Source organism: Lagopus leucura, unplaced genomic scaffold (assembly GCF_019238085.1).
Source record: "Lagopus leucura isolate 7727_CA_CO unplaced genomic scaffold, USGS_WTPT01 Super-Scaffold_100004, whole genome shotgun sequence".
In the NCBI taxonomy this organism is placed as follows: Eukaryota; Metazoa; Chordata; class Aves; order Galliformes; family Phasianidae; genus Lagopus; species Lagopus leucura.
In genome coordinates, this window is record NW_024962264.1 from 56,742,305 (window position 1) to 56,857,424 (window position 115,120).

The 115,120-nt window shown below is 37.8% G+C and overlaps 1 protein-coding gene across 6 annotated transcripts; it reads left to right on the forward strand.

Moving 5' to 3' along the window:
* Positions 1 to 12,008: 12,008 nt before the first annotated feature.
* RAB28 (RAB28, member RAS oncogene family) lies at positions 12,009 to 73,529 on the forward strand. 6 transcript variants are annotated; one of them, XR_006179012.1, is made up of 9 exons: positions 12,009 to 12,206; positions 18,988 to 19,084; positions 24,015 to 24,103; positions 32,084 to 32,213; positions 62,088 to 62,191; positions 64,897 to 64,974; positions 65,938 to 66,025; positions 71,466 to 71,566; positions 72,544 to 72,629. XR_006179012.1 is itself a non-coding variant. In XM_042871899.1 (9 exons), the coding sequence occupies exons 1-8, from the start codon at positions 12,129 to 12,131 to the stop codon at positions 71,559 to 71,561; spliced, it is 720 nt and encodes a 239-aa protein (XP_042727833.1). In that variant the 5' UTR covers positions 12,009 to 12,128; the 3' UTR covers positions 71,562 to 71,566; positions 72,544 to 72,629. The 6 variants fall into 6 exon arrangements, 5 of the variants coding, with proteins under 5 accessions (XP_042727833.1, XP_042727835.1, XP_042727838.1 ...); XM_042871899.1 differs by lacking the exon at positions 65,938 to 66,025 and adding an exon at positions 69,827 to 69,874; XM_042871901.1 differs by lacking the exon at positions 65,938 to 66,025 and having other exon boundaries at positions 12,010 to 12,206.
* Positions 73,530 to 115,120: the final 41,591 nt, after the last annotated feature.

The following is a 115,120-nucleotide window of genomic DNA, read 5'->3' on the forward strand; positions in this document are numbered from 1 at the left end:
CCTTCCCTTCCCTTCCCTTCCCTTCCCTTCCCTTCCCTCCCCTCCCTCTTTTTTCCCTCCTCTCCTCTCTCTTTTTTTTTGGTATGCTATGACCTAAATTACTTAAACAGAGTTTTCTTTTTAAAGTAAAATAAGTGTAAATTGTAAATCACTATATCCTTTTGAAAGTATTAAAATCACATAAGAATGGTATAATTAGAGTGAGTGATGAAAACTTTCTGGTAAGAACTTCAAAACATGTCAAATTAATAATGAACAACTTGAGGAAGGTGTTGCAAATAATGTTAATTAAAAATGTCCATGTGCAGTCCCTTGGAGGGCATATGCATAAATATCTAACAGTTTCTATCAGGGTCTCAGTTTATACTGAAAACGAGGAAGTCCTTATTATTCATAACTACTAGGAGGCTTTATGAATGGTCTTTCTCATATTTCCCACTGGAAACTATTAGATAATCTGTTTTTATTGTACAGAGCCAAACATTTGGCTTAATATTTTTGTTTTAGATCAGACCACAGAATCATGGGGATATTAGCCATCTCATAATTTTTAGGGGTGCCTAAAACCATGTACATTTATTTTCATCTTGAGAGTTTCTTAAAGTTATGATCTTTGATCCTTGTTCTCCTAAAACCATTACCCAAGATACACATAAAACAGGCATTAAAGGAGTTTCCTACCCTATGTTTCTTCATTAGCCATCTACCTTACCACCCACCAATATTCTAGATTTAAGAGTCTACATAATTGAGTCTGTAAATTAATAAAAGCTCCAGACAGCTGCAGCAACCAAGCAGTAGATGGTACATTGGCCTTAATGTTCTCATATTAGCACATTAAACAAGAAGAAAGGGAGCTTTTAATCATGCATTTTTTATTTTTAATGACAAGACATATTTCTTCATGCAAAGTTAGAATTTGGGGGGGGGGAGAGGGGGGGAAGGGAAGGGGTGGGAAGAGAGGGGGAACACAAATCCAAATTAACAGAGATGTAACAAAATGACATCTCCTGGACTGAAAGATTATTTTCTGAGTATCTGAGAAACTTTGTAAATAGGAAGCAATGTACCTCAGGCACAATCTGAATTGGTGCTCAGCATTCCAAACTCTGAGTTATTCAGTATTTCAAAATGACAGCTTGTAAATGTGTATTTTATTAAATGCAGAGCAATAAATTTTTTTAAGTTTCTGTCATTTTGAATTTAGTGGCTCACATTGAGGCCTCCAGCCTTTTAAATCACAACTTGTATGAACACAGCTCAACACCAGCCATCATCCTTAAATGCATGCTTTTAAAAGCTTCATTATTGCATTTGCTCACAAAATATTGTTGTCAGAATCCAGGTATGCATGTCTCATGTCAATGATAGGCTGACAGGCTCGTGCCTTCTGTTATGTTTACATTGTATATTGTATAAAGCTTTCTTCTCTTCGTTCTCACCAGGCAGAAAATAAACCAGGGTTAGGAGTTATATCATTCTTCAGACCAGCCAGATTTTCTCCTTTGATCTCAAAAAATTCTTTACATGCTCATGGCAAGAGTCTGGCACAAAGATCCTTGGTTTACACTTGAGAGTCATCGAATGTTTCAGGACAAATGAAAACATACCAACACACACCAATTAATGCTAAAATCTAGCAGGGAATATTTTGGAAAAGCTCTTGGATGACAAAGTGAGATCAGTGGAGATCTCTGGTAACACTTTAATGCATTAACAGAGCTTCAGGACAAGGCGGTTTTGCGTAGGCGAAAGATCTCAGGAACTTGGCCAAAGAGCTCAGACATTTATAAGAGCAATTTTTTTTTCTTTTCAGAAGATTACAGCTGCCACTGAAGCACCACAGCAAAGTGTCAGAGTTGTGCAGCATCCAGCACGTTTATGATTGCCAGTGAGAGTCTAGAATTGAGCCACTTCACTTGATGTGCTCCAGTTGTCACATACACACGAGTCTGTGTGTACAGCAGCTGTATGTGCACATGTGTTTGTCCACTGAAGGGAACACTATCAGGACCAATATCACATTTTCTTACAAAAATGTTTACTCTAGTTCCAAATGACCAAAGTAAATCACACCAAACAGTTCAAATGGTATCTCGTGGTGAGAAAAACTTACATATCTAATTGTATGCTTGCATCTTGTTTCTCTTAGCACTCTAGGTGTGCATTTTTCACAGTACTTAATTTTCATAGTATTTCTTAGTATTTCACAGCCAATGCAATGTGCAAGTGCTGAAATTATTTAACACATTGCCAAGTGAAAACAAATCTCTTCATTTTGTTATTAACTAGCAGTCATTCTCCCTGAAGAATAATTTAGTAAAATCAATAGGACTGGAAGCACTTTTAGATGTTACAAGGGTATGTGGTGCAAGCCTCAGGACACTGAAAAGAACACCCAATCTCCTGCTAGTAACACTTGCATAGTCTCAAGACTTTAATTACATGGTCTACTTCAGTACAAAATTAGTTACGCAAATTCTGTCATGGACATTGTTTAACTTTTTTGGGGTGCTTCCCATTAATCTCTTCCTTCCTGACCACTTTCGGTATTCCTCTGTCTGCTAATAGTTTAGATAAACCCAGATCTGAGATAATCATACCATAAAGCTAATCCAGGTCTGTCTGGAACACCCATAGTTTTGGAACTGGTAAATAAAGCGGCTTCAAAGATAAAGCATTTCCTAGGAGGAAATTAAGTTGGGAGCACAATGACTAGTGCTGAATGAAAGCGTTTTGAGTGAGTCATGGGTTCTGATAACACACCAGCAGAAAATCAGTACTAAGTAGAGTTTTGAAAATCAGTTATCTCAGACATTATTTTGATGGTCAGACTCACAGATTGTCAGCAATCTTCTCTCATTTTACTTTCACTTGTGTACAGTAAGAAAGATGGACAGGAAAGGTCTCTGAAACTACAGCCTTTTGTCATTTCAGCTGAGCTACATTATCACAGAGCTGCACTGTGTTAAGTAATACCAACAATATCCAAAAGAATATGTTTATTAAACCTCCCCCAGGCCAGATGCTGAATCTGACTGAGATCCTCCACTGCCCAGCTGGGACATCAGCTGGTTTGCTGCATAACCAAAATGGCATAAGGAATACTTGCCCAGGCTTGCTGCTCAGGGCATGGCTGAGTCCCTAGTGAAGACGAGTTCCTATGAAGAAGGGCAGGAGGCTGTGGGGTGGGGAGGTGTGGGTGCACATTTGTTCCTTCCAAACTTCTTGCTGTGGTGGTAACCGCTGGCAGAGGTGTGGAATAAAATAGAGGAGGGAGTGAGGATGATAACATCTTGAACTGCAGCTGTTTACCCTCCGTGAGTCAGAGCCCTCTGTCACTCTGGTTAGTGACAAGAATGCCTGTTGGGCACAATAGATGTTTCAAAATTAATTTAAGTTTAGTTATTCAGATGGGGACTATTTTTCTGTCAAAGCACAGCATATTTAATGGTGCAGTCATCCTTGTCTTACATTGCTGATGTGTTGCACTGACATGGCACACAGTTTGTGGTGGTAGCATCAGGCCTGATCATCTCCTGCCCTGCATCTTATGTAGACATCAGAAGCACAACAGAGCATGAGTAGGAGGCTGCTAAATGGTACTTTACAGATATGTCAAGCTCATTTTTTGACTGGAATAATTATCTATTCAAGAAAATCAAGCTCAGGTGTCTGCAAACCTAACCCTCCATGACGATTTCAAAAGAAAGCATCCATCTGAGTAATTCCATACCAAGGTATGCAACTGACTTGTGACACTGCTCATACAATTAAGGCAGCTAAAAACCCGTTCATGGATTAGAATCTCAGTTCATTTAAGCAATTTATACAACTATAGCCACTGGATCATATTTTCTCCCTGAAAATTGCAACTTTGCAACTCAGGCACAAAGGAAGAATGAGGAATTTGCCACAGTCATAAAGGAGAACAAGGAAATAATGAGGTGGCTTTATTCACTATGACAGGCAACTGTACTGGGTCACCAGTACCTTCCAGTTAAGATACTTATAGAAAAGCAGGTGGAACCGTGAAGGAGTGGAGCAACAGGCTCTCACCTCTTCACATCTTCATCTTTGTGTAATTGGACTGGTAACAGACTTTTCCATGTATTATGGGGGCTCCTTAAAGACCTATGCAGATAACCATGAGTATAACCAAAAGGGATCTCTTTCTGGGAGAAAAGCTGCTGGAACAGAAGTTCAAGTTCCACCAAGCAGATTGCAACTCAGAATATTTTTCCATGCTATAGAGAGGCTAGTAAAAGAGAGGCTAGGAGTCTAGGGAACTAATTAGGTGAGATCACATGGAAAGCATGGTTGGCATGTGCTGCAGTGAACACAGAATTGTGTGTTTAGGTATAGCAGTCACCACTATAACACTTGCACTTTAGTGGTGGAGATAAATGTATTTCTGGAGAGGTCAAGGTAAGGAGCCCTGTGTTCTAATCTTGCCTTTGAGGCTGACATTATACATGACTTTGAGCAGGTCTGTCAGACTTCGCAGAAAAGGGATGGTAGTGAATTTCCCATGCCAAGATTCATTCAGCTCATATATGTCCAGTTCTTTGGATGAGATCAATGAAGATTGACAATAGAAAGACTGACCACAAAAGTGATTGAAAGGATACATTCATTTTCACTATATTTAAAAAATCAGTTGCAGTCATTTATTTATTCAGTAAACAGAGTTTATCTTATTGTGAATTGTTCACAAGGAGATGACATCTTCATAGATTGATAGATTATATAAAAGCATTTACTGATGTACTTCCAACTGATTTCTCTTGGCATAACGTTCAGGGTGAGAAAAGAGTAATTGACAAAGCCCTTGGGTAAGTGGAAAATACGATATGTTGCAACACAAGTTTACTTCAGGTACATTGTGTCAGATTGATGCGACAGTTTTCTTTGCTGAAAGGTTTTTTAGACAAGGGAGATACCATCTAGGTAGGTATGGTCTATGTAGACTGACAAAGACAGGGTATCTACTCATCAAGTGAGAAAGGTGAAAATCAGTAGATAAACTAAAATGGGTGAACTAGCTGAAGGGAAAACTATTACGGTATTACTGAAAGATGTATCATGTCAATAGGGATGGGCTACCTCAAGGATAACGTTCACCTGCAACCTTGAGGAATGCATTTCTTACTAAGCTCACCACAAAAAGCAGGATCAGTCTAGTTAACTGATAAAAGGTTGTTTGAAAGATACAGCAGCAGCTATAGCTACACTGGGCCAAAAGAACTCAATAACTGTGGACTGGAATACTTGATGTGGGATAAGATTCAGATATATAAATTGACTGCTTTTGGAAACTAGCAACCAAATCTTCAGGTGTGTACTGAGTCTGTCTGCAATGGAGTTAATTTTCTTCATGGCAGCCAGTACCATGCTATGTCTTGAACTGGTAACTAAAACAGCATTGATAACACACTGATGTTTCACTGTTATTAAGCAATTCCTTCTGATACTACCTTCCTAGATTCTGTAAAGTGCTCCTAGAATTGTTTTGCACATTCATTATAAAAGGAAGGAAAATGTTATGACCTTTCTTTTCACCGGATTGGTAACAGGTCAACACTATGAGAAAGACACAGTTCTCTATTATTCTAGTGACATGGGAAATTTCAAACTTGCACTGACTTTTTCAGTATAACTTAGACTCACTTTGTGTGAATTTAAGTTGCCTCTCCTATTGATGAGATCTTTTTCTCTAGATCTTTTTTTTACCTTTTTTTTTCTCTAGCTGTTGTTATTTAGGCTGGCTGCAGCTGGATTTTCTACTGAGTTAGCTAACATGCTTTCCTTCAACAGTGAGAAAAAAATGTTTACCACACTGCAAATGTGGTGTGGCTTTACTAGCAAATTCGGCTAATGGAAAGACCAGAGAACTTGTTTGTGAATTCACACAACCAGAGAGCAAATTTCCAATGTGGGTTTTTCATGTTAGCTGTGGCCAGAATTTCTGTTAGTGTCTTAAATACTGTCTGGGTGATATTTAGCTATTTTCCTTTTCACAATGTAGGGAAAATTTAGCACCTTACACAAATAAAAGAAAAAAAAAAAAAGAAAAAAAAAAAAGAAAAAAAAAAAGCTACTATTTACTTCACTCCTTTCCTTGGCACAGACAGGGCAGAAGAAGATGTGTTATTTAGTACCAAACGCCTTTGCCACTTTTGTGGGAGGGTGGATGAGGTTAGCCATCTCTTAAACATTTAGCTTGGCCTCCATAGTCCCATGTTTGGTGAACCTCACTGGTCCCATTTTAGTGGGTAGTTTGTGGAGAACAGCTGGCTAGCGGTTATTCCCCTTTTTATTATGCAATGTAGTTCATAAAAGTGGTGGCCTTCAGTTTAACCATATTCCTCTGTGGAAAGTCTTGTTCACTGCAGAGTCTGGGCCAGAGACATTTACATCACTGTAATCACCAAGCACTTAAGACAGTTATTCCTTAAATGACCTTGGGTTAGCAAGAAGCAAAATGGAAGAATGCTCTTCCAAAAGCAAGTATTTCTAACTTGAGTAGGAACTGTTTTTCACGTGTATTAAAAACAAATGATTATTTACCATTTCCATTCAGTTGCCAGTCTAGTCATCTGCAATAATCATTCAGTCTGACTTAAGGCACAGTAATCAAACAGCACATAAGAAAGATGACCTGGCAAAGATGTTAGAGATGATACCAATGAAGAAGAAACTTAATAAAAAGTATTTTTAAATCGCTACTATGTTGAAAAGTAATAGCTATTTTCTATTCTGCTCCACAGCATAGTAGCAAGATCAACATAACAGATTTGCTATTGTTATTTTTTACTGATGCACCTTCTACCTTTTGCTGCAACACTTTTTCTTTTCAAGGACATCCTCCTCGTTCAATTAGCAATTATAGCAATTTCCATCTTGAAGATTAGGAGAGTCCATGGATCTCAACTGTAAAGATTTGAAACAGAAAACCTGACATGAAATACAGTAAGAAATCTGTGTGTATGTGCGTAATCATAAGAAGAAATAGCAGAAAAAAAAGGAATATCTTGTATTGGTAACAGAGGACATGGCCCCCAGACAATCAAACAGAGAAATGTGTTGTTCCCTCAAGTGCTGAAGACACAGTGCAGATGAGAATAGCAGAAAGGTTGCAGGATCGCACACATGCTGTTCCTTTTTCCATCAGTCCATATTTCCACCTCATTCAGGTTGACCCACCCCTAGTGCCAGTATTTAGGAGGAGTAAACCCAGCTCTGACGCAGGGAAGGACTACACAATTTATTAATTTTTGCTATAACTATTTACCAAGGATGTAGTGATTTTAGCTTATTTTGCAGTGAAAAATAAATAACCAGATTAAATGAAGATTTTTTTCTTTTTTTAAATTCACTCTGTGCTGATAAAGGCGGGAGATGAAGTAGCAATCTCCAGCAGCTGCAGTAGCAATAATCAGACTTCACTTACAGACACCTGAAAGTCTCAGCTGAAAGTGAAATCCCACTTTGACTACACGTAAACCTTCTGACATCTGGCTTGTTTTTCTCAGTAACCTCTCAGGGAATCCTGAAAGGTGTTTCACATACCCAAGAGTCCACTGACTGAGATCTATCAGGTAAGGGAATTGAAATTCTCTCCTTTTATTTGAAGTATAAACATAGGAAACTCTCCATACAGTTTGGTTTCATATACAGAAGTGAATTTAATTCAATAGAAAATGCTCAGCCTGACTAATACGCCAAAATGTGACTGAGAATGGGATTACAATCAGCTTCATATTTAGAAATTAAATTTAATTTGGAGATTTTCAAATTACTTCCACTTTATCACTGAAAGTATGATCAGGATTACTAGTGATGTTTCTTCATAAAGGAATAAGATATAATATGCAGAGAGTATGATTAATATCAAAAGAGAAAGTATCTAAATAGTGATTATTTACTGAATACCATACATTTAATTTCCACATTGTTGGATGACTAAGGTACTCTTACAAGAAAAAGTATTCCAAAGCAATGCTCAAACATTCTTAGCATCCAAACAAATGCTGAAGAAAAAATTCAAATTATGAACATACTTCTATCATGAATAAAAGGGTCTGCAGTGTGTTCAGTCTGTTAATCCCAAGACTTCTCAACCATTGCTCATATGTTTCCTTAGGTTTAGAGCATCAGGTAGCCCAAGACCAGCTTTTTTTCAGCTATAAAGATCTGTTGAGGCTTAGAAAATAATTAGTTAAGAATGCAATTTCAGAAATATGTAATTCAGTCTCATACACAGATTTTTAACATAGTGAAAAAGGAGTTTAGTTGACTACTTAACACTTGCAATACAAGTAACTCATACACAACAAATGCAAAAAGGCTTCTGGGCTGAGGTGTCTGATTGTGTGTTTTTACCTGTGTCATTTTTTCATTTTTATTTACAAAATTATTCTTTAATTTCTAAGCACTCATTTAAATAGATAAGCAATGCAGCCTCAGGACAAACAAGGTCATGAATGCTACAACAGAGATGGAATAGCTCCTCCTATACTGTTCTCTCATTTAGTTGACAAAGCTAAAAAAAAAAAAAAGAGTTTTTCTAGAGGAAAAATGAACGTGTACTGGGATGAACTTAACTCTGGGTACACGTATTACAACACAGACATTTCTTTGTCATATTGCAAAGGAGAATACACTGGGCATGCAACACATTCCTTTGACTGTCCCACTTTTGCACACTCAGCCCCGAACCCCTCTAAAACTCTCTCACGCACAAAAGCACTGGGCAAATCTTATTTCTCTTGTATTTAAGGGTGACACCAGCTCCCTCCTGCCTTGCCCTCAGTCACAGCCTTCCATCGTGAGGTGAACTGCACCTGCCCAAAATGGCCGTAACACCCTCGTGCCTCCTGACACATGCCTTAAAGGTGCTGTGTGCTCTGTCAGTGCAGGGCGACCATTTTGGTACACAGCCCAGCTCTTCCCTCTGGGCTGGAGCCTTGGCTTACCCAGCAAAAGTTCTGTAAGGGCTGAGGCAGCAGCAAGGCTGTGGCACCTGCGTGCAAAGGTGTTCCACGACTGAACTGTGGTCCTCAATGTGGGAAAACATAAAGCTGAGCTCCTGGTGGAAAAACCGTAATAAAAATGAGGAGCCTGGCTTGTGTTTTACTTGCTAACCTGTGCTATGAGAGCATGGGTATTAACTTCTCTTCTGGAGAAAGGAGAGAAAAAAGTCCTTTTACTTCATGAGTTGTAGGTAGCTTAATTGAAAATCCTTAAATTCATATTTTTCTATTCACTTTCAAGGAGACTGCAGCAGAATCAGCTGGAGTGGGGATCGTTCCACCAGTATTCCCGTTGGCTTATAAGTGGTCTGTCCTGATAAGAGTATAGAGCTTATAAAAGCCTCGTGGTAAGAGCACAACAGCCCTGTATGTGGTGAGTCTTCAAGGAAAATTCCACATTCATCCCCAGTGCCCTTCCTCCTGATAAATGCCACTTGGCTGTACCCTGATGCTGATCCTATGACATTCCTACTTAGGACAACTTGCAGTAAAATTACGCTCAAAATGATTCAAAGTGGAAAATACTTGATGAGTAACATGCTTAATTTGTTTTTTTAAGCATGAGAAAGTGACATAGACGTGTGTCTGTCTGGTTTTCCATTAGAAATTTGGGCCTTTTCTCCACTTTTTTAAACAATGTCACTGGGAAAGCTTTTGGCCTCAATTCTGCATACAGATGAACACATGAGTAATTTTCTTTGCATAAGGAATCATGATCCCACTGAGGAGTCAGTAAGACTGTGTACTTGTAAGATTGGAAACTTCTCACAAACATTCCAAGCAGAAAACCTGAGACAGACTGAAAGAGGAATGATTTTCATCCAGGTGTTATACACTGTTGTTTTAAATACTCTTAGTTTGGAATTGCATCAGGTAAATATAATTTACATGGTTTATGTTATCACTTTTGTTCAAGTTGTTTAAAGCATACACAAAGAATTGTTACTGGCATATTGGAAGCATATGAGTGTCACATATGGGTGTGCAGTGATCTGGCATTATTGCATGCATGAAGAGTCTGGAATAAAGAACATGATTCTTAAGGTAGCAGATATAACCAAGCTGGGAGGGATAGCATGCATTTTGGAGGACAAGTTTATGAATAAAGTTATAATGACAAATTGCTTGAGCAGCCTGAAAAATATAGGATGACATTCCATGGGGACATGTAGAAAGCACTATATTCAAATACTTCAATAATTCAAACCTTAAAGTGAATGACATTTTTATAACAGAAGGTGATTCAGAACTTTTTTTTTTTTAGTAAATCAGAAACAGTATGAGTCAGTAATGTCATACTGTGAAGAAAACAAACCTCATACTGGCATATGTAAACAGGAGTCTGGTATACAAGACACATGAAGTAACACTTCCACTCAGCACTCATAGGGACTCAACCAAAGTACTGTATCCAGGTTTTGGCACAACGCTTCAAGTAAGTGGAGAGGGGCCAAAGGAAAGCAACTTGAATAATCAGAAGTTCAGTAAAGACAACCCAGGGAACGATGGGAAGAGGGGGAGTTGTTTAGTCTACAAAAAACAAGGCTGAAGACAATTTTCAAATACTGCTGCTGTCAGGTAGAGGTTATAAACTGCTGGTCATCATGCATAACAACACAGTGGTTTAAAATTTGATTAGGGCTAAAGTTTTATTACTGTTTACCTATATGGATAGCAAAGTTTTGAGTAGATAGAGACATCACAGTTTTTGATGACTATCTGGAGGCTCTTGGAAGTTAGACAAACAGCTGTCAAAGATGGCTGAACTGCAGCTTGGAGAAAATAGGCCAGACAAGGTGTGATGCTTGCTGTCATACTTGTTTTTTATGCCAGGACAATATTTCTTTATAAATATTACATATCTTATTAATCTGTGAAAACCCAACCAAACAACTTAATGGGCCTTAGCCACGCAAGTAGATTCAGCTAGTTCTATTAAGACTTGCTAAATTTCCTAGACCTGTTAAAATGGGTCACAGATCACAGCTTTAATGTATGCAAAGGCAATCTCCCAAGGACTTGCTTATTTCATAGAATCATAGAATTATAGAATCACAAGGTTGGAAATGACCTATAAGGTCATCTAATCCAACCGTCTCCTCATCACCATTGCCACTACTAGCACTAAACCATATCACGCAGATTTGTAATCATCCTTTCCTAGTTCTGAAGGTGGCTGGTTCAGAGCTGCCCTTTGCTGGAGGTTAATGGTTAATGGAAGGCTGCAGGATGAAGGGTGGGCACCCCCTCAGCACAAGGAGCCTGGGCTAACATGGTCAGTGATGGCATACTGGTGGAGCTTCTGTCTGCAGTGTTTCGAGCTGCAAAGGGAGAGCAAAGCTCTGAGTTAGCCTTAGTGCAGTGCTTTTCACGTAACTTTCTTGGAAGTCTGTTGCTCCTTACAAATAAAAAAGGAAGCTAGCAATAATTTTTCAAGGCTGTGCCTGAAACTGGGCAGAATTAAGGCTGTGAGAAAGGAGCACAGTGCTATTAACTCAGAGCTCTGTGACACCTGATGCACCGCCGGACCGAGATCTCTCGGGCCGGGCGCCGGCAGCTCTGACCGCCAGCAGACCCGCGGCATAACACGCCACGTCCCTCAGCACGGGGACAGCTCAGCGCCGGGGGAGCAGCCGGGAGCCGGAGCCAGCCCCACGCAGCCCCCCTCGCCGGTTCCGTCTCGCCGCCCCCGACCCCGCAACAATCCCGCAGGCGGGGCCGCCAGGCTCCCCATCCCCGTCCTCCGAGGCAGCCCTGGCTCCGCCCCGCGCCCTCTGACCCGTGCTCCTTAGTTACCGAGCGGGGCGTCACTCCGGGCCCAACCACTGCCGTTCTGAGCGCGGCGCCGGGCTGTGCCACTGGCCCTCCTGCTGGGGGGGGGGTGAAAGTGAAGGCATCGTGGCTGCCCCCTGCGTGTGCACGCAGCGGCTGCCGGTCTCTTATCCACTCCCCCTTCCCTCCGGTCTCTCGTTGGTTTCGTCCGGTGCGGCCCATAGCGACGGCGGCCGCGCTGGGGGAAGATGGTGGCTCCGGTCTGGGCGCCGCGGGCGGCTCCGTGATCGTCCCGCGCTCCTTCTTCTTCCCGCGGCGAGCATGTCTGACTCGGAGGAGGAGGAGAGTCCAGACCGCCAGCTCAAGCTCGTGGTGCTGGGGGACGGCACCGCAGGGAAGGTCAGTGCCACGCCCGCCTCCCCGCCTTCCTCCCCCCGGCTACCCTCCGGTCGCCCCCTGCTCGCCCCCTGCTCAGGCCGCTCTCCGGGTGCAGCTCCGCGTCCGCTCCGCGCTCGGCGGCGGCGAAACGCGCCGTGAGGTTTCGGTACCGTCGGCTCTCCTGGCGAGGCTCGCCAACGAGCGGGCGTGCGCGGCTGTAATCTTCTCTTGAGCTTTAATAAACACAGCGGCTCAGAGCTGCTTTCCCGTTTGCCGGGGAGCTGCGCGTTGGGAGCTCTCGGTTCGGCCCGGAGCTCTGTGCCGAGTTTCGTTCTAAGCTCCGTGCCTACGGGGCACCCGCAGCGCTTTGCGTCACTCTGAAACGCAGCTCCAGGGCTCTTTCCGAGCCGCCTGCAGATTTCGTTTTTTTTTTTTTTTTTTTTTTTTTTTTTTTTTTCCCTTTCTGTAGCCGTCATAAGCGTTGTTTAGGAGCAGTCTGTGAATGAAAGCTGTATGCCAGTGTTTATGCGACAACGTGATCAGTTGTGATTGCAACTATTGTAATAGGGAGACTGAGGCCTCTTGTGAGATGCGCCTATAAGTACTTGTTTGATTGTGTATTTTAAGAACACAGGTTTACCTCTGCTGTTGATTTTTGATAAGGAAGGGATGTGGGGAGTTTGCCTTGTGCAGTTTAGATGGAAAGCAGGATTACTTGAGGTGGTTTAAATGAGCTGCACGTCCTTAACAGAAATAAGCTGTGAGAGTGTGATTGTCTTACTTCACCAGAGCTTTATGAAGCAATAACAGCTTTTTTTTTTTTTTTTTCTTTAGTCATTTGAAATGCAGTTTGAGGTAGTGTTGTGTTTGTATGATGCAGTAGGTGGAATGTGTGATGAGAGAATAATAAATGCATGGGAGTGATGGCTGGAGTGTTGTTTCATGAATGGCTTTCCGCAGGAGTTTTCCATTCAAATGGAAGAATCCTTTCACTGCTCCCACTCAGCATACTGTGGCATGACCTCTTGCCAAACAGGGATTTTCCAGCATTCTTGAGTTTTGATGCTGATTTGCGCTGGTTCCTACCCTTCAGTTTGGAGCTGCCACTCACTGAATCTCTGCTGGCTCCAGGAATCCTGCACATCAAGTGCAACTTATTTTCCGTGAGCAGCAGCTGTGTTGTGGTGGGCTGCTTTTCCTCCCGTTCCCCCTAGATGATGCTGTAATAGAGGCTTCTTCTAGTCATCTTTATGGCCTAGCAGCAAACATGCAATAATGGATTCATTGTAAGATCTTGTAAAATAAAGAAGTGATTGGGTTTTGAAGTGGAAGGATAAAACATGCCTAGTAGTATTTCAGGCACCTTGGAAGACTAAATTGTTGAGGTTACTTTCCTTTGTTGGCTACTCATTTGGCTGAAATATTGAAACATGCATATTTCTATATGTTTTCGACTAGCCTGCTTCTCACATCTGTTTTACAGCTGGTCTTTGCGCACATACATACCTAGCCTCTCATTTGCTATGCAAGACATTGCTTTTTCTCTTCTGTCATTGGGATCATTGGAGAAGAGAGGTGTAGGAAATAATGGAATACATCTTTGAGATATCACATATTGTGTGTTTAGTGTGAGATTTTTCAGATTTGACTTCTTTCCGTTGCTTGCTTCCCCTCTGCCTCTTTTAAAAAATATTTTATTTCTTCCCTTTTGGCCATCTGGGGCTGTCTGGGCTTCAGTTCTCCAGGGAAAAAAATAGAAAGGCGTCTTTGTGCATCAGCAAGCTGAAGGTGAAAAACTTTTCTTCTTCACATCAATTAGAAGCAGTATGATTAAAGTTCTGCAGAAGTGTTGGTGGCAGTTTTAAAACAAATCAGAATCAGTCCTAAGCTAAGGGTAATATTTATGTTTGCTCTAGCTAGGAATTTCTCCCTCCACAAGGTGAGGGAGGGATGTTGTTATTTGTTAATTTTGTGGTGGCTTGATGAATTATAGAATGCTTAAAGTTTTAAAACAAGGAGTAAGCACTGCTGGAGCAAGCTTGAAGGAGGCAAGGTTGTAAAAAGAGGAAGAAATGAAAGAAGTGTGAGACGGTAAAACCTGAAAAAGCATTAGAATAAAATGAAGATAAGAAGAAAATGTTGAGCTGTCAAAAGGAAAAACGGAGGAAGGTAATGATTGGTTAGTGAGATATTAATAAGAGAACACTTTTTGGTGTGTGTATGAAACAGACAAACTAGGAAAGCAAAAGAAATCTGTAATCAGAAGCAGTGATAGTGCCAAAGAATCCAAGAATTATCAATAGCAATTAGTTCCTTGCTTCTGATGGTGGGAAGGAACGTAGATTCCTAAAGCTGTGTATAGAAGTCCTTAGTTCACTCTCTCCAAGCCAAAATGATTTTTCCATTAAAATAAACCAGTTCAAGTATGGATTGGAAGAGAAAAAGAGGACATTATCACACACATGTTCCTACTCTTGCTATGCACAGGTTGGCTTTTATTGGAATAGGTAACAGTTCTGGTTACTACTGCTGAAAAAAGTTTTGGGCCTCTGGAATGAAATCTGGGAGCTATTCATGGACAGAGAGGGTCGTGAAACCAGGGCTGTGGGAGGAGGGGAGAGGCTGAGGTTCCATCTGTTTACCATCCTTTAGAAATGGAGGCTGAAACACCTTATGTCTTCTATTAGTGGATGGTGAAAATGAAGGAGATAACACTCAACCTGTTGTAGGTATTCACATGTAGTGAAACAGGCTGGGATATGGAATGATGTCCCTAATCGCTTTTGGATTTGTTAGGATACCTTCTCGAAGTGTTGTGCTAATTCTGGATCTTGTCATCTTGTCATGCTCAAAATATTCGTAAATGTTGACTAAAAATTTTCACTGTACCATTTTGAAAATGGAAAACTTCATCAAGTGTCCTTTGTGGATGGAGCTGTCTTCATAGATAAATGCCTGACCTTAGAAGTCTTGGTAGTCTCTATGTCAGTGAACAAAGGTTCATTAGTAGTTAGCTGTGACTTTACCTTCAGATGACAGGACTGCTTCCTTTGCTTGTAAAAGGCTTCTTGTGCCCCAACCCACAGAGCTAGGCCGATCTCAGTCAGAAATTCTGTGTGGGACAATTACTTGCTTTTGTATTAGTTTAAACGTTTTTCTATTTAGACTAAGATTTTCATTTTGCCTATCTTAAGATTCTTGCCAGCAGGGATGGTACATGAATATTGCTGTGCTTGGAGATCAATAGCTTGGTCTTTGAGAAGGGAGGATGGAAAGGGATGGATAAATGTTGCTTTTTGGTTCTCAACTGGTTGATGAAGTTATGTGAATGGAGATTTGTGGCTCCAGCACTACGTGCTTGCATCCCATTCAATTTTGGCTTTGGTTTTAATTACTTATGACAGTGATGCAATCCTTTGGTTTCACTTTCTGAAAGCATTCCTCTATGGGATTTCATTCAAAGGATTGCCTTTGTCAGGCTGATAGTAAGTGTCAGAACTGCCTATCACTGCTTGTTGTCTTCTACTGCTCTGCTGCTATTTTGTTAATACTTCTCTTTTCTATTCCTATTTCTGAGTCAGTAGGTGTTTAGGAATGGCATGTCAGCACAGTTCCTAGAGTCTGTTGATGACATGAAAAAATATAAACAAGAAATTCTCATCTCACCTGTACCTTCCTTGTATCTTCATTTCCCAAACTCCTCAAATATCCTGTTGTATTTAACCCTCAGAATGGTGTAATTTTTTGCGTGTATATATTTATTGTTGTCTTAGTTACTGCATGTCAGAACTCAAAGAAGTTTAGTTGTTGATTTGGGGGGGGGGAAGGTGGTTGTAAGACCGGGTTCAATGCTGCATTGCTATTCAGAACAGCATATGAAGGGTTTTTTTTTTTTTTTTTTTTTTTTTTTTTTTTTTTTAATACTTCAGACAAATGTGTGAACATACCAAACTGGGCTAAAGTCACGTTGACTTGGAGAGGTGATGTCTTGCTTGGCTTAGTAGTGATGTGGTGGACCAAGGCCTTCTTGGTATCATGTTATCTTCTGATCTCTGGATTAATGGCTGAGAGTTCCTGTATTGAACCTAATCTTATTTAAAAAGTTTTCTCACCATCTCATTTGTTTTTAAAGCTACAGTTCTGCTGAACAATTCTTTAACTTTGTTTTACACAGATGATAACAATCACATCTTTACAGGCAAAACTGTTATGTAGTCTTTCATGAGAAGCATGGTAAAGAACAGTTTTAGGATGATGGGATTACTTGCATTGCATTACATATTAATTGTACTTGAATGTGCTGTGAGATGATTTGCTGTTTGCTGTTGTGAAGGAGTTGGAGCTGTTGCCTGCAGTGTTTTGTGGATAAATAGTTGTTCTGTGAATAGAGAGCTCCAGTCTGGTAACCCAGCACTAACATTTATTAGAAAAAAAAAATTAAAAATGAGTTACTCAATGAATTTCTGCTGAATTTCTGTTACTCAATAAACTCCTTTACATTCAAGGGCACAGTGGAAGAAAACCATTTGAGAGAGCTTTGCTGTGCTGTTGATAACTTGCTGCTCTTATTGGTTAACTGTTAATTGAATGTATGTTGTTTATTTTTACTAAGACCCTTAGAAGCTCACAGGGGATATTGAGTGTCACAGAGTGATAAAGCTAATATTTACTGAGCCCTTAAAACAAGAAGGGAGTGGCTGCTTATTAAATGGGGATCCAAATTAGCATCTTGGAGAAAATGGAACACTGATACAGCCAGATGATATTTTAATCTGCACTCTGGATACTGATATTCTTTTATGGGAAGGAAGAATGTGCACTGGATATGGTGTATTTATTTTTCTGTGGTGTTCTTATTCTTATATTTAAGGTTCTGACAGATAAGAATAATGTCTTTATAATACTGCAGTGCTAATTGTTGACATTAAAAAAATCTAAGAAATAAACACTACTGATTTTATTGAATATTACAGAATAAATTTGTCTTGAATTTTTTTATTTTTTTATTTTTTTATTTTTTTGTCTGTAATGTCAGTATTACTGTCACATAGCTGTAGGCAGAACAATCTTCTCATGATTCATCCTCTGTGGTCGTCTTCCTTTCCAGAGTGATATAAATATACAACCATAGCCATACAAGTTCATGTTTACTTCTCCCCACTCCCATTTACTTATTTTTAATTCTCTTTAGGCTTGAATTCAATGAAGTAAATAAAATGCTGACATAATCTTTATTTTTATTTTTTTAATTACTTCCTAAACGTATCTTCTCATCTCAAAATACCACTTATTGTATGTGGACAGTGCTAGGAATGTCAATGTGATTGAAAACAGCGTATCTCCTGTTATTTACTTCTCAGGTAATTGTGTAGTTGAATACATGTTTGCCTGTTAATACTTGAGCTTTAATGCCCTAACTCTTCTGGTCATGTTTTCATGCCAAAAAGAGTCAGTTATCTTTTCTCCCTGTGTGTGTTTGACACATTAATAGCGTAATTCCGATCTCTGTTACAAGAGGTCCATTAACAGAACTCGCCTATTCTCGCTTTTTTAGAACTGTTGGTGCTATTTTACTATTGCATTCTTAGCTAAATGTACTCTAACAGCAATCTCTAATAACAGCTGACGTGACTCCCATCTTCAGGTCTTGATGGACTGAAATCTGGCAGGAGTTCCTTTTTGTCCATCTAGAGGTTTGTTTGTTTTGTTTTGTTTTTTTTTCAGGTAGCATAAGGATTTTGTGAAGCTCTCAAGCTTCTCTGTATGTGCAAATACATAAAATATCTTCTATTTTTCTGCAGTTGCTTTGTTTCTTATATTTTGAATGTCATGTCAACGAGAAATTTCAAAGTATGTGTCTTTAACTGGATGTTGGTTATGTTACCTACCTGATGTTCATATTTAATGTATTTTTCCATGTATGAACTTTTCATTTTCTCTGTAATTGCGTTTTCTATTTTCTTAACTCTGGATTGTGTTGCTTTTATTTTTTTACACGGAGATCTTAAATTGCCAGTGGAAGAATGGAAATGCTGTGCTTTGTTAATTCATGAAATTGTGTATCCTTTTAGCAGTATGTAGTAAAAACAGATTCTTTACTATGCCTTCAGGGCATTGGTCTACTTTTGTAAATCCACATAATATAAATTGAAGGCATAAGTTTCCAAAGTTCTGTCTTGAGGAATGATTCTGCAAATGTGCATTTTAAACATGGGTTTAGTCTTCTCTTTGTTGAAGTGTTTGCAGTTTCTTCTGTCTTAGCCATCAGTAGTAGCTGATCCTGAGTCCTCAGTGTGCAGTGGCAGGTATCCAGCCCTGCTTTGGAGCCCCTGTGGGGCTCTCTGTTGTGCAGGTATCTCCTTTTCCCACAGCCTCCCCTCCAGAAAATAACTGGTCAGGGTTTGGGGTGTTCTGCATCAGAATGGACCCTTGTTTGAGAAATGGCCATTTATCAAAAGCCAGCTGTTCAAGTATAGGTAGTGAAGTAGTGTCACTTAGATTTGCGTCAAGTTGAGTGTACTGATGGCACCTCATTCGAATCTGTGTAATATTTTATGATATGGAAATTGCAGTGTATTTAAATGCCAAGGAAATATGTGTCTGCTGATTTCTGTATAATTTGGTGGCTACTGCTGCCTCCTCTTGTTGTGTTGAATCTATCTATGTAACAATACAAATCCTTGAACACTGTCAGCATGCGTTGATTTAGCAAGTGCTTAACTGTATTTCATACTTCTTGGTTTAACTTCAAACTTTATACTGTTTGAAATTTATCAAATAATTTGGTATTGTTCTGTTTTAGACATCCTTAGCCATGCGTTTTGCCCAAGAAACATTTGGAAAACAATACAAACAAACCATAGGACTGGATTTCTACTTGAAAAGGATTACACTGCCAGGTAAGAGAATGAAGATTCTATCACTGAAAGATTGGGACACAGTAAAACCTGTAGAAACAGTCTTCTAAGTAATGTATACTGAATAAGCTCAGTGCAGTGCTTTTTGTTGTAAAATAATAATAAAGAAAGGTTACTAAGTAAATTTTCTCAAAATATATTCTTGCCAGGTGGCAAAGCGTTCAGTATTTGCAACATATCTTACAGATTTGAAGTTAAACGCTGCTTGCAAGTAGGAGGAATGCTATGCTACCTGTACTCATGATTTTTCCTATCTCTACTAGAGCATACTCTCAAGCATAGGACAATGAAGTAGAAATTTAAGTATAGTTATTGGAAAAAGTATCTGTGTTTTGAAAGAAATAGTTTCAGTTTTTTTAAATGAAATGCACAGCGTATTTGGGTTGTGTGTGAGAAGCATAATGCAGCTATGGAATCGCGGTGCTCTAATATGTGAATGCTGTTTTATGCAAGGCAGCATGAAATTGCTGGCATTTAATAGACCACTAAAATTTAGGGTCCCTCGGCACTCATAAAAATACAGTTTGAGCATTCAAGATGTTTCACTTCACGACGGCAAAGAAACTATTTAGATGCCAATTGCAGCATGCAGCATGGAAAATGCAAAGAAATAATTCAAAAAGAATAGTTACTACTAGAAGCTTGTTTCTGAACAATTGGGGTTTAAAATAAGCCTTTTCATTGACTGGTGGTTGATCAGTTTCCAAGCCTGAAAGTTTTTCATTAAAAGCAATTTCTTCTGTTTTCAGAAATCAAAGTTAGAAAAGCATTAAATGATGAAAGTTGTAGTGAGAGTTGATAAATTTGATGCAAGTTCTGTGTTTTTTTCCTTGAGAGGTGGAGGGAGAAGCCAACTCAGAAAGTTAATATTTTACCTGTAACTTAAAGTTGTAAGAAAATACAAGATTCCTGAACTTAGTTTCTCAAAAGTTACATCTCCAATAATATATCTTGATTATGTTTATATATTTCTCTAAAGTGAAACAGAATTATCTTTTCAGACATTCTTATGATCACTGATTTGCTTTGGTGATTTCGCTGCTTATAGTGATACATGCAAATGGAGTATGTCCACAAATCATGCTGTTTGCATGCTGAGAACTTGTATTTTGCAAGTTTTTTTTTTTCTTCTTCCAGTTGTTAAGCATGCACAAGCTATTAATACACTACTGGGATTCTAAATGTTCTTTTTTAAGCAGAAAAACGTAGAAAATTATCATCTATTGACCCATTCATATTTTACTTCTAGTTTATTTTTTAATAAAATAAGAAAGTAGGTAAAAATAGCACCAAAACAACAGCAGAGTCTTTGCATCTATTTCACTTGTTTATTGTTAACAAAATACTACAGACATAGAATGTATTCATACTTGGAAAAGGCATTTTTTCAATAGGTTGTCTTTCAGTTTTTGCCCATGCCTATATATGTATTTAGGGAGATGTAAATCTGTATGTTTTTTAAGAGCTAAGGTGGGCTGGTGGGGGGAGTGAAAGAGAGTGGGGGGTAAAATTCTAAATACCAGTGTGGAAAGCATTACTTAAGTAAATGGATTTTTCTGATTTCTTGATTAGTTCTGGGTTTGCAGAGCCGCTCTATTTACATGAAACATTAATTCATGTCGCTGCACAAGAATTATAATGTGTGTATCAGTAGGAAAAAGAGCCGTGATTTCTCGGTGGGAGAGCTGGCAGTTGACTATTTTTACAGCATTTGAAATTTGCTCTTCTCCTTTAAGCAACGTTTCAGAAGTTGAAATTGATGATTACTGCAATTTCATAGAAGTTTATATCATGGTGTATTCAAAATTCATTTTAACTTCTTTAATAAAATATTGGTATTATTATTTTTAATGAGAACTATTTTTTTTTTTACCATTTCTTTTAGTAACTAACGCAATCTTAAAATAAAGGCAAATATTTAACTTGCTAAAACAGCATGGCTTGATGCAAATACTAATCTCTTGACTATTTATTTGCTTGCCGTTTATTTCATTAGTGACTTAAATTAATCTTTGATTAGTTGTGAACAATGTCTTCTATTATTCATCTGCTGAAAAAGTTGTGCAGTTTGTTTGAATTTTATTTTTTTCAAATGCAAATCAATTTCAGTGTATTTTGTGATGCAGTACGTCGTACCATCTGCGTTCAGCCGCTGTGTAGGTTTTACTGCTTAAATAGCTTTTATGTCAGTCAGGGGTTTTGCTGATAGAAATTCTGAAGTGCCACAGTCAAATACCTTTTAGGAAGGTTGTGGGTGCAGTCTGGTAAACAAGATTCTTCTGTGAAAAGGATTTTTTAAGTCTTCAGTGCAAGAAGTGGGCAGACTCGTGTTTTTAGTTCCATCCTGACTGCGCAGCACTTTAAGTAAGGTTAACCAGTGCACCAAGTGTACCTCTGCAGGGTCAGTGTGCAATCAGCCCAGTGGCTTCAGTTCATACCAGAAATGGCCTGGATACCTGCACTGTGCTGCTTTAGCTATTTTAGTTTTGTACTTGCATGCTTTTTCTACAAACTTAAGAAGTGCTAGCATTTTCCTGTTCTGGGATTCTTCAGTTACTTTTATTGTATGTTAACTTTGTTTCTAAGAACTGTCTTGTTTTATACACAGGTTTTTCTTGTTTTGTTTCCATTCTTCAGTGTGTTCCTATTTAGTATATTAAAAGACAAAACAACAAACAGATTTCAAACTTCTCTGCAGAAAACTCTTCTGTTGCTCTCATAGTCACTTATGGGTTATTTGCTAGGCAAATGGTCTGGCATTCTTTCTTCTGTCAGAATAAGCTTAACACTTTTTTTTAAATTTTTTTTCTTCCCCTAGAATCAGTCTGAACATAAAACAAATATTACAAGACCTATATATACATATATATATATATAATATTATTATTATATAACATATAATATATGTGTATATAAAATACATTATATATATATATATAATGATATTTATATATATATTATCTTTTTTTAAGAGGAAAATAAAACATTGCATTAGGATTGATCAACATGAATTTCAGTGAGGCCTTAATTGAGAACCATTCCAACTTAAATGAACATTCCAACTTTTTTTTCTTTTTAACTCTTCAGTTTCTTTCTTCTGCTGTTGGTAAAGAGAATTTAACAATTCACAATGAGTTTTTTTAAGGTGAGGAGTAGAATGCATGCAACCAATACAATACTTCAGCATGGTGGACTTTGGAGAATGTTTGTTGATTTACCTACTGAGACTGAACAGTCATTTCAGACTGCCTGTTCACCAGTTCATCCCATCCAGGTGATGGAAGACTTACCTGTATTGCTTGGAGTAAGTTCTGTTATATTATTTAAAAAGAATCAATTAATAAATGGTGGATGCACAGTCAAAACAGATAAGCTTCTTGTTTTATGAAAGGTTGCCTTTACTCAACTGAAGTTTTGTAATGTAATTACCAAGCTCCATTTGGAGTTTCTGTGTCTTACTGTTGATAGAACTGTATGTACCTTAGAAGTAGTCTGAATAGATAGTTTCATGTGCATCTTTGCATATTTGACCACAGTAGCAGTTTAGAAATTTGTGCTTTTAACCAGATTAAAGCAAAATGCATTATAAAAGTGTAATGTGAAGTACTTATTAGCACAAGTAGCTTATATTCAGCTATGTAGTTCTAATTTATTGTTTGTAGTCATGGAATACTGGGATATATTTCTGTGGAGCATACTTGCACAACTAACATGTAAGGCAGTTTGGTTTAAATTGAAGGCTGAACAGCTCACGTGTGAAATAAGGTTGTTATTAACTTGAAGTAGCTGAACTCAAAGTATGTGTTAGCAGCCCAAAATACTGTATTTTTCACTCAACTCAAATGTTGTGATGGGGAATTTGTCACAATGTGTGTACTTCTTGGAATAAAGCTCATAGGTGGTTATGATTGTGAGCATGTAGAATTATTATTAATGTGTAATTATGTGGAGATGGAAAACTTTTTAGTTATAAGGGCTTAGTTATTACTTTAGTGCTGCTTAGAACTGCTTAGTACAGTTCTTACTGCAAAACAAGCCAAATTGTATTATAATAACTGTAAGCACGTTGTAACACAGGCTGCTGTGTGCACATGCATAGACTGTGGATTTGAGTTTTTGGCCTTCAGAATATGTATGACTTGTAGGGAATTAAATATGCTGCTTTTTTTTTTTTTTGTAACCATGTTTTGAAAGCCTGTTAACAGTTTCAACGGTCTTCAGAACTGATATTAAAACTGTTTAGAGTAGAAAGGCAGATCTGTTCTTGGTGCAGATTCTTGGAAGATGAAATTATGTAAATCATATTTAACTTGGTTGTCTGCTTTGGGGTGGTGGATAGAGGAAATTTAGTTGGCGTTGGCAGTGTAGACTTGTATCTGCATCTCTGAGTTAATGTCAACCACATAATTCTTTACAGTAATACGAAGAGCATCACTACCAAAATACATTTACTCTGCATGTTTTCCATTGTGAATTTTCCTTACAGATGTGGAGGTGGAAGGCAAAGGGGGCACAGAACATGAAACAATATGGTTAGGTTGACATCGTTACCTTCCACTTCCAAGTGCTGTACTGTAGAACTTTCCCTGTGAAGTTTTATGCATTCCTTGAGTAAAGTATATTGTATAACTTCTAGTCGGGAATGATATACTTTGTGTACAATTTCGTGAAATAACTATGTTGGAATGTGAATATTTAACTATGGTTTTATGACACTGTAGTGAGTTACCTGGACACAAGTGACTTTTTTTTTCCTCCAAATGATGGTTGTCTTTGTCTTTAAATTTATGTTATGCTTGTAAAAAGCTATTGCTGTTGATATGCTAAGAGATTTTACCTGCCATAATAGTATAAATTAATTGTATCTAAGCTTTCTAGGTTACATAGTAATCTGTATAATTTTCGTTTCCAGGAAATTTGAATGTTACTCTTCAAGTGTGGGATGTAGGAGGACAAACGATAGGAGGCAAGATGCTGGATAAATATATTTATGGAGCTCAGGTACAGTATTGATTGTGATAACTGATTCTATAGTAATTACATAAAATTAATTGAAACTGTGTTTGCAATTATAAATATTTTGCAGTGTGTTGTAGATCTTGAGTCTCTGCTGAATCTAAAAATAACTGATATTAACATGCTATTGTAGGTGATTTTTTTTTAAAGCTGATTTAAAAAGCAAAGGAAGAGTGTGCATTTGTAGATCTGAATAGCTCAAGAGCAGATGTATGTTTCTATGCTTTTTGTCTTAAGAAAAGCAATCATAGTAAATTGTAAAGGCGATTTGGATATCCACATGGTTGATACAGGGACTGCTTTTAGAGCAGATGCCTCCTGGGGAGAAGAAGTAGAAGGAGGAAATTAAGAGCAATCCTACACCATTAAACTCATACATACAACTGAGGTTATAAGAGGGCAAACAAAAGGAGACAACCAGGTAGCTAAGTGTTTTCACAGAACTCCAATCCATGAATATTTGTTTTATTTTTATTTTATTTTTAAATCAAGTAAGCAATATAAAGTGAGTGGTGGGTTTAGGTAAAAGCTATATATTATAACGATATCTTGAGTTATGAGCTGATTTAAGAGGAAGTGCTGTATGCCAGAATTTCTAACATGATTAATCCTAAAACATACTCTCTTCTTAAACTTGGAATTGGTAATGAAAACAATAGGCATCACATGTTTTAATATTACATTTATCAGAAAACAAATTTATCTTTTTTTTTAAATCTACAATAATTTGAAGCAGAAAGAATATGGAATTCTGAAACTTGGATAGAAGTTTTGTACTGATAAAGACAACGCAGGAATGATTAAGGAGAGTAGATATTGTTAAATTCATAAGTTTGCCTTTATCTAATCATTTTGTCACTTTCAAAAAAGATCTAAATGTTTTCAGCTGTTGCATCTGTTTTATAGATGGTTTTTTTTTCTTATTTCTTTAATAAAAAAAATTTGCTGCTTGTGAAAGATACACCAAGCAACAGACTTCCATGACAGGCAGAATTTGATTAATCACAAATTGATGCCATATGCCCCAAGTAAACTCAGTAAAAGAAATAAAAGGCAATTAACCTTTTTCCTGTATTGAATTTGGTGATAAACCTTAGGAGTTCCTTATGAATGATGGTACATCATAAAGTTAATAATGTCAGTGCCCCAAAGTAGGTGAAAAGTTATCAGTAAGTTTAAAGGCACAGTAATTTGTTTTTATAATGATTCATTAACAACAACAAAGAAATCTACATTCAATCTCTTTTTCTTTTGTTCCTTCCCAACTCTTCATTGTAAACCTATTTTTTTTTTTTCCAATATCAACTTCTTTATTAGATTTCTTATCATTGGAGCTGATTTTCAACATGCTTTTCTATTAAGTTTGTAACATCATTTTTTGAAGATAAATAAAGCTATTTTTATTTTCATATGTGTGCAGAACACCAAGAATAATTCTGAAAAGCACCAAGCTTGCTTTCAGGCAAAAGCCTATTTAATGTTGAGCATCTGTATCTTTGTAAAAGGAGAAAGGGAAAAGATGAAGCAGAGTAAGTAGGAGTAATTTGAAGGAAAAATATTATGTAAATAGACAGCAAAGCAGCAAGAAACTAACTGGGAGGAGCTAGCATGGAATTAGCAAGATTAAATTAGGCCCAACCGGCTCAATTGCCTTCTGTGGCACTCTGCAAAAAGGGTAGCAGTAGATGTTGTTTAGTTTGACTTCAGCAAGATTTAAAGTAATTTCTCCTGGTGTTAATACACAGAAAAAAGCCCACCAACAACGGAGAAGTAGGTTGAATGGACAGACCAAAAGGTGACTTGTGAAACATACAGACAGCTGGAAGTGTTCCGTAGCTTGATACCTTTCTGTTATCTGCTTATAAATTGATTTCCTTAGAGGTTGATACTATTTCATGTATTTTATTAATCAATGGAATGAAACATTGTAAGTTTCTCAAACTGGGGAGTAGTTTTGCTGACCCCCCTCAAACTGGGGGTCGATTTGCTGAATGTGAGAGCTGATCTTGAGAGAGACCGTAACAGATAGCAGGAGCGGACCTGCAGAAATGAGGTTCAGAGAAGGCAGAGTCCTCCACCCAGGACAGAATAATGTTGTGCAGCAGTAAAAGTTGGGAATCAACTGGAGAGTGACCAGCGAAGAGCCACTGGGCTGTTTAATGGATTGGAGCATCTCACATACGAGGGAAGGTTGAGAGAGCTGAGGCTATTCAGTCTGGACAAGAAAAGGCTTGCCAATGTATATAAATATCTGAAGTGAGTGGGCTAAGAAGGCATAGCCAGACTCCTTTTATTGGTGCCCAATGATAGGCAATAGTCACAAACTGAAGCACAGTACTGTCTGAACATCAAGGAACACCATTTTTACTGGGATTAACCATGATCTGGCGCAGGCTGCTCAAAAGAGACTGGAGTCTCCCTCTGTGGAGATGCTCAAAAGTCATCTGGACACAGTTCTGCACAGGTGATGTTGTATTGGACTAGATGAGATCCAGATGTCCCCTCCATCCTCAGTTATTCTGTGAAAAATCTTTGAAAGTGGAGTTCTTGGAGGGGGGGTGGGTGTTGAGAGGAGGGGAGAGGTCAGAGGAAGCAAGTCAAACAAAGTGATTATCCTGTTCTTTGACATTTTTGTGGCTGCATTGGAGCACTGTGTTCAGTTTTGGATTCCCCAGTACAAGAAAACTTTTTAAATATTGGAGAAATTCTGGCAGACTTCTATAAAAGAAGCATGTGTACCTTTGATGTGTTATACCTGGATGGCTTTTGTGGTGCGACTGGGATTTTCAACATCTTGTTTTTGAAATGCAAACAGTGTACATAAACATAAAGGAGACAGATTGGATGTACTCTAGAAAATGTGTAGAAATTGTCTAGAAATTGCATGTATTTTGCAAGTGTGAATCATTCCAACTTGAAGTATGTGTGTAGAATAGCATGTGACATGCCTCCAGTGTGCATCATGCTTTGGTACAGTAGTTGCAGATGGCTGTAGCATGATTAATGTTGTTGCTCATCTGGATGATGAGACTCAGAAATCACAAATGGCTGAATTTCTTGGCTTTTTTGCTCAGAAATTCAACTATGTGGTAGACCTACCTAAAAAATAATAGACTAGCTGTAGGTGGAATTTTTGAGAATATACCCCAGCTGAAATCATTCACTTCACTTCAGTTGAAACATGATCAGGACACCAGGGGGAGTATGCAGAAGTTACTGGGAGTTTTCTGATTAGAACCAAATCAATTTTACAGGATAGCTTGTATAGTTAAGCCATGGTTCCATTTTTGACGGATGTCCCTCATCTCCTTGTCATCTTTTAAAGTAAGAATGCCAGATTTGATGATGAGCATCTGCTTAATCTTCTTGCGTGGATGAAGCTGGCAAAATTGCAGTTTACTTGCTGTCTTACCACACTTGCTTTTTCCATTTTTTTTTCTTTTTTTTTTTTTTTTTTTCTCCCTATGGATCTAAAACAGTACAGTTTCTGCATCCTTTTGTGGTAGTTGAATTTCGCTGTTGAATCAGAAGACTTCTACAGGCTGGAGAGAAGACTTTGATCTTTATAAATGAAAGTTCCTAAGAAACAATTTTTTTGTCAGCAACAATTAAAGCATGTTTATCTCAAAATTGAGAGAGGCCAAGAGAAGTCAGATTGTTAGTTACCACAGCTGAGCTGGTAAACAGTGGTATTTCATTATATTGTTGCAACTCAGTCATATATATGTAAGTAACCATATTCTCAATATCATTGAAGACAACAGTGGTTAATTATGAGTACATTGTGAACCTTTTTTGTCCTGTAAAAATAGTATTTCTGCAGATTTGCAAGGTATTGCTACTCTGCTAAAATTAAGCTTTACTTTAAGGGAGCATACTAAAAATTTGCTTTAATGTTTCATAAGTATTTAATAAAAAGAAAAAAAGAAAAAAATCATACTGAAATCTATTGTAGAAGGAGGGTGGCTGAAGAGAATCCTGAAGAGCAAAGCAATTTTTGTAGTTACTGTTTTCTGTTGATTTCTTTTATTTTGACAAATTCTAAAATGAACTTGACATCTTTTAAGTGTTGATTGTCTGGTATGAGTTTATTGACTGGTTGAATATTGTTACAATACTTCCATAATTGCAGTTCTGTTCTATAACAGTACTGTTGTTGTATGCATGGTAAATATTTCAGAAATGATCCCATCTCTAAGCTATAATTGCTGTCCCTGTCCACATATCCAGTTTAAAGTATCCTTAAGAGCTGGCGTGCACTACCTCATAAATTGGTTTGTTAACAGAAGAAAGAGTACTTCAGACTCTACCTTATCTAGAGACCAGGAAATCATTTCTGCAATATTCTCAGTTTCCAGTGGCTTATTTTTTAAATATATCCTATAATTCTGAAACAGAAAGTACTCGTATGTATTGTACATATGAGCTGTTGTCCAAGTGTGGACAATGTATTTTTCATATGTTCATATGTATTATTTTTCAGTAATCTTATGTATTGTCTATTGAGCACACTGTGCAAGTGTGGAGTGCCAGTCCGAAAAAGACAGGGAGCTGTTGGAGAGGGTCCAGAGGAGGGCCACAAAGATGATCAGGGGACTGGAGCACCTCTCCTATGAAGACAGGCTGAGGGAGCTGGGCTTGTTCAGCCTGGAGAAGAGAAGGCTGTGGGGTGACCTCATTGCAGCCTTTCAGTACCTAAAGGGAGCCTATAAACAAGAAGGGAGTCAACTCTTTGAAAGGGTTGATAACAGCAGGAGAAATGGTTTTAAGTTGAGGGAGGGGAGATTTAGGTTGGATGCCAGGGGGAAATTCTTTACAGAGAGAGTGGTGAGGTGCTGGAACAGGCTGCCCTGAGAGGCTGTGGATGCCCCGTCCCTGGAGGTGTTCAAGGCCAGGCTGGATGGGGCCTTGGGCAGCCTGGTTTAGTATTGAATGGGGAGGTTGGTGGCCCTGCCTGTGGCAGGGGGGTTGGAGCTTCATGATCCTTGATGTCCCTTCCAACCCTGGCCATTCTGTGATTTTGTACTCATATAAGCAAAATGGCTCTATTATTAAACTGCAATTGTGCAAGCACGGTCTACTCGTGCCATCCCTTCAGATGAGAGAATTTAACATACTGTTCATATGGAGAACAATATGCCCTGTTTTGAACCTTTTTCATGGCAGGGAATGTGCTACTTATTTGAGTTATATATAAAAAAAAAAAAAAAAAAAGCCAGTGTTAATTTTCCACTTCAGTTCCTCATGCATAATAGGGAAATAGCAGGTTTTACAGTATATAGAGTACAGAATGAGTAGATAGTGTAAGCTTGTGGAAAATGTATTTCTTTTGTGAAAGCAATGATGGAGTTTCTATCTTCAGCTAAAAGGAAAAATGAGAGATTTTAGCTGTGGTGTTATGCCTGGTCCTTATTCACAACATATTAAGCTGCTTAGAGAGTGCTTTTGTGGCATAAATCTAGGCAGGAAGTATTCTTTATGACTTGGATGGTGCGCTGCGGTTTTCCCTGAGTCTGAGATGTTGTATTTGCCAATTATAACAAGTATTGACAAGGTTCAAAAAGAGAATGGTTGAGAAACAAAAATGCTTTCATGGCAGTGCTTTATTTCAGAGAAGGGGGCAAAATAAAGGGAAATCAGGTGAGCTCTAGTTCCAAACTTCATTCAATTATGTCTTTCATGGTAAGTCCACCATGAATGCTCTTTTTTCTGAACATATAGGGCAAGAGCACCTGTAGCAGTGTAGCATTTTGTGAAGAATTGGTAGAAACAGAGGTAGTCAACATTAAATGCTTAATTCTTCAGTGCTGAAGATGCTGCAGACTTGACTGCTGTTGCAAGAAGTGTGCTGTGTTCACTTGCTCATTTGCAGAGAAAGGAAACGAGGACTGAAGGAATCTCAGTGGGATCTGTTGCCCTCCTCTGAAGCCATACCTGCACGAAGGAAGCTTTTCCTTTAACTAGTCAGAAGCTCTCATTCAAACTTACAGTCACTGTTTCACATTCCTGCCATGTGCTACTATGAAGAACCTATCTATTACCTCAGTAGCCTCCTCATGGATGTGGGAAGGCTGCACAGACTTTTCTTCTTCATGCTGAACAAGTCTGGTTCCTTCAGCTTTTCATTTACAGGACAAGTGCTCCAGCCTCTGATTGTCCTGGTGGACCACTGCTGTGATATATTAATGTCTTATGGGGCCTAAAACTGGATGTGATCTGACTAATACTGGTTATGGTCTGATCTCTTGTTCGTGTGGCTATGCTCCTGTTAATGCAGCTTGGAATCCTGCTTGCCATCCTTTCTGCCAGGGATCATTGCCGACTCTGATTTGGCTTGCTGTTTACCAAGACCTGAAGGTCATTTTCAGTTTGGCTCCCCAGTCAGTTCCCAGCTTGTATTATCTATTACTCCCCAGCTGTGGGACTTCGCTCCTTGCTGAATGTTGAAAGATTCTTGTTTGCCCATTCCTTGAACTTGCCTACATGTGGAACGCTAGCCAGGCCCTTAAGCGTATCAGCTTAATCCTCCCAGTTTAAGTGTCATCTGCAAACTGTGTACGAAAGCACATAAAAAGAACTCGTTATCTTCTCTTGAAACTTTTACCCTCGTTGTCATGCTTTTTATCCATCCATGTAAAGTTTGTTAAAGCATTCTACGTTTTTAAAAATTTTCTGATGTAAGGATTTCTAAACTTTGGGTGCTGTTAAATTTATCTTCTAGCCTACCCTTTTTTTGATGTTGTGCCCAAAGCTGGATGCGGTACTTCACCTGGAATGTTTCATGCCAATATGATAATTGCTTTTGTGGCTACAAAATCAGATTCAACCACGATCTACTGTAACTCCTTGATCATTTTCTATAGAACCTGTTAGAAAGCCAGGTGTTTCCTATCCTTGTGCTGTTGATTATCGTTTCCTTTGAACTTGTCATGGTACTTATTGAACTGCATCCTATTATTTTTGGATTGTTTCTCATCTTGTAATCTAAACTTTACTCAAATACTACTGCAGTCTTTGCTAGTTTGTTATAGTCTTTGAAATTAATGCTTGCACTGTATTTTGTCATCTTGTGTAGTACTAATGAAACAGTTAAGCAAAGCCTGAGCCCAGACAAACCTCAGAAAAGCTGTGCTTGGAAAATCTTTTCTGTTGACAGTGAACCGTTGAACCAACTAGTTTTGTGTGGATTTTTTTTCTTTTTAAGAATATTAATGAACATTGAATGTGAGGGACAATGTGCAGTTGCAGGGATTTTTTCCAGATGTAAACTCTACAAGCACAATAAATCCAATTCTAACGTTATTCTTTATGAACAAGACACTCAACAATGCTTATTTTGAGTATTTATTACTTGAAGCCTAGTCCGCTGCCTCTGAAATACTTGAGACACTCTCCCCTTCTTGACTTTTGACTACATATTTAGTATTTCTTTGAAAGGCAAAAAGATTGCCATTACAGCAGTTAAGGGAGGCAGCTGGCCTTTCTTCCCAAAAGAGGGCAGAGATGCAGTAAGTTGGGCAGTATGTAGGAATATGTAATTGAGCATGTTTGTTGGTTTTTTTCAAGGAGGGAAGAGTTAAACTACAATTAAGATTTGCAGAAATAAGTCACTGTCCAGTGTGATTTTTACCTTGCTATATGATTCTATGATCTGTAAAAAAAACCTTTTTTTCATGATGTATATGCATTTTGGCATGTTTCTGGTATAACTCATTGTGCACCTTCCTGAATTGCCATTTTATTCAGCTTTTGTAGATCAGCAAGTGTCTGAATTTAGAACATTTGTAATGCAGGAGAAATGCTGCGATAACACATGTTTATTATATCAGCTTGTACTGACTCTTGTTTAATTCCTTACAAGATAAAATGTGATTAATTTTCTATTTTACTATAATAATAAATTAGATTTTGCCACATTAAAATATTTTTACAACTTGTAACGTTTTAAATGTATTTTTTCTTCAGGGTATTCTTTTGGTGTATGATATTACCAACTGCCACAGCTTTGAAAACTTAGAGGACTGGTATAATGTGGTTAAAAAAGTGACTGAAGAATCAGAAATGCAGCCACTTGTGGCCTTGGTTGGAAATAAAAGTAAGTTATTCATATTTAAATATTAATTGGAACACTCTGGATTTGCTCTCCAGTGAAGAAAAGTCACAAGGCATATATCATTAGTAAATTGAAAAAAGTACTGGCTTGTGCAATATTGCATACATATGACATATTTGGGTGTACCTCAAGGTTCTGGGCAGTTAGGTTGAGGGACGTGTTGCAATCTCTTTGCCTGTGTTTTCTTTTCTTGGAGAGCAGCATGCAGGAGTGGAGAGATCTCTCATCCATGTTTGAATTTGATAGGGCTTCAGAATATAATCATGGCATACTTCTAGAATGGAGAACTGGGAAACATTCCTAGATCTGGTAACAGATGTATTTCATGATTCTGTATATCAAGAGACTGGTAAATTAAGCGCTGGTATCTGTTAAAGTAAGCATGCTGGGCATGATGTTTATAAGTCGTTTATTAGACTTTTACATGCTATTTCTGATTTTGCACAAGGTTGCTTATTACCTTTTGTTCTTTAGGATTATTACTATTTTTAACTTTTTTTTGATCGTGTAAGATATAATGTTCTGCCTACCAAAGTATATGACTTTATGCAACCATCACCTACTTAGTTCCCCAGTTAGATTCCAAATTCCTTAATTTCCAAGAAGAAATCTATAAACATCCTTATTGGCATATATGAGGTCTTGATTCACTCTCACTGTTGTTCTAATAAAGAAAAGAGCAACATAAAATAGTTGCAGAAACAAAGTGAAGCAGACTGGGGAAGGAGTTTTCAGTCTAAGAAAACAGCAGCTGAAGGAGCAGTGTACTTGCTACCTATTTCCCTTTCCATCAGAAGTTGTATATAAAGAAAGAAAGCAAACTGTTGCTTTCATATGATCCTGAGGATGCTTCTTGTTGTTACATGCATTGAGCTCCTTGATGTCACTTGAAAGAAGGCATGTGGGAGATGCTTTTTGCAGAAGTCATTCCTTTGCTTTAATTTTATTTCAGTATGATAAAAAATTAAATTTTAGAAGTGCATTGCTTTTATGACACTGATAATAGGAGAAGAATGTCCAGGAAGGTTTTCACTTCAATACTTTAATTGACTGTGAGAGGTGGTTATAATCAGGCACTGGATGGGTACAGAAAGAGGATAAATATCACACAGAAGCATAATATTACAAAAGGATGAAGCTACCAGGGAAGTTTCACCAACCTCTGCCGTGAGCAGGAGCACCATTTGCTAGCTCAGGTTGCCAAAAGTGAATCCAGTCTAGCTTTGAACGCTTCCAGGGATGGTATGTACAAATCTTGCCTCACCACTCTGAGTAAGGAGTTTATTCCAAATATCTAAATCCATGCTCTTTTAGATTAAAACCTTTGTCCTATCAGTATGCTCCCTGACATAGAATCCCTCTCCCGCTTTCCTATAGGCCCCTTGTAGGTATTGGAAAACCATAGTAAGGTCTCTTGGAGTCTTCTCATCTCCAGGCTAAATAACTGCAGCACTTTCAGCTTGATGGGAGAGGTGCCCCAGCCTTCTGATTATCTTTACAGCTTTCCTCTGGACTTGTTCTGTCAGGTCCATGCCCTTCTTATGTTAAGGATTACAGACTTAGATGCAATCCAGGATATAGTTGGCCTTCTGGGATGCAAGATCTCACTGCTGACTCATGTTGAACTTGTCATCCACCAACACTTTCAGTCCATTCTCTGTCTAACCTGTGTTTGTGCTTGGAAGTGCCTTGATCTGGATGCAGAATCATGCACTTGGCCTCGTTGAAATTCATGAGGTTCACCCAGGCCCACCTCTTGAGACATTAATGTCCCTATGGATGGCATCCCATCCCTCCAGTGTATTGAGCACACCACACGACTTCATGTCATCTGCACACCTGCTGAGAGTAAGCTCAATCCCACAATCCGTTTTGCCAACAGAGATGCTAAACAGTGCCCCGAAGAAGCACTGCTTATCACCAGTCTCCATCTGGATATCAAACTGTTGACTGCAACTCTTTGAGTGTGCCCATCTACCCAATTTCGTATCTGCTGAATGGTCCATTCCTCAAATGCATTTACCTCTAATTTCAGGACTCAGGTGTCCTGCAGATGTGTCAAATCCTTTGAACAAGTCCAGAAAGCTGATGTCAGTTACTCTTCTGTTACCTGTCCTGTTGTAACCCAATTGTAGAAGGCCACCAAATTTGTCCGACATTATTTGACCTTTTATTAGTTTCAGCTGGGTCAGAATTGTTTTCTTTAGAATGCTATGATGCTATGTTTTGGTTCTAGGAGAACAACAGTGTTGATTACACATTGATGTTTATAGTAGCTGCCACGAGCAGTGTTGTACAGAGCCAAGGCCATTGTCAGTAAAGTGCCCAAGGAGCAGGCACCAGTCACATCCTTGTTTTCCACGTGCCTTAGCACAGTTTCCAGGAGGATCTACTCTGTGACCTTCCTGGGCATGGAGTTAATCTGACTTGCTTGCAGTTCCCTGGGTCTTCCTTTTTTTCTTTTTTTTCCCCTCTTTTTACGAATGGGGGTTATTACTGACACTTAAGTTTCTTTCTGATAAAAGGCTTTACTAAATTGAATGATTGAAAATAACTGCATGGTATTTGAAATGTTGGGCCAGCATTTAGATACCTAGATAAAAAATCTGGAAGCCTGGTTGAAACCATCCTTTTTGAAAGTGACCTAAATTAGTACTGCTCTTCTGAGCATATGTAGCTTGGGCTTAAGCTCTCATTTGCAACTTGCCTATTTATCTCAGACAGTGTTTTTCCATTTTGAGATGAACACACCTGGGATTTCTGGTGTAATGCTTCAAGGGGAAAAAAAAGAAAAAGAAATATAACTAGAGTTAAAAACAAACAAACAAAAACAGCTTGGAGAAAAAAAAAAGAATTTTTTTTTTCCTTCCTAGTGATATACAGAAAATTGTTCACTAATTCTATCAGATGAAATAGTTTCCTTGGATAATCTTGTTACTGAAAGGAGGTTACTGAAGTATGGCAGTATATGCTGTGTAATTGTGTACTAGCTATTAAACTGGCTATAAACCTTAATGATTTGTTTATTTTGTTACAGTAATTTGTAGTCACTCTGTTAAGTTTGTTTGGAATTTCTTCAGTATTACACCACAGAAAATGTTCAATTGTGATTTAAATGGATCAGTGCTAGATTTGACTTTTCCATTTTTATTATCCACTGCATTAGATTAAAAGAATGAGTACATTAAGCTACTGTATGTCCATTGAAAGCATGATAATTAACCTCACTGACTGGAAAATCCTGCTGTGAGAGTAAGCAATTAAGATTTACTTATGGAACACCAGGAAGATAATTTCTACATGCAAAGCTCTATTTGGTCTTCAGTCTCTCATCCATCAGAACCTGATTTGAAAATCATAGAATAATGTGAATTGAGATCTGAATTCCAGATCTCCAAACCTCCTTATCTAGCCCTTGGTTTTTGTGGTTTTTTTTTTTTTTCTCTTCCATACTAGCTAAAATGAAGGACTGTCATTGCCCAATTCTGAAAATGAGCTTCAGAGATACAGTGAAAGCAGTACTTTATTAATTAATAAGTACTTTATTAACTTTATTAATCTTCCTCCTGGGTGCTTTTTTTTAATATGTATTTCACTTCTTCCCATTTTTTACATCAACAGTTTCTATCAGAGGGAGTAGAAAGCTAATTTCAGTCAGATCTTAGGAAAATTGAATCTTGCCAGATCTGCTTCATGCAGCTGTGTCTGGTTGGCAGTTAATCCTCTGTCCTCTACTCCTCTATTTTGTGTATTTGGTAAATGACAAATAGATTTATAAAATTTAATGTCAAATTTCTTTTTTGTATTAATTGTAAATCATGAGATCATAATCCTGAAATTTACAGTTGCTGTAGAATCTTAAATGTTACTTTCTTTGTAACTTTACTGTATTTCATTTTTATTTGATATAAAGTATATTAATCTGTTCATATTTCTGTGTTGCTCTATCCCATTTAATTTGCCCAGAAATGAATGTCTGAGCCTCACTGTAAAGATTAATGAATGCTTTTGAGCTTCAATGCAGTAACTTTTAAGATATGCTTCTGTAAAATACTTTGATTTTATATTGTATCCTACATACTAATCTATAGTTATTAAGTGAATAAAGTGTATTTTTTGCGCTCAAAAACTTTGTTTACAATTGGTATTAATTTGAAGTTCAGTAATTCACAATGGATCTTCTGGTCATTAGTGTGAAGTAGAGAGGTTTCATGGTGTTATGTATGACTGATGCGTTTTTTTCCTGTCTACCTTGACTACTACTTTATATATTTTCCTTTGCACTAATCTATAAGCAGACTCCTCAAGTGTCCTACCAACATTTTCAGTGGATATATTGTAAACAGAAATTAACCCAGGTTGCATGGGAGCTACACTCACTTTGATTTATAGTTACCTAGATGGTCTTAGGTTATCTGTAGCTTATGTAGGGGCTAGGAATTATCAGGTACCATTGTATAGTGGGTGGATGAATGATTTCTATCCCTAGAGATATTAACCAGATCCACTCCTCAATAAAGACTAATAACTCAGATTTTTAAACAGTCTTCATGACAGATGAGGGCACAGAGGAGAATGCATCAACACTAATTAAGAATGTTGACCGTTTGTTCGTCTTAGCCATGATTAATTGATCTTGGAGTGATATCTCTGAACAGGAAGTGATATGTTATTACATTGTGAAGTTTAAAGGTTATGTTTTAGTGTACTCTTGTAACTCATTGTTACTCAATGTAAAATCTTTTTACCTATCTTATCTGAATTCAGAAAGAAACACTCTTCAGCCCTGATACCTCTGAGTGTGTAGTACTCTGTGCTAATGAGAATGTGACTTGTAACAGGACATACCCAGTCTGGGTTTGGACTTGCTTACTGCCTCAGCCACTTGGTCTCCCCGTTTGTACTCAGGACACTTCTTCATTAATATTCTTTATGAAACTCTGGCGTATTAAAGTTTAGAATTACACATTCACTCTTGTTCCTCCCAAGCTCCCTCAGCTGTTTTCTGTTCTTGTTTCCTGTGGGCTTGCACTTGTTAGGTTCTTCACCTTTAATTAAGACAAGTGTTGAACAGCAAATGCAAAGACCCCTGTTCTTCAGAGTCTTGTACCTGATTAAACTGAAGTTCCTCTATGCCTGACAGCAGGTCCCTCACATACTTACGGGATTGGAAGGTAAACTACTTACATGTAGAAACTCCCTTAAAATGAAAACCTTGTCCTGTGCTACGGTCAATTTACCAACTCATTTGAATAAATGTAGAATGCTACCCTGTTTTAAAATATGTATAGAATGTTTGTCTTGACAAACTTGTAAGATTAATAGAAAATTACAGTCATATATTTGGCTTTTTTTCAGTGGTCAGTTAATTTTTATGAAGTTGTCAGTTAACGTTTATAAAATTATTTTTATCTAGAAACTTTAATGAATGAAGAAATTACAGATGAGAATGATCTTTTTTTTCACCATAATAATATATTTCCAACCTAGTGTCTGAATGTGTTAGATATTACTTTAAGAATGGGAGCAATCCAGAAGCATTCAAGATTCAGAGTGATAAAATTCTGTTGCTGAGGAAGAATCTATCTTGGGAGATTATAATCATAAACATGCTTGACATAATAGTAGTGGAGCTGGCTACCATCAGTCCAAAGTAGTCTATTGCTGTTCTACTGCCATGTGGACAAGTATAGTATATTATGATACATGTGCCATAGGTTTTGGTTCTGTTACCAAGCTCACAGAAAATCATATTAAAAAAAAAAAAAAGGAAAAGGAGTGTGGGTGTGGAAGGTTTATTGCTGTTCCATAGTACTTAGATGCATTCCATTGCCTGAGAAGGGAAAGCAGCTGATGGGATATGTCCCAAGAAACTGGATGTATGTACTGCATTCTGGCTTAGATTTTTTGTGATAAGTATGTCTGTTGCATCTGGTCACAAATCAGCCCATCTTTAAATTGTACCCTTCTTTCAGAATCCTTCACGAAGTCAGCACTTAAGTGGGAAGTCACAGTGAACACAGCAGCTGCTAAGCTAGCTGTTTAAAACAAAAGACTTGCAGCTGGTGCATCTGTACATGATTTTGGTGGTGGCTCTTTAGGGATGGAGGCACATAGACAAAAAAAGGAGAATAAAAAGGAGAAATCTGTTCTGTTGTGCTGCTCAAAAGGTAGTTGATGATCATGGTCATCATCTTCTACTCTGCTTGTCTTGAGATGACTTTCAGACATTCAGCACATACGGTTGGCCAATAGGGAACTTGCTCAGTTTTGTGCTACAGTGTGTGACAAGGCTAAATAACATGTATTTGTTTTACTCATAAAGATATTCTGCAGTTACACCAGTTGTCCAAATCTGAGATTTGTATGGTTAGACGGAGTCCTGGTGGAAACAGGTGTACAAAGCTCAGCAAATTTGTACTCACTTAAACCAGGGCAGATTAGATACTGTGTAAACTGCTTGCTGGAAATAACAATTTTAACATTCTAATTGTGTGGTATCATAACAAGAAAGTGGGAGTAGTTATGAACTAGTCCAGTTAGTACACTATTCTTATGCTATGCTTTCTTACTTCAGTCAGTGTGGATGACTTGGTTTCCTCCTCTCTGTCCCATACTTAATCTTGAATCTGCTCTTCCCTTGGTGTTTTTTTTTTTTTTTTTTTTTTTTTTAAATATATATAAACATACATATATATTTGCTCACATGATTTTTGTGTGCTAAGACCTATGAAGAACTGAGACCAGTTTCAAAGACCTGGTAGATTGTTAGTGTGGTTGGAGCTCAAATGCTAGTGTGATAGAAGTACCAGTAAATAGTATGTTCTCATTTGCTAACAGTTATGTTTAAATTCAGAAAAATCTTTAAAGATGTCATTGAAAATGGAAATAGAAATAAACTGTTTAAATACAGAGGTTAGAACAGTATATGTATCCTATTTTTATAATAATACACAAACGAAATGCTGAGAGATCTCTTGCTGTTTCCATGGATCTTGTCTACAGTTTATTTAGTGATGTAGACACACATCTAATAAAAAAGATGCTGCATAAACCATAGTCCAGGCTGAATGTGCTTCTGTTTTTGGTTTAGGTAGAAATGTTTTTTCTGGCTGCGTCCTTCATACTTAGGTCTTCTTACAACAAATGGAAAGCCCTTAATTGTACCTAGGGGAATAGTTAATCTACAGTGGACATATGGTGGACAAAAGCTGAGTCTAGTAAATGAAAAAAGTTATAAACAGAAAATGTGTGAATGTCCGCACAGTCTGAGAGTCATGGGAGATATTGTGCTGTTAGATTATAGCTTATTTTAAGTTAATTTGCTATTCTTTTTTATTATTATGTAAATGGCAATCAGTGCAGCATAAAATACATGGTTTTGAACAATTCAATATCTGTTTTACTGAATTGAGAAAAAAAAAAAAAAAAACAACGCAAAAACCACACAAAACCCCCCAACAAACCTGATTTTAAGCCAAAGAAGAATTTCTTTTCTTTGCAAGTGTTCTGTCTCTACCTTTGCCATATAATATAAATGCAATTTGATTTCATTTACAGAGTGAAGTTCTCTGAGATTTTTAAAAGTTATAACTTCTGATTGGGGGCAGTTAATCAGTGTTAACCCTGAACAGCTCTTGGGCTTTATGGATTCCAGCATTATATGTGGTTGCACTGCTCCAGCAAAAGGTTAAGTATTAATGGAAAATGTTCACAGCTCTTTTACTCAAAGAAAACATGTTACTTGTAAGTTTTCTTTTGATTTTACTTTTACAGTTACATTGAATGTCTTCATTCATTTAGCCATCCATAAAGCAAATATTGTTGCACATGCAGTGGATAATAAGTCTTTTTAGGACTACTTGTGTGGTATGTCACAGATCATTAACTGCAAGTAACCACCTGACTTAAGGGAAGTCTGGAAGCATCATTACAGTGAAATAAGCTTTTATTTCTGTATCACTGCAGCACATTGATTTGTAGGAATGTCTCCATTAGCTACCGTGGAAACATATTCTCATATATTATTATTAAAGGAAGTTGATGATAGAAGATAACCAATGTTCAAGTCTAAATAGGGCATTAGTGCTAGGATTTTGGACAAAGCAGGGGAAAGAGACAAGTGCTATTGTGGCATTACTTTCTGTTTAAAACAGATAAAACTTACCTTTTTTCAACTGCTTCACAGTTTTAGAGTCAAATGTAGTAACAGTTGTACTGTGTTTATGTGTGTGCTGCAGCTTGAACTGAAATGTATGCAGTTACTGAATATGTTTACTACTCTGTAAAGCAGAAAATGTGGAAGAGAAGTTTCTTCCAAACCAGCAGGGAAAACATATGCTTTTTCTATTTGGTCCAGTGAATTATGAAAAATAATAATTAAAAAAAAAAATCATTGGAAATAACCAATGATTGATTCAGATCAGGTCAGAGGATGAAGGATAGGCTATGCTAATATGGAAGATGCTAATAACAGATATTAATAAGATTAATACCAGTTTGTCATATGAAAAAATGCAGTTCTGAACCAATGTCCTGAAAATATTTTAGGTATTGATGTTCTCGCAGATGTTGAAGTTAAGATAATAGCGCAGGAGCTTCTTGCTATGTTGCTTTTTTGTAAATTAATTTGCTGTCAGATCCCATCTTATTCATATTAGTGTTTCTAATGCTTAAGTTTTTAACTGTGTAAAATGAGCCACATTCCATTTTCTGCCTCCTCCTGCATTTCTCAGTGTGGGGAATCTCAAATCTGAAGGTAAAAAAATTGCAGTTGGTTATACAGATGTCAACTTTAGAGCAGTTCTAGTGACTTCCTGTAAGCTGCTCCAAGTTTACTCTGATGTTTTTATGAGTAGCCCATAGACAGTTATACTGGTTTGGATTACTCTTCTGTTTTTTTTTTTCTTTATTTTTCTTATAGATACCATGTGGCCTGTCTTTTGCATTAAATATTGTCCAGTAGGTTTACTTATGCAATATTACTGTACTAGAAAAAAATGTGCTGATAGAATTCATATTTTGAAATACATTTTTCACACGTATATATGTAGGTTGCTCTGAAAGTAACACCTCTTATTTATTTCCATGGAAACTACAGCAGATACAAAGAGCACTGCACCACTATTTGGTAGAGCAAATTCTCAGCTACAAAACACTTAACATGGTTACCACCATTAGCTCTGCATTTTGTTCAGTGATGAACAGGAGCCTGCATGCTACCCTGGTAATGATCCGCACCAGCAGAAGTGACCACTGTTGCCAGTGCTGAAAAGCACCACCCACCACCTCGCTGTGCTCACATCCACTGCTTGGTGTCCATAAACATTCAGCAAGTGTTGATGAATGTCAATGTGTGCCATTTTATTACAAATGAAGGAATTCTGTTCTACCATTTGCTTCATCCACACTTCTGTGTCAGATGCCATTTTGTCAGACTGCCCTTCTGCTGCCTTCTGTCACACAGCAACAACATGCAATGGAATATTGTTGAGAGGTTCAGCCTCTACTGCCATACTACCACCACCATCCAAAGAGAGCAGGGCACAGGAGTTGCTGGTCAGACTGCTAAGTAGATCATTTCTAAAATTTTATGTTCTACTGTCCACGTAGAAAATTAACAATATAAAGGCTGGTTTTGTTTTCTGTTGGTTTGGTGTTCTTTTTCCTTTCATATCTTCTATGAATGATGTATCACCAAAAAAAAAAAAAATCTAGTGGGTCTGTCTGATTCTGCATTTGTCCAATTACAGAGTGTTGCAGAAGTTTTCACTTTTGATCTGTCAGTCAATTCCAAGAATACTGTTGTGGTACTTTACTTGAATAAGGCTACTCTGGTGTTTGCAGGTAATGGAAGGAAAAAAAAAAAAAAGCCTAGTCTGGTTATATTGCAAGTCTGTGAGCTTAAAAATGATTCTCAGTATTGACAGTTCTTTAGGAGCAGTATTCAGTGCTGAAGATATAGATGTTTTCTAGAAAAAGAAGATAAAGAATGCAGTGGGATTTCAGGATGTAGGAAAGTTCTCTGTTTTCCTAGAACATATTTATTGAGTTCTTCACTCTCTTCTTTTTGTGCTATAGTAACTATAGCACTACTGATACCTAGCAGGAGCTGTTACTGACAATGTCTGGATTTTGTGATGTTTGAACTTAAGTGTTTTTTTGTTTGTTTGTTTACATGAAAGCATTTAAGAAGTTGTCTTAAGCTACACAGAACAATTAAACAATGTAATGAAATAATAAAGAGTGATCATTGTAGAAATCTTTGCATTGCCAGCTAATATGCTGCCAAATTGCTAATTATTAATTTTCTTGGGCTGGCTTTATAAGGAATATATATCAAGAGGTCTTCAGCTTACACAGTAACTTCTGCGGTTTTATTTTGGGAATGGTGTATCAAAAAGGTTTTTAGAGCATAGTTACTGGTGTTGTTGCATCTTTAAGTGGCTGATCACTATAGCAATAATGCTGGTTTCTGAGCACAGCCAGTACTTTTTCCAGCTGCTTTATAGTGATATCTTGAAGCTTAAAATGTAATCTATATGGGTAAGCCACAAAAGCCACTATATATTAAAGCAGACTCTGACAGTAAATCAAAATTGAACAGCTGGCAACACTACTGAAGTCATAAACTTATTTATTAAAAAAACTAAACAGAAGAATTATATTAAAAAGAGAGGAATATGTTCTACAGACCAGTGGATATAGCTTAAAACCTGGAAAGTGCTGTAGATTAAGGGCCCAATTTATGAACATCTGTTCTGGCAGTTTCTGTGAGATTCTAATGTTCTTTACAATAAAAGTGTGAAACATGTTTCCCCCCCATACTAATCACGCTTTTCTGCAGTTCATAAAACTTGCATTGGGCCTTATGTAACTGGGTCTGTCTGCTTTACACACTTGCTAGAATAATTACTATGCATGAAAGAGTAAGTACTATACCGATGTCACAGTGCCATGGTACACAGTTCTCCTGGCTTGTTCCAACCAGTCTTATTGGCTTCAGAAGTAAGGAATGAATACCAAAGTTTCCTTCATGTATTTAGACTTAAAGCATGGCAGTGAATAATGGAAGCGAGTCACTAGAGAGTAAGATGGACAGCAAAACACCTTTTATGTGGTCACAAAGTTCTCTATAATGGAAATGCACTTAGAAATTGGTTGTTTTACTGTAATATATTTCATATCTTTGCACACGAGCAGTCACCAGAAATAACTTTAATGTTCATTATCTCTTAATTTTGAAACAACTGATAATATAAGAATATTTTAATAATATTTTGATTGTGATATTTCCATGGAATACATTTTTGTCCTACTACTCAGCTGTCTGGCAATAAGCTTTAAGATATTTTGGATTCTATTTTGAGCAGGAAATACAAAATGGTACATCCAAAACTGACTGCCTGGTTCCACTGTCAGTTGTGCTCTTTTGCCTTTGATATGAGTGTGACTAAGATGAATTTTAGAGATTTTAGCTATAAGCCCTTTTGTATATTCAGGTTTGACCTATGCAGCACAGGTGATGATAATATTTTGCTCTCTCGTTCTTGCTTCATGTCTGGTAGTTAGACTGAACTCAAAAAGATCATTGTGAAATGTTGACAGTTTTATTCTCACCCAGTGCATAATCTGCTAGCATGCCAAGCACTGCTGCCATCAGCAGAGAGCCAGATATTAGGCAACCAAGGAGCAAAGAAGTCACTGAGCAATAAAAACGCTTCTTTTATCCTGAACAGATTATGTTCCTTTGCTGATGAAAGTGGTTACACTTTCTTTCCATTTTAACTTGATTAGTTTTACCACATTAGCCTTTGATATTAGGTTGCATATATGCTATTATAGTTGTTTAATCTGAGGAGCACTTCCCGTTTACAGAAGGAAAAAGAGTAGTTCTGGTATTCTTTGGACGAAGAAATACCGTATGGGAATGAGGCATTTTCTGTTTGTGCCATCTGCTTTTGAACACTTACAGAGTAGGTACATCTCGTGATCCTGAGTGTTGGGCATATCCATTTCTCAGAAATTTTGGCCAAATTGCTTTTTTTTTTTTTTTTTTTAAAGTTATAATGTATTAAGGAGCAGTATTTCTGCCAGATCTTTATTGGTCATTGATAGTTCCTTTTGCCTCTTTATTTAAGTGATAGTTTAATATATGATTTATGAATATTTGTAGGGCTGAGGGCAGCACTACTAGTCAACTAAACAAAAAGTTGCTTATGTAACCACTTCATACTTACAGAACTTGAGTTTTCTTTTTGCTCTGTCTAATATGAAACATGTTTTGTTAATTGGTTCACTATGAATCATTTTATCTGTCATAGTGTACAGTATATTAATCACCGTTCTTGGAGCACAGCTTCATTCACAGAAGGTTCAGCAACATAAATGATCTATTTGCTTTATATTTATGTTTCCCTGCGGTGAACTTTTGTTTGTGAGGTTTGCTATGTTTAAGTGCACAAATGTAATTTATATGCACCTGCATAAAATATTTCACAAGTGACCTGGGTTTCATTTTCAAATTGTCTTGGTTTCTGCGAGGAACTAACCCAATAGAAATTAGGGATTTGCATCATTAAAGACAGTGTCAAGTTATGTCCCAGGGGAACATTAAGAAGGGATCCAATGTGTGGTTTCTTGTGACCTGATTAGAACCTTCTAGATTCCTGGTTCTGATTAGCTCAGATTTTCATATTTGTTGTAAATGTGTTTTATTTCTTGTCCTTGAGTTTCTTGTATGTGGGTGGACAAGGGAGGGGAAAAGACATCACTGCATCACTAACATTTTCTGCTTGCCTCCCTCTACTTGCTGCTGCTGTCCCGCCTGGATTATATCTCGCTCTTCTGTACTTCTTCATTCTCTCTGTTCTCTCTACACCTTGTGCTTGGTGCAAGGGAATGCTCTTCACAGTGTTGGTTTTTCATTCACAGATCATCTGCACATGCTTCTTGCACAGCCAGATGTGGACACTAGGTTTTTGTTCTTTGTGATGATATCCCAGTTTTGAGGATATGGGTTACAACACATACTTCTTTAGTATAGTAGACATCTTATAAAAATTCTAGCAGCTTCTCTGGCTGAGTAAACTTGATGGATGAACTATTAAGGTCTTCTGGTTTATATAGTATATGTACTACTGCACTGGAAAAGATTTCATCTGGAGTTGCTACAGTCAGGAGGGTATATAAATCCATGAGAATTAATGTGGCATTTCCTTCATAATCCTATGAATTTTCTGCCTTAAACTTGTGTTTATACTTTTCATAAGTGTTTGAGTAGGAAAGACCCTTTAAATACTGTGATGATATCTAGAATTATTATATTGTCATTGTGTGCTTTTTTATTTAACATGTACATGTAAAATAAAACTTGACATTTTTATTCTCCTTTAAAAATGTATGTGGTGCCATTTATTAAGTAATTAGGCTATAAGGGCAGAATTTTCATGACTATGCCAATGCTCAAAAATGTAGATAGCTGTCTGATGGGATTTTCAAATGTGGTTTAACCATTGCCTAGTTGTCCAGTGCTTAAAATTGTACCCTTAGGCATGCTTGCATCTTTCCGTATCTGAGTACATTTGCAAATCTGATTTAAAGGGTTTAATTATTCTATGAAGGGACCTAAATGCAGGGGAAGGCAAAATCATTGGCAAACCAAACCAGTAAATGTATGGCAATGCTAGTGAGCCTAGTTCTGCTAGTGTGTTACATAAGATGCATTTGGGAATAAAATTGCAAGCTGTGAACTCGCTCATTCTGGAATTAATTTCAGAATTGTTCCGAGGCAAGAACAGAGTAGGTGGCCAAATTCTATTATATTTGAGAAATGTAACTTAATTTTTGACAACGTTTCCGAAGAAACATAGGGTTAACTTGCCATTAGCTAATAAAATCTCTTAAGTGCAGCGTGCACTTAGTTTTGTGAAAGTTGCTTTGTATGTTTACTCTACCTCACTTCTTGTTCTGGAATTCTTTTCCCTAGCATCAGCACAGCTGCATCATCCATTTCCATGGTCCTTTTAACCTCCGCTTTAATTAAAAAAAAAATTAAATCAGATGCTGTTTAAAGCTTCCCGTTTAGTTTTGTGAAAATAAAAGTTCACATCTAGCTTAGGAGTGTGTGAACAGCTGTTAAAAGCCACAAGCAAAACGATACTTATAAAAGTGGTGGGGGGAATTTTAAGAGCAAGCTGCCAGTCTGACTGTAGCTTTCAATAGTTCTTCACTTTCGGCCAAATGGTTTTAACAATAATTTTCTTTGGGGAAAAAAAAAAAACAAACTAAAAAACACAAAACCCTGTGTTTTATAGAAGCAGCAGCCCAAGCAGTTAGGTTGGTGGTAGTAGGAGGCAACTTGCCATTTCTCTTTAACTTTTTATGAAACTTTTCTTTGAATCTGGGGAAATTGCTCATTAGAGAGATTGGAAGGCCTGATGTCCACCAGCGCCCACCCACCATGCAGGTACATCTGTCTCCATCTGATTCTAATGAGGGATCTTGCTCACTGAAATTCCCAGAGTTCCAAGTCTAAGCATAGGAGGATAGTTGTTCACTGGTGCTATGTTTCACAGGTATTAGAGTCCTGTGCATGACTGCAGCATTCTGAAGTAATAGAATTTCTTCTATAGAGTTATCAAATTTGATTCTCCTGTTGGACATAAACGTGCAGGGAACTTACCAGATGTTGAATATTTGAAAGAAAGAGAGAAGGCTTAGAATGCTCCTTGCTCAGTCCTTATAGTGTATTGCAAATAGCTTTTGGAGGGGAAAAGAGAGTTCCTTCAGAAACATTTTGTCTTCACTGTTGTTGAGAGGCTATAGAGTGAAATGCTCTGTGGCCTGATAGTGGTGTTTGTGTATTTCTGGAACTAGATTGGGCAGTTTTCTTATGGCCTGTTTGGGCTTTAGTTGGTATGCTTCTGAGTGTGGTCATAGAATCACCAAGGTTGGAAAAGACCTCCAAGATCATCCAGTCCAACCATCAGGGCCATCAATACAGCACCTTCCAAGACTTAGGACAGCAGTCTGTCTGAGCAGGCATGCCCAGTGCTGACAGAATACAGTGCAGGGAGAAAATAAATTCCTGTAGCTCAAGCTTCTTGTGTCCTTGTGTACTTTGTATTCATACAGAGCATGTGCCTGGGTGTGAGAGTGTTTTCATCCAAATTGGAAAAACCCAACAGATTTTTTGACTGTTAAACTGGCCTAGACTGTGCGTGTAGAAAATGTGAGTCCAACAGAGCAGACTTTGTGCAGAGCCACTGAGGTGAGAGGTCTGAACCAGTTTCTAATCAAATCTCTTGACTTTTACTTGGGGCAGCATTAGTCTCTGCAAAGCTATGAGTTTTTTTGTCTTTTTTTTTTGTGTGGGTTTTTTTTTTCAATCGAGGTGTCTGTTTTCTTTTGACCTCAGCAGATTGTAACCTGTGCTAAGCGGTGCTGTCACTAAACTGGCTAGATATGTTGCTTTGTTATGTTGTTAGCTCTTACGTTGGGGTTTCCAGACTTATATTGTGCCTTCAGTATTCAGGTTGAAAGTTCAGTGTGGCTGTCATTTGACATGGCTGCTTAACCACTAGCTAAAGCCAAAGCTGTAGGAATTGTGTGTGCCAAACCCCCATGCTCTTAACATACTTTTAAAAGTGAAGAAGTGTGTTAAGTCACAAAGAAACTAAGAAATCATCGGGGCTATGCTAAAATTTTAATAGACAATATCTTGGGATTACCTAACTCCAAGATGTTAACTTCTTGACTCATATTCTCCTCTTCCTTTTCACACCTAGCAAGGGAAGTAGTTTGTCCTTGAGAGCTCCTAAGTACAATAAGTAGATTGGGTGTAAGCAAAGAATGATTTGATGTTGTGATTAACCAAATAATACGGAAAAACACTTTCCACATCTAAATTCCCCTGTAAGTCAGATGTAGCTGATAGCTTTTTCCTAGCTTCAGTAAAAATTGAATGAAGTAGAAACTCTTACAACCCTCTTTGGCTTTAGGAGAAAAAAACAAAACAAAACAAACTTGCAAAAGAAGTCTCAGTTGAACTTTAACTTGCTTGCTTAATATTTTCAAATTCAAGTAATTATTGGTTTAAAAAAAAAAATGTTGAGTGCATACATGTGTCCAAATCCAAGTGCTCTCAGTGTCTCCCTGCACTCGCGCTCTGAGAAGGTGGTTTCACAATTGAGCTAACCCAGTTTTGCTTTTGCCAAAAGTAGTACTTCACCGAGGGTTCAGTTCACTGGTCCAACCAAATGAATGAAGCAAAGGGAACAATCCTTATTTGACAAACTCATGGATTTGTTTTATACTGTGGTGGTGCTGTCACAAGAAAGGGTTTGCATGTACTCAGCCAGCAGCTGAGAGAAAACCAGGGCCATCCATTTTAACTTGCAATTAAATTGCTGAAGAAATGATTACTTCTTCTAATCCTACTTTCAGGCCATCCTCTTCCACTGAACATTTCTTTGAGTGAGTTTTCTGCCGAGGAGTAGAAGAGTCTGAAGGAATTGGATTGCTTTGTACAGCCAAGTGGCCAGAGCAGCTCTGAGGGTGTAGACACTAATTTGTTAAATCTTTAACAATAGGAGTATTCTTCTTATATCTTTGAATTGTTTATGTATCACATAGTTTTTTTTTTTAGAGTTGAACAGAGCCTCCTTCGGTCCTTTGGAGATACCTTTATGAGTTGGTTCCACTTGCTCAGCTGAAACTGGTTAATACTGTGAAATGACAATATTAGCATATTCTGTTTCAGTCTATCAACTAATTGATATCTTTAATTTTACGGAGAAAAAGCAGATGCAAATATAGAACAGCTTTAATATCTTTCATTAATATCTCAGTCAGTTCTCGTTTTTGGTTATGTTAATGAACTTTTGGACCAAAGAGTTCACGCCATGACGTTTCTTTTTGACAAATTTATAAGTTATGTGCTTGAGATGAGAACAGATTTCATGTACCCTGATGAATCTCTTATTGAGAGATATATTGAAAGAAATTCTTTGTTTTAACCTGATTGACTGACTAGTGATATTAAAATATGTGAGGTGGCAAGTGGGAAAGATTTATACAGTCTTCTACCGTTTGGTTTGAAACTGCTGTATTGTTGAATATAATCTGAATTCAGTTCTTGGTCAGTTTAAAAAATAGCTAATAAAGTCTTTACTGATAGTAAACTTATTTCCTCCTTTTGTTGTAATCAAAGTATGTTATATTTGCTAAGCAGTCTTTTTTCTTATAAAATCTAATTTACTACAAAGTTGAGTTGTACTATTAATTTTTTAACTGCCAGTTGAAAACTGTTTGGCTTGGTAATAATTACTTACAAAAGCTTCCAAATGGAAGAAAAGCTGGGCTGCTGTCAAAGAGGATTTGATACACATGGAACAGTTAAGCAGTAATAAATTGCCTAGTAACTGAGTAATTTCACTCAAATATGTGCCAATCTTGCATCTACACTGGAAAAAGTTTGGAAGAAGAACTGAAGTGATGTCTGAAATTGCTTAATGCTGGAGTTTTATTATAATAACAATAATACTGACTTGGCCTGATCTTTGAACATTTAAGGCTTGTTTTTATATCCCGGTGAATGACTTCATGTTCACTTATAATTTTTGTTGTGGGAGAGCTCCCAAAGGGGTCTGTCTGTAGCAGAAACCCAAAGTGTCTCCAATCCATTATTTCATCTTCTAGAATCAGCAGTGAAGTCAGGCGTGGAAGGGCCCTGGAAGTGACCTGGGCTGGCTGTGTTAGGAGCAGGTAATTGAGAGCATCGGATGAAAGTGTCACACCTAAGAGGGGAGCCAGCTTTATTACATGGCTGTTTGGTAAGAAATCAACGGAAGTATTCCAGTAGAAATGGTGTGTATAGATTGATTGAGAATATTGGAGTGGATCTTGTGAGGAGGTGTTATTTATTAGGTAAATGCTTTTTATAGGAACAAGATTTTTATGGCTCATTTCCATGGCTTTGTGAGTTATATTATTTTGAGATATGTTCCTATGCATTCTTTAGAGATAACTGTTCCAGGAACTGCTATATAAAGGATAAAGCTCTTTGCTTGATGTTGTAGTATGTCAGGATTTCCTATTTTTGGAAGAAATGATTTGTCCAACTATACCTAGTTTACAAGATGCCGTAACATGATTAAGCATAGACATGAATACAAATGTATCAGACACTTCAGTGTAATGCAAGAAAACCCAACCATATAATTATAAACTGCATCTAATCTCCTTAATAAGAAGAACATGCATCTTCAATAACTTTGTTATAATAAAATTGTTATAATTTTATTTTTATATGATTTACTTTTCCATATTCAGAAGTGAGACTGACTCTAATTTGTCTGCCCTTCTGAATGCTGACAGGGATTCAGCCCCCCGGTGCTCCCAGAGGCTGTAGTTTCATGATGGTAGGTTTTGTGATGAAGCCAGTTTACAGCTTGAAGTTACCGTTCTTACCCTGTGGGAAATCAGATTGGTGGTTTGAGCTGAGTTAAAAAGAATGTAGCAAAAAGGAAGCAGCTATTTTTATCGTGGATCAGCTTACTGAGCTTTGTAATCTCATATGAGCTGCATGGCCTCCTAAGCAGGTGAGGAGCAAATAGTGCCTTGTGGCATGAAGGTGGGAATGAACAACCAGGAATGAGATAGCAATAGTTTTTGAGCTTTGGTGCTGGCATTGGTATGCCTTGAAGCTATGGCAAGAAGCTCTTGTTGCTGCCTGTAAAAGATAGATGAAAATGACTGCAGCTGGGATTTAAGCAACATATGAGTCTTCTTAAAATCCTCTATGTATGAAATGACAAATTTATTTTATATTTGTCAATCCACTAAATCTTTTGAATTTTAGCGATTTGCTCTTAGCATTTAAGTAAAGGTGACTGTACCTTTTCCTGACATGGGTAAATTCTTTGATGAGGTGGTAGGTGCATCAGAATTGGTTAAAATTTTTGAGAGATGAAGAGAGGCTGATCCATCTGTGGCTTGCAGATATATTGGACTAGCACCATCTTCTGAATGTTTGCTACATTACAGCTTCATGTCTTAGTTAAGGTATTGAAGAACATGTAAAAAGAGATCACTCGGATTTGAATTTCAGTAATCACAGAATCACAGAATTGTAGGGGTTGGAAGGGACCTCCAGAGATCATCGAGTCCAACCCCCCTGCCAAAGCAGGTTCCCTACAGCAGGTCGCACAGGTAGGCATCCAGGCAGGTCTTGAACATCTCCAGAGAAGGAGACTCCACCTCCCTGGGCAGCCTGTTCCAGTGCTCCGTCACCTCACTGTAAAGAAGTTCTTGTGCATGCTTGTGCGGAACTTCCTATGCTGCAGTTTCCAGCCGTTTCACAGAATCACAGAATCACAGAATTGTAGGGGTTGGAAGGGACCTCCTGAGATCATCGAGTCCAACCCCCAAATAGGACAAGTTTCCCCTTGTCCTGTCTCCACTCACCACTCAAAACAGTCCGGCCTCGCCATTCTGCCCCCCACACCTTAGATATTTATAATCATAGTGCAGTGATAGATTTTCTACGTTCTGTTGTTAATGAAAATGTTAAATTAAACCAGGAAGTAGAACATCTCTATCTGATCTAATGAAAAAATCAGATTTTAAAAATGCTTTTATATTTATATTACAAAAAAAGGACAGTAGTTTATGGAAAAAAATTGAAATCCATTAATTTTGCATAAATAAATTCATTTATTTCTGTTGTATCAGTAATTCTGAATCAAAAAATTTCTTGGAAATGGAAGAAGAGTCTGTTATTATTTTTCTACCAGTAACTTTTGTTTAGTAATGCTTGCGTCAGTTATTAAAGTTCAGTATAGGAAGGTTTGGAAACTATTACCAAAATGTTATCTGAAGAGGAACATGCTTTTCTTGACACAACACAATGAAATTAATTTGCTCAGAGTTCATATGAACACTTTAAAAATGCATATTGCAGTTGTCATAATGTTAACATTTTCTTACAAAACTATGATCAAATAGCACACTTACTGTATGTTGTTCTGTAAAGGGCAGTGTTATGTTTGTGAGAGAAAATATAGATTCTAAATGGCATAACGTTTTCCTCATAATATTGCTGAAACACTAGCGATTAGAAAAATGAAGTACCATTGGCAGCTTGATTTTTGAGTGTTTACCCTTAGTTACTGTTGTTATGAAGGATGCTGGTACAAAACAAATGAAATGTATTCATTACTTGTAGAAACTTCCTAAGAAGGAAGTGAGAAGTGAGAAGAAATGCTGCAGCTGGAATTTCACAAATACAAAATGATTATTACACTTTTTTATCTGTGTTTTAGTTGAGTTTCAGTGCTTAATTAACAGCATTGCCACGTCTCTGAGATGGTCTCCATAATGCTTTACTGTGTCACTGCTAATTGTATTTGCTATTTCACTGTCTAGTGCCACTGTATCAGGGTGGGCTGGAGGCAACTTGCACACCCAGTATTGTTGCTGGGCATCCTCAGTTGTGGTATGTTTGGCTATAAGTTGATTTGTTTTGCTTTCTCAGCTTTATTTAGTAAATAGGTCATTCCCAGCTGCATTTGAGTACAATGCTGATCGTTGTGACTGCCCAGTGGTTATATCACGCGGTTGATACAGTAAGGAAAATCAGTTGGAGGTGTTCTCCTGGTATGGCTCCTCTCTTACCTTAAGGATATAGCAATTTGTAAAGACACTTGAGTCCAAATTAACAGCATTAACTTAAAAAGGAAGAAAACCTAATTGCTGTTACAGTCTTCATTGGCACAAGGGTTAGGAAGCCTGAACGCATGTGTTAAAGAAGATGAAAGTCAGTTCAGTGTGTAAAGCAGTAAAATTGCTTCTGTGAAGTAAAATGCTTCAGTGAAACTTCATGTGATCTTAGGCAAGGCTTTATGTTTATTTTTTCATTCATGTTTCATTTTTCATTTGTAAAAATAAGAACAGTGTTTGCCTAATTTACTCGGAAAAGAATTAGGCAGCAGTACTTATAAATGATAAGGGCTGGGCCAGAATCTGACTGGCTAGATAAAAAGCAGTAGTGAGCAAACAGTCTTACTTCAGGAGTAATTTATAATCTCAGCACACGTTTCTTTGCAGAAGGTAAAATCTTGATTAACCCAAAGTGTGAAGTTAAACAGCATTAAAGCCCTGTGAGATGATGCTTTTGAGAGAGAAAGGCATTCATCTGCACACACCAGGCTGATCAAACTCCATAACACTGTGCAGAAAAAGCATTTCGTCTTCTTTCATTCACGTTCCCACTTGAAGTGTGAAGCTTACCCTAAAGGCATGTTTATATAGATATGTATACTGCAGACAGTAAATAGAGATACATGGTAAGTTAATCTGCACAGAGGTCTGTGCTGCAACATCTATGCTTCTTGTGCCCGGATTAATGCATTTAAAGTTAATTGGCTCCTCTCTTTGTGATAGCTCTGTCTGCAGTACAGATGTATCTTCAGGGTGCATAGTCACTTGAGTTGCAGGGTAAGCAGATGGCTTCAAAACACACTTCTCCACCTCCTCTCTTGCTTTTTATGCTGTAGTGATATCCTTTCATAAAGAAAGGAAAATAAAGCAAAAAAAGAGTTGTTATAAGTATGTTTTATTTGCAAGATAAATTAAGTTACCTTATAGTATTGTTTGTTTTTTTCATAGTATACTTTTTTTGCTACTTTCCTTGTTTCCAAAAGCATATACATTAGGGCTAAGGATGAGGATGATAAGTGCTTAACAGAGGGGATCACGTAGTGGCTATCAGTGCAATCTTATTCTGTTCAATCAAATGATAAATGGTGGCAAAAATTTCTGCCAAGAATTTATTGAAAAATGAAAATGGGAAATATCTAGCTGAGAAAAAAATATTATTTTATTCTATTTAACTGTCCCTTCAAGCTGTGTAAATCATTCATCTATCATCTTAGCTTTGAAAAGAAACTTGGGTGTTTAATTTTTTTTTTCTTCCCCCTCTCCTTCAAAAAAATTTTTACTTTGGTATGAAAAGATGCCTGCTGTTTGCATTTGCAAAGGTTAACATATCTTCTTTAAAAATGATCTGTCATCTACCAAACGCTATACATGCTTATTGTTAGGTGAGGATCCTGTCCCATTGTCTCAGTGTGCTGCAATCTGTTTTGAATCTTGGAGATGTTAATCCAATTAACCTTTTTGAGCCTTAGGAAAAAATGCTGTTGTCCTTTATTGTTTACCAGTGTTCTAAAGTCTCAATTAATATAGCATATTTTTATGTAGGAATCTTAATATAAAGACAAGGGCTTCCACTTTAAATATAAATCAAAGAGAACTTTTAATGCTAAATGCATTCTTTCCTATTACTTACTAATTAGAAAAGATGTTAGAATTGTTGACCTGATTTTACTGTGTGATTTGCCCTTATGCTAAGAAGCTCATTACAGATCTTTAGTCTTTGTTGTTCTTTGAGAGGAAAGAGAATTCCAAATAGGTTCTGTAGAAATAAATGGAGGCCCATAGGAGGCATATGTGAAAACAGGCAAACCTCACTTCAAGGGCAAGATGCTGTTGTGCTTTTAACTGAGGAGACTTGGAAGTTGTCCACGTTATTTTCCCCATGTTGAGCATATATTCTTTATCTTGTCTCTGTAGAAATTTCTGTTTTGGTTTTGCAAGAGCTCTGGACATGTCTTTGGCGCTTATAAGGTTATATTTTTCTTCAGTAATTTACAAACATATTTGTTGATAATTTTAGTTTTTTAGAGGAGGAAGCATTAAGATGCTTTGTGTAAATCACAAGTTTTTAAGCTTTTTTTTTTTTCTGCTTTCTGGAACCAGTGATTTCCTGTTATAGCTGGAAATGTTAAGTATAGTGTTTTAAGTATTAAAGTGCAGCACCAGCTATTATTATTCTCCCTTAGCAAGTCTTCTAATATAACATGTGATTTGTTACTACATCCTCATAGGGAAGAATCAGCAGCAGAGTGTACATGACAGTGAGAAAGTAAACACATGCTTGCAATCAAATTAATGTATTTCATCTGTCTTCAACTAATAACAATCTGTCATGCTATCTATCTGAGAAGGGGCATAAACAGTTTATTTTGTGTTTGGAATAACTTCCTGGAGGTAGTTAATGTGACATGTAGTTTGTCTGACATGAGTATAACCAGAACAACACTCTAGATGTTTTCTTGATAACCTAAAAAAATTACTGAGAAAATCTGTACTTGGAACTATATTTATATTTCGTTGAGCTTCCTTAAATCAGAGTTGTGGTATAGTTTTCAGGACTTCCATGAAAGAGTTTTCTTTTTTTGGCAGCTATACAATTTTAGTGTGAGAAAAAGCTTGGAAGTACTAAAAAAATTTAGCTACAAAAAGTTGCAGTTTGCACTCTGGCATTTATGCTTGAATTTCTTGAAAACTGTGTGCAAAATTAATTGGAAAGTAGCAAGTCAAAAATGATTTTTAATAAAACTAGATCTTAAACTGTTTATGTTTGATAGTACTGCAGACTCATTGCAATTTGTCAGATGAATTGAATTTATTATAATTTCTGCATAATTCTAGTTCTTATAGTATTGTATCAGTTATGAAATTAGTCATTATTAGTAATAAGATCAGAAATATTATATCAGATCATTTTATTATTTATACAGAAAGAGCTTTTGTGTCTAATTAGAAAATGAAAGTGCCCTTGCTTGAAGTTCTAAGTAATCCATTTAAATATTCATGGAAAATGAAGGCTCAATTAACTAGCTCCATCCTTCAATGGGAGAGCAGTAGGTTACTGTAGGTAAGCTGTGCAATAAAAAGCTGGGGAGGGTTTTTGTTGCTTTTTTCCCTATTTTCTTTGGAATGATGGCAGTACTAGAAGAGAAGCTGGGTAATATTGCTTATGGCAGAGGAGGCCTGAGAGGGGCTCTTCATGGCCAGAGCTGCTCGCAGTATGAATCAGGATTTCTGTTTTATTCTTTGGAATAAAATCTTACAGAAATCTCCTTTCTATTCCCCTATTCAGACAGTTCTGCTTTTGCACAGCTGAAGCAGGCTTCACACTGCAGTTAAACTGACAGCTTGTTGAGCAGAGGTGCTGCATGAAGACAATAAATGTTGTCTTCATGGCTGTGTTAGGATTTCAGGTGCTCAAACTAGGTTTGTTCTTAACAAGTGAGGCTGAAATTATAACAAAAATAGAATGAAAAATTCACCATATACAGTCCCCTTTTTTATGACCCTGGAGTATTTTCAGAAAGGAAAGTATGTACATAATTTTAAGCACATGTAAATCAAATTAATAAATTATTAAAGCATTTTACTTGTCATGTCTGTGTGGGCTAATCGTGATAGCTCATTATTTAAACATTATGTAATTGTATACCTTGTGTGAACAGCTGCAAATACTTTGCAGAAAGATTTGTATTTCGTTTTTCACAGCATACTGTAAAAGAATATGTTTTTGTGCACTACCATAGATTAGTATAGATGTTTACTCATAACTTTCAAACTACCCTTAATTATCTTAAAATATGAAAGTTACAATATGTGTGATAATTATGAAGCAAGGCAGTTCTGAATTCATTTATGTTAATACAGAGTTTAGTATAAATGCAGTAAATATCAACCAGTAATTTCAGCCTCAGTGAAGAACTGCCCGTTTAGAACAGGTTGCCTTGTTAACACTTGGAAGTTCTGGAAGACTCAATTTTGGGTGGAGAGGCATCCTTTTACTGAATCACCCAGCTATATCTTCAGAGTTTCTTTTCATACTGATGCTTTAGCAAATGGCTAGATTAGTTATCATTGGAATAGTAAAATAACCTTATAGTGCATTACAGTTTTTAAATGTAATCTCACAATCTGGGAGAAAAGCCAGCAACTACATTCAGACTTGCTTAGCATGCATTATGCATGCCACTTAGCTGTTTGTAACATTCTGAACGAGCACTGTCACTATTTTTTCAGCTGCTTGTTAGTATCTGTTCTAGTTATGTATTTGTGTTTCTTCCAAAATTACCTGAAAGAAAGATTATTGCAAAAATCAATGCTTTCTGACTTTAAAAACACTGCATTTACATGGAACTATTCTCTAACGATGTTATGAAGGAAGACAGTGGTAGTCCTGTGGGAAAGGCACACACATAGCACAAGTGGCAGCCTTTACATTCTGCATAAATGATGTTCTGGTGTCTTTTAGAGTATGTGCGATTATTTGTTTAGGTAACATTCAAATCAAAGTGAATGACTGTTAGATTTCTGCCATTTTGAAAGGTGATGAAACCAGAACATTCGTCATTTCACTGATTAATGATACTTTAAAGTACTTAGTGGCTTCTTGTCTGTCCCAGTTGAGTTATAACTATTGTTACACATATTTATTCTTACCATAATTTAAAGGCAAAACAGCTCTGGGATTTGGTATCACACTTTATTACATGAAGTGATTCTAGTGAATTAATTGTATTTGTGGTAGTTCACTTAATGGAAAGGGTGAAATAAACCAGTACTTACATTGCCTGGCTACTGGTTTTTCACCTGTGTGTTGTATTGAAATGGAAATAATGGAAACATAGTATGCCAAACTATTATGGATCCACTGGCAGAGACTTTTTGCAAGTCTCTGTTATTTTAGAGGAATGATATATATGGTTAAACAGCATAAGATAAGTAAATTTGGTGTTAATTTATTTAGCATTAATAGTTTGAGAATCCCAAGACAAAAATAGCAGAACATTTCGACTGAGACTGAACTGCTGTTGAATGGCTATGTGTAGTGGAGACTGTAAATCACCCACTTCCTAGTGTCCTTGCATTCCCTCACTGCTAACCAAAAGCTAAAATGTCTGTGGCTTACTCCTAATTTCTCATGTAAAGTTATACAGGAATGTGACTTACAGTTGATTACTTATACTGTCTCAAGAGCTTGCTCAGAATTTTTACCAGTCAGATAGCCTAGCCTTGCAGACCATTGTTTAAAATACTCATCTACTGTTTTCTTTCCTCTTTAATGCAGCACTGTCTATCAGCTTTTCACTGCAATTAAGCAATGTACATCAGTAGTTCGGAGAATAATGAAAAAATACTTTTGCAGTCACATGAAGATGTGAGCCAATCCAATCTCTCTAGTCCCAGTTTAAGCCCACGATTTTGTCCTTGTCATCTTTGAATTGTCACTAGCTAAACAGAGGTGACTGTGATATTCTTTGACTTTCTTCCTGATATAGATTCTGCAGTTTTCTTCTTACCTCCTTCTTTTCATGCCTTCAGCAATGCTTTGGACGGAGCATTTGGGACTTCTAAGAGTGGGAGATCCAGACTCTCCTTTTTTCACCTTTCTCAATCTATGCTTAGTCTCCTACAGATCAAGATGGAACTCTCCAGAGTTTGTGAAAAGCAAGTCTTATAGCAAGCCTCATCACTTGCTGCAGCAGACACTGATCTGTTCTAGTTTCTTCTTGAGGGGAGAGTTTCATTTGCATCTCCCAGGCTAGGTGGAAGTAATTCATGAATTTCCAGTCTATTTTTGTTGTGCAGGTATATTCATATAATATATATATTATGTACGTATCTGTACATACTACACATGTAGATCTGTTACTTGAGAAGCCACAATTATTTTGCTAGCCTCAGTTGAAGTGACTCTTCCCACCAGACAAGCTTGAAGACCAAATAAATATTCTTGCTATATACTGTAAAACTTATCCATTTGGGTCTTGCTTTAGCTTTTAAAGAGCAGAAAAGCATTATTTATTAATAAAGATAGCACAATTTGTAGGCAAGCACTTGAACCTAAGTAACAATTTGTAATGTTTGTGTATTTTAGGATCTCACTATTTATGATTAGTTCAAGTTGTTTTTCCTTTGCAAACAAAATCTTTGTGTCTCCTTTTGACATCTCTTTGTGGTTTCTAGCCATCAACTTAAATTATCCTTGGTAAAAACAGAGCTATTAATTTCCTCCTGCTATTGTCATCTTCCTAATTTGCTTCAGATGAGTAGGGTGACTGAACAGTCTGGTGTGGAAATGTCTGTCTCTTCTGGTCTTTCTCTAAATGTTTGTGTTTGATACAAGTCCAAATCTTTTTTCGTGACCTTCATTAGGTATGGCCTATCTTAATCATTACCATGGTTAAAATGTTCATCTTTTGCATCGTAATTGCTGAAATTCCTTTTTATTGGCAAGCACAATGTTATCTAGTCATTTAGACTATTCAGCAAAATCATTTTCCTGGTTTGTAAAATCATACTGTATTTATGTATCATTCTCTTCTTTCTAGCCAAAAGTTATTTGTCTTTGCCTTTAAGCTTTTCATGGCTTAAGTACATCCTTGTATCATCCTTCATCCCAGAGACACCTATTCCTGCTGCTGAGTGATTCATTGTACCAGCCCACGTTGGCCAGCTATGAGTTTTTTTTTTTCTTCCTTACAGTTCTTATAAACACCTATTTAGAAAATAAGTTTTCTCCTCAAGATCCTTCCTAAAGTCTTTTCTCTAACATGTCTAAATAAAAGCTAGACAAGAGTTATGTCCTGTTAGCTATGAGTTCTGCATATTCTACTGACCAATATCAGATGTTCAAAGAAATAAAAATAAAGTAATTGAGAAAGAACTAGAGGGTTATTTGCTGCATTTTAGCTGATCTTCAGTAACTGCCTGTGATTGTGCCCTGCAACTTTTTGTGATTAAATATTTATTAACACTTGAAATCTTTTTCTTGCACTAAAACTGTGCCCTCTTTCATTGAGGGCTAATGCTTGTAACATGAATTGCCTTGTGTTACTGTGAGCTGAGTGCACGCATAAGGACATTTACCTGGCAGTTATCTTCTGGAACAGTATCTGCACAGTTTGCTGCAGACTGCCCAGAATTCAGAAGCCATGGGATGAAACACTCCTAAATGGGAAGAGGAACTAAGAGTTGTACAAATTTCGGAAACACAGTTTTACCCTGATTTTTACTTCTGGTCTGTTAGATTCTGGGATCTTGCATGCTTTTGATTTCTCCACTGACCATATTTTATTCTTAATATTTCCTCAAATAGAAAATAAGAAGCATTTTGGGATATGATTTCTTACAAGGCAGAACGTTTTCTTCTTGAAAATTCATTTAACTTTTGTATGCTTGTGTGTTCCTATGACCTCTGTTCTTTTCTTCTTGGGAATGAGAGGTTTGGAGAAATTGTTACTTGTGAGCTTGTGTTTAGGGGCTTACGTAAGTATGTGTGTTAACAGAGATGTGGTGTAAATATGATCAGTGGTTGACTTTTTAATTGTAATCGTGTGTAGACTTGAAGTTTCAATACAGAGGTATAGTTAAGGTTCCTTTAAAACATTGTTAAATAAAAATAAAGGAAATATTTAGATTTCTTTTTTTCCCCCAAAGAGTAATCACAGTAATGTTGTGTTTTCCAGGTTGCACTTACAGCTAATATATGAAGAGTAAAATTAATAGCTAATAGTCATATCGGTTGGAGAGTATGCTGTGTTTTTTTATTCTTAAAAGCATTTCAACAGAGGCTCTCTCCTGGTAGTTATTTTTAAGAGAAAGAAGTCAAACAACTGTTATATAAACTGTATGAGGCTTTTTATCGACTTTGGGATTTATCCTAATAAATGCGTTTGTTCTTCCTATTTTTTGTAAAACTGTATATTCTACATTTAATATGATGTACTGTACTACAAATGTTAGCGTTAATAGCTTAGTATTTTAGTCCTTCACAAATTAATGCCTGTGGTAACTGGATGATTTTAGGCCTGTTCTTATAAACAAGGCCTTACTGATGTGTGAGGAACAGTAATATGTGGCAAAAACTCCACATTAACCAAAGTAAGCAGTATAAATGGGGTGTAGGAATCCCCTGTTAGACTAAAAATCTCCAAGAGAAAATCTCCAGAGCCTAAAAATTAAAGACCTCCAATATCATTTTAAAATAAAGCCTTTTATGTAGTATGAGAGCTTTTTTTTCAGCTGATAATCAAATGACACTATTATGCAGGCTTACTAGATTTGCAAATTTACAAGTTTTTACAAGTCAGTTGGGTCCCTTCCTCAGGAAATCAGTTTAAGTTTTTTTTTCCTGTATTGACTCAAAGAGCCTGGTTGTCCTTAAATCCTTCTGAATATATTTGCCTTATAATTTGACGGCAGAGAGTCAACACCCTTATAGGAACTGTAATGCAATAAAAAGAGAAACTTTTCAATATAGTTTCCAGTTACCTTAGGATCAGATTTGGAAAAACTGGAATGTGCACAATAAAAGCTGTGCAAGACTTGAGCTCCATGTTGTGTTGTAGGCAACGAGTGCTTTCTAACATAAAATACCATTTGAAAGCTTTGCTTTGCTTCCAGTGGTTATAAAATGCTAAAAATGAAAATGCGCTGGCACGTGGAATTGAAGACTTCATATAAAATAACTAACCATTAATGTTTTTATTCAGTTCATTTTTTTTATTATAGTGAATGTTTTTGCTCTACTGTGTTCTGCAGTAAAGTTATTTCCAACTCATTTCAGATGTACTTTATGAACTCTGTCTCTCTAGTTTATGCTGGACTATCATTATACATCATACTTGTTAAAAACAAAACAAATTAACTAACAAAAAAAACTCCACAAAATTTAATTCTTAGATTGTTTTTCTGCATGTAGTTAGTGGGAAAGTTGTTACCAATTGCCTGTGTGAGTCCAGAAGTATGCACAATGTATTTTTCACATACGATTATAAAAAGAAACTGGCATTTGCATACCTCTGCAAAGAATAAGATGACATCTGATGTATTTCCAGTGAATGAGTTTTCTAAGACTACATAAGGATACTCTATACTCTCTATGTTACTCTGTAGTAATCTTTTTTTCCCGCTTGTTTCTAGTTGACTTGGAGCATATGCGCACAGTGAAAGTTGATAAACATCAGCGATTTTGTCAGGAAAACAATTTCAGTAGCCATTTTGTGTCAGCCAAGACAGGAGATTCTGTAAGTAAGAAAAATAAACTCTGTATTGATCTTTCTGTGAATGTATATGTTCTTTATTAATTACAGTGTCTTCTCATTTGCTTTGGGTTGAGGTATAGATCTTAGTGTAGAGGTACTCCGGTTTATACATCATGAGAAATGAGGCCTGTTGGATCTCCGCTGTCACCCTTTTTTCCAAGTGAAGTCTCATCTACAGAGCATCAACACAAACTTTTAACAGTTGATAAATTCACAAGATCCTGTTACAATCAAAATTTTTAGTGTGGGTTCTGAGCCAGAAGATGTTCTCTCTGCGGGTCCTTTTAAACTTGAACTTTCTGGTATTTGTAATGCTTTGCCGAGCATATTTTAGAATGATCATTTATTTCAGACCTAATTTAGATACTTGTTTTAGTTGGAAGTGTGTGGAAAAAAAGGTTCTCTTTTAGTTGACTGATTCAGATGAAATCACATTGTATTGTTTTTCTTGATTTCTATCACATACTTAATGACTGTGTTATTCCTGTTAAAAACGTAAGTCTGTCTTTGTCTTACACAGGCAACATAGTTTACTTTATTTGAGTATTACTGAACAGTAAGGCCGCGTCCAATTATATGGAAGCATAATTCTGTAACACAAATGGCATCACTGGTTGTTTAAAGATATTTGATGAAAGCTCAATTACTTTTACAGTGGACTGCCAGATTTTATAATTTGTGTAATTATTGTGTTATACTGCTGATACAAATGCAGTGAATCCTGATTCTCCTTAGAGTTTGTGTTAAATCTTTGGCAGGAATTTTTGTTTAAAGTCTGAAAATGTTTTTCTTATGTTAGAAAGAGAAGACAAATTTTATAATACTTCATGCAGTGAAGTTTGCATGTAATGAAATGTGTTCCTTTCTCAAGGAGACAAACATTTTGTGGTAAAGTAGTAGTTTTTATAAGATGGATATAGTTAACATTACAAATTAAGAAGGAATCTTTATGATGTCTTTTTAATTGGTGATGTAATTCATGAATAACAGCAGCATCCCACTGTATATGCTAATTGTACTTTTTTTAACTTACTGTTTAAAAACAAAAGTAAATCAGAACGAACCTAAAAGCATTAACCAGAACTTTCTGTTTAAAAACCTACTGACAAAAGAAGGTATGAAGAATAGTTTACAGTAGTTCATTTTTAGTTTTGGTATAGGTTTGAATTAACTCTTTCCACTGTTACTGCAGTTCATGTATTTGGGTAGTTGTGCAGGGAAGACAGGGTGTTTATTCTGGACAGTGATTTAGGGAGAGGCCTTCTGTGGCTGCTGTGGGTATAGATTAGAGGAGTCTTACATGCTCAATTAAGGTGGATGAAGTGATTTGTTTTGTTTACCTCAGATCTTTCATTTGCAAAAGATAATTTTATATACATAGAAAAATCTGAATGTCTCCTTAGAGGAGCATTAAACTTCATGAAAGATTTACTGTAGCATAACTGTCGTACTCTCCATTGAGCTGCATAACTAGAGCACTGAGCTCCCACCTGGTGCTTTGTGCACAGAACTTCAACACCGCAGGTGATCGGTTCATTGCAGCACAGAGCTTGGTTGGGCAGGTCTCTGAAAAAGGTCTGCCCATTTCCTTGCTGTATGGGTGTTAGTACAGTAGGCTGATAGTAGACCAAGTAGATTAGAGAAAGTAAGGTGGTTTTGGAAGTGACGGTGGCTTGTTGGTTTTGTCACTCACTTGTTTTCAGCTTCCAGCTGAGCTGGAAGAAAAAAATGTGTGAATGTTTTCATTTATTTATTTATTTATTTATTTTAATTTTTCCTTGAAAATGATTGATGCTTCCACAGGCCTTACCTTCTGGAGCAGCAGCTGTATGGTGAAAAGCACTGTAGGCTGGCAGGCTAGCCTTTGTGCTCAGTTGCACAGCCAATCAGACAGAGCATAAGATGCAGCTTGTCAGTATGCTGTATTCAGCAGCAGTAGAGTCTTAAACTGTTCCTGTTTAGTATCATTTGTGTCCTTTAATCAGATTTAAAATGCAGCTCCCTAAACACTAAGATTGGTGGACTGTATTCAGATGAAGTAAAGGATTATTTTAGATAGCCTTCCCACTCAGTGTTATCTGTCAAACCACATCTGAAGTTTAATGGCTAGGCTGCTCCATGCCATACCACGTTTTGCTTACTTAGACATTTCTGTTCAATAACAGAACACAATCATTCATAAGACTCCTGAACAAATACATAATTGCTTTCATTTGATGTTCGTAATGTTTTTGAAGCATATGCAGCAGAGATTTTGGTGCTGCTGGTGCACAATTCAGTTGTTCTGAATTTCAGAAATTTATATCTTTATTGCACAATACACTAGTAAAATATTTTTGTGCTAAACATTAGTGAATAAGGGTATTATTCATATTTTACAGCACTGAGAGCAGTATTTGAGAGGTGGGTTGTGTAAAAGCTTGTTTAAACTTAAGCCTCTGGAGGCAGAGTCGAAGTGTTGCCTAAAAATCTAGCATACTGTTCATTCCTCATAGCATTGTTATTTTCCCCGATTTTTAAACAAAATTGAATATACCAGATGAGATTGTTCTCAGATCTGTTTCGCACAGGTCACAGTTCTCTATATCTCATTGTTTACAGTTCAAGAATGGCTTGATATATTTGAAAGGACTTTTAGGATGTCTGTTTTTAATCATTCAAATATGATGTAATTTTTTTTTCCATAGGTCTTCCTGTGTTTTCAAAGAATTGCTGCTGACATTCTTGGCATCAAATTAAACAAAGCAGAAATGGAACAATCACAGGTGATTTTCCACAAATACTTGTTTTGCTTAAAATTTTATTTAGTATTTAGAAAAAAAGAAACAAAAATAATGTTGCAAATTAATATCTATCCTTTTAAGTGAACTGCACCCATTCTACTAGAGAGTTAATTACTATCACAAGAGCTTCTTAAAAATATAATAATCTTTATCCATTGTGATAAACTTTATAAAAATTCTCTTAGAAATTAATATCTCTTTATATTTTTGCATTTGCAGGTAGCATGAAAGAGGCTGTTATCTATAGATAAATTACTGTGCACTGATATACTCAGTGTTTATGGTAACTGCTTTAAAATTCTTTACATACTAAAATAAAATCATTTTATAACACTAGAAGCTTAAGAGATAGAAGGCGTAAGTTTCTGCAAGTGTAACTGTTCTAAATTAATGTTCAGTATAGACATGTACTGAACTGAATAGGAAAAAAGTACTGCTTCATAGAATCATAGAATGGCCTGCATTGAAAAGGATCACAGTGATCACCTAGTTTCAACCCCCATGCTGTATGCAGGGTTGCCAGCCATTAGACCAGGCTGCCCTGTTTGTCAGTTACAGAGTCAAAAATTAACTACGTGATGTCCTTTGGTTGGTTAATCTCAGAGTTTAGTTTTCATTGTGTGCCTTCATAATGCAGGATGATGATGATGCTTTCCTCAGTAAGGTCTGTTTGCCTCAGTGTAAGAGCACTATTTCCTACTTGTACATTATCTTGTACAAATGAGAAACAGATCTTTTTCTGATTGAGCATACCCATTCCCGACAGACCTGTGGTATCAGGTGTTTGGGTAGCTAATATGGCTTCCTGCCATCTGAAATTATTTTTCTTACTGTGCCTTTCCCAAATAATCTCCTCTTAAAGGAACTCCTTAGTCTTTTGCTTTTGGACTTTGTGTTTTTTTTCTTTGTGTTGAGTTGGAGGATTTTCTGTCATCTCCTCTGCAGCAAGAAAGGACTGAGAGGACAGTGTTTCCCAGCAATAGGTGGGAAGTCATCAAGAAGCATGTCACCTATCCTCTTATATTGGCTAATAGTGAGTTAGTGGAGTGAACACAGCAAATGCACGTCAAAACCTTGTTGCATATCTTTCTTTGAACTGTAACAGAGCTTCTTACTGTTTCTGAGAAGAATATTTCATGTGATCATTGCATGCAAAATAGTTCTAACGAGAGTAGTTTTATGGCATTTTTTAATTAATGGGAAAATTTTTTTTTTGTTTTTTCTTTAATTTGAACTGTAATTTTTTTAACTGTAGTTACTAGAGTTGGACGTTATTTATTTAAATCAGTGGATGTTAGGTGATCTATAATGTGTTAATTGTTCAAATAAGCAAACAAGCAAGAGCTTTTCCAGTATGGCCCCTTTACTGCCTTCTCCTGCCAGGTTCCTGCTTCTAAATATAATTTTCCTGCCAGGAAGACTGTGAGCACATAGGTTTAAACCAAAGGATTTTACACAAAACCGTTTCAGAAACCTCAAAAGCAAAGATGATACTATTGAGGCAACCTTTACCATGTAATGATATTTAGGATTACAATTATTAAACCCAAAAGTGGCTAAGATGGTGACACGGTGTCCTAGAATTGCTAGATGCTGTTAACATCAAATGAATACCTCCAAAATAAGTCAAAACGTTTAATAAAAGAAGCCAAACCAATGACACAAAATGCATCTTGTGTACAGGTTGGTCTCCTGCTTTTTGAAATATATAATAAATATGTAATTTCTGAAAGTGTTTCACCACTTCAGTGTTTACAATCTGTTGAAGTGGTCGACTACACAACTGTATTGCAAATAGTAAAACGGCAAAATATATTTAAGAATGAATTCCTAACAAGCAAAGGAGAAGAGTTTCAAAAAGGTAAATAAATATTGAGTGTTTTTTCAAAATTTGTTTACTACTGGGGAACCATTCACCTATTGTTCTGAACTATATAATGATTTGTATGTGAATAATGAATCCCATAAAGAGCTCCTTAATTTTTCTTGAACTGATTAGCTTGCGCTGAAGCAGCAGTCTTACATCTGTGTTGTTGTGTCCTGCGAACTCAGATATAAACTTGTAGGCAGATATGCAAATACCTTATTACATTAAATACCTAATTAAAATAAGAATATGAGAAAGGAGATTACGTATTGTAGCATTATAAAGGAAGTGTCTGTTTTTAAAGAACCTCTGTGTAGACTTGTCTGAAGAATGCACTGCTATCTAGTTTGAACTGGTGCTGGCTTTAAGTGGGCTTTTTCCCTACCTTATTATAAATAGTCACTATTTTTAATGATGTTGAACGTATCAATGGAATGTACAATATGTGGATAGGACAGAGTTGATATTATGCAAATTAGGGTAGCAATAACTAAGTTAATATGCACAGTCTAAATACTCACTGTGGCCCACGTGTTACTGTTAATGTGAATCTAAGCTGTAGTGATTTAAAGAAAATAATCCAAATTAAAAAAAAAAAAGAAAAAAGGAAATAAATCCAGACACAAGCAACAACAAAAGAAAAAGCAAAACCTGTCAGTGGAGGTGGTTAGAAAAGAAATTTCGTTGCCTCCTCACTCAGGTCCAGCAGAAGTCTCTCCATGGTGTGTGTAGCAAAACAGAGAAACAGCCTGACTTTGCAAGATTCTTCTAATGAAGCACAATTTTAATGTGTTCTGAATAAGCAATAATACTTTGCTAACAGTATAAGGTTTGCTTTGAACAAACTTCGAGCACTTTGAGAGTGCTATTTTGAGCAGGCATTAAGAATCGTTCAAAATTAAGTCAGTGAGAAGCCAAAGGGAATTGTATTTCAGTGTTTGTCTTGTTAGCTGCAGCTTTCGGTTCATTGTATTTGGTTCCACACCTTGGTTAGTTCTTAAGATTGGAAATGAAAAATGTGTGCATAAAATTGGAGAAAGAAAAATTTTAACCTTCATAGCCTCAGAGAGACAAACAGAAGGACATTTCTTGAGAGAAATTCATTAGTCTGCAGTGGAGAAGCTCTACTGAAGTAATGTGTAGATGCTGTTGCTCAAAAGCATGGAAGTGGGTCTTTTGGCTGAATGGAGGTGGTTTTAGATGATTCCTGGTATACTACAAATAGTTTGTGTGATAGAGAGTCCCATGTGTGTATATGGGGAAAGGGAAGATGTTTGTTTTTCAAACTTCTCTGCAATCAGCGTTAGATTTCCTTAAATTATAGAATGGCTCTGTGAACACGCTCCTTAACATTTCCAGGTGTTTAATACTCTACCAACTGGACTATAAAAACAGATAAATAGGTGCTATAAAAGGAAAAAAACAAAACACAAGAATAAGTGCAACTTAGTTAATTTGCAAGCATTGTATTTGATTTCTTCTTTGAGCAAAGAGTAAAGCACACGTTAGTTTTACAAATGTGTGTTGTTTTCTTCCAGGATCTTGTCTTTGAATTTTCAGTATTTTGTGTAACACAAGGTTTCTTTGTTTTGAAAAATGAGATTTATACTTGAGTATATTTTAGTGTAATGGCATGAAGCTGCATCGGGGTGGGTCAAGTTGGGTATTAGGAAAAAGTTTTTCACCAGAGAGTGGTGGGCATAGAACAGGTTCCCCAGGGCAGTGGTCACCTGCAGCTGCCAGAATTCAAGGAGCATTTGGACAATGCTCTCAGAGACATATGGTCTGATTTTTGGGTGGTTCTTTGTGGAGTCAGGAGGTGATCCTTATGATCCTTTCCAGCTCGAGATATTCTATGATTTTATGTTTGTCAGAGAACATCTGAGTATGAAGTGTTTTCGTTTGGTTTAGGTGGTAACAAACAATAACATGAAATACTGAATTTGTGTAAGGCACCAACAGTGAAATGATTTATCAGTTACGATTTATTGTATATTTCTTCATAGTTACTGATTGTCTAATGCTGAGAATACTCTTCATAAATTATTTCTAGCACTTGTGATTTTATGGCTGAAGATCATATTTTTTTTCTTTAAAAAACGATTCCAGTTGTCACAGTCATTAGGAGAATCATAGTAATCACTGTCACTCACCTGTGGTTAGTAATAAGAATCCTAAGCACACTACTTCAACTTGTATGAATTTGTGGGGCTTGACTTGTGGCTTCTGTGCTTTGATGACTGGCAGAACTACAGAAATTCTTTTGAAAAGTAGGTGGTGTTTTGGTTCCCCTTCAAATTGACTGCTAAACTGTTAATTAAGTGCAAGAACAAGCCTTAGAAATTATTTGCCATGCATTGTGTTAGAAAACAGCTGCAGCAGTTTAAGATGTTAATGCAACCCAAGATATTTGTTACTGCCCTTTTGCTGGAATTTATTGCTCCCCCAGCACAATCAGAAAATAGAAGGTGATCGTGTGCCTTGGCTGCATCAGGGTGAAGTTCAACAGCTTAGCTTAAACTGCTGATGAAAGTTGTTTTTAAGTGAAGTTGCCAGACTTTGTGCTGAAGCGGATGAGGTGCAAGTACATGTTACATTCCACCAGCTCTCCTTTGGCAGCAGTGATCTCCAGCAGAGGAATAGAACAGGCATTTGGGGGTGGTAAGTTTTTAAACTATCTCAGCAAGAGCTCCTAAATCTTGTCTGTTAACATGCTGAGATGACTGTTAATCAAACCTTTATTTAGTCAAAACTGTGGTGAAACAAAGGAATAGATTACTGTTTGTGTGTGACTGGAACGTGTTTTTGAAATGGAACCATTCCAAAGTCAGAAAATTGCAGATTCTGACTTATTTTCAGTCCTCGAATTCCTCTCCTTTAAATCACAAGGGTCTGATGAAATTTGAGGAAATAGCTCCTCTACTAATCAAATGTTTTTCTTTCTGTATTTTTTACTTTCAACCATAGTATAAAAACCGAATGGGGTGCAGCTTTGTTCCTTGGCATTGGCAAGAGGTAGCGTTTTTGTAAGTGATTTGTAGTTTTGTCTTTAGCTGTATGCCAGCTCAAGACATGAGGGTGTGCATGTGCCAGTTTTGTATAGTAAAATGTTTGGCAGATAAGTCAGATTAGGAATTCAGAGCACCTGCACAAAGTAAGTTTTTTGTCATTACTAACAGTGGTTTGAACCTTGGCAATTATAGACGTGTCTTGTATAGATGCAGATACAAAGAAGCTCAAAGCTTTTAATCACCTTGAAGTTAATAAGATAAGTACTGCAATTTATTTTTTAAAAACGTGAAATTCCTTTAGAAAATCCTTGTCATTTATGTTAGTCAACTTTTTGCTACAGTGTGCCTAAACACAGATCAATAACCTAGCCTTGTTTACATGATGGGATTTGGACCAATGTTTTGACGACCAATTAATTACCTATTGATTGCAAGATTTTTTTTCCTTGGCTTTAGTCAGAAGATTGGTATGACGAAATTAGGTCCTGTGAGGTCAGATAGCACTGTTTAGTGCTAAAACCCCTACTACCCCTTCACATGGATTTAGCAACCTTCCCTTTGATAACATCAGGCCAGGAGTCTAGTAAATCACAGATGTTGTCTACTAGATAAGATAATACAAATGTGATCAATTAAACTCAAGAGGAGTACATCAGCAGCTAATAAATTCAGATCCTTTACCAGACATTTCAGTTACTACTATTTGTTTGACATAAAGGTTTTATTTACAGAGGTAATCTTTAACATGTGCTGCTCATACATTCACGTAATCCAGTTTACGTACTGTTTCCTTCAAAATAGTGACGTACATTCATTTAGCCATTCATTTTAACTTTAAAAATGCATTGCATAAAAGTTGGAGTTTTAAAGAAAAAGATTATTTTATCTTTCATAGCAGACCTCTGCAATTTTTGTGCTTAAGTTGTATGATTTTTTTTTCCCCTTTACATAAGCATTTTGTTAATAGAAAGCTTTTAACAGATTTGTTTTCACTTTAGGGAAAAAAGGAGTGTTTTTTTCTTTCTTTTCTGTGAAGTAAAATCAAAGCTGGCAGTGCTTTGACGTGAGGTTTTAATCTGTCACTAGTTTTTGGTTAATATCCAGCTGTAATGTAAGAGCTATGTAATAGAAAAGATATTCACACATTGCTAACGCACTTGTTACAGTTGCTGATAGGAAAGCTGACTACTGTAAGATTTATTTACCTCAGGCTTAAAGGAAGAGGCTGTTGTCGCCTTCCACTGAATTATCTTCCCTTTTTTTTCCCTTCTATTTCTGTCCCTTCTCCTCCTCTAGTAAGTTTTTGTTGATTGCATGCATGAATATTTCACTTTGATGCTTTGAAAGTGCATGTCCTTGAAGAAGCCTGAGAATGAAAACAGATGCTGATCGTGATGCTTTCTGCTAGATAAGTTCCTGTTCTGCATAGGGCCTGAAAAGAAACGCGCTTTGTTCTAGCTTCTGTGCTGACATTTTGTATCATTCATTCTTCCTTTTCAACTACTGATCAATCTTTCCATTTTTTCTTCCCTTTCCTTTTTTCTTTCTTTCTTCTCTTTCATCTCTGTCCATTGTGTTGATACATGATTGAACAGCATGTTGTCAGGGCAGAAATAGTGAACTACCCTGAAGAAGATAACCAACATCACAACACTTCCAGCTGCCAGAGCAAAGTCTGCTCAATGCAGTAGTTCAGGTATTGATGTAGATGTTTGGTTTGTTTTTTTTTTTTCTTCAATCTGCATTGGTTTTACATGAAATAACAGCTATAGTAGATTCTCTTAGAAATGAGGTACTGATATAAATCAGTAAGCAGAAATAATATATATAGTATATTAATTTGAAGTCTAATGTTCAATTATGAGGCATTTCTAATAACCCCTTAGTTCATAGAAACTTGGTAATACTTCATGTTATAGCATTAAGAGGAGCTTTCAGTGCTGTTAAGTTCAAAATATTACATTGCTGCCTCAAATGAAAATGGACGGAAAACTGGTATCTCTTATTTCTCTCCCCATGTAGGAGAAACCAATAGTTCCATTAAATGCTTGATAAATAGAATGTGTAATATCTGTTAGATTTTTATATTTTTGTATTTGTAGTACACAGAAGTTCTTTTTATGTTAATTCAGACTTTGTCTGGATGCCTAGTTAAGCTTTTTTTTTTTTTTTTTTTTTTTTTTTTTTTTTAAGGATGTTTGTATTTGCAATTTGCTTTGAATTCTGTCTGTATTTTCCTCTGAATAGCTTAAAGAGGCAAAGGTGAGCTACCTGCAATTTCTGGTTAAGATAGGCAGTTATTCTGAAAGAATGCATACCACAGTGTTTGTAAAATTCTGTTTTATAATTTACATGCAGAACAATTCTTGAGGAGAAAAAAAATGCATTTACTGATTTTTTTGCATTGCTGCTTTTTATTAGCTCTGTAAAATTGTCAAGAAAACTTACCAAGGCACTTCTCTCTGCTTAGTATGAGTCAACTTATTTAGACTGAGAAAATAACACCTGATCAGACTTACTGTAAAATGCTGAAGAAAACTGAACTGTGTCTGTTTTGCACAATCTCTTTATTTTTCCCTCTATGTTTCATAGTAAATTATCTGTTGAGTTGTTTGCCAGCATCAGTATTGTATTTTGATTCTGATTATTGCTGTGTTTTTTCTTTTATGACAGAGAGTGGTGAAAGCAGATATTGTCAACTACAGTCAGGAGCCTGTGACAAGAAGCGTTAATCCTCCTAGAAGCTCAATGTGTGCAGTTCAATGACTGTATTATTCTTCTCTGTTTTGATACTTTTGGCTGTCCTCCTACTTTGACACAGACTCTAGGATTGCCAGGAGCTTTTAACAGTCACCATCGCTACAATGCAATTACAAGTTTCAAAAACGTGTTGCACCATTGAGGAGCAGCAAGCAGTTATTTTTGACTGGCTGAAAATGAAATGTTAAGACCACACACTTTGAAAAATAAAAATCTGCGTTCTTCTAAATTATATTTCAGTAAATCAGTAGAACTGTGTTTGTTTTTTCCTATCTATTTGACTGATGCTGGAATGAAAATGAATGAAGAAGTATGATTATGGAAGTTTTGCCAAAGCATTTCTTTTTCCTTTTTTTTTTTTTTTTTTTCCTCCTGTGATCTAAATTAGCATTCAGCAACTTGTAACTTGGGGAAACTATTGCTGGAATACTTTTAGACAACTAATATATTTTACTTAGGGATAACTTGAAAAGTATTCCATAAATGTATATAGATAATGCAAAATGTATAAATTGTATCCAGGAAGAATCAGTGGTTGAAATAAAGCTGTAATATAAAAGTAATTACTTTTCTGAAGTCTCAAGTTGAAGTTGCCTTCATGGATGCTCTGAAAAAAAGCTCACGTTTTGTGTATTTTTATTCCCACGTCAGTATTACTTCTTGTAGTAGTAGATATGCTCATAACTCTACATGAATATGGATGAACCTCACTTGGCTGTTTGGGCTGTAAATGTTGAGTGATATATTCAACGTGCATTAGAAACTGTTGATAGATCAATTAGGATCAGTCATTTTTATTAACTGAGTGTCTTATTTTTGGACTGATACTATCTTATTTCTACTTAAGAGTTTAAAAAAAACCAAAAACAAATAAAAAGCAGTGTCCTCTGTGATCATCATATTTCTCCTCTGTTCCTTTTCTAGCAGTCCCTTACAGACATACAGTTCTCTCCTGCCACATCTAAGGTAAGGTGAGGAAAAAAATTATGCCAACCTAATTCCAAGTTAGAAGGCTTTTCTTTTTTTAACTCTACAGTGCATTTTCTTAAGAAGTATGACAAAACATTTGGAGATTTAGAAAATTAATGAGGTTGAGCAAAGGAAGCTTGTAATTTCAAATGGAAAAAGTGACAAGGTCTTTCAATTACGGTATTCCTATAGAGCTGCTGAAGAAAGTGTTTAAAATTTAAAACAAAGATGTTCAAGAAATTCCAAGTGGCGAGAATCATAAAATGGTTTGTGTTGGAAGGGACCTTTAAGATCATCTAGTTCCATGGTATAGGCAGGGACACCTCACTCTAGACCAGGTTGCTCAAGCCCCATCCAGCCTGGCCTTCAATACCTTCAAGGAGGGAGCATCCACAACCTCTCTAGGTTAGATATTAGGAGGAAGTGAAGTTTTTCACACAGAGGGTGGTGATGCACTGTTACAGGTTGCCCAAGGAGGTTGTGGATGCCCCATCCTTGGAGGCATTCAAGGCCAGGCTGGATGTGGCTCTGGGCAGCCTGGTCTGCTGGTTGGTGACCCTGCACATATCAGGAGGGTTGAAACTCAATGATCATTGTGATCCTTTTCAACCCAGGCCATTCTATGATTCTGTGGCAACCTGCTCCGTTGTTTCACTGCCCTCACTGTAAATAATTTCTTTCTAATATCTAGTCTAAATCTACGCTCTTCTATTGCAGAGCTATTTCCCTTCATCTTGTTGCTATAAGCCTTTATAAAAAATCCCTCCCCAGCTTTCCTGTAGGCCCTTTCAGGTAATAAAAAGGTACTATAAGGTCCACCCCCACCCGAGTCTTCTCATAGAATGTGCTATTTGATATTATTTTAGTATATTTAAAGTTAATTGGAAAGTTAAGTTTATTTTTGAACTGTTCTGTGGGCAATTTGATGTGTAGTTGTATAACTTAATGATAATGACTTAGCGTTGTGATATTTTAGCATTGAAATGTGGGAAATTTTCTGAAACAAGCTGAATTGCTGAGAAAGATTCAACAGTAGGTGTAGATGTGAATTTCCAGTGAATTATTTATTCTAGGGTTACCATCTGCATTCTTCCTTCTATCCTATGGAGCTCATGTTCCACTGCACGGTGCTTAACTGTAAGGTAAAAGGCAAACTGAAAGGTGAACTTGTCTTTTACTTATCAATGGATGAGTACATCTGCCTCACAGTCATTCTGAAGCAGCTGATGAATCATACTCTCCGAAGCATCTGGTAAGGTGGTTTTTTTTTTTTGAATTGAATTGAATATACTCAATTATCAAACATGTAAATTCACCCTCTCTCTGAGATCTCGCTGGTACGTCAAGATCTCAACATTTCTCCAGGACTTACATGTCAACCTCATAGTCCTGCTTCCCAACAAACAAGTTGTATGGTCGTAAAATGTGAATATTTCTGGCATTTCAAAAAAATTTCCCCACACTTCATAATAAGTTTAACTCAATTTTGTGAAAAATGACAGAAATAAGGTGCCCATCAGTTTGTATTGAAGGCCTATCTTCCTAAAGATGTTTGGTACTTAGCTGGCAATGATCCTCCATTCTTTTCACTTTGTTGGTGTTGATGTTGAGGAATTTCTGTCTGCAAGAGCAAAAGAAGCAAATGTGAAAGAAGTTGTTTGCTCCCAGGATGCTTTTGGCATGCAGGTTTAGATGGTGGGAAGATTCACATCTCTAAACTTATGCCTTCTGATGAAAGCTGCCTGTTGTGTAAGTGGTAGCATTTACCTGAGATAACTAATTACATTAAAAGTAATGTGGCAGGCCTGTAACAAGAAATAATGGAAGAATATAGGTCTACTGAAAATTTTTTGCAATGTAAACCGAGCCATTCAAACTTTTGAGGTGCAGAAAATGAACGTGACAAACCCCTAGCAATATTGATTGAAAAAAAAGTGTGCTTCTCTTCAAAACTTTCCATAGTTCAGCTTTTCAGAAGAGAATGCTTTCTTATGACTTGTTAGGGAAAGCTCATTATTACCTGAACAATCAAAAACTTCTGATTTTATTTACATTTGGAGTAACCTGCTTTGTGAAAGGTATGATGCGTCCTTGTCCAAGCTGGACAAGTCCAGTGGATTTTTCTATTTGTGAGCTTTTATTCTCAGTGTATTTTTCTAGATGTCTTTGACTTGCACATCTGTCTGTGTTTTCTTCCCATTGATCTCTTCACCATTCTTTATATTTCAGTCCTACCTCCTCTGAATGTGCTTGTTTACATTTACGAGACTTTCTCATTCTTCCTCCCTAACATCTATGTATATTATTTAGGCTAACCACGACTCTTGTGTCTTCTCTGCCCCCAGCCCCTCCTTTTGCTGCCCCTCTTAACCTCTTCTAAATTTCTGTTTTGTATACTGACTTCCACTCTCCCTGCCTTTTCCCTACCTTAGCCGTCCCATTTAGATCCATTACCTGTCCACATTTTAATCCTTACAAATGAGCTTTGCTCTTTTTGTTCAGCCCTTGGGACCCCACCCAAGCCGTTGGATTCCAGCTGCAGTGTAAATCCCGGGGCTGTGGTAGCTGCCTTTGAAGTCTTGCAGCAGCTGTTGGTGGAGATTCGGGGTGCTTTTGCCATCTGTATGGTCTGTGTTCCACTGGGCTGACCAGAAAGGTCAGAGATAATTCCGGAGGATTAAGTGATGTGGAGAGAGGGAGTCGCCTGTTTGGCAGAGAAGGCAAGGGCTATCTGTAGTCTGATAGGGAGGAACAGACTGAATGGGAAAGGTGTGCAGCAGAGAAGCAGGCAGCCAGCACCCTGTATCCAGTCTCTTGCAAGTAACACTGCACTGCTGGCCCCCAAAGTGCTCGCACACCTGGCTTAACTGTGTACCATATTAATGAGCTTAAAAATTGCTTGGAAGGTGAGAATTGGTTGAGAGTAATTCAACAAACAGCAATGAGGTTAAATAATGTAGCACTCTCCCCAAGTGAGGTGACATGTGCTTAATGTCCACTGACATAAGGGGGTGGGGGGCAAGCATGCTCTCTCCTGGAGCTGAGGCCAGATGAAGGGAAGAAACTTGTTCAGGCCCTGATCTTACACAGATGCACACTGATGAAGTGATCTGCCTGCTCAGAGCTGTTGTAAGGAATCAGTGCAGTAACAGCTGTATAGCTAAAAGCTGTGTTTGAGTTGAACTCACTGCTATGGTCAGCATCATCTTTTGTGTGATTGTGCGCTCGATTATCAGCACTTTCAAAACTTGCATTTGAAATGTTATTTGTATGCAACTTTCTTTTGTGGTTCTAAGATTTGGTGGGGCCAACTCTAGTCTTTTTCATAAAGAGCAGCACAATGCTGTTTTCCCTTATGACGAACTTGTGATTGTCGGAACCTGAGATGAGTCCATGAGCTCCTCCCAGTGTTCGGTTCTTTTGACAGTTCATATGAGATATGAAAACACATGGGTTTCTTTGTAATTGAGCTTTCTTTTTTAAAGCCTTAAAGAACAAATACAAGGTCAAAATGACATGTGTTCTTTTGAGTAATTTGGAAATTGTTGATGCTATGAAGTATATAAAATCATGTTTTTTTTCTATTAATCTCTACCTTACGTTAGAAAAATGGTTGTTTTTTCACAAATGAGCTTTGTAACCTTTGTTTTAAGATGAATGTGACCTGTTCATAGAAGTTGTAGTACAGAGTACTCGTCAGAAGGTGCCCCTATTGCATGTGTTGATCTGAGACCCAACACAGGGTTGCTGAACAAGGGGAACAAGTGGCATTGACTGAGTCACCATGTACTTTGTCTTGGGCAGGTCACTAACCTGAGCTGGTGCAGCAGCTGCAGCTGACTGGAAGCAGGAAAATCTCCCATAATTTGGTGTCTTTAACTCTTTGGAAGTGCATCTTGGTATATCTGACTGGAACTGTGCTGTTCTATTTATCTTTTGTCATTGACAGAGGACTAAATTGCTGTTCCTTAACATAATTTACAGTTATGTAGTAATGGGAAATTTTCTGTGAGGGGAATTTAATTTCTTAGAGCACTTGTATTTATTTCTGATGGTAGATAAAGAATTGGTACGATGGTCAGGATGGAGAAGTACTTAAAGCAGCAGTGACTTTCATAGAAATGATGTTTACAATGCTGACATCTGGAATTTTAGCATTATTTCCCAAGCAAAGATGGTATTCTGCAGTGCTATACTTGCATTCTTTCTCTTAGTTCAAGTACTGCTGCTTAACATATCCATCTGATTTCTTTAGGCCGTCTTTATTTAAAAACAACTCATAACCACTTAAAATGTCAAAGCAGCTGAATGCTGCTGAAAAGAAGCAGCCAAAACTTATCTGTGTTTGTGTAGGGGTAATGGCATACATCTGAGATTGAAACACCAGGCCAGATAATTATCTGTAGGAAACAAATTTATTCTCTGATTTCAGTTACTATGAATAGAATGTGATTAGAATTTAATGTGCTGCAGTTTTATTTGCAAAATACACAGGTCCTGTATAAAACCTCTTTTTATAATGTACTCTCCAGAAGCCTTGGGGATCCCTGTTTAACTTGCAAATGCAGAAGTTTGATCTTCCCCAAATAGAAGATAGTGAAGCTCCTGAGTTCCATGAACTGATTTCTATTTTCAGCTCCCCATAGAGAGCTGACTGTTCAGCCAATTTAAACTTTTTTCTACTCCACTTCATCTTCGTTCATTTTGGCACTGACTGAGCTTTTGAACTGGAAAATTTCCAGTTAGCTAATTGGCCTTTTGCCTTGTTTTATGTGGGGGTGATGTCAAGTGCTGAAATAACCAATTGACTGAAAGCAATCTTGTTTCAAAGGTTGGTTAGAACCAAACCTAAGAAGGTACCAATTTCAGGTTTGTTTTGTATCTAACCACTACACTGAGTTCCTTATTCTGGTGGACAGGCCTCTGAGAAGAATATAGATTTGAGGTCAAGAGCTGGTGTTTGCTCAGAGACCACATTTAGAGCCCTGAATTCTAGGGGAAATAGCTTAGGAAGCCAGATCTTTTTTTAATTTCACTTTTAAGACTTTTCTCTGTATCTATGCTCTACTATCATGCTGACAGCCAACGTTTCTGTAAAGATAGGACTTAAGTCCCTGCTTAAAATACAAATTGTGTTAATTGTACATTTTTCAGTATTCTTTTTTCTTTTGAAGATGATTTGACTGAACAGCTTATGTTGTGTGACACCTTCACCTGGCATAGGTGAAGGTGTCTGGTGCTTACTAATGGTCAACTGTGTTAATTGCAATCTGCTGAGTATCCTATACTCAGCTTTCTACTTTCTGCTTTATTTTTTAAAAAAGAATGATTATAAATAGCAGATAAGATCTCAGATGGATTTTAACTAGTTTCTTCCTCGGAAAAATGGATCATGCAAACTGCTTTAGGCAAACATTTTTTCTTTGCCAGCTAAACTCCATTTCTGTCTGTTCCGGGGCTGATCCATGCCAGGTAGCTTGCAAGATCATGACCTACTAATCCTTTTTGATTTCTGGTGAGCTTTTAAAAACAAAGTAGACCAAGAAACATCAAAGGAGGATTTGAAAGACACACACTGTGCCCTGAGAAGTAAATGTTGCTTTGGAAAGCATTCTCTCCTTCACAGAGAGCTGAAGGCTGTGGTTCAGTACTATTCACCAAAAGCACTTAAGCATATGCTCAAAATTAAGCACATATTTAAGTTCCCTTGAAGTCTACAACATTTAAGTACGCACTTGAAGTTAAATACATTCTGGCATACTTTGCTGACACAGAAATTCTGACTCCATTAAGTGCCATTCATTGAAGTGAATGCCTTTGAAACTAAGGTTCATTCACGAATTTCAGTGTTGTTTCTGAAATTTGCTATCCATTGTGAAGAGTGTAAACGAAAGCCACACCCAAGTTCAAAAGAAAACAAAAATAAAAAAAGGTATTTTTAGATACTCATTTGCCTTTCTGATGCTTCCTCCTATCATGAATGGTACAAAATGTTGAGAGGGGGAAAGAGGAAAAAATATGAATTGAGGTGTAGTTCAGCTATATGACCAAAGTGTTTACTTGTTACTGGGTGAGTTGCCATTTTTGAAACAACCATTCTTCAGATCCATAACGAATCAAAGAGAGAAGAGAATCTGGAGATGCTGGGTTAGGCGTGTCCCACTAAAATCGGAGTACTGGACCCGTAGTGCAGCAAAACTTATCAAGCTCCCCTTTGTAGCATCTGACATGGAAATAAAGAAGAACCAGCACTTCTTGCTCAGATTTCAGGAGGTATTTGATCATCTTGGAAAAAATGAAGTGTGATTTCTGGATATATTCCAGAATTTGTCGGCGAATGGTGAGGCAATGTTTAACTGCATAATGGAAACTAGAAAGAAATTTTGACATCCCACTCATCAATCCAATTGCTTTTTTATCTCCCCACTGTCTTGGAAAGACAGCAAAGTGTAAACCAACATTTGGCACAAATGGGCTGCCTGTGCCATTTAGCAGCAATTTGCATGTAATTGGTAACAATTATACAGACAACTCATTTATAACAGCAAGTGAGCTTACAACCTAGCATAAACTGCAAGAAAGTGAATTGTATCCCACCAGTAATCACACACTGATGTAAGAAAGGAAATGGAGGTCCTTCGGTTTAACCTCTTTTCTGGTTTTATCATACAAAAATGGATAAGAAAGCCACAGCAGTTCTGATTTGATAACTGCTGACTTTGGCTGGTTCTGGAGATGTGGAAATTCCGGGTGAGTGTTCTCATTTGCAGTGCAAATCCAGTTCCTTAAAGCAGTTATATGTACTTATATGACACCTGTGATGTTATATAATTCGTAACAGTCTGCTTTTTGATGCTATCTGTGCATGTAGTACAAAAGAATGCATTTGAGTTCATACAATTTGGCCCTATTAGGAGAGTTTAGTTAAAATAGAAGTAGGGGAAAAAGTCAAAGTGATGGACTCAAGGAAAATGCAACAGTTTCAAAATGAAGGTGTTTTTGTGCACTTTTGCTCATTTCTGTACTGTGTACAAATCACACACATGAAAGAAGGTTGAGTTCAGGGTCTGTGCAGAGCCTTTTGCATCATGCACATCCTACATAGATAAGAGGAGAGGGCATGAGGAAAGGCAGAAAGATGTGACAGGATCTGCACAAGAACTGGCTGTTGGCTCTGCATTTCTTTATGGGATAAAGTCCTATAACTGGTTTTTACGCATTTTCTGATGCATCAAATTGATAAATTATTATGCACATGAGCCTCCATTTTTCAGTAAATATTGTTAGGGCAAATTTTATGGCTTTTCTGAATGAAACTTTGGGTTTATACATCAGATGTAGAAAAACTGTCTCCTGTGTATTTGGCAATTTCAGTCATCCTAAACACACCATGCTCCTGCATTGCTCCATTGAAGGCATGTAATTGCAGAAGAGTTGTTAGCAATAACTTATATTTACAGAGTCATCTTTGCTTGTTTGTTTTTATTTTCTTAAAGCAAGTGTTTAGTCTGAAATCTTTGGCTTTATTTTGAACTACTGGTCATCTCAGCTACTATTTGTTGGTTGTTTTTAATTTATTTTTTTTAATTTTTTTTTTTATGAACACAAGTGAGATTCATTTTCTTTTGAGTTTGATTTTTCTACTCAGTTCTATTAAGCAGGTAACGTATAACTGAATATTTTTGCATCCTTATCTTCCACTTAACCATGAAAGCTCCAATACGCACCCCTTAGTGGAAAGATAGGTTTCAGGTCTGACACATCCCTGTCTTGACTTACACTTGCAAGTTCGTGAATACCTCCCAAAGTTCCTTCTAAACATGACTGACTTTTCTTGCTGTGGATTCCAGTGGGACATTATGTTGAGTGGCTGTGTGTATAAGTATACATATAAACATGCATCCACTTGTACTCATACCTGTGCCTTGGTGTTAGCAGATTTTTAGAGGGATGTGTTTTAACCCCAGTATTTCAGTACTGCTAAAAGCATGTATTAGATTAGATTATGTATTAGGCTAAAACTTGGAAATACCTACAATTATTATTATATTAAAAAAGTGCTTTATTAAATATGGCTGACTCTATGCTATGTTGACTCTATCAATACAATAACTTATGCACCACCAAGGAATGCTTCTGAGCAATGGTGCTGTGTTGCTTTCACTGTTGTGATGTAGAAATGGCATGCTTGCTTACAGCTCATCTACTTCTAATTACACAGTGCAATAAGAGCTGCAATGAAAAGTGTAAAAATAGGAAGATAGCTGGAGAATCTTGTTGTCATTTCTCCAAAACACTTCTTTCCCTCAGCTCCACTGCCACAGTAAGGCAGCACAGTTATTTGACCATGCTCTAACCTGGACTAGAAAAATGGCCCTGCCAAAACGACATGGAAGAGGAGCATAAGAGGACATTGCATACATCCCTTAAGCACAGCTGAGGGAGCAGGGAGCTGTGTCACAGATACATCCTCAATATTTCTGTGAAGAAATATTCTCATGGACTTGTGCTCCTGGGAAATTGTATAACTCTTTATGACCTGTGTTCCTTAATCTGCACAAACGTTGTGAGGGAGAAGTGACCTTTTTTCTCCTCCTTTTGAGCGCTCTCTGACCTCTTCACATCTATTCACCTGCAGAAAGTCAGTTTGCAGGCACATCATTTCCTGGACTCCCAGAGGCTCCCAGATATTCAGCACATGGTGATCAAAAAGACAACCTTGCTGTGTTCTGCATAAGGGATGGTTCTATGTGAGTGCGGCTGCACAGATGGAAATATCTGAAGTAAGGCACTGAGCATGTGACAGTAGGGCTTGGGTTATACCAAGTTTTAGAAACTGATCTCTCACTTCTTTGTTGTGCATTTTCTTTTTGTTCAGAAAGGAATGGTTTTTACCTTTCTTCTTGTCTTCATGGTTTCTAGAAACAGCAAAGTAGAGAGAAATGCACTGGGATACCCTTCTGTCTTCTGCAAAGAAATACTTCACACTACACTCTGGTTTTGCTGGCATGTTTTTCTTTTCATGAAGGTGCAGTTGCTGTTCTTAACTGGCTTTTCTTCTATGTGATGGTAAATATGACTTGAGGAAGGGAGTGTAACATAATGACAGTGATGTCTCTGTATGGTTACAATTTTTCCTATGTAGTTCCTCTCCTGGATCAAAAACTTTTGTTTTAGGAATAGTAGGCAGGAGTCAAGGGCCTAATGTGGACATGGGAAGATGGTAATGTGGGGTATGGTGCAACTTTAGGGTGGAAATGAGAAGGGACATTGATTTTGCTAATTAAAATTACTCATTGGACTCTTGTAAATATTGGGTAGTGTTTCTGTTTAACATGTCTTCCACCTTCTCCAGATGGAAACCAAATGAGGCTTCCTACATTCTCACAAGAAACTACAGAGAGGCTGTCTTCAAGTTCCTGCTGTTCTGGATGCTGTGTCCATACATAATGTGATGATGTGACAGAGTCACAGAATTGTAGGGGATAGAAGGGACTTCTAGAGATCTTGTAGTCCAACCCCCCTGCCAGTGTGGCTCCCTAGACCATGTTGCATAGGTAGGCATCCAGGCAGGTCTTGAATATCTCCAGAGAAGGACACTCCATAACCTCACTGGGTAGGACTGTTTCAATGCTCCTTCATCCTTACTGTGAAGAAGTTCTTATGCGCATCTGTGTGTAACTTCCTGTGCTTCACTTTGTGGCCGTTTCCCCTTTTGCCTATTGTCACGCACCGCTGAGAAGAGTCTGGCCTCATCCTTTTGCCTCCCGCACCTTAGATATTTATAGACATTGATCAGATCCCCTCTGAGTCTTCTTTTCTCAAGGCTGAACAGACCCAAGTTGCTCAACCTTTCCTCATGGGAGAGGTGCTTCAGGCTCTTTATCACCTTCATGGCCCACTGCTGGACTCTTTCCAGGAAATCCCTTTTTTCTACTGGGAGGCCCAGAACTGGGCACAGTACTCCAGGTGAGGCCTCAGCATCAGATATTCACCATCAACATTAGATGTCCATTGTGAAGGTAATCATGACTGCCCAACACCAAAAAGCTAACTGGTGGTGTTACAAACATCTTCCATGTAGGGGCCCAGAGCTGAGTCGCATGGCTTTCTGTTTTACTGGCACTGCCTGGACCATCCCTGCTGAATGCAGAGAACATGTTAGCTGCACAGGTCTGTCTGTGCCCCTGACGAGAAAATGTCCCTTCCTATGATTAACAGTGGCATCTAGTCAGGTACTGTATCTGTTGTATGTTGAGATTATGAGGTTTCTTTTCCTTCAAACCCAGATTAATACTTCACAATCCAAGGTGACAACTGGAAATAGTATGAAGTGGGTTTGCATTATTCACTAGGAGAATGCTCATTTTAGAAAGCGCTAAGACTATGAGCGGTACGATGAATTATGGCAGACGGGGGAGGCTCCTTGACTCAAGGGTGTTTCCACTCTAAGGCTTCAGAACATTTGCTAAATTTTAATAAAAAATAGATTCATAAAGGACTGAAGGTTTATCCACACAGCTATGCAGTACTCAGTCTGCTACCCAAATGGAGTCAGGAGATGGGTTTCATATAGTTGGACTTTTGCCCTTATTGACTAATTGGTTGCCATTTACACTCATAGGATCATTGACCTTTCAATTTGTAATTTATGAGAGAGTCTTAAATCTGATGATACTTCAAAATATTTTAGATCTTATTCTTTATCCAGAACAGCTGAATAAATGTTGTAAAAAGTCACTGGGATTTGATAAAGCTGAAATAAACCCCAGCATATTATTTTTGTCATTGTGCTGCCGATTTTAATTTTTATTTAACTTCAGACGTTTCACTTGGTCTTAAAGTTGCAAGTAGGAAAAACGTATCCAAATTGAAAAGGTATCTGCACTGCACTATGCAGATATGTTTGGTTGATGAGAATCTGCAGAGGGAGATGCAGAGATGCCCAAATCTTGAAAGGAGCATCTATCATTCTGCTTGTGACCAACCACTCCATCAAAACCAGTTGTTCCTCAGCGTACAGGCTTGTGCTGATCTGACTACCAAATGTCAGTGTATGGAAAGTTACAATAACTTTTTTTTCGGTTGCTGCCCTGAATGCATTGCCCCTTCCTCTTGCTGCTGCCCTTATGCAGTGGGGGTTGGACAAAGTGGCTTTTATTGGCGTTTTCCAACTCAAATTATTCCATGATTCTATGAAATTTAAGTTTGTTTAAATCTAAGTTCAATCTGTAAGTGTAATTTCTTGTAACTGTTATTTTTACAAAAGCTCACAAAAGTTTATGAAGACAGCAAGAGTTAACTCAGAGTGGGTAATGTGTTTTGCTTTTGTTTCTTGCATCTTTCTTTCTTCAGCAAATATTGCTGGGAAATGGACCTTTAGTGGTGCAGAGTGAGGGCCGCTTACACTGTAGGTGGACTTTGCAAATGAATTTTTCTTGCTCCTCCAGGAGACAATTTTACCACCAAGAGTGTGTATATATATATAAATATATGTAGAATATAAGAATATATATATATATTTAATGAGTTCCTGTTCCCTACAAATTGTTATTTTTTTTTTGTAAAAAATGTCAGCAGAGCTGCTGCAATTTCTTCAGTGATCTGTCGTGTTATATTACCCCTTCCAGTTCCCTACTTTCAGTTCAAAAAAGCTTTGCAGGAACATGAGAGGAATTTTGTCAGCAGGGGTTCAAGGCAGTTGGGAGAAAAATTTGAAGTTCTTGTCTGGCCAGAGTTACATCTTGGATGGAAACCTTGCTGTCTAGGTGTGGCTCCAACCAAGAGTAGATGAGGAATTGGGTGGCTGAGGGTGTGAGAAATGGGAAGGCGGCCGCCAGCCAAAGGGATGGGGACCAAGAAGAGGATAGAGATGGGGTGCAGTGAGGGTGTGTGTGGTGAGCACTTGGTTACCAGAGCAATGTACAACACCAAACAGCCCGCCAGGAAATGAGTTCTGCCCTCACAGTAAGGTTTTCATTTGGGTGTAGTAAATAGAGGAATGTGCCGCGCCTTTCTCAGAGCAATATCTGAGGGAGGGTATCATATGTGTGTGCAAGCAGACAGCACTATGGGGAACAAGAGGCCCTGGCATTTTGCTGACTCCTTGGTGTTTTCCTTTGGAGCCTTAATGTTCTTCCATATGGCTTTTTTGAATATAATATATATGGAATATAATATGCATGTACAAATAATTATACTGGGGTGGAGCCAAGGCTGCAAGGCAACATTTAGTAGAGTTTAAAGCCAATTGTCTTGCATCTTAATTAAGTTTTCAGATAGATCAAACTAGCAACATTGTAAAAAGGGACATTTTCAGTTTCTTAAGTATATCACAGAATCACATCCCTCAAGATTATTCCAAGTTACCGCAAATGGATTTTATTGAGGATTTGTTCGTGTTCTTAATGTTCAATCAGTAATCTGTGAAAATTCATTTTAGTCTGTGGGATTTTTCTTATACTGGTTGCTACAAATTATCCATGTTATATGATCATTCCTTGGTTTTGCACATTATTCTTTTTGTTTCCTTATGGAAAGCTTAAGATTGAAAAATGTGCTATCTTGTTCTCTGCTTCCAAGTTGCTTAAGGAATTGTAACAGTTATTTCTATATTGTGAAATAAGGCTTTATTTTTCCTGTAAATGCAAAACTTGTATCCATGCTGTGCAAGGGATGGCTCTCAATTCTTCTGTAGTCCCACTGTCTGGCTCCTTGAGAGCAAGTCTGAGCTCAAGTGTGATCCAAGGCCTAAGGAGCAAGCAGGGCACAAATACCAGTGCAGTGAATCACCAGAAGACATAATCCATGTGGGAACAGTATTTGCAAGTAAAGTTTGGTGTGTGAGACTAGGACTATGAGACATAGTTTCATAGGACTATGAAATAAAAGATGTGGAAATGTTCTGTGATTATCTGACGAGTGAGTAAAATTGCCAATAGTCACTACCAGTTAAGCTTGGAATTAGTTAGTCATAGCAGGCTGAGGGGTAAAAAAAAAACAACACTCAAGTACCAATACGAAATGCCAAAAATAACTGCAGATAAAACAGAATGTTTCTTTTCTTTTTTTTTTTTTTTTTAGTCTCTCTGGCCTCCTTGCCCCTTCCCATCTGGTACTAATTTTGATTTTATTTTATTTTAAATAATCTTTAAGACATCAAGAGCATTAGGACTTTGCAGTTTTTGGAGCTCTGCTTTTCACATTTAAGTGAAAAGAGCCAAAAGAGCATACCTCTGGAGTATGTTCATGGTTCAGTAAGGAAGGGTTTTAGAAAAGTGTGAACCTTAGAATGTTTTCAATATTGACTTGATAAATGAAGTTGGAAAATGTTTGGGGGCAGTTTTGTTCCCTCTTGAGTTTTTTATCAGCCTTGAGGGTGATACTGCTGCCTCTGAGATGGATGGAGAGATGTATTTAGCAAACGAAGAATTCTTATATTGATGGAGAGATGCAAGTTTTATGCTTTCCTATTGCTGAAGTGACATCAACTTGTCTATGGAAAGATGTCATTAGTGAGCAGCAGCATCTCTCTGTACCAGGAAGAAGCTCTGGTTACCCCTACATATCATGCAAGAGCTCATCTGGGGCAGGAGCTCCTTCTGTGTGAGACCAATGGTTTGCCAGGTGCCTGCTGCCTGGGGGAGGATGGCAGGGGCTCCTCAGTATGTAGTGCTGCTGGGAACAAGAAGGTGGTCACATTCAGACCTGCTGTAGACTGCAGCACTGCATCTGCTGCCTGTTCTGATGATCAGAGGAAGGAAACAAGTTTACCTGTTCTTCCTGAGAGGTCCAGGCTACTCCAGAATGAAGGGTGTTCAGACTGTGTACCCAAAATACTTCTTGGAGAGCTGACTGTAGATGTGCTGAGTACTGGTACCATGCTTATTGTGGTCATAAGTCTACCGGAGTCTTCCCCACAACAATGCCATCTCCCCAGGTAAGATTTTGCTTCCATATCACAGTATTTGCACTTCTTAGTTTTAAGGGAAGGTGTGAAATCACAGGAGTGTCTCTGCTTTGAAAGCATGCTGTGACGTCAGATGATGATAGTGGCCATCTGCTTTTCTGGAAATTTCACTATGTGAATTAAGTTGCAGTGGTGCAGGCTACGGACTTCTTTATATTAATAAAAGAAAATGTTTGAACAAGAGTAGTGTATGTATACATATATGTTTAACCTATTCTTTCTTTGCCATGGTTAAGAATGCTGCATCATTAATATTCTGTGTAGTAGATAGTTTTATGAGGAAGGGAGCTATTAGAAGTATAAGATTTACAATTCCTTTGTCTAACTTTGTGAAACAATATTAATTTCTCAAGCTACTGCCTAAAAGAAAACATGTCAGTGTTGATTTATACTCTTTGGTCAAATACTCACATAGAGTTTGATCCATCTGTTGGATTGTACAAATTTTTAGAAAGATTAATTGAAGCATGTAAATTATGTCTTGTTGAGGTTTCTCCTTGTCTAACTTTGTGTCTGTCAAATAGATAATTATACTGATTAAGTTTGTCAAAGAAAAGGAATTCTAACCAGATGTATGGATAAATGTTTTGTGCTGTTACAGCAATTAAAATGTAACAACTTCAGGAAGCATTGAATTTATTAGACTTTATAAAAAGGGGATATTTCAATGAAACCACCCATGAGATTTTAAGGAACTGAAAATATTTAAGCTATTTGTTATGTTTCATTATGATAGTTTCATGTTTTTTCTAGTTTTGTGTTTCTGTGAATTCATAAAGAAATACAGCGTTTTGAACAAAAATTGTTCACCTGTTTTTAGTAATTGTGTTCATTTGGGTAATGTCCTACCTACTACAGGTCTGCGTGGAGTACTGCACTCAATATGTTATACAATTATGGTTTGAATTCTGTTTACTGAGGTAGCAATAGAGTCATAGAATCATAGAATGACTTGAGTTGGAAGGGACCTTGAAGATGATCTAGTTCTACCCTCTGACATAGGCAAGGGTGCCACCTACCAGCTCAGGTTGCCCAAAGGACATCTATCTTGGGCATGAATATCTCCAGGGATAAGGTGCTCACAGCTTCTCTGGGCAGCTGTATCAGTGCCTCACCAACCCCCCCCTCCCCCCCCACCTTGAGTAAAGAATTCACAGAATCACACAGAATGGCCTGGGTTGGAAGGGACCTCAACGATCATGAAGCTCCAACCCCCCTGCCACATGCAGGGCCACCAACCTCCACATTTAATACTAAACCAAGTTGCCCATCCAACCTGGCCTTGAACACCTCCAGGGATGGGGCATCCACAGTCTCTCTGGGCAGCCTGTTCCAGCACCCCACCACTCTCATAGTGAAGAACTTCCCCCTTACAACCAACCTAAATCTTCCTTCCTTCAACTTAAAACCATTTCCCCCTGTTCTGTTATTATCTACCTTTCGAAGAGTTGACTCCTCTCTTGTTTATAGGCTCCCTTTAGGTACTGAAAGGCTGCAATGAGGTCACCCCACAGCCTTCTTTTCTCCTGTCTGAACAAGCCCAGCTCCCTCAGCCTGTCTTCGTAGGGGAGGTGCTCCAGTCTCCTGATCATCTTTGTGGCCCTCCTCTGGACCCTTTCCAACAGCTCCCTGTCTTTCTTGTACTGGGGGCTCCACACCTGGACACAGTACTCCAGATGGGGCCTCACAAGAGCAGAATAGAGGGGGACAATCACCTCCCTGTGCCTGCTGGCCACCCCTCTTCTGATGGAGCCCAGGATACCATTTGCTTTCCGAGCTGCAAGAACACACTGCTGGCTCATGTTATGTTTTTCATCCATCAGGACCCTCAGTTCCTTCTCCACAGTGCTGCTCTCAAGGGCTGTTCCTTCTAGTCTGTATGGATGCCTGGGATTCCTCTGGCCTAAGTGCAAAACCTTGCACTTTGCTGTGTTGAATCTCATTAGATTTACTGGGGCCCACCTTTCCAGTCTGTTGAGGTCACTTTGGATGGCATCCCTTCCTTCCACAGTTCGCTCCCAACATCTAACCTACATCTTTCCTCTAGTCCTTAACTAATAGCAGAATAGGAAACAATGAGACTCTCACAGGCTATGGAAAGCAGGTGAGCCTGAGAGATACTTTGCACAAAGCCCAATCTGTAAAGACCAATCTCAACAAACATTTGCTGCAGAATGAAATCTGTTGCTATGAGGTAATTCTCTTATCAGACAAATATGAAAGAGTTTTGGTTCCAAGCAGGGTTGGAGTAATCTGTGAGTTACAAAAACTGGAAACTTTTGTGCATAGTTTTGCCATCTAAAGAGCTGTGCTGTGCAATTACAGCACAGATGCATTAAAGTATAGGACTGTAGTAGGCATGTGGAGACTGAGAACAAGGAATTTAATGTATAGGCTCTTGGAGATAAAGCCATTGTGAGAAATCCATTACTGCTGTGTGAGTTTTGCTTTTGGCTTCGGTGAGAGAAAATATCCTAAGCCCATTATCACATCTTGTTGCACTCAGTGATCATTAATTGAGCAGCATAGGGTAGGAGTTGGGATTGCTCATTTAAATGTTATTTTTTTGTGATAACTGGGAGCAGACCTTTCCCTTTTGCTTACTAATGGCAAGAATATATCTACGAAAGGATATTTAGTTCAAATATAAATGTAATAAGAAAGAAAAAAAGGTCACTGATGAATAGCAAAAAGGTGGGAGAATAAAATATACAATGGTGATCCACCGCCATCAAATGCTCATAAATTCTTCATACTTTAATGTGAATAGTAACTCCACCTGTAACAATCTAATGATTAGTTGTAATCTATTTCCATCTTTTGTGTGCAGTTCATGTTTATTGAAACTTCATGTCAGGGATATATCTCATCCAATATTTATCTTATGTTTGTGTATGTGGGATAATCATAATTCCTAACTATTATTTTATTATTACATATAATTTAGGACTCTGCACTCCACTTGATTGTAATTTGTGGTGTGCTGAAATTTAGTCTTGCTAAATAACCTCTCCGTGATGAATTGCACAGTGCTGTTTCTGGATAGAAGAACAGAAGAATTGGAGTCAATTGGATTTTTACAGTAAACTTGAGAAAAGCTCAGCTTCTAGTAGAAGAGTAACTATGACTGGATTATTTCAATGTGGCAAACAGTACATTTAAGACAAATTAGTTATTTTTAGTCCTGTCTATCACAAGGAATTCAACATGACAGCTGGCTGATGAGGCATAAATTGGCATTCTTTGGTGTAACTGAGACGGCCCTTCCCTTCTTCCAGTCTTTGCAGTCCCTCTGCTAATCTGACAGCTCAACAAAGGTGACTGGTGTCTTTGGTTTTGAAAAAGAGTTCAGGTGATCTAAGCCCAACAGCTGTGTGTTTTCTCCCACGAACATCTGGCACTCATCATGGTATGTATTGTTGGATGTTTTGTTTTACATGTGCCAGTATTGCCTTAAAGCTACTAGAAGGCCAAAGTTTATTTTGGCTGAGTAGTCAACTATTTAGTATACACAACAATTTTAAATCGCTCATTTCCCTCCAAGCTCCTACAGCTGTTTTGATAAGTTGTAAAACAAAGGAAAAAAAACCTAGACAAGACTGCAACTGTAAGATGGATTCTCTGGTGCATCTGCACTGGGCTTGCAGCTTGGGTGGCTGCAGGTCAGCTATAGAAAAGAAAAGGGATCATTTCGTGCTGGTATTCATCATTACTAGTAACTTAGGACAAATATTAATATTAGTGAAATCAAAGATCCTTGAGTCCTAAATGGGCTATAGTTACTTGTAATAAACTACTTAAAACATGATGAATAGCTTTAAGACTGTAGCCTCTTCAGCAATTATATGTCCATTAAATACATTTTTGGATCTTTTTGATCACCAGCATGGATTTTTTTAAAGTTCAGTATATCAAGATATATCCACTACAAGAGAACCTGTCAACTTTACCACTGGTTAAAACGTGGATGTTTTTTCTGAGAGTGCATATATAAAAAAAAAGGATGACTTGGAGGTAATCTTTTATTATAATAGTTTCTAGTCTGCGTTCGACTACAGTAACTTGTCTAGTGGGGCTACCAAAAGAAAAATCATGAAAATTGTGAAAACAAATAAGAATCTTCACAGAGATTTAATTCAGTCTAAATATGATTCTCAGGAGAAAAAAGATCAAATCACAGAAATTCTACTGGTGGGTCATCTAGGAGAAAGATTCCAGTCTGTTCCACAGAAGTTCACATTTAATGTCTTGGTAAGAATGTATTCAGTAGCTTCAGGTGGTATGTTCTCTTGTTTGCTTTCTCACGTTTATCACAAATCACAAAGCTGCTCGATTCTGTGTGAGACACAAAATGGAAACAGTCCCTTGCTCATTGAGCTTAGTGCTCAAAGATGGAAAGAGAATATGCTTCGGGAAACTCACTGGAAGGATTAGTTTTCAAGTTGTATTTTTAGACAGAAGAAGATGGAATTAATTCAGAAATGAGTATGGCATCATATTTATCATAAACTCGAGTTGTGTTTCTCTGCTACCAGTGTGCCAAGCTGTCCACTGGACCAAACATTTCAAAGGCCCTACAGAACGTGCTGTCTTCATGTACAGTAAAGGACATAAAAGGTAATTCAGTGTAGTACAGAAGCCTGCTAGCAGTTAGATGTAGCAGGGAGAAATTAAAGTCGTTTTTTATGGGAATCCTGCCCTTTCTGAGTGGATGTTCCATTAACTTTATGGCAATGTGGAAAAAGACACAGTCAGAAATAAACAAGCGGTGGGACAGCCTGGAGATACTGCTGTCTGGGAGAAGGCACAAGACAACTGCTAAGTGGTGCCTCGAAGGTAAAGACAAGCTTTGCTTTGCTTGGAAATGCTTCCCGTAAGGGTGTTAGGAGAAAACAGTAGTGGGTGTTTGTGTAATAAAGGTTGGAAAGGAGAGGCATGGGAAAGTTGGGTGTGTTTTAAGTGTTTCTACATCGTACTTATACTTTCAAAGCTGTTATCCTGCCTCTTGGGTAAATAATATTTAGAAAATATTTATAACATATACAGTACACTTGATGTTTAGGTCTTACAGAGCCTAGAAAAAAAAAGGAAGTAGCAGTAGTGTTAACATAGTTCAATCCTTGTGTACTTAAATTGTAAACTCATGGAGGAAGAATTGTACAGGGATATGTTTGCGTAGTGCCTGATGCAGTGGGTGCCTGGCTTCTGTGTCCTATTATACTTCACATAGCAGACGAGAAACATAACTACATTACAACCGCTGCATTTTAAAATTATAGTTCAGACACTAGTGATCAAACTGGTGGTAAAATGGGCTTTCAGTCTGTATTTTCACATATATAATTTGAAATTAAATCCTCAAATAGGCCAGGAGAAGCATAACTGTAGGGAGAGCAGATGTTTGGAGATGAGAGGCCAGAAAATTAGTGGGAGGAAGAATGGGCTCTGGGGTTTCCTTTGTTTCACCCATATATTTCTGTAACCCATACAGCTGCAAAATTACCTCAGTTTGGCCAGCCACTGCCTCCCTCTTCTCCCCTCCACATGTGGCCTCTTCCTATCATAGAATTATGGGATGGCTTAGGTTGGAAGAGACCTTAAAGATCATTCCAGCTCATACCCTCTGCAGCTGCAGTGTTGGTAGCATGCCTTAGTCATTTTAAGTGCTTTTAGATGCTGTTCTTAACACATACCTCAAATGTTCTCTTGGAAGACGCAGGATAGTATCTTTCCTTACCCAGTAAAATATACATATATTTTTCTAATGATGGTGTGAGGTGATAAAATATTGGTGTGACAGCACAATCAAACCATTTATATGAAATTTGTTCACAAGCTTTTCCTGTTCTCCCACATATATGGCTGGGTCAGGAGTACTTGCATTTTTGATGCAGTGACAGCTTCCATGCTGGTCTTCTTGGGCAGCCCTGTTAAAATCCAGCCTCTTCCTCTCTGGATTGGCAGAGAATATCCTCATTCTGTTGTGCTGCCCACTCTGCACGAATATGAACCCTACTGGCTCTGCCCACCGGAGGAGAGCAAGCAGGTGAAGCCCAGTTGCATGTGCAAGGGGAATGTTGCTTAAGGCAGCCCAAGCATTGTGGGAGGCTTAAGATAAAAGTTGTTTTTGTGTTAGGAGTGCAGCTGTGGAATATCTGACCTAAGGCTCAATGGCTACCAGAGACTTTTACCTCCATCATTTGATGGTATAAAGTTTCAAGAGTGCTGATTCTGCCCTCCTAATGTGTTAGGTGCAGTGGATGCTGCCTTGAGCTCTTCAGCCACCTTTGCTGGAGGGCATGAACTCAAGAATTTCTCTCTTCATTTCATTGGATAAGAGAGATTGACACATTAGCTTTATCAGTGCAATGAGACTGCATTACTGCATTAGTTTTGTTTTGTTTTTTGTTATTATTACTTTTTTTTTTTTTTTTTTTTTTTTTTTTCAGAAGAGCAGAGGAAGATTTCCCTGTCTCAGAGGGCCTAATTCTGCCTGATCAAGTCAAACTGCAGAAATGATTTTGTCTGCGGTCTCATTTTGTCGTTTTGTAATCATACTGAAGAGGTTATATTAGCTGGTAAGCCTATATATTAAAAAATGCCTATACTCACTAAAGGTCCAATGCCATTTTAATTCAGTTGGCTACATAAGCTCTCTCAGCTCTGTTCCAATTTGTGCATATAGTATCTATTTTTCCCTATATTTCTTTTTCCCTATCCCTTTCTCACTGCATAATGGCAATTCCGATGCTAGTTGTTAAATTTCTGTGGTAAAAAATATTTTGCAGGTATGTTTGCTTACTTGTAACAAGTTGCTTATATTCCTTACTTGCTAACGGTATGTCAGGACTTGTTGCTTGCATTGTCTACAGTTTAGCCAAAGGGCTGACTGGGAATAACTGAAAGCAGGAGAATTTGTTTTGCTTTCAACTTTTTTTTTTTTTTTTTTAATCTCAGTATTGTTTTACCTTACCTTTTGAGATACCTGCTTTCTTTGGTTGCAGTCAGGAAAATGTAGAGCAAGGAAACTCTTGTAAAGATGATTAGAAAATCAAGGGGACAATATTTAAATTTATGAATACGTGGACCACGGACTCGGTTCTCTCAAAATAGTTCCCATTTCTGGATGTTTGTAATTTCTCTGTTTTGTAAACAAGGTTAATTGGCAAGATTTTAATTTTGTGTCTGTGTCACTGATCCTGTGCTTGTGTCAACCTGTCAGGAGAGCTGACAATAACCAGTATCAAAATTTAACAAGGTTCATTAATATTTTCATCTCATAACCCTAGACTTTACTTCATACTGTATTTGGACTGACTTGTACTATACCAGCTCCCCTCTCCGTATGGACCCTGATACTGTAATCCACTAACTGTATTTAGGGGCAATGGTGTTCTGATTAGCTTCCGATGGTGATTAATCCTTTTCTTTTTTCCCCAGATGGCAGTTGTTTATATCATTGGTAGCACTCTTAGTCCTGACCAGCCTTTTCTTATCAGCCAAGTCCTTTTTCAACACCTGGACATGGCAGTGGATTTCGTGCATCAATGCCTAAGAGCTATTTTAAAGCCATTAGCCACACCAATGATTACAAATGTAAATGCTGCACTCTTGAAGCACCATCCTGCTTCCCAGTCTCCATACTCTTCTTCCTTCCCCTCCCTCTCCTTGTTCCCTAAATAATTTTAGAGAAATGCCAAGAGTCAGGCTTGCCTGGGACTTTTGACAGCTTACCCTGCCTTTCTATGATCCTTACATTGCCTTCCAGTAGGAGGATTAAAAACAAACAACAGGAGATGAGCTTTCCCTTCAGGGGGCAAGGTGACCCTGAAAAATGAAATAGTTTAGTTGGATTCTGTCCCTCATTGAAAAGATTTACGGAGCCCGTTTACATTCTTGATGCATTTGGATTAGGAACTACCCTCATTTGAACCCATTGGTTTAGAAAAAAGGAAAATAATGGATGGTTTTCATACTGTCTTCAAAATCAGCAGCTGACCTAACATTCAGGCATTTGTTTATTCATTTCATTCTGAAGTGTTCCTGATTAGTAATGCATAGGGATATATTTTGCAGTCTCAGTTTGAGAGTAAGAAGGTAGGCACAGGCCTGCTGTCCTTAAACTTCACATGCTTCTGCATGCTTGTTCAATTCTGCCTTAGTATTGTGAAGGGAAATGCTTATCTGCATCTATAACTGTAGATCTCCTAAACCAGTTTTTGTGTTACTGTTTGCTGAGCAGAGTGAAATACACAAGCAGTGAGGCTTAATCTGTTTCTTTTGGGGATAGATTTCTATTGGATTTCCTAGATTTCTCAATAAATTGTGAGTCTGTATAAGGTTGACCTGACCTTTGCAAAGATGCTGTTACTATTATTTCCACTTTATTTCAAGTTTTGTCACCTACATGTGACAAAAGAGGCATTGAAGTCTTTTGGCTTCAGTGAAGATTCCAGGCAGAGGTCTGGCTGGAAGACTGCTCTCCTGGAAATCAGCCTCTCTTCTCTGCTTATAATGGTGATGGACAAAATTAGCTACAGTGGGAGAAGAGCAGTAATGACTTAGCATATGCTTCTTCACTGTTTTCACTTTTATTTGGAGTTTTCACTGAAAGAGAGAACAAAACAGAGAACAACAGTGACATAAAAAACAGATGGATATAAACTTTTTGTTTTGATAAATGCAGCTGGGCTGGAAATGAGAATATTCCTACTCTCCAGAGCTGTAAATTTCTGAAACAGTCTTCTAACATAATGAGTGAAAGAAAAAAAAAAAAAAAACATGAAAAACAAACAAACCAGATAATATATGTGATGAATTACATGAAAGCAATTACCTGAACTTGTGAAAGCCAGAGCTGATGACCTGCGGAGTCCTTCCAGGCTGCTTCTACTGAAAATAACGTGCAAATTCTTTGTGCTTCCTTTTTTGTCACAGGAAAAGTCAGTAGAAAATATTAAAGTACAAAGGAAAAAAGTAAACCTACAAGAGCCCAAGAAGTGACTCTAATCATTTCTTGGAGGAGGTGTGCAAAAGTCCAAAGTGAACACAGTGATCAGTCAGGATTTGGTCTGAACCAGAAAACTCCAACTGATGAGATCTTGGTCACATGTCTGGGAGGTCTGTTGTTACCTTGGCTTGGAGAGCAAGTTGTAATTACTTCAGTGAGATTTAAAATTGAAATACAATTCTTTGCTATGGTGTAGAGTCCTGCCCCTTCAGCTTTTACTTTTTCTCAGATGAGTTTCTGATCCTTAATGCCACACTACAGCAACAATAAAAAAATATATATATTTTTAATACCTTAAAGTAGCTGCCAGTAATAACACTGGTTTATAATGAAGCCAACAAATACTGAAATTTGAACAATTTGTGAAGTCAGTAGAAAATGTGTAACCACATACTCAGGCAAATAGGCTTTTCTTATATAATAATCACCCTACTCTTATAAGAAGCAGATGCAATTTCAAAGCAGTAGAAAATATGGGGGCTGCATATTGGAACACACTTATTTAAGAAATCAACTCTTCAGAAGCTCATGGCTTCATGTTTACTGTCTCTGTCTCCTCCTTTTTCTCAGCAAAGTTGTGCTGCATTCCCCCAGCCACCCATCGAAGGTGTGCACCACCCACCTTGCTCATGCTCCATTAAGCTCTTGTGCTAAACAAAAAAGTTCTACTGAGCTTTCATTTATCAACCTTCCCCCTGAAGTGCTTTATGCATTTCATCAGGGATTTGCAAAGCTATTCTCGGCTTCGGAAGCACAGAGCTGGAGGAGCATGATCGATGGGGGAGGAATTTGGTAACTACCCGATGCTGCCGAGTGGCCCCGGAGAGTGGTTTGGGACAGGAAGTGAAGGAGCAGGAGATAATGCATGGAGGGGGTTGTTTAATATTGGGTGGGATTTCTGAGTGCTCAGTCATTAGAGACTCGCTTTTAAATCTCGTTCAAATGGTGTTTGTGTTTGAGAAAGCCATAATTTAACACACGGCTGGGTGTTGGTCTGGACCTGTCCTGAGGAGATATTTTAGAGAGATGAAGTGCAAAAATATTTCATCTCTTCAAAATATTTCCTGCACTTATATACAGTGATCTTACAGATACAATGTTCAAGTGACGGATGGTGATAAATACACATGTAAAACCCTGCAGACCATGCATAGCACTGCTTCAAGGTAGAATGGTGCCCTGTAAGCACAAAATTTTAACATTTTTATTACCTTGATGTACCTCAGTGCTCCTACCAAGTGCTGTCACAGCTTAATGCTGCTTATCCTATTAATTAAAATAGATATGCCTTCCTTGGCACATTTTCTCCTCTCCTTCTGGGCCATGACTGGTGTAATGTGGTGTGATCTTTCCGTGCTGCAGTGAGGGGGTTTGCTCTTGCAAAGAGCTTCAGAGAGTGTCTGTCTGAGCCCCTCTATTCCACCTGGAAAAGTGCCGTGTCTCCTCAGCTGGGTATTCTCATTGCTTAGCACATTCCCCACAGCCCCTGACAAGAACGTTACTGTGGGAACAGGGGAATGTCCAAAGCACACTATGTTCTGGCAAATCCCAGCTGGCAGGCAGCCCTCTGGGGTCAGTGCTAGCCAGATGTGACGTGGGCTGCTCTAAATCAGACCACTGGCAAGCTTGAAGGACCAAGAAATTTTTTGCTGCAGCCACTTACCCCCAGCAGATACTGGGGCAGCTGAGGTTAGAGGCTAACACAGTGCTTCTTAGCAATTTTGAGGTGGAACATCGATCACTGGTTTCCATGAGGAATTAAATGGTACATTGAGTTTATTGACATGAGAGGCTATATAAAAACATTTTCTCTCGTATGTGAGAGAGAGAATTATGATGCTTAAATCATTCATTCAATCCAGAGTTCCTATCATAAAAACAAGGGACTGACAGCAATGTTGTTTACAATTTTAGTTAATGTGGAATTAAATGGGACTGTTCTTGTGGCTGGCCATAAATAATGCTGATGGCCCTAAAATTAGAAGCTAAATTATTTCTGGAAGCACCTGAATGCCATAGCCAGGACTGGGGTCCTGCTGTGCTCGGCTATTTATAAGCATAGAATAGAAAATTCTTTCTGAGAAGTTACTGGCAAAAACGTGCATGGCATGGCATGAACAAGTAAATAAACAAACAAAAAGTGAAATAACTAAATAAAAGTGAACATATGAATGAATTATATGATTATCACAGTCCTATGTTAATGCTACTTTTGATTATAGGTTAAATTATACTTACTACAAAAAATACGTATTTTGTTTTAATCCATTTTATTTAAAAAATTGCTACTGGAATGAAGACAGCAGCATTTTATTAAAGTTGTGTCATTATTATTTTTTTTAATTCTTATGCAAATAATATTTGTCTTATAAATTGTTATTGCCATCCATAATTTCATTAAAACAGCTATGTTTTTTAATAAGTATTTTAACTTTCTCTGACATGTTTAGTTTAGTTGTGTTGTAATCACAACACTACTGAAGTGGTGAAGAATAAATAATAGATAACAATGATGAATGAAGTCAAGTATCTCAGAAAATAATTGTCTGATTCACCTTCTGCTGAAATTAATGAATAGATTCCTATTGACTTTGGTGAAAATAAATGGAAAATAGATCTGTCAATACAAGTTGCAGACTTTATGAAAAGTTAATTTGGAGAGTTAAACCATGTAGACCTTCACCCCTAGGGCAGTGGTAATACTGTACTTTTTAGGCGTGAAAGGGGTTATTAATAGAAATCCAGTTTATTTTTCTGACAGTAAGTGGGTTGTCCTTTTGCACTACTGATTATGGGTAACTTTAGAAGATCTGGGTGATCTTATGAAGGTCAGAATAAATTATGGTAGAGGTAGTATAGAAGCATGAGAAGTTGAGGTAGCGTACCGGGTAACAGGTGCTATATGACAGTGAAATATGTATTGCTATTTAAAATCACCTAAAAATAATGCAACATTTCTCAGTCAAGAACTTTATATGATCAGTGAACAGGAGCAAAAAAAAAAAAACCCCAAGAACCTACAAACAATGGTTCTGTGTCTTTCAGTACATTCAAGAGTGCTGCAAGAGTGCTACAAGAATGTGGAACTGTAGTAGTAACTGAAGAATAAAAACTCCTCTGACATGGGGCATTTGCCTCTTTCATGCATAAATGTTAGCATCATTCTGCTCAAGAACTTCTTCTGGGTTGCCAATTGAACTGCAGTTGTGTTCTGTTTCCTGAAGGAGCTATAATGTAATGGTGAATTGTTCTTTTTCTGTCAAGCCTCTCTAAAACTTCTTCATTTCTATTTGAGAGACAGAGCATTTACATGCTTCCACCTATTGGGTCTACCTAATGCTTGAAGGTCAGTTTGCCGAAAAGCAGAATTTCCATATAAATGACTTATTCAAATTTTCGTGCTGAAGCCTGCAACGACTCCAGGAGAGGAATGCTTTGAGGTAAGAGTTGAACAAAAGCTCTTTAAGAAATGGCAGAAAATTAGGGGAAACTACAACAACATGAAGTAATGAGCACTTGATGAAAGATCTTGTTGATTAATAATTAAAAAAAATCCACACAGACATTTTGATAATGTTTTGATGTATTTTGACTTTTTGATGTATTTTGATGAAGAAAGAAAGAGGAAGACTTTAGATGTAAACAAGATGTACAACTTGGCCACAGTGAATGCTACTCCAAAAATAATTGGAGAAGGAGATATCTTGATGGGGATGATAGATTATGGAATGCTTACAGTTCTTTACACAGTGGAAGACCATCCAATACTTGTTTTTTTTTTTTTTTTTTCCTGTGAGCAGCTCTGTAATTGAGTTGTAGACTGGAGAGGCAGGGGAGATAGAAATGACAGCCAGTTTACATAGATGTGGAAGCATACAGAGAAAAGGCAGAGGTAGAGCATGAAATATTTGGATCCTTTGTTGGAACTGAGAAAGAAAAGGAAAGAGATTATTGTCTAACACATTGAATGTATAGCTAAAATACAAGAAGAAAAGAAAGATTAGATATGAAGAGGAGAAGCAAAGCGAAGAGTTTGTAAAAGCAGGTGAGAATAGAAAGACCATGAAAGTAGAGCAGGACAACTTGGACAGGAGCACCAGGTAGGAGATGTGCTTCACTGTACCTGGAAGGATATAACTTCAAGGGAGAAGCCATACTGAACTGAATGAAGAATGAGGTCAGTGCGGAAGAATTCAATACAGGTTTTCGTGATAACTGTACAAAAGGCAGGAGATAAGAATGGAAGCCAGGGTTTTTTTGTGTCTTTTTCACACAGTGCTGGAGAGTAAGACATATTTCTGTCAAAAGCATGAAGAAAGTAATGAGAGTGAGAACTTAAGGAAAGGCAGTGGGAAAAACAGAACAGCAGGGAGGATGGACTGGGTCACTGTCTGATGGTGGGAATTGGAGTGATCCTGACAAGTCACACAGTTGCTGTGACAGAATGAAGGAGGAATAAAGTTAATATTAATAGCCTTCCCTTCAGGCGTGCTCGTTTCCCTAATGGCTTTACTTTATGACACTGCTGATAGCCTTCTGACTCCCCACAATGTCACAGCCAAAAATATGTGCAGCCCACGGGCTGTTCTCCTGTTATGTGTACAATGCAGACTGTGTTCCAGTGTGGTGTCCAAGACTAATGTTAAAGGAAGGCTCTGCTTTTTATTTTCAAGGACTCAGGCTTTCAAAGCTTTAGACTGAGTGCCAAAAACAATTCATCAGGACTGCTTTACAACTCAGCAATACAAAACCTGTTAGGACACAGATCACCCGCAAGACAGAGTTTGGGGAGGAAATATGTAAAGCACTGGTTGACCTCAGCATGATTAATGGTTTTTAACACATTGAGTTCTGTTGCTTATGATGTGAATTTTTACACTGGCTCACCCATGGTTGTTTATTTTTATTTTCTGAAGGAGGGAGAACCTCCATTAATTTGTGAAACTTCCATTCGTATTGAAGTTAATGACAGTCCATGTATAATAGCAAAATATTTATACTGAGACACAAATGTTCCAGCAGATTTTACTATTCCTCAGCAGTTTGTTCTCCTAACAAGCAGCCTCTAACAATTCTAAGTCTTGCAAAGTTTGTGTCATGTCTCTCCTGAAACGATCATGTACTGGATGAGGGCAGTGAACGAGATCTCTTCTATAACTGTGAAGCAACTCAGTCCTTTCTCCTTGGGTTAAACCACTTAAAGAAAGGATGAAGTCATTTTGATCTGCCCTAGCTCAGACCAAGAAATGGTCATTAGGCCTTTATGACTTTTTAAACCCAAAGACCTAACAAAGTGAAAGAGTGCTTCTGAACGCGAAATAAGAATTACATTTTGTGCCCTAACGTACCTGTAAAGCACCTGTTTCTAGGTGCTTGTAGACATGGGCATAATGGATTTGTTCATTTTGACTGAATTCACCCTCCCTGCTGAACCTGCTTACATTCAGCTGCCCAATCCTGTCACCTCTTCTGTTCATAAGGCCTGCAGGAAGTCCTCAAATATAAAGAGACTTCACATCTTGCTTAATTATACTCTTCTATGTGCTCCTCGTCACTGGGTGATATCTATGCATGGGTCATCATTTCTGATCCTATCTCAGCTATTTGTGCTGTGCACATAAAGCCTGGGTACACTGGATGGTGGTGGAGTGGCACTAACTATGCCTTCTAAGCTGACCCATCACCTTTTTGACAGGACCACTGAACATTCAAAGAACTATCTCTACCTTATCTTGTCCTCAAAGCATGGAGGCCAAAGAGATTACTGTTTGTTCTGAGTTTAGCTGCAGAAGGGGAATGTTCTTGTTGGCAATGCTGGGAAGGCAGAATAAGAGAAGGGGACTTGTTATCCATGAGTCATACATGCAGTCATCTGGAGACCTGGGTCTCTTCTATGAATTTCTGCACCAGGGTAAGAAATTAGAGCTTGATCCTTTTTGAAGTCACTTGAAAACCAGCAGCAGACAAAAAACTTCTGCGTGAGAAATGCTTTTGTGCTAGCTGACAAGGGGGAAGGCAGCACCTGTTTCATGTGTTTGTACCTTTAACCTAGAGTTACAGCTTTCCTCTGGTTGACCCCTTACATAAGCAAAAAATCCAGACCTGTTTCCATAAGCTCATACTATACATTTATCTCTCAACAAGGCAGTCTCCAAATTTCAGTCTCCTTCCTTTGACTGATGATACTGGTTAATCCTGCGCTAAGATTAGAAGAGTGAACATATTACACAAGGTTAATACCAGTTAGTTCAAGTCTTCTAGTAGTTGGTACCTTTGTCTCTTCAAATAATGAATGTGACTCCCTTCCATTTTTTTCTTTTTTCACGTGTTAGTCCCTATCTCTTTACTACTTCGTATATATAACACGTATATATAACACTATTGCTTAATTGCAAATGCAAAAGTTACAAGTTTAAGCTCCTTAGACACAAAGATGTTTTTTAGAAACATTACCTAAGATTTTGGTGGATTATTCCTTGCTCTTTTTGTTAGGGAAATCATGTAGTATCAAATCATGGGAATTTTAGAGAAAAGCAGTTATGCACAGGAGTATCCATTGCTTTTTTGAAGTGGTAATTCAGAGCTATGCCATTATGATATGCTGTTGAAAAATGTTAATGTAGAAAAAGTTACTTGTACTTTTTCGAGTAGTTAATGATACTGTCATCATTGTAATCTTTCATACTTATTTCCTACACAGCTCATTATAACCGTGTGATCTGTATCTTAAATATCAGGCATAATCTTGGATGAAATGATACTATGTGTAATTATTTATATGCTCTTAGTTGGCTAAAGCTAAAGAATGATATTGTCACATCAGACCTACAGCAAATTGTTTTCCCTAGCAGCAAGATGGAGCACATTAGAGCCCCTAACGTCCTGAGTTTAAGTCTTACTTTCATTCTGAAGGATTCTGTGAACTGTATGGTAGAGTGTAATCATCAGGTAAATGTCTAAAGAAAACATAGAACCTACCCATGGACTCAAGGGAAACTGGTGGCGAAGCGAGAACATAATGAAGATCCTGAAATGAAATCACATTTTGGATGAGATAATCACCTTGCATTATCAAAGTGCAATGGGATAGCTTAGGGGAGGGTAGGCAAGAGGAAGGGATCGTAGGGCAGGGGTGATGTCAGGCTTGTGCCAGGACAGATAGCAGTTTGTTAAGCCAAGTCACTGCTCTGTTGAGCTCTGACATCAATCAGCTACCTACCAGCTACCAGTTCTGGAACTGACATTTGCAGCTGGCTAATTATAGTCTGATTATGCATTTATTGTTAAAGAACAATGAAATAGAATGGAAAGAAGATGAGTTTATCTAAATAATAAGGCTATCTTGAGTATTGTATTTCTTTTAATGCTTTTTCCCTCTGTTTAACCATTTTCCAAGTGTTTTATGTGTTTTGCCTTTCTTAATTATTATTTTTAGTGGACTGAACATATGGCACATGAGAAGATTTTATCAAGAGGTATTTCTGGGACAGACATTGCCTGGATGGGTGCAAGATCAATGACATGGGAGGGTAAGGTCCTAGTTTCCAGTGCAAAGCAAGATTGTTTTGTAACTTTAGTGGAGCTGTGAGAGAAAAAGTTGACATATATAGCGGATCAAAAAGCAAGTGTTTCAGCATGAACTATTCAGTTTGCCAGAACACTAATGTTTATTAACATTTTTGATGCCTTGACTTTTCACCCTATTTTGGGCTAGCTAGCTACATTGTTGTCAATGTGGAGTGCTTTTAGAAGATCAAAGGCTATTCAGAGGTGTTCTGTTCCGTTTGTACTTTAAACTAGCTTTGTACATATTTGCTTCAGAAAGTTAAAACTTCTTCCTTTGGTTTACCTGCTGTGAAGTGGGATAGATGTACAACAGATATTACTGGCAAACGGTCATCTTGAATTCTAAAATAACTTTAATTTTTTGTACCAGGCATCAGAATAACTAAGATTACAGTTTGCTTTCTGATGTCCATTTGTAAATTGATGGTGGATACAGAAGCATAATAAAGATAACATAGACTTGATTCAATATAACAATGTGGTGACATGCCTGATAAAAGTCCTGTCTAGTTCTGATTCAAACATGGCACTGACACAAGAGCAGTAGCTTTCATCCTGCCACAGTTTTCATAGTCTGAATTCACTCACGGTCAGGGTCCGAGTGCTGCTGGGCCCTTGACAAAGATGTAGGCTGCTGGCTGATGCAAGACTCATGTGTGTTTTTGTAAAACTTGTTTCGGACAGGAATCTGATCGTACCCATGAAAACCTGTGTGGGTTTCAGCTCTGCTGTAGCTATAATTTCTTCAAAGTACTGGGCTTTATTTCCTGGTAAGTCTCCCATTTTAGTATTTATCACTTCAACTATTAATTCAAAATGAAGCTCTGGCCCACTCTGACTACTTTTAGGAAAGGGAAGGAAAAATGAAAATAAATAAAACCTCAAATAGAAGATTCACTTCCATTATTGAATTTTATAAGGTGATATATGGCATATAAAAGCTCTGTACTGGTAGCTTGGGATCACATGCTTGCCTTTCTGTTCTTTCTCATCTGGAGTGAGCTTGGACTATCTGTGTCATGGTTTGGACTGGAGATGGTTTTTCCCCTTCTGTTAACTGATGACTACAGGATGTGGTGATGCTGATTATACTGAAAATTGCTGTAATTCTTATCAGGCAATAAACATTCAATATATTTTTCTTAGATTTAGAGCTTAGTGAAAGTTTTCCAATATTTGAGAATTATAACTGGAAGAAAAATGGTAAGGGTACAAATTGAATTTGGACTTTAAATACTGAGAAAATTGGCCTGTTTTATTCTGCTACGAAACAGGATTACCATAATACTCACGGCAAAGCAAGATGTGTTCTCAGCTAAGAATGAGTATGAATGTTTTTTTTCATATAAAAGCACATTGTAAGCAGTGCAGGAATGCATACTTGTCATAAGCATAACTGCTGTACAGAAAACAGAACAGGAATGTGAATTAAATGTTCTTACAAAGGGCATAATTTTCCTCCTTGGTTCTCTCATAGGCCATATATGGGCAACTTCTATCTAAAAACTCTGCAATAAAAACTCTCAATTCTGTGTTCACCTTTAAAGCACCAAAAGATAATGCTTGTATAATTTAAGTGAGAGCTCTTATTTATTACTCTGAAATTATAGTACTTTTTAAAGTACCCCATATGTGTAGGTGGGAGTGAAGATTCTTAAGTTGTTAACATTTGATCTCCTGTTATAATTAATCAGATTCAGAATGTGGCTTAAATAATGTGTTTATATAGTGTTGTCTAAGAGTTTTACTTTACAGTCTTGCTTTGAAACTGTCTATATTGAATGGGACTAAATATAGGAGCACTCTTTTTCGTTTTGATAAAACACATTTCCACCGGATATTCCTCTTACTTTATTTTAAGAATTGATGATTTTAGAAAAGGTAAAGCTAATTCAGAAATCCTGTAAGTATTTTATCGGCCTAGTGAGGCTCATAACTCACTTACTTGAAACATTGCAGGATGGGAAATTAGGTTCTTGGATTAAAAAGCTCCCTTTTAAAATAAACAGGAGGAAACATAGGCGAGAGACAGAAGAGCGTAACTTGTTTAACATTTAACAAGCCTCTTGATCCATTTTCTGGACCAGTTGCTATGCTTTTGAAGATAAAAGCAATTATGTTAGATACATGGCTGTTTTTTGAGCACTGAGGATACCCTCAGTTGAGAGAATTTGAGTTCTTTACAGTTCTTTACAGAAGGAGGATTGTGAATACCTGGCTTTGCCTCTAGGGTGAAATCAGCAAGACTTTGCTCACTGCCTTAAGCAGGGCCAGCAGTTTGTCCGTGGATGTTTTTGTTTTAAGTCACTGGCCAGCTCTGGCAGAGTTACATTTTTCTATTTTACTACCACAAGTTGCTTAATTCTGGCTCCAGTCTGAAAGATGACTAAGAATATATCTTTCTGGAAAGTGCATTGCTGATGTTCTTAGCATGGACTATTAGCTACAGTGCCCCAATCTGTGAAAGAGTAGAAGCTCAGTAATAAAGTCTAAATGTTTGTTAGTACTAGGTCCATGTGCTGCCTTGTAAATGCTGGAGGAATGGTGGGAAACTTCTGCATGGGATCTTATTGTTAAACAGAAAGCCTTTGTCCATGGTGAGATCTCTGTCCAAGATGTAACGCAACTAGCAGTGATAACAGAGTGTGCAGGACAGCAGATCTGAAATCTGTGGGTAGAAGAGGGATGCTTTTATTTTTACTACCTCTGCAGAGAAAGACACACACAGAACTAATGCAAACTCATTTACCTTTGCCTTCTGATCTGTGCCTGTCTCTAAATTAATTTAAAGGAAACAATTTGCAGAAATCAACTCAGAGACTTAGGAACTTCAGGCATGTTTTTTGAAGGTTCATGTGTTTAGGACTAACTTTACTGCAGACCAATGGATCTTGAAATCCTTGATGAATAACTTATGTCTGAAAAAATGGACCTGGTCTCCAAAGTCATTTATTGACTAAGCAGAGATGGAGAGGTGTTTCAGTGCTTCTGTGCATTGCCTATGACTGACTCAAGGCCTCTGCATTTGGGACAGAAATTTTCATACTCAAAGCAGGTGCCAGAAGTCACCCCAGACACTGAGTAAGGAGTATCATGTACCAATGATTAGATTTGCAGAAGATAAAAGAGTCTGTTTCCCTACCAGGCTGCTGAGACATGGTTTTGGATATCTGTTTTGTTGTACACAGGAGAATGGTGCTGCAGAAACTCTGTGAAGCCAAGGTGACCTGAGCAGGTGGGTTAGGCTGTGTCCTACCCATCCAGTACTCGTGACAAAGTGCTGTCTTTGTTCACGTTGGTTTCCCTCTGTTCACTTTTGGGTTGCCATGTTTTAGAACTGACCTGGACTTTGTGGATCATTTTCTGGATTCTGTTTCTGTTGCAGAGAGAAAATTAGAAAGGCAAAAGCCCAGTTAGATCTTAATCTGACTGCCATTATAAAAATAACAAAAATATTTTAACAAATACATTAACAACAAAAGGAGAACCAGGGAGAATCTCTATCCTTTATTAAGTGCAGTAGGGAACATCACTGCCAAGGATGAGGAAATGGCTGAGGAACTCAATGCCTTCTTCACTTCTGTCTTGAATAGTCAGGTCACTTTCCCTCAGGGTATCCTCAAGCTGAACCAGAGGAGGTTCTTCTCGGAAAGAGTGGTGATGTATTGGAGCAGGCTGCTCGGGGAGGTGGTGGCCAAGAAACGTGGAGATGTAGCACTGAGGGACATGATTAGTAGACATGATGGGGGTGGACTGACAGTTGGACTTGATGATCTTAGAGGTCTTTTCCAACATTAATAATTCCATGATTCTTGGATTCTATGAAAAATCAGAGATGAATTAAAACTGAGTTCCATAAAGCCTTCCCCTGAGTATCTTCGGTGACAGAGTAAGCTGTCTTCCAACTTAACTCAAAAACCATTGGTCATCTCAACGGTTATATTCCAATTTCAAATTACCCTCCTAATAGTTCGTTGCAAAGTTGTTTGATGGTTGGACATTAATCTTTCCTGTTTTCCAGTGGTCACTGTATGTTCTGTGATTTTGCAGAGTTAAAATTGTGATTGTGCCCTCATTTTGTTAGTTTGCAAAGTTACTTGAGAACATAAGAAAATGGATGGTGATATCAGTCTTTCTGGTAATATGGGAGAGTAATTTAAGTTGCAGTGAGTACCAAAGGAGGTGCCTAAGCCCTACTGGCTTTCTCTCAATATTGGTAATGTATTTGGGGTTAAAAACTTAGAAAAAATGTTAGGTGCCTGCTAAAACTATTCCAGTCCTCTCTATAAGTTGTCAGTTTGCCACTTTACCATTCAAGTTTTGAGTCTGATGCAGTAATTAGAAATGTTATTTTTACTTTCCTTATTCTCTGTGTAGCTTAATAGCCTGCTGTGTGCTAGCCACACAAAAAAGTCTGTGGCAGGTCAAAAGGAAAGTTAGCAGTTTCACACCAGAATTCCTTGCTTCCAAGTGTTTAGGCTATACTCATCTCTTTCCTAGATGGCACTGGAGTCCCTGGCTCCCTGTGACTCCAGAGCATTTCCCTCCTCTGTTGAGCCTTGGGACTTCTTGTTTCCATTAAGAAACAGCTAATGGAAGGGCAGGACTATGAGGGAAGGCAAAGAACTGCTGGAGAGTGGATAGTGTATTTCAGATAAAGAAGTGGAGGTCGTGAAGTGGCTCAACATATTACTCCAGGAGGGGGTTGCAGGAGCCAGGAAAATCCAGCTCGTCCAGACTGGCTCTCTTTCCCTTCACCCCCTCCTGTGAGTAATGCAAGTTGTTTGTTTCTTCATCCCTGCCTGCACAGAGAACAACAAGGCGTTCATCTGTTTTCCACCCCCCTACGCTCCTTGGACCCAATTCATTCCTTGAAGAAGCAGAAAGGGACAGGGGAAGAGAAAATACTGTAAGGAAGCACAGTTTTGCTTCTTTTGCTTGCTGGATCACAATATGTATGTGTTTGAGCATGGGCAAGAACAAGGAATCGGTAGAATTTAGAGCCAGTGTTTCCCTCACTGGGGCTTACATCCCACCCCAGGCCTGTCCTCCCACACCCAGCACAGTGAAAGCCCCCTAACTGCTATATGGACTTTCTGTGCTGGTGTCTGCATGTTCATTTTCACACAACACCCTACCGGACATTTCAGTTAGGACAGGCACCAAGATGAATCCGAACCTCAGCTTCCTTTTCCTCTAACAGTTCTCTCTAGCATTTTCATCCCTCTGTTTTTAAAGTTGTCTGTAATTACTGAAATAGACGTTTAAGTGATAGTTTACAATTTAATGAGGAGTTTGCTAATAAATTAATCTCATTAAGTGGGAAGACAGTATGTAATATCCTCAGGCATTCCAAGTTTCCTCTTAATAATTTAAAGTCTTTTTACTATTTACTTTGTATCTCTTTTCTCAAAAGTGTTTATTTTGGGTGGTCAAAACAAAATTCTCTCTATGTCTCTCATCAGCTGTAAGATGGATGCTTACAGTTGGAGCAAGTTCCGTTGAAACTCTCATACAAAGTAAACAAAGTCCTGACCGAAGACTTGACTCATGATAGATCTTTAATGACTATTGTCATGAAAAAGTAGTTAACATGTTCTCCACCAGAAAAAAATAAAGGGTGTAGCTTCGCTGTGGAGTCAGCAACACACCAAATGGGGGAAACCAAGAGGAAGAGATTCAAAGGGCAAGGCTGATACGGCACTGATGGGCATTAGAAAGAGCATTAGCAGCTGTGTGCTCATTAATGAAGGCAGTGTAAGTGTGCTGGAGAGGCCAAGTGTGTCATGGGAAATTCCAATGTTACATGGTCAAGCTCTTCAGATGGGAGCAGGCTGCAGAGATGGGTATTACAGTGGACTGCTGTAACTGTGTAGTCACTCAGGCTTTTGTAGACTGCATCATACTGCCTTGTGGTAAAACAATTTTGCCTCAAATATTCCCTTACTCTGTGGGCAATCTGACATGGGGATTATTTTGGGAAGGGAGGTTTGCTGTTTCTGCAGATGGAGCTAGAGAGCGGGGAGATGCCTATGAAATCACTGCACATCCTTAAACAAAGCAGATCTGTTTCCACTGCCTTTCCTACTGGTGTGACAGCCAGCGCAATGCCTGGCAATCAACAAACTCTGCGTGTTGCTCTTGTCATCATGCAGCGGGGTAGGAAAACTGCTGACATGGAAAAGTGCAGACAAAATCAAGCAAAATGATTCATGGCTTGCAAGGCGCTGTGTCCTGGGGAAACATTAATCAGAACTGGCCCAGAAAGCTCAAAGATAGTAATATACATGTGTGTTATAGTTACTGGGTGATAAAAAAAATATCCCTGGATGGGCTGGGCCAGGTCCACAGATGCTATTTTAAGAGGTACGTTATTGTTGCTTTTTTTGCTGTTAGTAAAGGCCGCACTTGTAAAACTCTAATCTCTCTGTGAGTAGGGGTCTAGGAAACCTGCCCTGTGTAACTTGCAGATCAACAGTGCTTATAATCAGTCCTAAGGCAGGACTGGGTGGAAAGTCCTAGAAAATTACACTTTCAGACCATTGCTTATTGAACAAAAGATGCCATGAGAGCTGTGGGACAAGCTTATCAACAGGAAATAAAACACTTTGGTCCTTGAAGAGTTCAGTGATCTGAGAGTAGTTCATATTGTGATCTCACTCTCCATGGCAGCAAGAGATTAAAATTCTCATTTTAATTTTAGTGCTATATGATAATATGTGCATTTTGGTAGGGATAGGTTTATCTTTCTGTAGCCCTAACTACGCCTGCAATGAAGGACTGAGGGAGACAATGACTGGAATGGTTTCAAAGATTTTCTGCTAGAAAGAGAGAAAAAAATCCTTGTAACTAATGGAAAGATGTACACAGATGATCTGAGAGCAGGAAATTTTTTAGACCAAATTTCTAAGGGAATAAATCTAGTAAAATCATACTTTGAGTTTTATTAGGGAAAGAAAAAAAAAAAGTTCCAAAATTAAAAAAAACAAAAAAAAACAAAAAAAAAATTTTATTTTATTTTCTGGCCAATTTTGACAAAATGTCCCACTTTTTTTTTTTTTTAAAAAAAAAAAAAAAAAAAAAAGAGAATAATTCTATTCCTGCATAATGTGAAATAAATTAAGGGTAGGAAGGACTTGAGTGTACCGATAGAAGGAAAAAAAATCAATATAGAATATAGACCAGAAACCAGTAAGCTTGCACATCCTGGCCAGCTCAGCAACACACAGAGCATTCAGAAACAAGCAGGGTGTGTGCTGCCTCCTGCTTGACCTGCAGCTGATAGATGGAGGAGAGTTGGGGGCAGTGGGTTGCAGGGAGGGGAATTTATCAAAGGAATATGGAAAAGGAGCTTGTGTTGTTTCGGGTGGAGGGGAGAATCATGCAAGCCACAAATCTGTAGGAAACCAGGCTTTATTAGTTCCACTGCTTTTGGTACAACTTGTTTAAACTTCCCTTGCAGGTAATTAACTTTCTAATGGCACCATGAGATAGGCCACCTGCAGAACCCTTGGGCAGGGGGATTCACAAGCATGTATGGTTCAAAATAGGGCCTCACGGAAAACTAGGCAGAAGTGTGTTAGAATAATATTTACATTCAGTAGCGTTAAGTACATCTGTTTGTTATTAGTGGGAGGCTGAACTGGCTAAAAATCTTCCACAAGAGAGTGACCCAGCAGCAGAAGGCCAGGTACCTCTGACGGCTTTTCCACAGCTACCAATAGAGCTGTTTGCAAACACATGACAAGACTTCCCTCTCAGTGTCAATTTGAATATAAAGAGTGATCAATTTTTGTTACTGGACTATGTAGATATTTCAGCTTTACCCCTAACATATGTGTGTGTATATATATATATGTTCTATATACACATTTTAAATAAGTTCAAACTTCTCTAGAATATTATTCAATAGAAAATATTATTATATATTGGAGCGAGACACAATTTGTGTAATTTTAGTTTAGTACTCTTAAGCGTAAATTTGATGTCTGAAGATTGTACACAACATTGCTAACAAGAATCACTATTTAAAGTATGCATGTGGTGATTCAAGCATCTGGAAACAGTGCTTATCTTCAAGTGGAAATACTTTGGCATACCTGAGAATAGTCTCTATCTTCTAGTCATGTCTCTTAGATGGGTGTCATGTATGTGTGTACACAGTATTAGAGAGATGGGCTGCTCTTGTATAGGAATGCCACTGATGTAGACTTCAGGTTTTTGGGTTAAATTTCCTGTTTCATCATGGCTTTGTTCAATGCAAAATTTGGTACCCTATCTTATAACTGTTATACTGTGCATTTGCTTTTCTCTTTGGATTTTAGCTTTCACTTGAAGGACAAGTAAGAAAAAACATTCTTTGTATGTGTTGGTGTGTTTAGGTAACACACAGAACATAAGACCATGGAGATTCTGCATTTTTGCTAAGCAACTTCTTCAAATCTTAAATATCCACCAGTTACAGGAAGGTTCTGACTGAAAGCTGTTGTTGCTGACTCATTTTAGCCACAGTTTCTGCTGTCTTTCCTCAGAAGTATCAAAAATCTCTCAATCTAGTCACTGTATATACTTTCTTTCCCTTTAGGTTCACTCTCACTGTCAAGAAACAGCCTTGCTCTTTGGTCCGATGTCTGTTGTCTCAAACTGCTCCATCCTCAGTGGTCTTGCAGGTGTAGGTTTGCCCAGATGATATGTTACTCCTTTGTCTTGCATCTATTGAGTCTTGTCCTAATTTACTCTTTGGGATGAAGGATCCTCAGGCTATTTTGTTTGCACTGTCTTATGTGAATAATACAGATCAATCCTCATGCTATTTGAATTAACTGAGGTGTCTGAAACAGCTGTGTGGGACTGATAGGTATCATGCAGGAGCTTAGAAAGACTTGTGTGCCCTTGAAAAGAGATGTCCTTCCTGCTGGTGGACACCTTGGATACCCAATGGCATCACTGGTGGTGTGTGGGACCCTTATTCATTTACCTCAAATCATACAAATAGGCATTTATTGTTTACGTGGCATTCTGCAGTGAAAAGTTGCCTCACAGAAATCATTCCTGAAGAGAGGAAAGAGAAAAACTTCCTTTTGATTTGACCAAATATGGAAGATATCTGTCCCAGTTATGCCCAAAGTGAAATGAGCATTGAGATGAGAAGAAAAAAGAATTAACACAATAGCAACAGGTGTAAAGCACTTTGTGTCTGGAGCTTAGCAGCAGAACTAACCACCTTATTGAGAGACTCAAAGTGCTGTTTTGTGGTTTAGCAAAAGCAAGTAGGTATGACCAAAATGACTGTCCTTTGGGAAGGTGGAGTCAAAGGGCACATGCTTGAGAGCCACAAATATGAGCTACTCAGAAAACAAACAAAGACCTCAAAACTAAAATGTGCAGGTGACTGAAAAGGTCACCCGGTGAAAAGCACAAGGAATGAAGCAAAGCAAGGTGATGAGGTGTGTTTGAAACAGCAGCCTCATCTCCTGTGTGAGAGCACCAGATGAGCAATGCGGGTCAGTAGATCCCACACTGCAGTTGGGATCCTCCCAACCCCTCTGCTCTGCAGGAGGCCGGCACACAGCTGCTGGTTAATGACTGGTAGTCTGGGTGGGTAATGTGTTCAAAATGTGTTGGCTTCTAGAGCTGTGCTATTTAAACAGTGCAGAATGGCAACACTTGGAAACAAACCCTAACCTTTTATAAGCTGTGTAGCTGCCTGAGAAAAGGAAGCAAATATTCATTCAAAAAGGAGAGACCACCTACTTAAAATGTAACCCTGCAAGTAAGACAAGCATTTCTTAAATAAACTCAATATGCAAGCAGTGAGTCAACCTTTTGCTTCTATAAATTTTTGAGTGCTGTGTTTCTATTGAAAACCATTTGGTTTCAGAAAGGTGTGGGCCTTATTTCGTACTTTCTATTACTAACTGGTATTTGTATAAAGTGTGTAGGTTTCTCATTCAGGGACTTATCCCCCTCTGTCCCTGCCATCCGAAAGCTCTGGTGTGCAGACATCAGTTCTGTGCAATGCTCCCATGTGTGTCCTATTAACTCTTTTCATGCTCAGTAAAAGCTGAAGGTTCTGTCCTTCATACACCCTTTTTCAAATTGCATTTTATACAAGATAAATTCAGCTACACTCAGGTCCACCAGGCCTGTATGGGGATGCCTGCTGCTCAGCATGCTCATTTTTTTTTTTTTTTTTTTACTCCAACTTTTTGTTTGTTTGTTTGTTTTGGTTTGGTGTGTTTTGCTTTGCTTTGGGTCTCAGTTACAACTATTCCGATGAGTCTCATTTTGTCTTGTGTGGTCACTTATCTCTTGTGACCCACTTAGTGGCTTCCACATGTTGCTAAAATGTGCCTGGAAGAGGGGATTAAGTTACTGTTTCTAACTGTGAGTTTGTTTGCTCACTTGGACACGTTTTGGGGATATGAGCCTAGGGCCCTTGTAGGACCTTGCAGTGTGATGGTGCACAAATTCGTCCTTTCTAGCTTGTTTCAAATAAACTTCCAATACATGATTCCTAACTCAGCAGTTTCTGAAGAACTCTAGTAATAGAATTATGAAATTAAAAAGCCAAGAGGCATTACTGCTTTCTTTACAAACACTGTATATGATGCAGCAATGAATGGATGCTGATGCAATGGAAACCAGTGAATTCAGTCTCTACTTGAGTGGTAAAGTATTTGACTACTTACAGTAGTATTTTATCTGAAGAGCTGGGTATTATTTGATGGAATATGCGGCGGCTTCCTGAAACCACTGGGCACCCAAATAACTGAACAAGTATGTTGTGAATTTGAATGTAACTTTCACATTTGGGGCTGTATGTGTACAGGCAATTTTTTGTGTAAATGCACAGAGGAAAACAGAATGTAATGTCTGCTAGGCAGCCAATAAACTTGAATTATATCTTTCTGTTTCCCTCAGCCAGGAAGTCACTCAGCTATTTTTAAATCTGTATCCATGAATGTAGTCAGACA

Excerpts from the sequence above, each read along its gene's own strand:
- RAB28 (XM_042871899.1), top strand. The coding sequence starts at position 12,129 with ATGTCTGACTCGGAGGAGGAGGAGAGTCCAGACCGCCAGCTCAAGCTC. Across the intron at positions 24,104-32,083 it reads AATATATTTATGGAGCTCAG|GGTATTCTTTTGGTGTATGA; the intron begins GTACAGTATTGA and ends TTTTTTCTTCAG. Across the intron at positions 64,975-69,826 it reads CAGAAATGGAACAATCACAG|TATAAAAACCGAATGGGGTG; the intron begins GTGATTTTCCAC and ends TTTCAACCATAG.